Source organism: Hakea prostrata, chromosome 2 (genome assembly GCF_041222555.1).
Source record: "Hakea prostrata isolate BN-2017 chromosome 2, UWA_Hpros_2, whole genome shotgun sequence".
Classification (NCBI taxonomy): Eukaryota; Viridiplantae; Streptophyta; class Magnoliopsida; order Proteales; family Proteaceae; genus Hakea; species Hakea prostrata.
In genome coordinates this window covers 29,259,450-29,403,628 of record NC_142601.1, presented here as the reverse complement: position 1 = coordinate 29,403,628, position 144,179 = coordinate 29,259,450, and the positions used below count along the sequence as shown (strand labels likewise).

At 39.0% G+C, this 144,179-nt stretch overlaps 1 protein-coding gene across 1 annotated transcript; it reads left to right on the top strand.

The window, feature by feature from the left end:
• The first annotated feature begins 54,065 nt into the window (after window positions 1-54,065).
• Window positions 54,066-137,376, top strand: LOC149024192 (sec23/sec24 transport family protein). Its single transcript, XM_089144507.1, has 14 exons — window positions 54,066-54,517; window positions 54,608-54,673; window positions 74,574-74,627; window positions 74,718-74,890; window positions 86,823-87,006; window positions 87,172-87,317; window positions 87,396-87,550; window positions 87,812-87,893; window positions 88,027-88,142; window positions 102,028-102,126; window positions 121,870-121,993; window positions 134,322-134,599; window positions 135,909-136,123; window positions 136,232-137,376. The coding sequence occupies exons 1-14, from the start codon at window positions 54,190-54,192 to the stop codon at window positions 136,444-136,446; spliced, it is 2,235 nt and encodes a 744-aa protein (XP_089000633.1). The 5' UTR covers window positions 54,066-54,189; the 3' UTR covers window positions 136,447-137,376.
• The last annotated feature ends 6,803 nt before the right edge of the window (window positions 137,377-144,179 follow it).

Genomic DNA, 144,179 nt, shown 5'->3' with positions numbered 1-144,179 from the left:
TTCCTTGGCAACCAATCAACCAATAGGGGCAGTTTGGTGAAATCCTAGTAATTTAGGGACTTCTTCTTCTAAAAGGTTAGTAATCGATTAGTTTTTTTTTTTTTTTTTTTTTTATGGAAATGAGGTTCATCCGGGCCAGCTTGTGCGCACCACAACTACATCCTCAAGGCGCTTTTTATATTATTAATATAGGCGGGGCTTCGCTCCTGGCCCCGAGGGGATTTGAACTCTGACCTCCTATGTGGAAGCATTGGGCTTTGCCAACTGAGCCACCCCTCGAGGTTTCTTTTTTGATTTGTTCTTTCTTCTATACTTCTGATCTCTTGTCTATGAGAAAGGTGTTACGCTACTGTAATGGCCTTTTCTCTAATTCTATTAGCCCTAGAGTGAATTTGACTTTACCCATGATCTTGATCACTCCCTCATTATTATTCTACTGATTTTGGTGATTGTGGGAAAGGTCTTACATCAGCGGTACAACCTTTTCTTCTATCCCCATGATTGTTAGGTTGATTCCCTATTTCCCCATCCTTGGCAAGCAAAAGTAAGGGTTATTCTATGAGAGCTGATTTTGGGTAACTCTCATGAGAGGTAACCAAATTAGGAAACCCTAATCATTTATTAATTGGTAGATCCTTTTCAAAGCCATTCTTGATTCTGAAATACTAATGAGATGTTTCCCTTATCTATCTTGGGTGATTTGTGAGAGTCCAAATTAGGTACTCTCATGAGCAGTAACCAAATAGGGAAAACCTAATCCTCCTCTAAATTATTGGATCCTCCCCAAGACTTTCTTTATTATGATTTCTTTATCTTTATTCCCTAGGGTGAATCTTTATTCTCCCTAGTCTTCCCATGGGATATTAGAATTTCTTTCCTTTGACTTTATTTACATTGTTTCCTCTCATTGTTAGACCTTTCCAATACCTTCTTGATTTTAAAATACTATTCTTCCTTTCTTAGAGTGAATCCCCCATTCACTCTATATTCTTGAAACCATATGATCATATTCCTGTTTCTTGATCTTGACTATTATTTCTTTCTTAGAGTGAATTCCTCAATTCACTCTATGTTCTTGAAGTTCTTGAAACCATATGGTGATGATCTTATTTCTTGATGTTTTATGTCTATGATCTTACCTGAGATCTTGATGACTCTTTCCATGATTTTCCTACCTATCTTTATGATTGTGGGGAAGGTCTCATACCATTACCATGACCTTCCCTTGTGTCCCCATGATTATTGGATGAATCCCTTTCTTTCCTAAATGAGAAACCTTAATAGTTGAATTTGGGAGGAAACCCTTGGGTAACCCTCATGAGAGAATATCCAAATTGGGTAACCCTCATGAGAGAGTATCCAATTGGGGACCCTATTATTTCTAATCCTCCCCATTTGCATTCCTTGTTTTGAATTACTAATTTTATGTTTCCCCTTTCACTCTATGAACCTACCTTGGGTTATCTTGAGAACCAATCTAGGGGACCTTCATGAGAGGATATTTATTTGAAAACCCTAACTTCCTTTATTAATTATTGAGTCATCCCCAAAGCTCTTCTTGACATGGTTAGTACTCTTTTATTCCCTAGGGTGAATCTTTATTCACCCTAGCCTTTCCATGAGAGTCATGGTATATATGTTGAAACCCTAATCCTTTGGACTCAATCAAGAACCTATCTTTTTACCTTTACTTGATGCTTTGACCTTCTTAGATAGTCCTAATATGTTCTAGGAAGCTCCCTTTCGAATTTCGGACCAATCGGACTTCAAACGAAGAAGTTATGACCAAATTAGTATATTCTGTCCGTATTGAATCTGCTTGGTTGATCCTCTTGGTCGATCCCATCAACCAAGGCATCGACCAAAGGGCTGCCAACGACAAAGTTTGCCCTGTTTTGTCCCCTGTTTGACTCCTAATCTTCTAGGGCTTATTCCTAATGATTGTTATATGCTTGTTTAGGGTTTAATTGCTAGTCTTAGACCTCTTCCTCCTTATTCTTCAAAATTTCTTCGACGTTGGTTTAAGGTAAGGATGGTTGATCCCTAATAACCTAATATGCATGTTTACTTGTATTTGATTTAGAACACATGATCATATTATTGATGTAGTTAGTTTCTTATAACTATATTGCTGTTGTAGTTCTTTAATTGCAATAGTACTTGTTCTTATTGTTCAATTGTTATTTCAGTTCTGAATGATTATATGTTGTATTATCTGCTATGCTTGTGAATGACTGATTGGGAATGTGATTGCCTAGGTTGTGGTTGGGGAATGGGGAATGCCCTTTTGGCGTTTCTGTCATTGGACACCAGTGGAGGTGGTATGGGACGCTTTCCTATGGTGCCCCTTGACGCTTTCCCTAATTACTGGTTGGCATACCTAGGGCATTTCTAGAAGTGTTTGGCTAGGATGTCCCTATTATATCAGACCCGATCGAAAGGGAATTGAGTCCGAGCAACCAGTGGTTACAATGTGGGTTTGTGGATACTTAATAGCGGTGCGTAATATCCGTGAGGAGGACATGAATCCCATTGTGGACAATCAATATCGGTGCATAATATTCGTGAGAGGCCATTCATTAGTACAGTTGTAGATGTGGAGGCCCCTGAAATCAAGACCAGTGAAATGATCCATGAGAGGAAATGGGAACTTCCTGTTAGCGTGATGTAACTGGCCAATAGGGTTGATAAGTCCATAGTCCGAGATGGTGGTTTTTACCACGAAGAAAGATACAATGACTCTAGGGTGAAGGATACCGGAAAGGATCCCAGGATGGGAGGAATGGAAGTATCTAGATCTAAGTTTATATAACTAAGTAGAAGACTTGCATTTGGCTAGGCTTAACCCTGACATGTGCCAGTACTCAGACCAAACGGTGATGTGAGAGAGTGTTGACCTAAACCCCAACCATGGAATGTCCGTGAGGGATGCCCTTACCCATTGCCAACAGGATAACCCAAGATACCAAGATGGTTGAGGGAGAGTGATTTTGGACCCTACCCATGGGAGTATAGTGCTATGACTTAAAGTATGTCTGCCAATAGAGACCAGCATACATAGAATTAGAAGCATATCTGCATTGTCTGTTTCATATCATGTTGCATTTTGTATGGTTTGTTTTTCATGTATTATTACGTTATTATGGATTAAACGCCTCCGCTGAGTTCTTTTGAACTCACTCCTTTTTGCAATATCTCCTATTAGACTTCTCTGCAAGTAATACTACTACCGTTGACTATGATGGTCAATATTATGAAGACCAAGTTGACGACTCTTATGGTACTAGTTACTGTGACTATGTTGGTGAAGACTATCAGTACGAGACTAATACTTATCAGGAGTAGTTTGGCTTTAGTGCTTGAGGGCTAGCGATGGGATATCGTTCCGTCCTTCTTTTGACGTTTATTAGCTTCGCTGAGACTTTAGTTGTCCATTCCCCTTTTTCTTTCGGGAACCGTTTGTAACCTTTTGATCTACTTTCCGCTGCTGTTGTGGAATGAGTTTCTGCCTCATTCTACATGTGGATTCATTCTATTGGTATCGTTTTTCGCACTCTGATTGTATTCTTGAACCGTATCTTGATATTTTGATTAATAAAGTTAAACATTCGATTTATTCTTGCTTTTGATTATATTATTGTGCTAAGTGGATATGATCGTTCCTAAACTTGATCTTCGGGACTGTGGATCACTCCTCCGGGTATTTCAGATAGGGTACCAGCTGACTGGATGTGACAACATTCCTCTGGAGTCAGAAGATCAGGGATTGTTTAAGGATGATCGTTTAAGCCACATTCAGAGTAAAAAGAGCAAAACTCTTGGAGATCGGAGAGATAGGAGAGAAACAAGGAGATCGGAAGGTAGCATATCTGAAATTCATGGATCTGAAATCAGTAAGAGATTTCGTATCCTGAACGATCAGATTCAGCAATTGACGAATAAAGACAGTGGAGAAAAGGTGGAAGAAGCAATGAATCAAAATCCATTTTCTAAAGACATTATGTCAGCACCATTGCTGCATAACTTCAAACTTCTAGTGTTTACAATGTATGATGGAAGCTCAAATCCGTTGGAACACCTAGCTCAGTTCAATTCTGTTATGATGTTGGCAGGTAACTCTGTTGTTTTAAAGTGTCGATCCTTTCCATCATCATTGAAAGGTCCTGCAACAACCTGGTTTTTCAGTCTATTACCGGATTCAATTGGAGATTTCAGAGACTTGACAAAAATATTCTTATCAAGATTCCAAAGCAGCATGAAAAGTAGCAAAACGGTGGATAATTTGGCTGCAATTCGCCAGAAGTCAGGGGAATTAGTTCGAAGTTATATGAAGAGATTCAATCAAGAATCAATTCAAATAAAGAACTTGAATGAAGCAGTGGCTTATGATGCTATGTTCAGAGGTTTGACAGACGATCATTTGTTGGAATTTCTGATTATGAACAAGCCGGCGAACATTGCAGAATTGACAACACGATATAATCAGTATGCAAACATGAAAGATATTCTTCAGGCTAGGAAGGAAACTGATGGTGATGGGAGCAGAAAGAAGGAAGATGGAGTCATGAGGTCTGATCAGAGAGATCGAAGAAATAACAGAAATTATCCGAGGAATGGTCCTGGTCATCAAATTAGAAGAGATATTCCAAGACCATTCCTGGAAAATTATACTCCTCTTAATACCAGAAGATCAGAAATTCTGATGCGAATCCAACATCAGGGATTTGTAAAATGGCCAGCACCGATGATAGCAAAGGCAAAAGAGCGGAATCCAAATAGATTTTGCAGGTATCATAGAGATCATGGTCATGATACTGATAATTGCAGAATTCTAAATAATGAAATTGAGCGATTGATCAATCAGGGGCGGCTAGATCGATATGTCCAAAGGAGAAATGGAGGACACCAGAGAAATGCTGCTGATCAGCCAAGAAGGTGGAATAACCAAACACTAGCGAAGGAGGACCAGGCGAAAAGAGATTTTCAATCTAGTTCTCCAGATGAAAATGTCAAGCATCAAGAAAATCAAAGGGTTCAACAAAAACAATCTCCTATCATGATCATTTTGGGGAGTCTGGATTTAAACTCAATTTCAAAGTCTAAAGCTCATGCCAGGTATGTTAATACTGTCGAATCTCATGTTATTCCCAAAAAAATTAAGAAGATGAAGGAAATAGTCTTCACGGAAGAGGAGATGGATGGAATTCAAGAGCCACATGATGATGCCATCGTTGTTGTCATTGAGGTGGCAAACAGAGACATTCACAGGGTTTTAATTGATACGGGGTCTTTTGTAGACATTATGTCTTATGAAGCCTTTCAATGGTTGAAGATGGATACTGTCAAGATAAAACCTTGTGGAACAAGGCTATTTGGGTTTTCTGGAGAATCTACTTTAGTGGAAGGAACTGTGGAGTTGACAATAACATTGGGGACACATCCACAAACAGTAACAACTGTTACTAAAATTTTGTTGATAAAGAATTTGTCAGCTTATAATATAATTTTGGGAAGGCCAACTCTGAATTCTATTGGAGTTGTGGTTTCAACAAGGCATTTGAAAGTAAAATTTCCAACTGAAGGAGGCATTGGAGAATGCAAATCTGATCAGAGAACCTCAAGGCAGAGCTATACAACTTTCTTGAAAGATTCTAAGTCACAAGGTAAGGCTCTTGCCCTTACATTGAGGTTATGGATAATAGGGACGAAGAAAAAATTCAGAGAGGAGAACCAATGGAGAAGTTTGAAAAAATTTCTTTTGATCTCGAAAATCCAGACAGGGGAACCATGATTGGGGCTGATCAGACCAATCAAGATAAGATCCTGTTGAAAGAATTTCTTCAAATAAATGCAGATGTCTTTGCTTGGCCAGCACAGGACATGCCAGGTTTGAGCAAGGAAGTTGCGGAGCACTGTCTCTGGATAGACAACACTGCTAAACCGGTAAAGCAGAGAAGGAGAAATTTCTCATTAGAAAAGCATGATGCAATCAAAGTCGAAGTGGAAAAGCTCAGGAAGTCAAAGTTTATTGAGCAGATTGAATGTCCCAAATGGTTGGCAAATGTTGTAATGGTGAAGAAGCATAATGGCAAGTGGAGAATGTGCGTGGATTATACTAATCTGAACAAGGCCTGTCCCAAGGATTGTTATCCTTTGTCGTGAATTGATCAGTTGATTGATGCCACATCAGGTCAGCAAATGTTGAGTTTTATGGATGCCTATTCTGGCTATAATCAGATTCTTATGAAGAAGGAGGACCAACCTCACACAGCATTTATGATGAATCGAGAAAGCTATTACTACAAGGTTATGCCTTTTGGATTAAAAAATGCTAGGGCAACATATCAAAGGGCAATGAATAAGTTGTTTGCTGATCAGATCGGGAGGAACATGTAAGTTTATGTTGATGATCTTCTTGTAAAAAGTCAATTCAGATATGATCATCTCACTGATCTAAAAGAATGCTTCGATGTACTCAGAAGGAATGGAATGAGACTTAATCCTGAGAAGTGTGCATTTGGAGTTTCATCTGAAAAATTCCTGGGTTATATGGTCACACAGAGGGGTATTGAGGCGAATCCAGAAAAAATTAAGGCCATCCTGGATATGCCAGCACCCAGCAATATGAAGGAAATCCAAAGTTTGATAGGGAAAGTTGCAGCATTGAGCAAATTTATCTCCAGATCTGGAGATAAGTGTGCACCTTTTTTCAAGGCGTTGAAAAATTTAAATGCACTTAATGAATTCAGATGGTCAGAGGACTATCAAAGTTCATTTGAAGAATTAAAAAGAAGGCTGACCAGTCCACCAGTTCTATCTCGGCCGATATCAGGAGAAGCCTTGCAGATATACTTATCTTCTTCAAAGGCGGCAGTGAGTGCAGTATTAATTCGGGAAGAAGGTACGGTCCAAAATCCTATCTACTTTGTAAGTCATACATTGTTAGATACAGAATCTAGATATCCAGAATTTGAAAAACAGGCCTTAGCTTTGATAATAGCGGCCAGAAAGCTCAGGCTCTATTTTCAAACTCATCCAATTATTGTTCATACTAACTAGCCTTTAAAGAAAATATTGCATAAACCTGACCTTGCTGGGAGAATGGTGTCCTGGGCAGTAGAATTGACAGAACATGATATAGATTATAAACCTAGAACTGCGATAAAGGCACATGTTCTAGCTGACTTCATTGCTGAAAGCATTTCACCACCAAAAGATCAGGAAAATTCTAGTGAAGTATCTGTTGGGTAGATTCTTCATGTGGACAGATCAAGTCATTCTTAGGGATCAGGAGCAGGGGCAATTTTACAAAGTCCATTTGGATTTTTATTTCAAAGTGCTCTTCGATTCAATTTTTGAGCTTCAAATAATGAGGCAGAATATGAGGCTCTCATGGCGGGATTACGGTTAGCCAAATCCTTATGTGTGCAAAGCATCAAAGTAAAAAGTGATTTTGAGCTGGTGGTCAATCAAGTTACAGGAGTATATGAAGCAAAGGATGATAGGATGATCAGTTATCTTAAGAAGGTGCTGGATTGTAAAGGGTGGTTCCAACAATTCTCAATTATGAGGATACCCAGAAATCAGAACACGATGGCAGATTCTTTAGTGAAGTTAGCATCCGCAAAATTTACTTCTCTACCATAGGCTGTATATATTGAAGAGATGGATATTCCGGCATATTTGGAGCCAGAAATAATGGAAGTTGATACAGAAGTATCTTGGATGGATCATAGTATACAGTACCTTAAAGAAGATGTTCTTCTTGAGGATAAAGAAAAAGCTAGAACGTTGAAAAGAAGAGCTGCAAAGTTTATTCTAAAGAATGAACTGTTGTATAAAAGAACAATTTCTGAGCCACTTTTGAAGTGTTTAGGACCATCCGATGCACAGTATGCTTTAGTAGAGAATCATGAAGGGATCTGTGGGAGTCATCTAGGTGGAAAAGCTTTAGCCTATAAAATTTTGAGGCAAGGATTCTATTGACCACGGATGCAAGCTGAAGCAATTGAATATGTAAGAAAATGCCATCAGTGCCAAATTCATGCTCCAATCCAGAAGCAACCAGCAGAACAGTTGACTTCAATTCTCAATCCCATTCCATTTGCAATGTGGGGGACGGATTTACTTGGTCCATTTCCTGTTGCATCTGGAGGAAGAAAATTTTTGATAGCTGCAATTGATTATTTTACAAAATGGGTGGAGGCAGAGGCTTTGGCCACAACTACAACAAATCAAATTGAGAAGTTTTTCAGAAATAAGATCATTTTTAGATATGGTCTGCCAAAGGTCTTATTAACAGATCACGGAACTCAGTTTGACAATGAAAGGTTCAAAGAATTCTGCGCAGACTACCACATCGAATACAAAAATTCTTTTGTGGCTTATCCTCAATGCAATGGGCAGATTGAGATAAACAACAGAACTCTCTTACAGGGAATCAAAAGGAGACTAGATGAAGCAAACAACCTATGGGTTGACGAATTGCCTCATGTGTTATGGGCATACAGAACTACAGTTAGAACACCAACAGAAGAAACACCTTTTAAGTTGGCTTATGGATTAGAGGCCTTAGCTCCAGTAGAGGTGATGGTTGGGTCAGATAGATCAGAGAGGTTTGATCCACTAACCAACGAAGAAGGACTGAGGGTGAATCTAGAGTTTTTGGACGAAGTTAGGGAGAAGGCTCTATATCGAAATATAGAGTACCAGAGGAGAACAACGGCATACTATAATGCTCGTGTCAGGCCTAAATCTCTTAAGGTCGGAGATTTGGTCTCGAGGAAAAAATCAGCATCAGACCTGGGAAATTGTGGAAAGCTCTCCGCAAACTGGGAAGGACCATATGTGATAACAAAGACTGTAAGTAAAAACACATATTGGCTCAAAGATATTCATGGAAGCTATTTGAGGCGACCATGGAATGTAGTTCACCTCAAGAAGTATTATCAATAGAAAGGCAGCAGACTTTTCTGATATTTTTGAAGATTTATTTCTATCAACTATTGTCACCTAAAGATTCTTTTCAAATTGTGCAAAAGGGTCTTTTCATCGAACCAGTCTTCTGATCATGCTTTCCAAAGCTGATCCAGGATCATTCCTTCCGAGGGTGATCCCGGCTTTCTGAAGTCAGGCTCAAGTAGCCAACCTTCCGAGGCCTGGTCATGCTTTCTGAAGTTGATCACGGATCATTCCTTCCGAGGGTGGTCCTGACTTTCCGAAGTCAGGCTCAAGTAGCCAGCCTTCCAAGGCCTGGTCATGCTTTTCGAAGCTGAGCACTGATCATTCCTTCCGAGGGTGGTCCTGATTTTTCGAAGTCAGGCTCAAGTAGCCAGCCTTCCGAGGCAGCCTTTCGAGGCACACGGTCATGCTAGCTTAATCAAGGATCATTCCTTCCGAGGGTGGTCCCGACTTTCCGTAAGTCAGGCTCAAGTAGCCAGCCTTCCAAGGCAGCCTACTGGTCATAGTCAAAGGAGCTGGTCAAGAGGATTTCTTGCCTCAAAACCTGTTATATTGAAGATTCTGATCAAAGTTGCTAAGATTCCCTTCAAAACATTGTCTAATCAAAGTCACAAGGAGCAAAAAGAAAAGAATGGGAAACTCTATTGATCAAAAAGAAGAAAAAAAAGAAGATCAGGAAGATCAACATAGTCAGAACCATTACATCAAAAGGTTTATAAAAAGGTATATTAAAAGCAAAGAAGAATATATTCCTAAACATCTGGGTCAACTGGAGGAGACCCATCATCATCATCATCATTGGAGGAGTAACTATAACCAGAATTGGCAGCTTCTTCTTTCTCAGAATCCACATCATCTTCATCATTGGCATCTCCTGAAGAACTCTCAGAATCCGGATGCTTTAAATTTCTGAGATCAAAAAATTTTCTGGACGGAAGAAACTCTGGGGGAAGTAGCTTGAAATCAACATTAGGACAAATTTTTAGAACTTCAAAAAAGATCTAATCAGAACAGACCTTCACCACATTCTTGCAGAATCCAAGAAAATCTGGATTATCTCCAGCCTCCTCCATAGCAGAGGTAACTGTACTGAGAAGTGAGAACGACTTGATGCTCATCGTGAATTCTTTTTCTTTCTAACTCAAAATTTTTCCTTTCTTACTGCGTGTCTTCAAGCATAGAAGCTTTATCATTAAGAGTTTCATCCAGAATAACATTCAGATTTTCTTTCTCTTTAGAAACCAAATCTAAAGAGATCTTGAGATTGTCTTTTTCTGCAGAAGCCTCACGTAGGCTTAATTCCAAATTGTTGTTTTTACATTCCAAGTCAGATTTTTCCTTTAGGATAGAGTTAAAAGTTTTCTGAAGATACTCATGTCCTAGTTCCAAATCAGCTTTCAATTTTTCAATCTTTTCAAGTTTCTCCAAAAACTCACATTTTTCTTTCTCAAAGCCTTTAGACCAAGCAAAGGCTTTAGCTAATTTTTCTCTGAGTTCATCCCTCTTAGATGTTGCAAGTCTGACCCTTTCCAGAGCATCATTCTTTAACATTTTAATTTGCAGAAGCTCATCCTTGTGATTTAAAACAGAAGCCCTTAACAGTGATACCTCTTCTTGCAAATCAGTGCATAAGTCAGAACAGATTTGAAAGTCATTTTGTAAATCATCTATCTCAGTACACAATTCCACTTCTCTTAATTGAGCAGCTTCTAGTTTTCTTTATGAGGATTTCAAACTTTTTCTGAGTTCCTGTACCTCATCAATCAATTAAAAGTTCCATTTGATCAAACTGTCATTTACCTAGGAAATAATTTTTTCTCTTTCCAACACTTCAGAGAAGGCATTAAAAGCGGCACCAAAACATCAGCAGGAAAAATAATAAAAACCAAACAAAATAAATAAATAAATAAAATCACTAATAAATTAGTCTCTGTTGGGAAATACCATGTCAGCATTTGCCACATCAGCCTCTATTGGTTTTGATGATAATAAGCATGAATTACTAATGGCTATATTGAGTTATGATGTTTTAGTTCAAGATGAGAACAAGTGGACCAATTCCAAGTCAAAGTCATATGCTCAAGTCAAAGCTAAGATCATGCCAAGATAGACATGAAGATGGACATGAAGTCTAAGTCAAGATGACCATGCCAAGGACATGAAAATCGTTGCACAAAATCAAGTCGAAGATCAAGACTTAGGCTGAATTAGGGTTTAGGACACTCTCGCATACACATTCATGTAAATGCATCAATTTATGTAATTCATATTACTAAAGTGACCTAGGACATGTTAGTGAGGTGTACAATGCTTAGGGTTGACCAAAAAGTCCAAAAACCCAAGCCATGTCCCAGCCCCAACTAAATTCAGCAAAACAGGGCTCAGATGGTCAACCGTCTGGTTTGCTGTGACTGATTCCAAGTCACAGAAGCTCAGACGGAATTCCTTCTGAGACGGATGACCGTCTGGCAGACGGAATTCCGTCTGGGTTTAACTAAGCCCTAATGGCTAGTTTGCAACGGCTCTTTTCTGAGACAGATGACCGTCTGCCCAGACGGAATTCCGTCTAGTGTAAAAACAGCCTATAACGGCTAGTTTAACGACTCTTTTCAGACGGATGACCAGACGGACGTCCGTCTGGGCTAAAAAGTGGATTTAAAATGTGTCCATTTTCTATCCGTTGGGGACTGGGTTTTGGCACTCAAAGGTGCTCTATATAAACCCAATTCACCTCATTTGAGAGGAAGAACACTCACACTTGATCACCCACTCCCCAAGTGATCCTAAAGCTCTCAAATTGCAAGAAAGCCTTGTGCTTTGCCTTTCACCTTCTCCCCAACCTTGAAGAACATACCAAGGTGTTAAAGTAAGCTTGTGGAAGTCAAGTTTGAGGTGATTGAAGGCTTTGGTGGTGCATGCATTTCATATCTTGAGCATACAACTCTTATTGCATCACACACACACAAGAGGTAAAGTATCACACCTCTTGTTAAGGTAACATCCTTCTCTTGTAACTGTTTTCAATTCTAGTCTAGGTAGATTAGAATTGGTTTTGGGTACTCTTGCCCGTGAACAAAGATTGAAGAAGGTGCTCTTGCCCTAAGATAAACAAAGATTGTAAAGGGTGCTCTTGCCCCATAACAAAGATTGTAAAGGGTTTGATCTCTACCCATTGTATTGAAAGAGAATCACTAATGGAATACTCTCTTGAGGCCAAGAAAGGAGTGGACATAGACTTACATAGTCGAACCACTATAAAATACTTGTCTTGTGGTTGATTGTATTGTTTAATTTCATTTGAATTTTCAATTTACCTTGTATTTCCGCACAAACCAAAAAATTGGGACAATCCACTAGTTGCAACCTAATCACCCCCCCCCTCTAGGTTGCACCAACAGTCTCAATAAGAGAAATAGAAATTGATTCCTTACCCCCATGCATGTGAGTAAAGATCAGGGTCAGACATATGGGCTGTCTCCCTTTTGTCACGAGGGATTCTTCCTTTTGTTCCCAATTCGCAAGCAACTTCCCAGTTTCGGCTGGTTGTGTGGTTCTCTTTCAAATTCCAAGCAGGGTTAAACTGATTCCCAAAATCCGCAACACTCTAGACGTCATCTAACTGATCAGGGCCAATTGGTTGTGGGTTGGCGGCCTCAACTATTTCATTGTGGTCAGCATCTACGGCAGCATCATTAAAGTCAACTTGCATGTCAGCAAATTCAACTGTAATGTTCTCTTGGCCTTTAAGACCAATTGGTGGATCAACTGGCATATCAAACTCAGGGGGAGCAACATTAAAAAAAATTTCATTTGGTGGGACAATCTGGATATTTTCTTCATCAATGATAGGAGCAATATTAATGTCTGGGATGACATTATTCAAAACAGGATCTTGTATGACGGAAGCAAAAACATTCTCATTTTGAGGAATTTATGGGCGAACAGAAGCATCATGGGATAACATAGGTGATACAGGGGGAGTGCAAACTTCATTTCTAGGAGAGCCAACAGGTTCAACAATTTCTTCAGCTACATTGACAGTGGCAGTAGGAATTTCTTCCTCAAGATTGTTTCTTTCAGCGGGGATTTCAGCAGGAGTAGGAGGGGATTCTTTTTTCTCTTTTCTTTTCTTGGTGCCAGACAATTTCTGACCAGAAGAAGGACCTGTGGACCGGAGTCTACATCTCAAAGTTCTGGAGGTCCTTGAAGTTCTTGTTTTTACAGTAGGATTACTGCTGGTAATTGTTTTGACAAACTAGACATCAGGGATTTCTTCAACAATTTCTTCTTCAACTAAATCTTTTTGTGCTTGGTCTTTCCTTTGCTGACCAGGTGGAGATTTCTTCTCAACAATCTTTTCCTTAGAGGATTTTTTGTGACTTCGGTCACTGGAAGGACGGACGGACGACAGAGTGCTTTCTTTTCTTACCTGATTTTTCAGGTTTGGAATCGGGTTTCTTTTCTTCGGGGGGGGGGTGGGGGGGGGGGGGGGGGGGGGGGAAAAGAAGAAGGGGGTTTTTTGTTTGGGGGGGGGTGTTTTTGTTTTTATATCATACTATCATACTATCATACTACTATTATAAAAGCACGAACTGAGGGAGGATGGCTACATTTCACTTCCCAAAACACCCTTATTTTCTAAAACTACTAAACATTTAAGTCATTAAAAAAAATTCCAAAAATGTAATTTCTCAAATAACTAAATGAGATTTAATAACTCAAAACTCATGGCTACATTTTTATTTCCCAAAATAGCCTTCTTCCCTAACTACATTGATATAATTAATTACGTCTAAAATTGTAAATTCATATTTTATACTTTCAATAATATTATATTAATTATAGTTTTACCTGAATCATTAACAACAACAAGCCTAAGGAATAGGAAGAGTTTCTCTTAAAAACTAGGAAATATTAATTGAAGAAGAAGAAACTAATCAAAATCAACCAAGCATCATTTGAATACCGCTTAATAAATGTAATAATGATAAAACATTAACAATTTATTCTTTATTAAATATTCAAAAATCAAATTTGCCAATTAACTAATCGTGTGCTGACAATTTTCAAACAGTTAATTAAATCGTGTGCTAAATATTCAAAAATCAAATTTGCCAAATAACTAATCGTGTAGACAATTTTCAAACCGTTAATTAAATCGTGTGCTAAATATTCAAAAATCAAATTTGCCAAATAACTAATCGTGCGGACAATTTTCAAACCGTTAATTAAATCGTGTGCTAAATATTCAAAAATCATATTTGCCAAATAACTAATCGTAATGCGGACAATTTTCAAACAGTTAATTAAATCATGAGCTAAATATTAAAAAATCTAATTTGCCAAATAACTAATCGTGTATTCATATTTCATACTTTCAATAATATTATATTAATTATAGTTTTACCTGAATCATTAACAACAAGAAGCCTAAGAAATATGAAGAGTTTCTCCTAAAAACTAGAAAATATTAATTATTATATTAATTATAGTTTTTCCTGAATCATTAACAACAAGAAGCCTAAGAAATATGAAGAGTTTCTCCTAAACACTAGGAAATATTAATTGAAGAAGAAAATATTAATCAAAATCAAGCATCTAAACGTTAGAATACCGCTCATTTAAAAAAATAATAATAATTAGCAACAACTAGCGTAAGGAATAGGAAGAGTTTCTCCTAAAAACTAGGAAATATTAATTGAAGAAGAAGAAACTAATTAAAATCAACCAAGCATCATTTGAATACCGCTTAATAAATGTAATAATGATAAAACATTAACAATTTATTCTTTATTAAATATTCAAAAATCAAATTTGCCAAATAACTAATCGTGTGCTGACCATTTTCAAACAGTTAATTAAATCGTGTGCTAAATATTCAAAAATCAAAATTGCCAAATAACTAATCGTGTGCCAACAATTTTCAAACAGTAAATCGTGTGCTAAATATTCAAAAATCAAATTTGCCAAATAACTAATCGTGTGCCGACAATTTTCAAACAGTTAATTAAATCGTGTGCTAAATATTCAAAAATCAAATTTGTCAAATGACTAATCGTGTGCTCACAAAACCTTCTCTCCTCTTCACTGGCATCCATCCGACAATTTTCCTCTTCTTCCTCCTGCTGCCCCCATTGTCCGCTTAAATTCTTCCTCCTCTTTTTTGCTTCTTTTTTTTGGCCGATTATTCTCTTATGCTATAATTCGTTTTTTTCAAATGGTTTGGAGCTTTAAATGAGTTTGTTCGTTTATCTTATGGTTGTTTAGCGTGAATTTCCTGAAGATTATGATTCCTATGCACTTGCGGGCCTTTTGAGTGATAAGCTGTTCTTTGTTCGAGTCCGGAATCATTGCCAACTATATTGCGAGAGAAAGTATTCGTTGATGTGTGATTTAGATAAAAGCTTGCAAGGTATTATTGTATAAAATGAGTTTTTTTTTTTATTATTCCCATTTAGTTTGGAAGGGATTCATGTCATTTTTCTAGGATTTTTAAAGCTCTCAGATGCACAAACAATCTAGGGAATCAGAAATTGTCGAAGCATGTTGCCATTAGATGTTAAAGCCAATAAATTCTTTTGAAGTTCGGATACTTCATATATGAAATACCCATCCTGATATCTGTTTTTATAGCTTGCTATTTCCCCCCCCCTCTTTTGGAACAGTATTTCATTCTCCAGTCAAACTGTGTTTTCTGTTAACATGAACAGAAAGCCAGCGGCAAAATGAGTTACGTTGTGAACAAGAAATAGAAGATATAAAAAGAGGAGTTCGATCGGTGATATCACACGAGATACTTCACTTATAAGATTCTAATCAGATGATGCCCTTGATGAGCAAAAACACTACATTAGGATCGCTGATGAAAAGGTTGGCTTGGCGATGCAAGCCTATGACTTGGTATGTTACACTTCTACTTTTATGGCCTCATTAGTAATTCAACTTCAGCCAATCCTATTTGCCTCGAAGCTGCAGCGATCTACATTTCTCTGTAGTTGTGTTGAATGTGATCCCTCTGATTCTTCTCCTCCTCTCTCTTCTTTATCTTTTGGTTTCTTCGATCTTCAACTTCGTTGCTTTATAGAACTTAAAATGAGACTGTGTTTTATAGGATTGCGAGAATGCTGTGCTTAGATTGTCTTTTCATCTGTAATATTCATGCCAGCTATTATCATGGTGTTCATTCTGTCTTTTGAGATTGATTTATTTAGTTTCTTGTAGGGATTGTGGAAAGGTTGACAAGGAGGATTCATGGTTTCTAGAGTCTTACCAGAACCATCCTGGCCAAGCTGCTACTTTTTTTGGCGCATATAAAAGAGGGAGTTGGAACTGCTGCCAAAGATGAAGGAGCTTTACTCTTGTTCAGTGGCGGAGAGACTCAGAGTTATTGGGCTGTTGCCAAATCTGAAAGCTGGTTCCGCGAGTTTAGTCATCTTAGAGTTCACTGGCTTACTTAAATTCTGTTTTGCCTTTTAGAACATAAACAAGTCTTGAACTCAATGATCATCTAAACTTAAGAGTTCTGAATTCTTTTGGAATATTCTTTATAAAGAGAAAACGCCTCTGTGCTGAGAAGGCAAGGAAGGTGACAAATCATTCTCCCCACCATCTTTACTTGACTCTACGCATCCCTTGCCTTGCAAAACACGAGTTGCTTTTTTTTTTTTTCTTTCAATTTTTTTATCAAAGCGTGTAGAAATGATGATCCTAGGCGGAGTGATCATAGTTTTGCAACCGTGTAGTTTCAGAATTCTACCAACAGTTGAGATTACAAGATGCAAAACTAAGAGACTATACTTATTTGTTTTTTTGTTAGTAAGATTAGCATCAATCATTTTTCTTTCATTATTTTATTAGTTCAATTTTGAATTCAATTCTAAGTGGATTGTTGAGGATTATGAGTAACTGAATTAGTACAGAAATACGATCCATTGTCCTTTTAAAAGCTAGATAACTAGCAAGGTAAGGTGGGGAGAAGGGAGCTACGAGTTTCATAGTACGAAATTGCATGATATATCTAATCAACATGTGGAATACAAAGTCTAAAATTTAAAATCTAACAAAGAAGTGTTGCATGATGCTCCTTTTCTCCCTCACATCATTGAAGCTACAATATCTATGTAAGACTTGTTCCGATGGATCCTTAGTGATCATTAGAGCCATCTCAACACATTAATGATGAATTCTGATAGACAAGAAGAACTTTAGTACCCACTTTGTACCTTCCATATTTCTCTATGTGAAAGATGATCCTGGGAAAGATCAAATATTTTTGCATAATTGATAGTAGACTGAGCAAAAACCCATAAATTCACTTCCCAAAGCCACACCATCAATGACTACAAAACCAACACAGAAAGTAAGGCATGTATGGTAGAGATGAAAGAATCCGGCACCTCCCCAAATTCTAGATGTTTGAAGTAATCCAGCCACTTAAAAAGCATAATAAAATACAAAGAAAAACAACTTACCACAAGAAGTAGAGGATTATAATACAGAAAGGCCTCATACAAAAATAAATCCCGCAAATCAGCACTCATTCTCATGACAGGGTCCCAACCAATCTGCAAATATAATAAAGAAACCCAACTAAGATCGGATGAACAAAATGATCGGTTTCACTTTCTGATTAGTTCTACTTCTAGGACAACTACTAGACCTCCTACAGTCCCTCTGCAACATTAAAATGTTACAAAAATTAATCCTCAAATACCAAAATTTTATGACAAACAGATGAACAATACCACTACCAAAAATACAACAAAACTAGATTAAAGAATACCACTACGTTTACTAACGAATGCTTAATCCACGTGAACAAACCACACGTGCATATGCACGTGTGTCCTTACTAGTATATATATCTATATGTATCAGAGCGTGGTTTTATCGATCATTTCATGCATCCATTTGCATCCGAATATTATGAAGGTAATCTTTCTCTTAAAATCAAACTCTGGAAATTATGGTTTTTATTCCATGTAGAATGCAGTCCAAAAGTAAAACTCTGGATTCCAAGCATAAAGATTCAAAGAGGGGTAGCACCTCTAGCTGTTTACAGCAATAAGTGAGAATCTTTGAGAATTACTTGGTGTAAAGCGCTATAATGGAATTTTACTTTAAAACGCCAGTAATGACCACGAGAAAGTCACTCCTTCAATATCTTTGCATTTATATAGTATAGATTTGCATCAGGCCAAGAGACGCTAATCTTAACTATGAAGGTAGTACTGAGTAGGACTACACCAAATTATTATTCTCGTGTTCACTATTTATTTTTACTGTTCATCATTTTCTCCAAAGCTACTATTTCTTTTTTTACATCTTCTTTAACTGCTTTTGTTATTATGAGCACAATGAAAGATATGGTCAATATATATACACATATTGCTGCTTTACATAAATGTGATGGAAAACAGGGAATAGTATTAACTTTTAATAGTTTACTTGAATATTATAAAACTGTTGTAAAGTCACATCAAGATGGCCAGTAAGACCACGAGCACCAACAACGAGGGAAATTGAACGAGACCATCTAAGATAATTTGTCCCATTAAGTTTCACAGTGGTTATCTGAAGCGGAGAAAACTCACGATCTTTATGAATGGAAGACATGGGAGACTCTTTAGATGTACCATATAAAGGAGATATGGGATCAACCATCATCGCAAGGAGAAATTATTCAAAAAGTCCCAGAACTTTTTCAAAATTTACGAAAAAGTCCCTGAAATTGTTGCAAATTGCCAAAAAAATCCTTGAAATATTTTCAAAATTACTCCCACTAATTCACATGAAAAGTATCTCCTCAGTTTACCTCTAATTGGTATATTTTTGAATCAAAGTACACCAGGAAAGTTTACAGGAAAGACTGGAGGGACACAACTAGTCCGCTTAAATACCAAACTCCTTAGACAAAATTTTCCTAGACATGCACTTAATCACCCAATATACATTTTTAGGATACCCGAAAAGAAAACAAACACGTGAAGAGCGGCTTCAATTTTTTTTTTACAGCACCTCTGTAGGATGAAAACAAAACCTTGCTCTAATACCATGTTGTAATGTGAGGAATTGCTCCTCTAAAATTATATTACTAACAAGACCCCAATAGGGTATTTATAGTTACAACCTAGTTAAGTCATATACTAAGTAGGAAAAGGAAATATAAAACAAATAGAAATAAGACTCTAGACTTATTAGAAAACATAATCCTATTCTAATTAGGAAATCTCAGTCCATGTTTTCAACAAATTATAATATGCCCAAGGGCAAAATTGGAAATTCATTTTTGGGCGGTTACAAAATATAGGGTTATATATTTTGGTAACCACTGCATTACTTTAGTAAGTGATTGGAATTACACAGACGTGAGATTTTACAAAAAGGCGGCTCTCTCTCTCTCTCTCCAAGAAAAAGTGGGAAGGAGAAGCTTTCGTGGATCTTCTTCTCCTTAGTCTTGGTCTCTGTTTCTTCCATCCACACTGCATTTGGGTTATGGAATATATTCCCTTTTCCGCGTAATTTTGGGACTAAACCAGTGATGAGTTCGTAAAGGAATGAGAACATGGATCCAAAATACTTCCGCTATAGATAGTTCTATATTGGGATAAGCGAATATAGGTAATGATCTTTCTCCCGTCTATTTCTAGAAAAGATATTGAGTTCTACCAACATTGGCATCAGAGCCTAGTTCCCGCAATTCTTCGTTCCTCCCAATTATTTATTTTTCTTGAATGGATCCAATGGGAGGATCAAGGGTTTATAGAAACCCACTTTGGAGAATCCAAGGTTTACCCATGGGAGATTAAGGGTTTGATAGAAACCCTATTTTTTTTGTTAGGATCCAAGTGGGAGGATCCTTGTTGATTTCCCTTCTGTAAAAATGTGCATGATTGATGATCCATGAGAATCTATTTTTGTTTAATGATTGCTGGATATTTTATGCGTTTTTTTGGGAAATTTTTGGGTGAAAAACATTTTTTTAAAAATTTTCCGGATCTGTAATTCGTACAAGTTACAGACGCCGTTTGGTCCACAAAGGACCAGACGGACACAGTGGATTTCCGCCTGGTCTAGACAAAAATTCCGTTTAGAGAATGCCATTTGGCCAGACGGAATTCTTTTCTGCACAAAACGGTCGTCCATTTGGTCATAGAGGACCAAACGGTCGTCCGTCTGGTCATAAAGGACCAGACGAATTTTCCATCTGGTGAGACGGCAATCCATTTGGCCAAATGGCAATCCGCCTGGGAGATGGATTTTGAGACGGTGGTCTATCCAGTTCAAAATGTGTTTCTAACTTATTGGATACCAGAAGCCTGACACTCTGAGTGATGTTTGGGCATTGAGAGCCTAATGGGGCTAAGTGGGAGCTACTGAGGTAGAAGCATTTCGTATGAACCACCTCATAGCATAAACATGATTGGTGTGTTTTATTTAGTAAAACAATATTGATTATGGGTCATTTAATCATGTTTCTAGCACAGAATGAAACTAATATATAAGTCTATGTCGGTTTGCATGAGAATTCGATTCGATGTTTGTTAGCATTTCTTTTGGTTCAAATGCTTATCCCATAGGTTGACTATGCTTGTGTGAAATGTTGTTGCTTGTGTTGTGTTTTATGCTAGAATAATTGAACTCATCCTTGCATATATATTGTCTCTAGTATAAATGGCTGCTACCAAGAGCATCGTTGTTGACCTCACAAAAGGAGATAAGTTGAATGAGAGGAATTACGACCTTTGGCACCGAAAGGTGCAGTATCTCCTGGAAGAGCAAGACATGCTGGAAACCATAAACCATACCATGTCCCCACCTGAGGAAGGTACCACTGCACAACATTGCAGGGACCTTAAGCTTTACAATGCCTGGAAGAGCAAAGACAAGGTAGCTAAGGTTACTATCCTAAGCTCCATGAAGGATGACATGATGCTTCGATTTGAGAACCATAGGACTGCAAAGTCTTTGTGGGAGACTGTGAAGTTCCAGTATGGAGGGACTTCCACCACAAGAGGCTGCCAACTCGGACTCACTTTTGATGATTACAAGATGCGCTAGGGTCACACCATGAGGCGACACATAACCATCATGTCCAACATGATAAGTGAGTTGAGCGCATGTGGGCGCCAAAAGACTGATGAGGAACAAGTCTCTGCAGTGATCAGGTCACTACCAAAGACTTGGGAGCACATGAAGATCTTCTTGACTCATGTTGATGATGTCAAGACTTTTGATCAGGCTGCCAAGCACTTGAGTTGGAGGAGGATCGAATGTTGGTTGATGCCCCTCCCACTGAAGTACTTGCTGCTGAAGCAAGCACTAGTAAGGGTGCAGGCTTTAAGCGCAAGAGGGAAAAAACTCAACCTCAACATCCCAGCCAAAGTAACAGAGGTGGGGAAAAAAACAAGAGTGGCCCCAAGCGTTCAAGGGGGACTAGTGCTGGCAAGAAGAAAGCATCTCTGATTTGCTTTAATTGTCGAAAGCCTAGTCACTTTGCTCGTGACTGCACTAAGCAGGAGGTATGTATTGTGTGTTATACCTCATCTTGTTATATAACAAGTTCTATTATGCTTACTGAATTAAGTCCATTGTGGACTGTTGATTCAGGTGCGGTTGAACACATAATGAGGGAACGCTCAAGCTTCGTGGAATACCCTCATGTTCCAAAGGGAAGTAGAAGAATAATGATGGGGAAAAGCTCAAGTGTGGAGGTTCATGACATTGGCATGTGCAAATTAGTTTTGCGAGGTGGTCAAAAGCTATTACTCCAAGACATGCTGTATGCTCCAGAGATAGGAGGAATCTTGTTTCTGTTAATTTTCTTATGGAACATGCTTTTAAGGTTGTTTTTTAGAACAATGCTTTGGTTTTGTATCTAGGTGATATAGTTTATGGTTATGGTTTTCTTCAGAATGGTTTTATTGTATTAGATACAATGGATTATTTATCTAATTCGAGTAGTGCTTTTGTTTGCCAAGATATGTGAGTATTGATTCTAATATGTGGCATGCTAGACTAGGACATATTGGCTTAAGATAAGATGAATAGGTTGGCAAGAGAAGGTCTCTTGGGCTAAGGTTCACTTAACTGAAATGCCAACCTATGAATCATGTCTAGCAGGAAAAGCAACTAGAAAACCATTTAAAAAGGCTTTGAGAACCTCTCTTCCTCTAGAACTTATCCATTCAGATGTGTGTGGACCCATGAATGTGCATACTAGAAAAGGATAGGCTTATTTCATCACATTCATAGATAACTACACGTGGTATGGTCACATTTATCTAATTTCTCATAAGTCAGAAGCTCTAGAATGTTTTAAGAAGTTCATGAGCTTAGTTGAGAATCAATTAGATAAAAGGATTAAAACTCTTAGAACGGATAGAGGTCGAGAGTATCTCTCCGATATGTTCAAAGGGTTGTGTGATGAAAAGGGGATATCTAGGCAACTTACTATTCCAAGGACGCCACAGCAAAATGGGGTTGCTGATAGGACGAATAGAACCTTGCTAGACATGGTGAGATCCATAATGGCGCAGGCAAATCTACCCATCTCTTATTGGGGAGATGCTTTGCTGACTACCACCTATATCCTCAACAGGGTTCCAACTAAATTGGTTCTTTCCACACCATATGAGTTGTGGACTGGAAGGAAGCCAAATTTGAGTTACTTGTGCGCATGGGGATGTGCAACATATGTTCACTCTACCTCTTACCAATATGGTAAGCTTGGACCCAAAGGAAGAAAGTATATCTTTGTAAGATATTCTGAACTCTCAAAGGGCCATGTCTTTATTGGGCTAGATAAGGGTGAGAGGAGAACGGAACTTGATTCCAAGGATGCAACATTCTTGGAAAATGATTTTCCATCTCTTACAGGAGTTACCAAAGAATCATCGGAATTCTTTGAGATACAAGATAGTGATCTTGTCACTCCAGGGATTCAGATTTTGGATAATGAACCTAGGGTTCATCCAGAAGATCCTAGTGGGAGTGGGAGTGCAGATGTGATAGCTACCTCAGAGGGTGAGCAATCTAACATGCACTTGCATCGTAGTGAGCATGGGTTAGTTCCTCACCAACGTTTCGACATAGAGGATGAAGCCTACATGGTAGCTCCTGAAGAGATAGACTGTGAGATGACTCCAGTGGTTCAGCATGAACCGAAGAGCGTGCAGGAAGCTCTTGCGGGAACAAGCTCAAGGGAATGGTTGAAAACGATAGGGGAAGAATTGGAGTTGATGAAAGTTAATCATGTCTGGGACTTGGTTGACTTACCGCCGAGTCGAAAGGCAATTGGGAACAAGTGGGTTCTTAAGATCAAGAGAAATGTGGATGGATCTATTGAGAGATTCAAGGCTCGTTTAGTGGCCAAGGGCTACACCCAATGAGAGGGCGTTGATTATGAGGAAACTTTTTCCCCTGTGGTTAGGTTTGCCTCCATCCGCCTCATATTAGCCATTGTTGCTCAGTTGGACTTGGAGCTTTATTAAATGGATGTAAAGACTGCTTTTCTTAATGGAGAACTTGAGGAAGAGATCTATATGGATCAACCTCAAGGCTTTGAAGCTAATGGACTAGAGCGCAAAGTGTGCAAGCTCAAGAAGTCCATATATGGCTTAAAGCAAGTATCTAGACAGTGGAATGTGCGCTTCCACAAGCCTATGATGGAAAATAGTTTTCCATGCTTGAGGAAGACCACTATGTTTACACCAAGAGATCTGATGATAATTATGTCATTCTGACACTGTACGTAGATGACATACTCATGGCTAGCAATAGCAAGGAGCTATTGGAAACCATTAAGAAATGGTTATCCTCTGTATTTGATATGAAGGACATGGGTGAAGCAAGCTATGTGCTTGGTGTCATGATTGTAAGAAATAGGCAAAAGAGATTACTAAGTTTATCTCAGGGGACCTATATTGACAATGTCTTGACGAGATACCAGATGCACAATTGCAAACCAATAGATACTCTAGTGGAGAAGTGTAACAGCCCCCGTATTTCTAACCCAGAATCCTTATTTGCAGGTTCGATAACCCGAAGGTCAAGTAGGATTAAGTTGTGGAGTATCCAAATTGAAGTCCATGATCCATACCCTGAATCCATAGATTTGGATTCTCTTGATGAAGAACCTACCTTGCTGGGAAATTGGATCCCTACTAGAAGTCAAGAGGTGTTTGAAGATGTCTAGAATGAAGGTAAGACCTCCCCCATGTGTTGTTAAGGGTTAGGTTGGAGTTGGGAATCAACCCCTTGAGCAAAGCACCCATGTACTGAAAAGTACTAGGGGGCGGTTGCTTAAGGCGATTGATTGGACCAATCAACCACCCCAAGCAATCGCCATGATCTATTTGCGGGATTTTGCCCTAATTTGCCCCCTGTCCTCTATAAATAGCAAACCCCGCCCTAATTACTCATTATTATATTCGGGATTGCTGATGTGGATGGTTAGGAGGCAAAAGACACGTGCTGGAAGGTGAGAGAAGCGTGGATTGCGATCTGGATCTTTTCCCCCGTCTGTTTTGCAAATCTAGTTGAGGTAAGTGAATCCCCTTCACTCCATTCTCTTCCCTCAGCTTTGGAGTGGTGTAGATCCATCTCCTTTATGTTGGGGTAACCTAATTGTGATTAGTTCTATTCCCTAATCAATGATTTTGATCTTGTCCAAAAACGAATCCCTGCATTTGAATAAAGGATGGATCTAATCAAGGGAGATGAATTGGGTTATGGATCTGTGTTAGTTTTAGGTTACTGATTTGCTCCTTTGTTACAGACTTGTTAAGAATGAAATTCAAACTTGAATCATCCCAAAATCGGATTGGAATTGGATGATCAAAAGTCTGAATTTCAGATCTGGAAGACTGTCTGTAACAGGGGCGGTCGCTTGACCCAACCGATTGTGTGAAATCCGGCCCTAACCTTAACCCGGATACTCTTTTGTCTGTAGGTCTGAAGACCCGAAGTAGAAGTGAAAGTCAACTGTGGGCCATATCAGTAGAAGACATAGTGTTCGACTCCGAACCTATGGAGATTGAAGATGATGCCCCATATTTGAAGACAATGTTGGATATAGAAAAGAGACTACGCCTTGATGAAGAGAAGATTGGATGATGACCTTAGAGCTTGGTGGGATATGATTTAAAGCCATTTTCCCATGCTAGGTAAGTTATAGAATATGTGTTTAAAGTTTTGTTTGATTCCGAGTAGTGGAAGGCCCTCAATTCCCTGATCTTGTCTTTGCTATCTGCCTGGGTCGACTTGGCCAGGCTACCCAACCAATCAACCCAGAGATGCTGAACTCGAGCAGAATCTTTTGTTTAGGTTATATTGCTATATATACCCCATGACTTCGTGATTTTAGTATCCCTAGCCTCCAAAACACTTAGAGAACGAAGGGAACTCATTTCCAAGCCTCCAAAAGTGTTGAAGAAGACCTAATCTTGCAAACTTGCAAGTTCTCTCTCTTGTTCTTCAATCAAAGGTTAGTATTCAATCTTTTGTGTTCTTGATTCATTCTTTCCATGATCACTGTGAAACCCAGCCCTAACCTTGACCCGGAAACCTTGTTATTTGTAGGTCCGATGACCCGGAGTAAAGTAAGAAGTCAGCTTTGGGCCATCCCAGTGGAGGACTTGGTGTCTGGCTTTGAATCCATGAAAGTTGATGATGAAGTTCTATTTATGGAAACTGAATCTTGATGAAGATCGGATTAGTTGTTGGACTTGGAGTGCTCTCTATCTTGGTTTGAAGGCATTTCTACCTATTAGGTAAGTCACTTGACTTGTGTGCAAAACCCCTTTAGGATTGGATTTGATCTGGGCCTTCAATTCCCTGTTTTGGACTTCTTTGTCGGCATTGGTCGAGTGATTGGTCGACTGGGCCAGTCGACCAATCCACTCGACCAATGAGTGCTGTCTTTGGCAATTAGGTTTTTCTTGCTCTATTTAAGTCCAATCTCGAGTCCACTTCGTATTTGCTGCCTCCAAACTCTCTGGAACGAACCAAAGACCTCTGCAAGTCATCTCCCTTGCATCCTTGGTGTTTTCTTGACGGATCTTCGTCGAAACTCTTCCTTTTGCATCAAAAGGTATGTCTACTCTCTCTTCTTCTCCTCCATCTTTGTTTTTCTTTCCTTTTTGAGTTGAGACAGTAGAAGAGATGCTGCATTCTCTGTTGCAAACATCTCGAACATGTTCTCATGATCATCCTAAGGATTTGAGGCTAGAACAATGATCTTAACCATGATCATTGCAAGCTTTTGAAGGAATCATGATCAAACCATGATCTAATCTTGTTAAACTTCTGATTTGAATTCTTATCTCTTTGGATCTTCTATATTGACCATGTTAGTAGTTAATTACTGTGTTTTCTTTCCATGATCCATGATCTATCAATTTCTAATTGTTCTCTTCTACCATACTATGTGTTCTTCATGAAGCATGGTAGTTACATATATGGTAGGTTTTATTTCCTTATTTAGATTTATGCTTCTAAGCCTTTTTCCTTGAAGATCTAAGTATGTTTTCATGATACCTTTACCTGAAGCAATGATCCATCCTCCTATTGTTCTTGTCTTTGATTTCTATTTCGAATTCATCAAGATCCATGGTTGATCTAATTATGGTAACTTTTTGTTTCCTAATTTGGATCTTGATGTCTTGATTTGATTGGTGTTTTGAGGTCCCCTATATGTTAGAATACTACTGATGTAGTTTACCCCTTGATTAGTACCCTTTTGAACCACCAAATTCGGATTTCATATCTTAAAACTCTGTTTTTTTTAGGCTCTCGTTATGCATTGGTCGATTGATTGGTCGTTGGACCGATCGACCAATCCACTCGACCAATGGGTACAGCAACTCCAGAATTGGTCTGTGTTGGATGTTTTGGTATCTTTTCTGTTAGGAATCTTTCCTAATATGTTGTATATACTTGTTTAGGACCTTCTTCTCAAGTTTGCCAAGATCTTACTTGATTTCTTAGGATTCCTTTGCGAGTTATAAAAGGTAAGGATGGTTATTTCCTTAATTACATAGATAGCATGAATCTAGTTTCTATATTTGAATATCATTGACATGTTTCCTAAATTAGATTCCTACAATAATATACTACTGTTGTATAACTTTGATTACAGTAGCATTACTTGTTTATGATTAATTGATTCATGAATGATTTATTTACCAATTATATACAAGTTGATTGTATTTATTGATTTCTTTCCATATATGAAGTTACCATATATGTGATGATATGAATTGATGCATGTGTATGCTTAAGTATGGTTTGGAAAGGAGAGGTGTCCTTTTGACACTTCTGTCCTTGGACTACTACGGGAATATTATGGGATGTTTCCGGAGATGCCCTCTGGACACCTTCCTAAACTGTTGGATGACATATCTAGGATTGTCTAGTAGTGTTTGGCTAGGATGTCCTGTTATGTCAGACCCTAATCGGAGGGGTATTGAGACCGAACGACCCGTGGTAGTCAACCCGCAATGACAGAATTGGATTTCTTCGTCCGTTTCGATTCGATTGATGCTTATTCTTTTAGGACTACTTCCTAATGACTGTATGATGTTATTCTAGCGTTTATTTGCTAACTTTGGATTCATTCTCTTGTCCGTCCAGAATATATTCGAATCTATTTAAGGTAAGGAAAATTGTTACCATATTAACATAAATTGCATAGATTTAGTTTCTAATTTGGGAACTACTTAGATTTTCTATTGTTATGTTAGTTTCTATTATGATATAAATGTTGTAAGTACAGTAGGATTTTATTTCCTTATTTACTTTATGTACTTGGATCATGTATGAATACTTATTCATGTATGTTGCTTATTCATTTAATCTTGTCTTATTATACTCTTTCATATGATGAGATATCTGTCATGGATGATATGACTGAATTATGATTGTGATTGTTTAGGTATGATTTGGGATTGGGGAATGTCCTTTTGACATTTCTGTCCTTGGACCTCATTGGGAGTAGTATGGGATATTTCCAATGTTGCCCTTTGACACTTTCCCGGATTATTGGTTTTCATACCTAGGACTTGTCTAGCAGTGTTTGGCTAGGATATTCCCTGTTATATCAGACCCAATTCGGAAGGGTATTGAGACTGAACGACCCGTGGTAGCAATGGGGATTCATGGGTGCTCAAGACCAGTGAGTTATATCCGTGAGGGGACATGATTCACATTGTGGGGGCCATTTATGGGTAGAGTTGCATATGGATAGACTTGGGCTCATTGGCGTTCAAGACCGGTAACCAACCCGTGAGAGGACATGAGAGCTTCCCATTTACTATATGTGGATGACCTATAGGGTTGATGAGTCTGTATTTGAGAGAGTTGGATACGCTGACTCTAGTGTGAAGGATACTGGAAAGATCCCGAGAGGGGAGGAATGGACGTATCTGGATCTGAGTTGATGTAACTAAGTAGATGACTTGCATTGGGCTAGGCTTTACCCTGACATGCGCTAGTACTTAGACCAAATGGTGATGTGAGAGAGAGGTGACTTAACCCCCAGCCATGGATTGTCCGGGAGGGATGAAGGACCCTTTGCCAACCGAGGATGAGTGAATTGAGACCTACCCAAAGAAGTATGGTGCTATGACTTAAAGCATGTCTGTCTATAGAGACCAGCATACATAGAGTTAGACTCATACATGCATTGTCTATCTCATATCATATCACATTATGCTTTGCTTATGTTATCATGTTATTTATGCTATTATGGAATTACTTGCCTTACTGGGTTTCTTTTGAAACTCACTCCTTTTGTACAACATCTTTTGTTAGACTATTCTATAGGCATTGATGACTATGAAGCGCAATATGAAGAAGCACAAGATGAAGAAGCGTATAATACGCAAGGTGTTGGCAACTACGAAGATTACATTGAGGATTCCTCGAGTGGTCTCACTTGTTACCAAGATTAGCCATACTATGGAGTGGGAGTGTCTGAGCGTGATTGATGAAGTCTATGTTTATGAAGACGTTCTTTACAAATTAGAATAGACTTTAGCTTAGTTAGATTATATCTTTTTTTCTTGTCTTTAGAACTAGTTGTAATCTCCTTTGACTTTCGATCTACATTCCACTGTACTCGTGGAGTGAGATTCCGCCTCACTCTACATTTTTGATTATATATATATATATATCTATTGGTATCATTTCCGCACTCTGATGATTATCTCGTTACTTTACTTTGATTCATTTGAATAATATTGTTAACCTTGATTTAGTCTTGTTCTTGATTATATTGTTGTGAATGTGGGAGGTTGATTTACTAGATACTGGATCTTGTGGACTGTGGATCACACACTCGGGTATGCCAGATAGGGTACCGGCTAGGTGGATGTGACAGATTGAGTCACAGTGACTGTATGTGATTTATGTTTGCTTTGATTTGACTCATGTCCTTAATGTATTCTTGTAATCCTATGTTTAGGTGTTCTTTGATCTTATTGGAAGTCTTATAATTGTGGTTTGATTGCTTTCTAATGAGCTTTTACTTAATTATAGGTAAGGACACACTATCTTGCTTATATGCAATAACATGCTATATGATGAATCAATTTATTCTTACATTATGTATTGATCATGTACCTTGCTGTAGTTGTATAACTCATTAATATTGTTGTATACTTGTTTGTAATGTTTTATATATTGTATCACTTGATGATATTGAATGAATGGTTATGATATGATCTTGAATGATGTAACGTAGTTGTGATGGAAATGTATCCAATTGGGTATTTTTGCTTGAGATATCAGAGGGCTATGGTATGGGATACATTCTCACTGATGCCTCCAGCATTATCATGACTGCTAGATGATATACCTAGGGAGTCTAGAATTACATGGCTAGGTACCCTACATGTGAAATCCAGCCCAAACCCTAACCTAGACACCCTATTTATTTTGGTGAAGAAGAGTTTGTTTGAAGTTGGACCTCAAGTACAATGTTGATATCTTTGGAAGGTCCTAGGAAGTCAAGTCAGACCTCTCCCTTAGTGTAGATCTGAAGACCCGAAGTAAAGGAAGAAGTTTTTGTGGGCCATCTCAGTGGAAGACATGGTGTTTGAATCAAAACCCATGGAGATTGATGATGGAGTTTCTTTTTGGAAACCTTTTCTGATTTGGGGAAGAAACTGCATCTTAGTGTTGAAGAGTTTGGTTGATGGACTTGAGGCCTAGTTGGACATGGTTTGAAGGCATTCCTCTATGCTAGGTAAGTTGATTGTTGAGTTGGGAGAAGCCCCATCGAAAATTTTGAAGTTTAGAGCTTGAAATCCCTATTTCTAAGCTTGTTGTCAGCCTGGGTCGACAGGGCCAGTAGACCCAACAATTGACTCATAGGTAGGGGCAATTTGATAAACCTCTGATTTTAGGGTTTTTTATGTTCTATTTAATGGGATTTCATGGTAATCAACCCCATTATGTTTTTAAGCCTCTGCAGAACATGGGAAGGACCTTAGAACCTCCTCTTCGAAGCCAAGGAATATCCTCAAGCATTCGTTAGAGTTCCTCCATCGATCTTCTTCTTTAAGGTTAGTAATTGATCTGTTTCTCTCCAGATCTACTCTCTCTTCTATTTATTATAATTGTTTTGTTTGTGAGGAAGGTATTACACTACTATAATGGCCTATTCTATGATCCTCATAGTCTTAGAGTGAATCCCCATTCACTCTATGTTCTCCCTTGAAGCCATATGGTGATGTTCCATGTATTTGATCTGGCATAAGATCATGAGTTACCCTCTCCTTAATTTTCTACCTATCTTTATGATTGTGGGACAGGTCTCATACCATTGTTACAACATTTCCTTCAATCCCCATAATTTTTGGGTGAATCCCTTTTCCCTTTATACCCTGTGTATCTACCCTGGGTTTATTGTTAAGGAAATTTTTGGTTAACCTTCAAGAAAGGGTATCCCATTTGAGAACCTTGATTTTCTATTATTTGTTGGATCCTTTCCAATACCTTTCTTGATTTTGAAATACTATTCTTTTTTTCCTTAGAGTGAATCCTCATTCTCTTTAGTCTCTCTGTGAGATACACGGACTGTTTGCGGTAAAACCCTAATTTTATGGTTCAATTAGAACTCTATTCTTTTGACCATGTTTGATGCTTAAACCTTCCTAGATAGTTAGTATGTTTTTGGGAGATCCCCTTCGAATTTCGGAGTAATCGGACTTCAAACAAAGAAGTTATGACCGATTTAGGGTTTACTATCGCGTACTGTTCACTAGGTCGACTGGGCCAAGCTACCCAGCAATCGACCCACTGAGTCAGCAACTCCAATTTTGCTCTATTTCGACTCGTATCTCTTGGATTTACTTCTTATGGCCAATACATGTTTTCTCAAGCTTGTTTAGGTGATTTTGGAAGTGATCTCTAATCTCTTGAATATTATAATTTCAGATTTCGAGGTGAGTATTCCAACTCACAATATGCCTATTTACGTGTCTTTTTTTGATATGACATGAATGCATGATCTAGCTACTGTTGTTTTGTTTTCTTTACATCATGATACTTCTATAATTACAGTAGCATGTTCATAATGTTATTTACATATTGGAATTGATATAATGTTGTGAATGTGATATGGACTACGATGTGAATATGAATGTGACTATGATATGTGTGGAATCATGATATGATGTGAATGCCTAGGTTGTAGTTGTGGAATGGGGAATGCCTTTTTGGCGTTTCTGTCTTTGGACACCAGTGGAGGTGGTATGGGATGCTTTCCTATGGTGCCCCTTGACTCTTTCCCTGACTACTAGTTGACATACCTAGGATTGGTCTAGAAGTGTTTGGCTAGGAAACCCTTGTCATATCTAACCCATCGGAAGGGGAATTGAGACTGAGTGACCCGTGGCAGCAATGGGGATTTATGGACGCTCAAGACTGGTAACCAACCCGTGAGAGGACATGAATCACATTGTGGGGGGCCATTCATTAGTAGGGTTGCATATGGTAGACTTGGGGCTCGTGGGTGTTCGAAATTGTGGGAAGCATGAGAGGACACGAGAGCTTCCCATTTTCTATGTGTGGATGACCAATAGGGTTAAGAGTCTATGTAGCCGAGAAGGAGATAGTGACTCTAGTGGGAAAGGTACCGGAAAGGATCGCGGGAAGCAAAGAATGGATGTATCTATATGTGACTTAGTAGATGACTTGCATTAGGCTAAGATTAACCCTATACACGCGCCAATACTCAAACCAAACGATGATGTGAGAGAGTGTTAACCTAAACCCCAACCATGGTATGTCCGGGAAGGTTTTAGGTCCCATTTACCAAACTGAAAACCCAAGATGCCGGGAAGGCTGAAGGAGAGTGATTTGAGACCCACCGAAAGGAGTATGGTGCTGTGACTTAAAGTGTGTCTGCCAATACAGACCAGCATACATATATAGAGTTAGAAGCATACTTGCATTTATTGTTTCATATCATTGCATTGATGTTTGCCTCAGAATGTGTATGAAGATGTTTATTATGATTGGATACTTGCTAAGTTCTTTTTGAACTTACCCTTTGGGGGACTTGTTTTTAGATGACCTTGCAGGTTCGGAAGAGAACCCATGCCATGGTATGGAGGACCCTTCCTTATATGGTGTAGCTCCGGAAGTCTCTGGAGAAGGTTATGACCAGTGGGGCAGCCATCTCACAGGTTTGGACTGCTCTGATTGTTCCTATTGATGGCAACCAGCATCGTCTTGTTCGCCGATGGGATCGTGAGTTAAATGTTGATCCAAAGCTATAAGACCACAATCCTACGGTGAAGAAGATGAATATTGAAGAAGAAGAAGAGCTGACAGAAGGTTTCGATTAGATTTCTCTTGTTTCTTCTGGACCTTTACTTTTATTTGTATTAGCTTAGATCTACCTTCCGCATATGTTTGTGGGGTATATTTCCATTATACTCTATAGTTTCTTTTGATTGGTATCATGTTATTTCCGCACTCTGATATTCTTTTGTGATCCTTCTGAGATCCTTCTGAGATCCTTTCTTGACTTTTATTATTAAATTACTTGAATACAATGATTTGTTCTTACTTTTGATTATATTATTGTGCTAAGTGGATATGATCATTCCTAAACTTGATCTTCGAGGCTGTGGATCACACACTTAGGTACCAGATAGGGTACCGGCTGGGTGGATGTGACACTACATGCTATTACCCTTTCGGTAGGGGAATTGAAGCTGAATGACTCATGACAATGGTGATGTGACTCTGTTTCATTCTACAGCAGTAACCAATCCGTACAGAGACTCAGTGGTCCACTGTTGATCATGCAATGGTAGGGTTGCATATGTTAGGGTTGGGCTCATGGATGTCCAAGGAGCGGCCCGGGTGTCGTGAGGAGTCATGAGAGCATTCTGCCACAATAATATGTGGATGACCATAGGGTTAGGGAGTGGAGTCCAACTACGGTAGCCAGTCCATGAGGGTTCTCATTCCTAGGTTGCGAAGGATACAGAACCGAGTTGGGTGGTGCTATAGGGGAAGTATCTGGACTTCATATAGTATGTTACTAGTATGACCTTGCATTGGATTAGAAACACCGACATGCACCAATACTTATGCCAATGGTCGTGGTAAGAGAGTGTTGACTTAAACTCCAGCCATGGATGCCTGATGAGGACTTAACCCCTTTGCCCGGGATCCCAATAGAGGTAACCAGTCCGTGAGGGATCAGAGTGACTAGACCTACCCAGAGGAGGGCTGGTGTTATATCTTCAAGCATGTCAACTGTCTAGAGACTTGCATAGTTAGATCTTAGTAGCATTCATATTACTGCATATCATTCATTTCATATATGCATTGCTGGATATGTTGATATGTATGAGAAATGTGTTATCCTTACTGAGTTCATAGAACTCATTCCTTTCTTTGTATGTTATATTAAATTGTACAGATGGTTGCATGTCGTCGGAAATTGGAGAGAATTCGTATGATCGAACCATCTCGTGTGAAGAAGATGTGGCACTGTCAGTGGGAGATGGAGATAGCTTGCATGAAGCCTCCTGCGGATGCTTGGAGTGCGCTTATAGCACCCATTGATGGCCGAAGGAGGCAGATTGCCAGATATTTTGAGGAACATTTGGAGAAGAACTAGAGAACCCCCTTTCTTGCTAATTTTGAAAGGCAGATTTTAGCTTTAGAGAATGATTCATGATTTCTTTCATTTGATTCTTTCTTTGACTTTTATTGGAGTATTTGGACTCCTTTGATGTATTTATTTGAACTTGCTCTTGCTTATGATTTTCTATTTCTTGCATTATTATTATTGATGGTTAAGACCGTGGATCATGTGATGGATCTCACCCACAGGTTGTCAGGCGGGTAACCGAGACCGACAGGTGGGGTGTGACAAGAAGGGTTTGCATTTAAGCCTTGATATGGGTCCTAAGACTCCAGAGGAGAAAACCAAAATGGAAAGAATTCCATATTCCAGTGCAGTGGGTAGCCTTATGTACGCTATGATGTGTACTAGGCCGGATATTTGTTATGTAGTGGATTTGGTTAGTCGGTACCAATCAAACCCAGGCATAGAGCACTAAAAGTAGTCAAGAGGATATTGAGATATCTCAGAGGAACTAGTAACTACATGTTGTGTTACCAAGGATTGGATTTGCGATTGCTTGGCTATAGCGATGTTGAATGGGCTGGAGACATTGATGAGTGCAAATCAACCTCTAAATATGCTTTCTTGTTAAATAACGGGGTCATTTCGTGGTGTAGCAAGAAGCAGACTTGTATATCACTCTCGACCATGGAAGCAGAGTATGTGGCATGCTCAGCTGCGGTTCAAGAAGCTGTTTGGTTAAGGAGATTCCTACGACATACTGGTTTGTGTTGACGTCCAAAGAACTTGCTCTTGTCTTCTATGCTAGTACAACAACTCTTAGTTATGTCAAGGACCCCAAGTATCATGGGAAGACCAAACATATACAAGTAAGATATCATTTTATTAGAGACATTGTAGCAAGGAAGAAAGTTGTACTTAAGCACATATCTACTAGTCAGATGGTAGCTAACCCTCTTACCAAACCTATAGCCAGGGATGTTTTTATTTCTCATTTAAAGTCCTTGGGCTTGTGTAGATTGTGACTTACTTTTGTACTAAAATTTTCTTATTATTGAGTAATATGAGTTCATTCTAGCATTTATTTTTCACTTTATGTGTAATTGTGTTTCTTCTAGCATAAAACGTGATATGTCAATAGGCATGAGAATGGCTCACTCACATGAGCATTTGCCTCTGGCGCTTTGGAGGTGAGCAGAGCTGAGACGGATTTTGAATGACCTTGTGTAGGTCAATTTATAATCATGTTGTCGCCTTGATTTGGAATCAAGATGAGTTTCTTTATTGTGAAGAGAATCGACATGAATGTTCCACTATTCATGTTGCCTATAGAAGCCAAGTGCGAGTACTTTATGTGGTGCTAGGGTAGCGACAATAAAGAAACTCGAGTTAGGCACAAGAGGTTGCGACTAGATTAAGACATGTATGGTGTTGGGAGAGACATACATTCTATTGTGTATAGAATGCTCCACCATTGCACATATATCATACTATGTGTGCTTAGCGATCATTGGAAATGAGACAATGGATCCTTGCTCCTTTCATTGTGTGAGTCCCGAACCTTATGGTCCATTAGTGTTCTTAGTGACTTTCGATGACATCATGAAACGAAGGATTGATGTGGCTACTTTGGGGAGTTACCTATGGCCATGATTGATTCGACCTAAAGGGGCATTACTAGGAAAGGAGTCAATCCCAAGTGTAGTGATGGTTCGGGGCAAATGAAAAGGTTTGATTCAATTGCACCCTAAAAGTGTTTGTTGGCGCCAACTGTATGTGTTACAGTAGTGAACTTTAAAGACAAGTAGGTGATCTCTCAGAGGGATCGAGATACTTTTAGTATGGTGAGTTTGAATAAACCTAAGACACTGTGGTATACTAATGCTTATTTGATGTGTTTCTTTGAGTGATGTGCCATTCTGGCCTTTTGGGAAGGTTTCTAGTTTGGGGCTCACGTGTGCAAGTATATCACCGGTCGCACAACCCATTTGCCAGTATGACTTGTGGATGTTGGTGTCTGGGACACAAGTGGTCTATGTATCTAGGATACATGGCAGAGATATCAAAATATGTATATATGGGATATACATGTGTGTGGGACACACTGTTATAGAGAGATTGAATGTGTATATCTAAGATATACATGTGTGTCTGGGACACACTGTGACAGAGATATTAACACTTGCCCTTGTGCAAGTGGGAGATGTTGGGTTTTATTAAGTATAATATGCCCAAGGGCAAAATTGAAAATTCATTTTTGGGCGGTTACAAAATATAGGGTTATATATTTTGGTAACTACCACATTACTTTAGTAAGTGATTGGAATTACGCATAAGTGAGATTTACAAAAAGGCGACTCTCTCTCTCTCTCTCTCTCTCTCTCTCTCTCTCTCTCTCTCTCTCTCTCTCCAAGAAAATGCAGGAAGGAGAAACTTTCGTGGATCTTCTTCTCCTTACTCTTGGTCTGTACTTTCTTCTATCCACACGGCATTTGGTTGTGGAATATATTCCCTTTCCGTGTGATTGTGGAATTAAACCGGTGATGAGTTCGTGGAGAAACAAGGATGTGGATCCAAAATACTTCCGCTGCAGATAGTTCTATATTGGGATAAGCAAATCCAGGTAAGGATCTTTCTTCCTTCTATTTCTAGAAAAGATATAGAGTTTTACCAACAAATTAAAGAGACAAGTCTTCATGAGGTTGATGGAGTCTATAGGCTGAAGCCTCTGTGAAGATACCATTACTAGTTGCTTTCCAAATAATCTCTTCACTCTTCGAAATAAAGGAAGTTGGATAGAACAAATTTTTTATACCAAGTCGGGAGGCCACCATTCATGGAGCCTTGAAAGATTCCAAGATCAATTTTCTAGATTGATAAAGTAAGCCACTTTGTTAGGAGCATTAGGATTTAAAGGAAATATAGCAAAGTAGAAGTGTGTCTAGGTATCCACTGGCCTGTCCAACAATTGACAGAATGACCATCTCCAATTATCCAAAATGGACCATGCTTCATGAAATCCCTAGTAGCTAGAAGGGATTTCCATCCCCAAGAAGAGTTACGTTTTAGTGTGGCATGAAGAAAACTCACCTCTTTGAAATATTTTTGCTTCATCAAGCTACCCAAAATGTTTCAGTGGGATTGAGGAGCTCCCACGCCCCAAGACAGAAAGAGCAAGATTCATGTGTTCTAAATTCTTGATATTAAGACAACCAGACCTCTTTGATTTGCAAATCAAATGCCAACCAATGTGAATTAATTCCTTTTCGCCACTTGTCCAAAAGAAGTTTCTATTTGCTTTGTCTAGAGACTTGATAACTTCTATAGGAAGTTTGAAGCAAGACATATAATGGGAGGGCATCACAGAAGCTGTCACACCCCACCCAGTCAGATCTAGTCATACCCGAATACCCGTGGGGGTGATACACTGCAAGACCTAGGTTCAGTGACAATTCCATACAACACATGATATAGCATAATTAAAAGGACAAGAATAAATCAAGTTCAAATATAATTTATAAAATCTAATTTATCAAAAGGTTACAATCATCCATTATCTAAAGTTAATCAAAATGGACATCAGAGTTTAAAGGAAGAATAGATTGTTACAGCGGAATTTAAACTAAACTGATCTCCTAATGGAATCCAACCCCATAAGAATAGTACTTGCATGGGCATGAAGCTCCATGGTGAATCAACATCTTCTTCAGTCACTCCTTCAAGAAATTCTGTCGGCGACGAATCCTCCACTTGGAAGGAGTCCTCATAACCTGCAGTATATTCTAATAGAAACAGACATATAAAAATGAATGAATTCAATAGAACTCAGTGAGTTCAACTCAATACCATATCATGCATTCGTTCACAAGATTCCACATCATATCATGCATTCGTACACAAGATCCCACACCACACATATAGCTTGAGTATCGATAATGTAATTAGTGATAATGATATGATGAATGATTATGATATTATGCTCCTAACTCTATTATGAGGTCTATATGGTAGACACGCATTAAGTTTGTACACCAATCTCCTTTGGGTGGTCTCTATCACTCTCCCTTAACAAGAGACGTCTATTGGGTTCTCCATGGTTGTTGGGTAAAGTCCTGTCAAGCCATGGTTGAGGTATAGGTCACCACTCTCTCACATCACCGTTTGGTATGAGATTTGGCACTTGTCAAGGATAATCCTAGCACAGTGCAAAGTCATACGGTCTCGTACTACAAATGGTCCGAATATCTCCCCTCATGCCTAGTGCCCTTTTGGTTCAATACCTTCCCACCTATGAATGGAATCCTCAAAGGGAGGCATCTGTTGGATCCCATTCCTTAACCTAGTGGCCATCCACATATAATGGACATGATGCTCTCCATGTCCTCTCACGGGTTGGTTACCGGTCTTGAGTGCCCAGGAGCCCTTATCTATTATATGCAACCCTACCTCTCTATGATGATAGTGGGCCTGCTTGACACTCAATGTGAAATCCAGCCCTATCCTAACCCTGACCTTGACCTTGACCCGGAACCTTTGATGTTTGTAGGTTTGAAGACCCGAAGTGGAGGAAGAAGAGACTTGTGGGCCCTCGTAGTTGAAGACTTGGTGTATGATTTCGAGCCTATGGATATTGACAGTGAAGCCCCTTACTTGGATACACTATCAGTGTTCGATGAGAAACTACACCTAGAAGAGAGGTGAATTATTTGAAGTATCTAATGCACTTCCGAACTTGATTCGAAGGTAATTCTTTGATCTAGACTTGTTGATTTACTTGAAGGAGAAAGCCCAATCGAATTTGACCCCATCTGGCCTTCCAATTCCCTATTTGAAGTTGTTGTCACTGCTTGGTCAACTGACCCAGTCGACCAACTGGTTATTAAATACGAAAATTACAAATTTCTTGATTATTTTGAGCCTACTGATTTGGGACCTCGTGAATAGAACCCTACCCTAATCATTTGGACGCCAGAGAACGAGGAGGGAGCTTCCCAAAGCACTTTCTTAGCTTTGGTGAAGATCCTCTTCAAGAATCCTTGCCTCTTCTCTCAAATTCCTCTTTAAGGTATGATTTCTCTCTCTCTCTCTCTCATCCTCTATTCTACTCTATCCTCTTCTTCTTCTTGCTGTTGTAACCTTGGAGTTGGTGCTAACCTTGCAACCACCACTCCAAGTGTTCATATTTTACAAATGTATGATCTCTTTCCATTCTTGCCTATGTTATGCTCTCATTTTGATTCTTACATATGCATTTCTTTAATTATCTTCTTAACTTCTTGTATTCTTGTCCTAAACTGAAGTATGAAGTATGCTAAGTCTATTTACTATGTTAGCATATGATCCTAATCCATTGCTTATCAATTCCCCTAGCTAATTCCTTCATTTCCATTGCAAATTCATTGGATTTCAATTGATGCTATGATTCTTGTCTTTAGAACATAGGGTTTCAATTTGGGGATTCCTAATTAGACGATTAGATTATGCTAATTACTTGTTAGATAGTGTTCTTATACTGTTATTAACAATCCCCCTAAATTTCGGAGTGATCCCGAGCTCCAGAAGATGGGTTTCGGACAAAAAATCACTATTCAGCCCCGTTACTATTCACTTGGTCGATTGAGTCAGTCTACCAGTCAGTTGACCAGATGTGTACTTCAAACTTGTATTTGCTCGATTTGATCCGTTTGACCTCCGATTTGATTGTTTCTTACTTTAATGTTGCACATATGTTGTCTAGGGTACAAGCACTGATTTGGGGACTATTCTAAGTGATCCTTGGTATTAGTTTCGATTCGATTAAGGTAAGGACGGTTATTGTCATAATTACATGATTTGTATGAATCTTGCCACGGAAATGTGGTAGATTTACATTCCTTGAAGTATTTTAAACATCATGTGACTACTGTATACACTGCATGACAGTAGTACCATATTATATATCATTTTGGATTACCATGCTTACTTATTTTGATAACGACATATGTGATTGATCGTGTTACATTATATCTCTTTTTATATGATGAAATATCAATCATGTATGATATGATGGAATTGAGCATGTGATTGATTAAGTATGATTTGGGATTGGGGAATGTCCTTCTGACATTTATGTCCTTGGACATCGGAGGGAATAGTATGGGATGTTCTCCGAAGATACCCATTGACACTTTCCCGGATTATTGGATGTCATATATAGGACTTGTCTAGATGTGTTGTCTAGGACATCCTTGTTGTATTAGACCTGAATCAGAAGGGTATTGAGACCGAACGACCTGTGGTAGTAATGTGGGTTTATGGGCGCTCAAGACTGGTAACCAACCCGTGAGAGGACATAGATCACACTACGGATACTTGTTGAGGCCATTTATTGGTAGGGTTACAAATAGCTAGACTTGGGCTCATGGGCGCACAAGACCGGTAACAAACCCTTGAGTGGACGTGAGAGCTTCTCGTTTACTATTTGTGGATGACCAATAGGGTTGATGAGTCCGTAGTCCAAGTTGGTTGTAGCCATAGGGGAAGTATCCGGATATGACTTGATACGACTGAGTAGATGACTTGCATTGGGCTAGGGGCTTTACCGTGACATGCACCGATACTTATACCAATGGTGATGTGAGAGAGCGGTGACTTGAACCCCAGCCATGGATTGTCCCGAGGGATGCAAGACCCAACTACCATTGGAGAACTCAAGATACCGAGATGGTTGAGGGAAGAGTGATTTGAGACCCACCCAAAGAAGTATGGTGCTATGACTTAAAGCATGTCTACCATAGAGACTGGCATATGTAGAGTTAGAATCATATTTGCATCATGTTATGTTTTGTATCATTTGACTTATGTATTATGGAATAACTGCCTTGCTGAGTTCTCTCGAACTCATTCCTTTCTGTGCAATTGCTTTGTTATATTACTTTGCAGGTATTGAAGAACCTGATGGCTCCTTCATCGAGACGGACCCGAATACCTCATACTACTCTGAAGGTCTTGGCTACTATGAAGGTCACGGTGAAGATCCCGAGGGTGGTTACACTCCGTACCCGGATTAGCTCGACTTTAGTATGGGAAAGGCCGTGTTTGGTCTCCTATGTTTATGATTATGAAAATATCTTGTATAAGATAGAGGAGACCTTGGTTTAGACTTTTATACTATTATACTCTTTTAAATTTTGGATCTGTAAACCTTAACTTTGATTATCTACATTTCCGTTGTTACTGAGAGTGATTTCCGCTCACTCTCTCTCTCTCTCTCTCTCTCTCTCTCTCTCTCTCTCTCTCTCTCTCTCTCTCTCTCTCTCTCTCTCTCTCTCTCTCTCTCTCTCTCTCTCTCTCTCTTTTTGGATTATATACATTGGTATCTTTTATTCTGCACTCTGATTATCTTGTTCTTATCTTTTTCATGATTTCATTTTATTATATGCTTTAACCTTGATTATTATTGTTCATGATTGTGTTATCGTGTATGTGGGAGGCATGGTTGCTCGATGCTTGATCCTTGGGACTATGGATCACATACCCGTGTATGCCAGGTAAGGTACCGGCTGGGTGGATGTGACACTCAAGACCCAGCCACTAACATCACGGGTTAAACGGTTCAATACCTTTGCCGGAAGGGTAGTAGTACTCATGAGGTCACCTAGCCAAACACTTCTAGACACTTAGTATTCATGTACTTAGCTCTAGATGCATATTCATGTAAGTTCACTAGGGTAACCCACAACCCTAGTTTGAAACATAAAATAAAAAGAGTAATTTAATTCAACATCATCCGTATATCTTCATCTCAATAATATAGGATTTGAAAATAAAAGAAAAACTCAATCCATTCAATCTCATCTATCTCATACATTCTCATATTGTTTTCAAAGAATATTGAAAATGGAAGCAAACATACTTCTTACCTTTCATTCGTGCAGAGTCCCACACATAAACACAAGATAATAAATACTAGAGCAAGGCAAGATATCAATAATGAAATTTAATTAACATGATTAAACATGCAAGATAAGGTTAAGTATATTCCTCACCTTTCTAGTTAGCATAAGCTCTCCAAAGTTCCACAAAGTCACACTCATGACTTGGGGATTATAATCAAAATAAACCTAATAATGTAAGAAGATCAATAGACAAAAATTATAAGTCAATTGGGTTTTAATAGAGTTTCCAAAATCACCCAACAAAAGCCTAATCCGCCAACTAGGTTTGAACCCGCCGTTCTCAACCTAGTTTCGGCAAAAATCAATATTTCGCCATCGATTCGAAGTCGAATCGAATAAAACTTTGGGGATGTATAATTGTCAGCAATAGGGTCCTAAGGGTACCTTCAATTTGATCCAATTAGTTTTGGATCAAAAAGCCCCAAATTTGGCTCTCGCAAGTGCCCGCGAGCATCTTAGAGAGTCAAAACACAAAATCGTTTGCAATGATTCGCACAAACCACTCACAAACTAAAGAGAAACATAATTAAAACTATTTGCAAGCATTAATTACACATATCATACTTCAACTACCGAAATCCATCATTTATTGTGAAGAACACCTCATAAAACCAAGCTCTAAGAAGAGGGTTTGAGGATTCTTACATTTTCTAACGATTCCGCAATGCTTCGGGTGCCGGCACGCTTCCGAATGGTTAGAAACCTTCCTCTCCCTTGTTTTCTCCTCCTCCTTTAGCCTCAACCTCGTACTAGCCTTCTAAAATGTGAGTATGAGAGAATTGGACCTCAAAATAGGGTTTTAAAGAGGAAAAATCCGATTCTACCCCGAACTGGGTAGGGGGCAGTCGACCAGCCGTTCAATCGGCCCAATCGACCGGCCTTGGCTGAGGAGCCAACCAAGGTCCGATTCTGGTAATTTTTGTCTTTTTGGAAAGGTCTTTCGACGATCTTCGATTTGATACCTTATTTGCATCAATTGGATTCTCTATCGTCGATCTATGGACGTTCCAAAATCACCCTTTTTACACCATCGTGATTAATCTTCCCTCTTCTCTTAAACTCTAGGAGAGTTGTTGAGTCATCACAAGGGTCACCCATAATCATTGGGTCCATTTCCGAACCTTCAGGCTTGACTTGAATGGCCCACAGTTATCGTCAACTCGAGTTTCAGGTTCGCAGTCTTTTAACCATGGGTTAAAGGGTTAGAAATTCGAGGGATTTCACAGAAGCAGTTGCTTGGATAAGAGTAGTTCTCCCTACCATGCTATGATATTTGGACTTCCACCCTTGAAGCTGAGAGTTAACTCTTTGTAATAGAGTTTCACAATGCTTCTTTCTTCTTCTTTTTTTCCCCACTAATTAAAGGGATACCTCGATATATATTCAACTTTGATGGTGGAGTGATATGAAAGTGACTACTCATGATTCTTTTAATAGAGGTATAAGTGCAAGGACTATAATGAGCTCTTGTTTTAGCAATATTGAGTTGTTGTCCTAATCTGCTGGAATAATCAGGGATGATTTGATAGAAGGTGGAAGCTTTATGGGTAGAAGCTTGGCCGAATAAAATTAGATCGTCAACAAAAGCAAGATGAGATAAAGCTTCACCTCCTTTACAAATTCTTATGCCTTTCAACTGTCTTTTTTGATTTGCTTCTCAATATGAGAGGAGAGAATTTTAGCTCATAATAAGAAAAGATAAGAAGAGAGGGGGTCACCCTACCGAAGCCCTCTTGATGGTTTGAAGCTTATCAAATGAGTACCATTGAGCAGGATTGAGTATGTAGCTGTGGTTACACAAAGCATAACCCACTTGATCCATTGAGCAGGGAAACCATAACTAGTAAGAGTTGATTCATTAAAGGAAATGACACTGTGTGGGTGATTGTTGATAGGTTGACTAAATCAGCCCATTTCATTCCTATGAAAATCACTTACACTTTGGACAAGCTAGCTAGACTTTATGTGGACAATGTGGTTCGTCTGCACGGAGTGCCTGTGAGTATTGTTTCTGATCGTGATCCTAGGTTCACCTCAAGGTTTTGGAATGGATTGCAGAAAGCCTTGCGAACCCAATTGAATCTGAGTACAGCTCATCATCCACAGTCTGATGGACAATCTGAGCGGACAATTCAAATTTTGGAAGATATGCTTAGATCTTGTGTAGTGGATATGGGTGGAAATTGGGATGAACACTTAGCTTTAGTTGAGTTTGCCTATAACAACAGTTATCAATCAACAATAGGCATGGCTCCATTTAAAGCTTTGTATGGTAATTCTTGTAGGACACCTTTGTATTGGACTGAGACGGGTGAAAAAAAAGTCTTAGGCTTGGAAATGATTGAAGCTACAAGTGCAATGGTCGACATGATTAGAGAAAGGATTAAGTCTGCTCAGTCAAGACAGAAATCTTATGCCGACAAGAGAAGGACCGATCTGGAGTTTCCAATTGGAGAGAAAGTTTTCCTTAAAGTATCACCTATGAAAGGGGTGATGAGATTCAATGTGAGAGGAAAGCTTAGCCCTCGCTTCATTGGACCTTTTGAGATCTTGGAAAGGGTTGGATCTGTTGCTTATCGCTTGGCCTTGCCCCCATCTCTTGCTGGAGTTCACAATGTGTTCCATGTTTCGATGCTTCGGAAGTACATAGAGAACCCGGAACACATACTACAGCAAGCACCCGAAGGACTTAGTGCCGATCTTTCTTACGATGAAGGACCAGCTGAAATCCTAGATAAAAAGGACAAGCAGCTACGGAATCGCACCATCCCTTTGGTGAAGATTCGGTGGAAGAACCATACCCCGGAAGAAGCTTAATGGGAGAAGGAAGGCTAAATTAAGGAGAAGTTTCCTCATCTTTTTGGAAGCATAGGTACGCTTTCAATTTCAAGGACGAAATTTCTTTTAAGGGGTCGAGAGTGTAAAATCCAGCTTTTACCTAACCTTGACCCGACCCGGTCATTGTTGTGTTTGTAGGTCCGAAGACCCGAAGTGGTGGTAGAAGGGACTTATGGGCCCTGCTAGTTGATGACGTGGTGTCGGAACTCCAGTATATGGACATTGATGATGCTGCTGCTTCCTTGAGCACATTATCAGTGTTAAGTTAGAATCTGCGCACTGATGAAGAGTGAGACAGTTGAGAAATCAAACGGACTCCTGTGCATAATCCGAAGGTACTCCCTAAAACTAGACCTCTAAAGTGAACTGTAGGAGAAAACCCCATGCAATTTGACCTTGTATAGCCCTCCAAGTCCACACCTAAAGTTGCTGAACTATTCTGTAAAATTCTGCAGAAACATGTTTTGGTCGATACATTTGGTCGATTCTATCGACCAAATGTATCGACCAAATGTATCGACCAACAGGTTTGCTGAACCCAGGTTTAAAGATTCTATGGAATATTCTTTTCTATTTATTTATTCCTCGAGACTGGAGCCCTATTCTAGCGTTTTCAACATCTGAGAACGTGGGAGAGCCTCTCAAGAACTTCTCCTTGGTAATAGTGAAGCATCTACTCCATTAATCATTGCCAACCACTCATTCCCACTTTCTTGTTCCACTCTCAAGGTATGACTCTCTCTCCTAATCACTTTCTCACTCATCTTTTTTTTACTATTTTACTGCTGGGACCATGGCCAAGGTGCTGCAACCTTGCAAACATCTTGCCATGATCTATACCTCATACATTGATGTTTTCACCGATATGACTATGATTTATTCACCTCATGATCATTAACTACACATTTCCATGATTTATTGCTCACCAACTTGCTTAATTTACCAAAACTGAGATGAAGCCTATGATTAACCTAATCTACACCTTGCATATGAGTTCAATGTTGCTTCTAAGTGATTCCCTACCTAATCCCCTATGTTTTCCCCTGATTTGCATTAAGATATAGCCAATGCCATGTTTAACAACTCTTGACCTTGATAAATCAATTTGGGGATTTCTAAATGGACCATTGGATTATGTTAAATTCGTGATAATTAGTGTCCCTATGTTGTGCTTAGACTATTCCCGAAGTTTCGTATTGATCCGAAATCCAGCTTGCTGTCCGAAATCCTTTTGGTCGATGCTTGTTGGTCGATGATATCGACCAAATGTATCGACCAACAGAGTTGCTGTCAGCAACTTTTGCCTAGTTTTGATTCGTTCGATCTCCGATTGTTCTGATTTCTTCTCTAACCTTTCATATATGCTTGTTTAGGGTTTTAAGACTATTTGGGCCACTTGCTTGTGATCTTGGACCATTCTCTTCTCCAATTCAAGGTAAGGATAGTTATCGATATAATTACATAGGACATGAAATTTTGACTTGGTATTCCTAACTTAGTGAACATGGTTTCTATTTCATATTCTTATCATGTTAGACTTGCTACATATGTCTTTCAACAGTAGCTTTGTGTTTACATTATTTTATTTCAATATCTTATCATGCTTATCAATTTCAATATATGATGAATTATGTCAATGTCATGAATCGAATGTTTATTATGATGTTGTATCTTTTGAATTGATATGATGAACTTGGGCATGTGATTGCTTAAGTATAACTTGGGATTGAGGAGTACCCTACTAGTGCTTCTGTCCTTCGACATCAGAGGGAATAGTATGGGATGTTCTCCGTAGGTGTCCATCGACACTTTCCCGGGTTATTGGATGACATACATAGGACTTGTCTAGATGTATGGCTAGGATGTCCCTATCATATCAAACCCGAATCGGAAGGACATTGAGACCGAACAACCCGTGGTAGTAGTGTGGATTTGTGGATGCTCAAGACTGGTAACCACTCCGTGAGAGGACATAAATTGCATTGCGGTTACCCGAAAGGGGCCATTTATTGGTAGGGTTGCAAATGGCCAGACTTTGGCTCACGGGCACTCAAGACCAGTGAAATGATCCGTGAGGGGGACGTGAGAGCTTCCCGTCTACCATTTGTGGATGACCAATAGGGTTGATGGGTCCAGTGAGTAATATCCGTGACTCTAGTGTGAAAGATACCGGAAAGGATCCCGAGAGGGGAGGAATGGACGTATCTAGAGCTGACATGATACGATTAAGTAGATGACTTGCATTGGGCTAGGCTTTACCTTGACATGCGCCAATACTTGTACCAAATGGTGATGTGAGAGAGTGGTGACCGAAACCCCCAACCATGGATTTGTTCGAGAGGGATGCAGGACCCAATTCCCCCCAGTGATGAGTGACTGAGACTACCTAAAGAAGTATGGTGCTATGACTTAAAGCATGTCTACCATAGATGATCAGCATACTTAGAGTAGAATCATATTGCATTATACGTCTCATATCATCTGCATCATTTTATGATTATCTTGTGGCTTATGTGTTGTGGAATAACTTCCTTGCTGAGTTCTTTTGAACTCATTCCTTTTCTGTTGCAATATTTTGCTAGGCGACTCTGCAGGTGATTACTCTGATGGTACGTTCCCTGAGGCGGACCCAGATGCCTCATACTACTATCCGGAGGCTAGCTACAATGAAGACTTCGGTGACGGTACCAAAGCAGATCCTCCGGCGTATTAGGGTTAGCCCTGGAGTAGTATGGGAACAGCCATGTTGGATCTCCATGGTCTTCGCTTTTGAAGAAGATTTATTTATTGTGGAGGAGACTTATATGTAGCTGCCCCCCTTTTTGTGACAATTAAACTTGGAAGAATTGTAATAACTTTGACTTATTTTCATAACTTGAGACTTGTACTTATTTAATTTTGACCTCACTTCTGCCTGACTGAAGGAGTGGATTCCGCCCACTGCCTTCTTAATTTATCTAATATGATATTTACTTTCGTACTCTGATTATCTTTAGTATCTCATTTCTGAATTCTATTATTATCAATTGTTAGTTTAATATTAATTGTTCATAATTGTGTTATCGTCGATGTGGATGATGTGGTCCCTGAACTATGGATCTTCGGGGCTGTGGATCACATCTCGGGTATGCCAGATAGGGTACCAGCTGGGTGGATGTGACACCATCAACCTTGTTTATGCTCTTCTTCTGAACCGAATTACAATCATCATTCAATGAGCGATAAGGATTTTATTTTGAATGTGACGCCCTTGAATAAATCCTTTCTAATTAAATGAGATCAACCTCTATAGAATGGGCTTTATTCTATGGGTAATGATTTTGGTGATAACTTTGTAGCACACATTGCAAAGACCAATAGGTCGAAAGTCTCCAACCAAAGAGGGGGAGTCTTTCTTGGGAATTAGAGCTAGGAAGGTATGATTCAAAGAGGAAGAGAAACAACCTTGATCGAAAAAATTCTTAACAAAATTAAAGAGCTCAGATATGCAAATGTCCCAAGTGGATTGAAAGAAGATACTTGAACAGCCATCAAGACCAAGGGATTTATAAGCACCAATATCAAAGAGAGCTTGATGTATTTCAAGATCAGTAATAGGTACAAGAAGACCGAGCATGTCTGCTTTAAAAAGTCTATCCTTGACGTGTCAAAAATAGTGAGCTTCTTGAGAAGGATTGGAGCTCTTGTAAATTGATTTAAAATGGGAGTTGATAGCTTTGCCAATTTGAGAAGAAGCTATAAGGTAGAGACCATTACGAGAGATACCCCTGACTTTCTTAAAGGCTCTTCGTTTGAGAGTGGATAGATGAAAGAATTTAGTGTTCTTGTCACCACATTTAATCCATTGCCTACAAGCTTTTTGATGCCATAAACTTTCCTGTTGATTGATGACTAACCTTAAGCTAGCATATAGAGCATTTTTCATAAACAAACCATTCGTCAGATCTTAGATTGATAGGGACTATCAAATGAGATTCTAAATGTGACATGATTTGAAGTTCTTTCTTTTTGAGATAGCCCACGGTGTTCTTGTTCCAATCTAGGAGAGCTAAGCTCAAGATATTGAGTTTCTTTGTCAGAATAAATGATGGGGAACCTGTGTATATCTCTCTCCAGTTTTGCTTCACAGTATCTTGAAAAAAAGGTTCTAAAGTCCAGAAGGCTTCAAATCTTAATGGTTTATAGTTCTTCCCAATAGAGTTTTGAGAATGAAGAAAAATACCTTTGTGGTCTGACTTTGTGAAATCCATGACATTAGTATGTGTATTAGGAAAAAGGTTCTACCATTCTGCATTTACCAAGAAACAATCCAACTTGCCTTCCACTCTGTTAGAGAGCTTTCTCTTATTAGACTAGGTCATTGGAGCCTGTAGAGGGAGTGTCAATGAGATTTCCTTGATTGGCAAAGTCCTGAAATTTTTGAATATGAGACCATCTTAAAGGAGTGCCTCCTCTTTTATCATTGAGATTAAGGTAATGATTCCAATCGCTTCCAATTGCCCAGGCTAAGTCTATGAAGTGTGCAAGATAATTTAATGTTTGCCATTGTGCTGATCTTACATGTGAGTATGGACTCATGTAGAGCAAAGTGAGATTGCATTGATAGTTCTAAAATGTTACAAGAAGATGAAAACACCAGTAGGATTGGCACAACACATCAACTATGACATCATTGTTCCAAAAGAGAAGAATACCTCCAGCCCTATCACGTGGAGGAGACACTACGAAAGTAGAGAAAGCCAGCTGAAAACAGACTGAACGATAACATAGATTCTCAACTTTTATCTCAGACAGAAAGAATAAGCAAAGCCGAGTCTTTTGAATGAGGAATATCATCTCCTTTCTAGACGAATATTGGCTAAGTCCTTGACTGTGAAACCCAACCCTAACCTTGACTCGGAAACCCTGTTGTTTGAAGGTCCGACAACCCGAAGTAAGGCAAGAAGTCAACTTTGGGCCATTTCAGTAGAAGACTTGGTGGCTGGATTGGAATCCATGAGTGTTGAGGTCAGTGTTCCATTTATGGAAACTGCATCCTGATGAAGATCGGATTAGTTGATGGACTTGGAGTGCTCTCTGTACTGGTTCGAAGGCATTTCTACCTACTAGGTAAGTCACTTTAGGTGTGTGCAAAACCCATTTATGTTTGGATTTGATCTGAGCCTTCAAATCCACATTTTGAACTTGTTGTCTTGATTAGTCGACTCATTGGTCGACTGGACCAGTCGACCAATCCAATCAACCAATGGGTTCTGTTTTTGTCTAATTAGGTCGTGGCTACTCTATTTAAATCCAAATTTCGGGATTACTTCGTCTCCACTGCCTCCTAAGCCTCTGGAACGAGTCAGAGCTCCATTCCAATCAATTTCCTTGCATCCTTGGTTGATCTCTCGCAAGAACTCAAGTAATCTTCTTCCTCTTGCATCAAAGGTATGTCTACACTCTCTTCTTCTTCTTCTCCATCTTTGATTTTTCTTTCCTTTTTGGGTTGAGACAGTAGAGAAGATGCTGCATTCTCTGTTGCAAACATCTCTCTACTTATTTCTCATGATTTCCTAAGGATTAATGGCTAATGTAATGATCTTCATCAGGATCATTGCAAGCTTTTGAAGGAACCATGATCTAAATCATGATCTTGTCTTCGTTTACCTTTTGATTCAAATTCTGATCTTCTTAGATCTATTTTATTGATCATATTAGTAGTCAATCGCTGTGTTTTCTTTACAAGATTTGTAACCTATCATTCTCTAGTTCTTTATCCTTGATCATACCATGCTTTCTTCAAGAACCATGATTGACCTAATTAGGGTAACTTCTTTGGTTCCTAGTTTGTAACTTGAAACCTTGATTCGATTAGTGTTTTGAAGTCCTCTATATACTAGTATGCTGCCATTGTAGTTTATCACTTGTTTAGTACCCTTTTGAACCACCAAATTCGGTTCTATATTCTCAAAATTCTGATTCTTGAAGGCCATTGTCTCGGTTGGTCGACTCATTGGTTGACTGAGGCAGTGGACCAATCCAATCGACCAATAAGTACAGCAGCCTCATATTTAGTCTGTTTTGGATGTTTTGATATCTTTTCTTCTAAGTATCTTTCCTAATATGTTGTATACACTTGTTTAGGACTTTCTTCTCAAGTTTAGTCAAGGTCTTACTTGATTCCCTAAGATTCCTTTGTGAGTTATATAAGGTTAAGGATGGTTATTTCATTAACTACATAGATTGCATATCTTAGTTTCTGTATTTGAATCTTGTTAGTTTATTTCTTTAATTAGATTCTTACAATGTTATACTACTGTTGTACTATCTTGATTTTAGTAGCATTACTTGTTTATATTAAATTGATTCATGTATGATTTACTTACCAAATATATGCAAGTTATGTATTATTATTAATTTCTTTCCATATATGAGGTTACCATATATGTGATGTTATGGATTGATGCTTGTGTATGCTTAAGTATGGTTTGGAAAGGAGAGGTGTCCTTTTGACACTTCTGTCCTTGGACAGCTACGAGAATAGTATGGGATGTTTCCGAAGATGCCCTTTGGACACCTTCCTAAATTGTTGGATGACATATTTAGGACTGTCTAGTAGTGTTTGGCTAGGATGTCCCGTTATGTCAGACCCTAATCGGAGGGGTATTGAGACCAAACGACCCATGATAGCAATGGGGATTCATGGGCGCTCAAGACCGGCAACCAACCCGTGAGAGGACAGGATCACATTGTGGGGACCATTTATCGATAGGGTTGCATATAGTTAAACTTGGGCTCACGGGCGCTCAAGACCGGTAACCAACCCGTGAGAGGACGTGAGAGCTTCCCGTTTACCATATGTGGATGACCTATAGGGTTGATGAGTCCGTAGTCAGGGACTATGAGGACTCTAGTGTGAAGGATACCGGAAAGGATCGCCGGGGGCGAGGAATGGACGTGTCTGGATCTAACTTGATGTAACTGAGTAGGAGACTTGCATTTGGCTAGGCTTTGACCCTGACATGCGCCATTACTTAGACCAATGGTGATGTGAGAGAGTGGTGACCTAACCCCCAGCCATGGAATGTCCCGAGGGATGCCGGACCCACTACCAAAAGGCGTTGTGTGATGAGACCTTCCTAAATAAGTACGGTGCTATGACTTAAAGCATGTTTGCCAATAGAGACCAACATACATAGAGTTAGAATCATATTGCATCATGTGTTTCATATCATATAGCATTTTACCTTGCTTTGAAATCCTGCCATTAATGTTGTTATGGATTAACTGCCTTACTGAGTTTCTTCGAAACTCATTCCTTTTTGTACAATCTTTTGTTAGACTATTCTACAGGTACTGACTACTATGACGGACAATACGATGAAGTGCAAGCCGATGAAGCGTACTACACGCAAGGTGTTGGCGACAATCAAGATTACTCTGATGATCCCTCAGGCGATCAAGTTGCGTACTACGATTAGAGGCAACGTGGTGTTGGAGCATCTCCATTGGATTGACGAAGTCCACTATTTTGAAGATGTCATCTATAGGATAGAAGACTCTTAAGTTTAGTTATTTTCTTATTTCTATTGTTTCAGTTGTAATTCCTTTTAGACTTACATATTGAGTTCCGCTATATCTGTGGAGTGAGTTTCCGCCTCACTCTACTTCTTTTGATATCTACTGATATCTGGTATCATTTTCCGCACTCTGATTATATTATTTATTCATTTCTTGATTTAAATCTTTGTTTATAATATTTAAACCTTGATTATTTCCTGTTTATGATTATGTTATTGTATATGTGGGAGGATGATTTCCTCGATACTTGATCTTCGGGGCTGTGGATCTCACACTCGGGTATGCCAGGTAGGGTACCGGCTGGGTGGATGTGACATTGACAGTTTAGACACAGGGTAGTTGTCACATCCCCCAGCCGATACCCAATTACCCAAATACCCGGAGGTGTGATCCACAACCCTAAAAATCAAGTCTCAGACAATCATTCAACCATTCCACACAATAGTCCAATCATGAGAAAGAATAAATCAATGTTTTAATATTAATAAAGAATAACGTCAAAAGTTAAGGATCTCATTAGGATCTCAAACCATAATCAGAGTGTGGAAGTGATGTCAAATAATCAGAGTGCCGAAGTAATATCAAACCTAATGTATACAACTGAAAAGGAATAAAGAAATATCAAAATTACCTTAAGTGTTACATTAGGTATGAATTCTTAAGTAAAATATAGTTCTTAAATTCAAAAGTTTTCGTATCGCGAATGGAGTAGATCAGCTCGTGAGTTGAGCTAATTCTAGTACGTGTAGTTGAGACATGAACATTCTTTACCATGAACGTCATAGTCACCAAAACCTTGTACACTGCACGATTGATCACTGATGTATTGTATTCTTGGATTTCGGTAACATCTGTATGTGCAACAAATCTAAAACAATATTGTCCCCGAAATGTGAGCTTAAAAGAACTTAGTGAGTAGTTCACAAACAAATAACCAATTACAATCTAAATCATTATATTACATGATGCAATATGATATAAGACAAAATGCAAGAATACAACTATACTCTAACAAATGCTAATCTCTAATGGCAGACACGCATTAAGATGGAACACCAGCCTCCTCTAAAAGGTATTGTCACTCTGATCTCTCACGGGTTGGTTACTAGTCTTGAGATCTCAGGTAAGGAGTCAAGACATCCCTCTTGGACTATCACCATGGCTCTTTGCCTTGTACCACATTATCACAAAACACATAGCTGACGGATCCACCGAGGCATAGTACTTAGTATTGAGTATTGACAAGTACGTAGTTGTATACTTGTATTTGTATACTAGTATAATAGTATTTTTTAATGATGTTTATCACTCTATTATCATTGTGCATATTTATATTAGTTTAATTTAATTGTTTAAAATAATATTATAGAATTATAGTTTTACCCGTATACTCGAGTATATGCTTATCAAGAACACTAATTTGGGTGAGTTTTTAGGCAAAATAAATCATTCCATTGTGTTTATTGGCATCAAATTAGGGAGACATAAATTTTATCCCAAATTAACAAAAATACTCTCCAAAATTTGGGGGGGTGAGATTTCCCCATATTGCCTGGTTTGCTGGGTAGCGAGTCTAGCGATCCGGGCGAAATTTCGCACCTTGGTACGTATTCAGATTTATCCTATCCAAAAAAAAAAAAAAAAAAGGGACAAGGACGAGCATGGGAACCAGCCTGTCCACCGTGATTTCATCGCCATTGTTCTTTCCTAAGAAAGCCTGAAAACTTCAAATTTAGCTTTTGGGTTTTCATATCTCGGACACAGTAACCATCGACAATGGCGGTAAGAGCAACTGTTTCGCGATTCCCGATTGACGCCGATGCTCAAGAGACTGGAGGATTACCCTGGGGCGTTACAGTGACACCGTTCGCAACGACTGACGAGCATGGGAACCAGCCGGCATATGGTTCTGATGGTCATCTTCTTCCTCGCTGTGAAAATTGTTGGGCGTACTTCAATACATACTGCGAATTAGAGCAGTGGGCGTGGAGTTGCTCCCTGTGTGGAACCCTTAACGGTCTCAGTACGCAGGCTATCGCTCGCTATTCTCATCCACAGTCCTGCGCGGAGATGATGTCGTCTTTTATTGATCTCGAAATGCCAGGTAAATTCAAAATTTCCAATGTTTTACTGGTGCTCTTGTTGTTCGAACTTTGGTTATTTTTCTGTCATCTGAGATCTGTTTTCCATTTAGTGGATGGACCCGGGGGCGATTCAATGCATGCATGTCCAGTCTATGTAGCAGCGGTGGATCTGTCGTGTAAGATTTGATTGGTTTCCTGGTGAATCTTTTGTTTAATTCTTTATCTAGCTTTTTCTGGATGAGTTATGGGTGTGTTTTTAATTTAATATCTGCCCTCTGGATCTCTGGTTTTATGCATTTTCTGTGCGTTTGCAATGATTAATCCCTTCCAAGGAAGGACATCTGGTGCTTAACAATTAACGCTATTTCTATTAGTTGGCTGAAATGAAGTCCTTTAACCACTTGATAAACCTGAAATTTGCGAAATGATTGGGTTGGAGTTACTACTAACTTGTTCGGAGCTGGATTGACCAGTTCAGTTGTATCCATCCATTCTTTCCCCAGATGATACATCTGCTCTTGCAGGTCAATAATTGGGACTAATTTTGATTTGGCAAAAATTTTGTTGGTGCAGTCTGTTTGCATCAGTCAATTTCTTCTTGATTTAACTACTTTTTTTGTTCGTTGGCTTCTTATTAGATGAAGAATAAAAACTATTATAAGCAAAGATTTAAAAAATATGTATTAATGCTGAGTCCTCCAAAATTGTTTTGCCTGAAATCCACTTTCACTTTACCAGTGGGAATTTACTTTTTTTAATCTTTAGCATCCATCATGAAGGAAATTTGTCATGATTTTCCAACCTTTTAGGAATTCCTGTTTGAGCCTGAAGATGAGCAATAAAATAAACTTTTTTTAGGCAATAAAAATAAACTGGGATGCTAGTAAAAGTGTTATGTGCGAAAACCAGCCATTAGTTGTGAACCCAGTAGTCTATTGCTTTCAGTACAATCAAAATAAAGGAAATTTCATAGTTGTGTTTCTCAATTTCTTATTTGGGAAGGGGGGGGGGGGAGACTGTGATGTAGCTAGATTGAATAGGATAAACAAAGGGCCCTATCTTATAGGATCTCAATTTAAAATTTTAGGATATTAGGATTTCAGGGTAGTTTATTGGGGTACAGAAGAACATGCACCATAGTGCTTTGATGGGGATAAAATTTAGAGAGAATCTAGGTAATTATGTGGGGATTAAGGTTGTGGACAGTTTTAACATTCAGATTCGTGAAGATCTAATTTGAATTCAGGATCTTTTGGAAATATGAAAATTCAAGATAGGGAGTCAAAACTTTGGATCATGGATGATAATTTGATGTGTATTCTTGATTTAAAGAAAGCGATTATATGTATTGGCTTTAGGATAGAATCCTAATGGATTCTAGTGGTTGGTCTTGACTGGACTAGGTTTTTATGGCTGTCTGATGTAGCCTCTAGTCAATGAGGGCAAGTTCTTCCAGGATCTTATCAAAACCAACCTCAACCTATGGTTCAAATTAGGATTTCACAGTTTTAAGGATAGGGTTTGGGAATTTAGGGCAGCAAAGGAACTAGGATTTAGAATAGGGTTTGGGGACCTTGGGCAGTAAAGGAATTAGGACTTAGACTAGGGTTTGGTTGGTCTGATAGGGCTGAAATTGGGATGGAAGGTCGTTAGGGGTGGGAGCATGCGGTTCCTAAAGCATGGGACGGATCTGACAGTTAGATTGGCATAGATCTAACATTGAATTTTGGGTCTCTAGAAAAGTCCAAAAATCCAAGAAAATTCAAGAGAAAATAAAAAATAATAGTGTAAGATGGTAGAAGATGAATGGGATGAACTAAATGATTACTTACCAAATAGGGAGGGGCTAGGATGGAGAAGGATGAATGGAGTGAAGGTAGACTAGCAGTCTGCCTGATGTGAACCTTGATCTAGGGTTTGGTTGATTGAGATAATGCCCTAGATCTAGATCCTCCACTCTTGAATCTTCTTCCTGAGAATTAGCAGTCTTCTAGGGTCTATAGTAGTATAGTACACTATGGTTGAAGGTATTTGGTTAATGGGTTGGACAAGGGTAGGGGTTAGGTTTGGCCAGGCTTTATAGTCTAGGGTTTGGTGAATTAAGTTTGAAAAACTTGCTGTTTTGTTGAATACAGACCTGGATTTTCATTTTAGGGTTTGGGGATTAGGGTTTAATGAGAATTAGGGCTTTTAAGGGTTTGGATTAAACTTTGGTTGATTAGGATGTTAAACCTAAAATGATTCAAGGATTGGATGACAGATTAGGGAGATCTAGGGTTTTGAAAATTCTAGGGGTAGGGTTTCCTATTAAGAAAACAAGTTTCATAAATTATTTAAGATGCAGGAAAGGGATGGGGGTTGGGATCGAGTGTGTGTAAGGGGATGGAGAAGATGACCTAAATAGTGGGGGGGATTGGGGATGGGGTTTAAAAGATATAGGTATCTTGGGTTTAAGGGGATGGGAATAATTCTGATTTTATGTTTTTCTGGGTTTCCTATGCTGCCGCAGGTTAGAAGGTTGAAGAAGAAGAAGAGAGGGAAAGAAGAGAGGGGCTGGGAGGCTGTAATAGGGTTGGGAAAGGGAGAGGTTAGTGAGTTAGGGATGAAGGAATCCTAGGGTTGCTGCTGCAGGGTATGGAAAAGGGGGAGGGAATGTTTCTCAATGGGGCAAGGGCAGTAATGGTAGAAACTAAGGTTAGGAGGGGGTGGGGAGGCCTGCAGATGGAAGGGACTAGAGAGAGAAGGGGCTGGAATAGGGTTGGGTTGCCTTGCTTGTAGAAGGCTTAGGATTCAATGGAGTCTTCAAATTCTGCAGAATTCTTCACAAGTAACAGCAGCAAGTGATGCAACCTAGATTTTAGGGTTTTCAGATGTGCAGTTATCTCCATAAAATTAGGGTTACTCCAGGATCCTCTCCTTTGTGAACTGGCAAATAAAGAATCAATGTTGGGTAACTTTGGGTCTTACCCATACCAAGATGACATAATATTTGGGAATTTAAGGTTTTAACAAATCAAGATGGGGTGGGTCTGATGGTGAAGTCTTGGAAGGTTAGGGTTTTGGGAAAGATTTGGGTTAACAAAACCTAGATGGGTTGAAAGAAAGTAAAATTAGTGTTTAACAAATCAATATAGGATGGGTCTGAGATACCCAGACTTAACCCTAGGATGGAAAGGGAAGCCTGTGGTTAAGCCTAGGGAGGGTTAAGGCTGAATTGGGAAAAGATTTGGGCTGTTATAGGGTTTTCAGTTGGGCTTGGTTAGGTTTCTTTTCTTCTTTCTTTCTTTCTTTCTTTCTTTTCTGTTCTGAAATTTCATAACTGCCACAACATCAATAAAGGGGCGGAAAATGGGGGTGGAAGTGAGAGAAGGTGTGGGAGGGTTGCCACAGGGTTTGGGAGCAGCGGGGGAGGGTTCTTGGTGATGCCGCAGGGTAGGGTAGGGTAGGGGGCTGGTGGTCTGGGATGGAAGGGGGAAGGGTGGGGGAGGTTGTCATGGGCTGGGGAAGAGAGAGGAGAGGCTGGAATGGGGAAGGGTGATGTAACCCAACTCTAGGGTTAAGGATTTTTTGAAATAATCCCCTAAGGGTTAGCCCAATTCTTCTAATTGAATCAGCAAATAATCACCAAAATTCTAATGGGTGGAATTAGGGTAACACCCGGGAAGAGCTTTGTGACATATTAGGGTTTTATGATTTTATCAATATCTCATGGGATGACTTTGGGAGACTAAAACTATCCTAGGGTGATGTGGAAGAAGAATGAGATAATTTGGATTGGTAGGGGTAGGTTTAGAAATTCCTAAAATTAGAATGGGATGCAAAAGGCTTATCAAAAGTAGCTTGGGGTGGTTAGGGTAGATAGAAGGGATGTTTAAAGGGATGAGACAAGGGGATGGGAGATTTCTAGGAAACTCTCGGTTGGGTATGGGAGGGTTTAGGGATGATCTTGGGTAGGTTTTGAAGATCATGGAAGAGGATTCTTGGATGTTGGGCAATCTTTCTCCACTCTTTCTTTCTTTTTTTTTCTTCTTTAGGTGGTGTTATTGTTGTTTCAGACTTGCGGCAAGTCAGAGAAGGGGAAAGAGATGGGGGCAAAAGAGAAATAAGAAGGAGAGATGGTGCAGCAAGGGTTGGGGGGGGGTGCTGGAGTGGGGATTTAGGTGTGGCAGGGTGTGGGGATCTAAGGGGCTGCTATGGTGGGGGAGTGGTTTTAGGGGGCTGTGAAGGGAGGGTAGGGGGTTTTCTAGGCTGCACAAGAAGAAGGGGAGGGGGAGGGCTGTGATGGAGGTAGGAGGAAGGGGAAGGGGCTTGGGGTTTTGCACTTACTTGAGAGGCTTCTATTGATGGAAGAAACTGCTTGATCTAGAAGAAGGCTGCTGAAAATTGAAGAAAGAATGCTTGAATCCCATTGTAGCCCTCCCAAAAAAGCCATGACTTATTTTCCCACTAGGACTTTGTTCTACTTATTTTAAAGCCTTTTGATTCCAAAGTTGCTGTCCATATAGTATCAAGGGTTGGAATCTTAGTTTCGAGGCTGGTTTCAACCAGGCAAGAAACAAACCAGCCTCAAAACTGATTTCGGTCAAAATTTGAAACATCTCTACTTCGACCCTTATATGATATGCTTTCATCTACTTTCTTGCTTCCTACTTATTTAAAGCATAATGAACACAATGGAACTGGTATTTTGTTTTTAAAAAACACTTAAAAGTTATCATTCAAGTATACTAAAACATGATAGGTTCCAGAAATACAAACTTTGTGAAATTGAATAAATTGTATTGCATACATGAATTATTTGATGGAAAATTACATAAACAACAAAATATAATAACCAGTGAATTATTTGATAAAAAATTACATAAACAACAAAATACATTAACCTAAAACAAAGTCCTAGGCTTTAGTTCCAAGTTGAATGCTTGGTTGGAATTGGTGGATCCATCCCTTGGCTATAGTAGTACTCTAAATGTTGGATGAAAGCTTCCCATGACATATTATGCCTAAAGTTGTCTAGTAACTGACTCACTGTGGTTTCTATAGGTGGGATCATCAACATAATGTTGATATCCCATTCGGGGAAATTTGTCATAAGGGAAAATATGCCGTGCGACACCCGCTTAAGCCATCAACAAAGTAAAAATAAAGTTCATTCAAGCCATAAACAAAGCAAAAAAAGGGGTAGTTCAGAATAAACCTTCCAAAATCCCTATAGGAGGAGCAAATGGTGTGATTGAAGGAAAATGAGTTATTGAATTAGGGTGAAAAAGAGGTTCAAATCGCAAAAAAGAAGTGAAAAAATGGTTTGGGCGTCGAAACTCGAAGGGCGAAATCTGGTGGAAGCTGTCAAAACCAGCGAAATCTTGCAAGTTTGGAGGTTTTGACCCATCTCGATTGAACTTTTGACTGTTTTGGTCGAAACCTGGTACTTTCAGTTCAAACTAGGTTTTGTCTTGTTTCTCCCTTTTTTTTTCTTGTCTTCTTTCAAAAACCGAAATTTCGGTGATTTCAATCGAAATTTATACCATGCTTGATATTATACAAATATTGGGTGATGTAAAAGCCCAGGCTTTGCTTAAAGCGCCTTGAAGGGTTTCAGACAATAATCAACTACAATTTCTTCATGGAAGTCATATGGATTCCTTGTCAGCATATATTAGGAAACTACCAGGTGATTAGTTAGTGTTGTCTAAGTTTCTCCTAAGCCATGAAAGCTGTTGTGTGTTTAGACATAACCATTCTTTAGTGTGACATGTTGAGGTTGGCATACTTGTAAATGATTTCAAATAAAATTTGGGAAAAGTGGGATCCATTTATTGAAGTCTGATTCTTTTTTTTGTTGTTGTTATATTAACCAATCATATCGTTTGTAATCTTACAATGTGGGAATTTGAGGGGGACACCAATACAAGGTGGAAAGAGATGGCTACATGTATTAGCAAGGTGGCTAAGGTTGTCATAGGTAAATAAAAAAGAAAGCACTTAAGACATGGCAAAGGACTATGGATGTAGAGGATTTACATAGGTATAAGTTGGCTAGAAATGAAAGCTAAGAAAATTGTGGAAAAAGCTAGGGTGAAGAAGTATGAAGATTTATATGATAAGCTAGGCAGTAGGCAAAAGGGGGGGGGGACTATTCATAAGACAACTAAAATAAGGAAAGGAAAATAGAGATTCTAGAGCATTTTAGATGTATTACTAAAGTACTAGTATGTGACGAGGACATTAAGAAAAGATGGAAAGTTTATTTCTCTAGCTTACTAAATGGATATTCTTTAGGTATTTGTGACTTGAATGATTACACTATTCTCCATGGCACCAATTTTCAAACATATAGATGGAGAATTACGATGTCTGAAATAAAAGAAGCTCTAAAGAGGATGAAAGTAGGCTAGACATAAGGTCCCGATGAACATAGTGGGAGATCTCGCTTGAGAGCAAGATCTTGCCACTCCAAAATACTGAGATCTCGGTCGAGATATACCAAAATTCTGGCGTAAACTCGGTGACCCAGCTTGGTGGGTTTTAGGGCCTCGGTTGGGCTGAAACTTGGTAATTAGCCTATTTAAGGCCTTTTGAATTCACTGGTGGCCTTATATTTGTGAAAAAATAACCCTAAGTATGTCTTCTAAGTCGACCTTATGTGTAAAATCGAAATGCTGTGAAATGCAAGGTTAGACAACATGTAATGTAGAGATATCAAGTAATTCAAGTTATCAACTATCAAGTATCAATACATTAACATTCCACATCAAACTATCAAAGAACTTAAATGTCCTCAAAATTTTACAATCATAAGAAGTTTTAGACTTTTAGTAAGTCATAAATCATAATCCATAAGTTTACAATCACAAAAGTACAAGAGTAACAAGATTACAATTTACAACTTACAGAGTTAAAACTTACAAGATTACAAGACAACAAGAGTATCACTCAGCATTTTGTATGAACTGATTCTGAACAGTGGCCACATATGACTCCCAAATCAACTCATCACTGTAGTATGTCATATATCGGTTTATATGGAACCGATATGTCTTTATGTCAGAATACTGGAGGAATAGCACTATGGAGTAACCGTCAATCGTGGGTGGGTGAAAGAGCCATTGCTGCTTTTGCTGTTCATGTTGCTGTTGAATTTATGGGTAGGGGTTTCTAAACCATTCAGTTAACAACGCACCTTCACTCCCATATGTGTACTCTCTAGGTGCAGGGTCTTGAGGAATAGCAGGATCTCCATAAGAAGAATACCAAGTGTAATCGGACCCGGTGCTGTGATCCCCGTATAGGTACTTCGATGATTGGCAACTGGCCAAACTTTATTGTTGTGAACCACTGTGACCATGATCTAGGCTCATGCTTTCCATGTTCAATTCAAGATCCCGCATGCTCGCATCATCATTCGTTTGCCCCTGTTTGATTTGCTCTTACTCTTAGTATAAGTCTGGGAGATAAGGGAACTGTGGCTTGTATGTGTCAGATGACTTGGACCTGGTGGAGGTGACTCCCTTTGTTGACCCTGACTTCCACTAGCAACACCACAAGCCTGACTGCCTCATGACTCGATGGTTGGCTTGGGCCACTTAGCCCTCTGGTATCATCGGCATCATTTGAACTCCCACTCTTAGACGTCACCGCAGTTGTTTCAAGTCGACCAGGTGGCTCCATAAATGGTACACTTGGTCCTGCTGATGTTGCTACAGCAGCCTGACCCTCATCAGAAGACATGTGGTCAGCCACAAACATCTGGGCCCATGGTAGCAGCAATGGTAGGATCCGGCTGCTCTTCTGGCCCATCCAGCATTGAGCCACCTCGATCCCTAACCCACTAATATATGACATCATCTTCCTCATCCTCTGCAGGGGGCTCGTGGAATATATTAGTAAACTCAATCGGTTCCTGATTTTCGTCATCTATATCATCTTGTATGTGCTCTACTCTCAATCTCATGTTGTAATGCACATACACTAAGTCCTCAAGCCTCTTACTCCCCAATTTGTTCCATACCTTACTATGGATGAGCGAGAAGGTGCTCCAGTTCCTCTCGCAACCAGAGGATGAGCAAGTCTGTGAGAGTACTTTAATTGCTATGTCCCTGAGATTTGGTGAACTAGTTCCATGTAGTACCCACCAGTCAATTGCATAACCAAATATAAGAATGCATTAGGCAAATAAATCTTAATACTTATATAACTTATCAGTTATCACTTATAGAGTTACAGTAATAGACTATTTACCAGGATCATTGTTTTGCCTAGTTGCAACTGCAGAAGGGCTTTCCAAAACTCCCAGATGCATCTTTGAACTCCCTATCTGTACACCAATTCTTCAATTATTGTACTTTTACTACTGTATATGCACTAATGTAAGAAGTTGAAGAAACAATTGAATAAGTTATCACCTCTCCATTAATTGTCCCCTGCATGACGGGATTTGATACAAGCTTCTCCACCACATCTTGAACCGCATTCATCAACCTTACATTAAGCCCCAGATCATTCTTGTAATGGTACTTTGGGTTGATGTTGTCACACCCTATCCAGCCGGATCTGGTCATACCCGAATACCCCTGGGGGTGATACACTGGAAAACCTAGATTCAGTGACAATTCCATACAACATATGATATAGCATAATTAAAAGGACAAGAATAAATCGAAGTTCAAGTATAAAGTTATCAAATCTGAAATAATGATTACAATTGTCCAAAACTTCCAATCAAAAGTTAAAACATTAGAGTTCCAAAAAAGAAAGAGTGCTGCAGCCGGAAATATTCAAGAGTCTTGGTAAAAGAAAAGATACCCTCGCCCCCTCCTAAAAGAAATCAATGTGTAAATATAGAAAAGTGACATGAAAGATACTAGAAATTTCTTAAAAATGGCAAGGTCTCTATCACTAAAAGCCGGCTTCGTAGGAGCAGTCGAGACACGAGCACGAAGCTTTGTGCCCTTCCACTTCTTCCTCAATTGTTCCTTCCAAAAAGCTTCCTTGCGCGAATCCTCCACTTGGAAGGGAGCCTCATAATCTGTAGAAAAATATAAAGAAACATACACAAATATAGGAATGAGTTCCACAAAACTTAGTGAGGTTAACTAACATTCATGTCATGCATTCAGTCATAACATCCACATCATGTCCATAAGATAATAAAATAAATGGCAAAATATGATAATGTATGGTTATGATGATATGTTCCTAACTTTGCTATGAAGTCTCTAAGGTAGACACGCATTAAGAAATCACCAGTCTCCTTTGGGTGGTCTCAATCACTCTTCTCTCATGGCTCTAATGCACTTCTTTTAGGTTCTATGCGGTCGTTGGGTAAAGTCCGTCAAGCCATGGTTGTGGTTATAAGTCACCACTCTCTCACATCACCGTTTGGTATGAGACTTGGCGCGTGTTAAGGTTATTCTTAGGCCAATGCAAGGTCTTATGGTCTTGTACTACATATGGTCCGGTTATCTCCCCTCATGCTTAGTGCCCTTTTGGTTCGATACCTTTCCACCCTATGAAGGGAATCCTTAACGGGAGGCATCTGTCGGATCCCATTCCTTAATCCAATGGTCATCTACTTATAATGGACATGATGCTCTCCATGTCCTCTCACGGGTTGGTTACAGGTCTCAAGCGCCCATGAGCTCTTATCTATTATATGCAGTTATACCAAATTATGATGACAGTGGGCCTGCTTGAAACATAGGACCCGACCACTGGCATCACGGGTTAACTAACTTCAATACCCCTACTGGAAGGGTAGTAATATTCATAGGGATTCCTAGCCTAACACTTTTAGACACCTATTATTCATGTAGTTTGGTTTAGATGCAATCACATAAGGTTACTAGGCGAACCGACAACCCTAGTTAGGAAAATAGGATAAGAAAGTTATCTCATTCAACATCATTCATCTCATACTCATACATTCTCATATCGTTTTTATATCAATAATACAAGACTAAAAATAAAGAGTAAAACTCAATCATTCCAATCGTAACTTCCGTTTGCACAAAGTCACACATAAGCATGTCATGATAGATATTAATTTAAAGCAATTTATATCACCAATAGAATTTAAAATTGTAACACTTAATAATACAAAACATGGTTAGGCATTCCTCACCTTTCAATTCGATTCCGTTCTCCAAAGTCCCAAATTTCACTCTCATAAGTCGGTGATTATATTCAAAATAAACCTAATCATGTAAGAGAATTAATAAATATAAATTAGAAGTCAATTGGGTTTCAAAAGGTATCCCAAAATCATCCCACAAAAGCCCAATCTAACAACTAGGTTCAAACCTGCCGTTCTCAACCTAGTTTGGCGAGAAGTCATTATTTCACCACCGATTCGAAGTCGAATCAAAACGAAACTTTGGGAAAGTCTAATTGGCAGCAATAGGGTCCTAAGGGTACCTTCAGTTTGACCCAATTCGTTCTAAATAAAAAAGCCCCAAGCTGAAGGATTGAGGGTCCTAAGGGTACCTTCAATGAACCAATGTATTCCTCCACCTCCTGCTTCACCTTTGGTAAATATTTATTCATTACTTCCCAAGCTGTTGGGCCTTTAACCCCTACACCTGCCCTAGCAACTGCATTGATCATCCCTTGATAGTATGGTATTTTGGCTATATTGGCTGCAATGTTGTTGTAGAGCATGAATTTGCTGATTGTCAACCTAGCTTCCTTCTCCCTACTGCCTTCTCGACCTCCAACAAACATACATGGAATGCTTATTTGATAGGTGTCTTGATGCTTGAAGAGGGAGGGGTCTTGGTTAAATGTGGCATCATAATGTGTAGTCTTCCTCATCCTTTCGATCCTCTCACTTCCATGAAAACTATGTCTAGGTGGCGTGGATGCCCCTGATCCTGAACCAACTATTCCTCTTGTCTGTTCATATTGCCTCACATTCTCAAAATGTAAGGACTGTCTATTAGCTTCCATTGCAGCCTTCATCTGCCTCCACTCGGCCTGTGACCCAATTCCCATAACCCTTCTCTTCTCATCGTCGTTTGACTCCTCATCAACGTCAGCAAAAGGTCTAGCTAGCATTGTATCCTCAAATTTCCTTTGCTTTTGTGCCATCTCCTCCTTTTTTTTTGTCTCTCTCCCTTTAAAGTTGCTGCAATTGCATTTTGCACTTTATAAGGAACATTGGGATACTTGGAAACATCTTTGTAGCCACCAGTCATATGTTGCTTTAATCTGGCTGAACCACCAGAATTCAAGGTCTTGAGGCAATACTTGCATCGAGATTTTTTCTTGTCGGCAGTCAGTGGATCCCTATGTTGCCAAGCAATGTCTTGAGTCCCATTGCTAGTGCTGCCACTCCCACTAGTTGCCATTTAAGATACAAGTTTACAACATTGAAATGCATACATGAATGTTCCCAAATAATCATTAGAATAAGTTTTAGATAAATAAAAACATGTAAAAACAATTTATAAAAAACAAAACACCACTTTGTTCTAAGATAACACCTATACAATGCTTAAACATACATGTTTGTATTTTTAAAATAAACTACATAATATGAGCATCATTTAAAAAAAAAACAGATAATTTTTTTTTCATAAAATATTATTTTTCATAATTATTTTATGTAAAAACTACTTATAAAACAACAAAACACACACTTTGTTCTAAGATAACATATGTACAATGCTCAAACAGACATTTTTGTATTTTTAAAATAAACTACCTAATATGAGCATCATTTAAAAAAAAAAAGATAATTTTTTAATAAAATAATATTTTTCATAACTATTTTATTTAATTATTTAAATAAAAAATAAAAATAAATACAGCAAGCATGATAATCAAAATATGAATACATGGGGTTGTAGCCCTCTCAATGTAATTTAACATAAGTGATAATCACATTCATATCATAAGTATTTTTTTATATTTTTTAATTTTAAAATTTTAAATAATATATTTTTTAAATACGAAAATTCAAAAAATAAACCAATAACAGAAAATTAAATTTGTTTCTATGAAAGTGTAGATCAACATATATTTATACTACATTCACACCCCCATTGTAGAACATTCTATTTGAAAAAAAAAAATTCAAATTTGGGGGAAAATCTTACCTTTGTTGAAGATCTACTTGAAATAGGCTTGAATGATGATAATCTGATGTTGTAGATGTGTTAAGGATGTTCAGAAGTTGAACCCTCAACAAATTCTGGCAAAAAATCAAGTTTTTGGCAAAGTTTGAGGGTTGCAGTGAGCTCGCCTCTCTCGAGCGAGATAGTGGTTTTAAAACCCCCTAAACCAAGTGGTTGGACCACCTTTGGCGAGATCTCCCATCTCTCCCATCTCGTCTCTCCTCCGAGATATCTTGCGAGATCTCCCACCATGCCGATGAAATCAGAATAGAAGTATGGAAGAGCTTAGGAACCTATGGGCTATCTTGGTTGGCTAAGGTGTTTACCAAAATTATGTGATGCAAGACATCCAGCATGGAACTAGGACCAAACGAACCAGCAATGAACTTGGCCAGCTCAAGCCAGCCCTTCAGTTTAGAAGGCTATAGGGGCCAAAACATTGTTCACGTGAACAGAGTCGCAATCTATTATTTGGCATATTGGGAATATCCATAGAGGATTTTGTGGGGCCCAAGATCAGTTTTTATAAAGATTTTATTCTTGGCAGATTTAGGACCTTAGTTTAGTTTCTATTTTAGTTATTTATGCATGTGGGTGAAATATAAAGCCGAGTAGTTTTTAATTTTTAATTAGTTTCTATTTCCATAAAATTCTATTGTCACTAGTTACTAGGATACTAGTTTATGTTTTTCAGTCTACGGAATTTCTATTTCTTGTAAAGCTTTAGGCAACCTATAATTAGGCCCTTATATTGTAATTAAAAAGAGAAGACTTTTGGAGGAAAAAAAGATGAATTGACGCTTTATATTTGTGCATTTGCACCCCTCTCTCTCTCTCTCTCTCTCTCTCTCCCCCCTTCTCTTTGTTGTCTTCTTATGAGTGTTCTTCTCTTTCAGTTCTAACTATTCTCAGTTTTTTTCCTTCTTTCCCATATCATCTTTATCCTTCTTTCTTCTCTATTCCATCCCATATTAGTTGGTATCAGAGCCCAAACCTGGGTAACTCTCTTTGTCTATTGGATCCTTCACTCTGTCAAGCTTGCTCTTGACTTTTGTTCCTTGCTAATTTCCTTCTTATGATCTTTCTTCCTTGCTAATTCTTCTCTCTCTGATTTGTCTTCTCTATTTATTCTTCTTTCTATGGTCTTCTTCCTCATTTTGTTCTCCACCATGATTAATATCACTATTGCAAACCTTACCTTTCTTCCTTCTGCACACCTTCAAAATGAAAAAAAGAGAGAAACAACATACTTTTAACAAACACTCTCCATACAATATCAGATTAGTTCTTATTTCACTAAAACTCTAGGACGAGGTTTTTAAGAGAGAGAAATTGATGCAAGACAACCAGCATGGAACTTGAACTAAGTGAACCAGCAATGGACCAAGCCACTCAAGCCGGCCCATTCAGTTCAGATTGTCTTTTAGAAGGCCAAAAAGAGGCCAAAACACTGTTTGCATGAACAGGGTCACAGCCCATTATTTGGCACATTGGGAATATTCATAGAGGATTTTGTGGGGTTCAATATCAGATTTTATGAAGATTTTATTCTTGGGAGATTTAGGACCTTAGTTTATTTTCTATTTTAGTTATTGATGAAACCAGCCCCAGCCAGTCCCCAAAAAGGGCCCAGGCCCAGCCGTGAGCTATGGCCCAACTAAGAGGGCCAAATCCATCCCAGAGGTAGATTGGTCAATTCCTACCCCTAGATCGAGCATTAATGGTGACCCAATTTAGTTTAATTTTATAATTAAGTTATCCTATTTTGGGAGTCGTAGGAGTCAAGTAAGTATTTGTTTCCTTATGGTTTAAATTTCCAGTTTGGTTCGAGTCCTTGAGTTGTTCTGAAATAGGAAAGAATTGTTTCCTTTTAAAAGTCCTATTTTTGGGGTTATCTGAAAATAGGAAACAGTTATTTACTTTTGGACTATTAGTATGAGTTGTTTAGGTGAGTCCTAATTTGTCAAGTTTTGTTTACTTAGGGAACAAGTTACCTATTTGAGTTTATTTGGGTCTACAAGGCTATAAATAGTCTAAGTCTTCTTGTAATAGCAGTCTTGATCATTGAATGAAAATAGAGTTTGAGAATATTGGCTTGTGAAAGTAGTGGGATCCTTAGGGACACCCTGCGGCTGGGTTTGTGCATTGTTTCTTTAACCTCTAGGTCTTCAATCACTATTCAATCATTCTATAGAGAGCTTTCTGCCATTCTTTCAATTCACAAGTAAGTTTAACCCTATTCCCAACCCCAACCTTCTCTCCTTTTTGTCCGCAGCCATCCCAACCCCTCCTCAGTTTCAGACCTTAAAATCACACCCCTCTTAATCACAATTCATCCCTCCCCCTCCCCTTCACTTTCCCCTATATCCTAGGCCTCTCCCCTAGAGTCTGCAAGCCATCCCTTTCTTCCACTGTTTCTGTGCAAAACAGCAGCAACATCCTTGTGTAAACCCCACCTCCCCAGCCCCTTTAGACTCCAAAACACCTCTCCTAGGATCGCACCTAACCTAGGAACCATTCCTCAAGTTATTAGCCCCTTCCAACCTACTTTACCCTAATATGAAATTTCCTGCAATTCATTTTCAAACTTCCCAGTTTTTATCCATACCAAGGAAGAAAATTCGACCGAAACAGGAATTTTGACCTTGCAAAAGGCTGAAATTTCAATGTTTTCGTCGAAACTGGACACTTTTACTGGATATTGAAACTTCAATTTCGAGCCTCATATGGACTCAAAATGACTTGGATTCTTGCATACTTCCTATTTCAAGCATGATAAACACAATAGATCTAGTATTTTGCCAAAAAAATAAAAAAAAATCATCGAAAAAAATTTATCAGTCAAGTATACTAACAGATGATGATTGGTTCCAACAAGTGCAAATTGTATTGCATACAGGCTAGAATCATCAACATACATGAATTGTTTGGTAGAATGGTTACATATACAACAAGTCAACAAAATAAAATGACCGACTAAATCAAGTGATGGTGTCTCACATATATTAAGTTGAAGCCTATATATCATATATCATAAAACAAAAATACAAAATTTTGGAAAATAATTATTAAAATAAGAAAATGAAAAAATGGTAGCAAATAATAAAAAGATAAGTTTAACAAAACACAATCATAGATCATAGTTCTAGGCTAAGAATATATTAATTTCCAGGCAACACAAGATCATTTAAGGCATGAATAAAACAAAAAAAAAAAAAGGGGAAGTTTGGAATTGTTGGGTGTGGCTTATGCTTCACATTCTATTGTTGTCGAAGTTTTCTTTGTAGCTGTTGTGGCTTAGGAGGTGTTTGGAGGCAAAAACTGAGCAAAAGAGGCGTTTGAAGGCAAAGGAGTTGTGGAAATGGGATAGAAATCAACAAAAACTAAGGAAAAATAAGTTGGAATGTTGAAATGGTCGAAATTGCGGTCGAAACCTCTGAAATGGTCAAAATCTCAGAAATTTCGGTCGAAATATGATACTTCTCCAAAATAATTGGAATTTCGTTTTGTTTTTGAAAAATGCAGACATTTCGACCGAAATTTCGACAATTTCGGTTGAATTTTCTTCTATGATCCATACCTTCTCAGATTAGTTTCAAACTTCCCAGTTTCTATCCAGACATTCTAAGATCAGTTCTTAACTTCAGGAAACCCACAACAGCACCCAAAGCCTCAAAACCAGCAACCCTAGGCCTACCTTCAACCGTAGCCGAAACACTTAGAAACCCTAACTAAGTGCTGGACCTACTTCAGAAGATCCTGAAATCTAACCCTAAATTTTGGGTTCGCATTAGTTATTTGTGGATGTGGTTGAAATATAAAGCCTAGGAGTTTCTAATTTTAATTAGTTTATATTTTCATAGGATTTTATTGTTGCTAATTACTAGGATATTAGATTTTATTGTCAATCTACTAAGTTTTTATTTCTTATAAGGCTTTAGCCAGGTTATAAATAGACCCTTATGTTGTAATTAAAAAAAAAAAACTTTTGGAAAGGAGGGGGGAAGATGAATGAAGCTTCAGATTTGTGCTTTTACCCCCTTCTCTCTCTCTCTCTTCTCCTTCTTATTAAGTGTTCTTCTCCTTCAAGTCTCATTCTTCTCAAATTTCACCTTCCTTCCCATATCCTCTTTATCCATCTTTCTTCTGTTCCTCATTGAAAATGCCTGATGGATGGAGGAGAAGCATTATACTCCCACTTTACAAATAGTGAAGGAGAAATTCAAACTTGTAGTAATTATGGAGCCATAAAATTAATGATTCATGCTATGAAATTATAGGAGAGAGTAATTGAAACCCATTTGAGACAAGAAATCACTATTACGGAGAACCAATTTGGTTTTATGCCGAGTAGATCTATATGGAAGCTATTTACCTTATTAGGGGATTTATGGAAAGTTATAGAGAGTTTAAGAAAGATCTTCATATAGTATTTATTGATATAGAAAAAGCTTATGATAGATTCCTCAACAACAACAACAACAACAATAAGCCTTTTCCCAACTAAATGGGGTCGGCTACATGGATTCTTGCCCTCCAATCGTCGGTGTTCAAGGCCATGCTAGATACAAGGCCTAAGCTATACATATCCTTTCTCACCACTTCTCCTAAGGTTATCTTAGGTCTACCCCTAGCTCTTCTAGTTCCTTCAATATGGATTATATCACTTCTCCGAACAGGAGCATTTATAGGTCTCCGTTGAACGTGGCCGTGCCACCTCAAACGACTTTCTCTAAGCTTATCACTTATAGGAGCAACTCCTAGACCAACTCTAATATGATCGTTTCTTATCTTATCCATCCTAGTTTTGCCACTCATCCATCTTAGCATCCTGCTTATTTCTGCTGCTCTATTGAGTTTATCTATATGATTCTTCTTAACAGCCCAACACTCGCCACCGTACATCATAGCTGGTGGTTGGTCGACAACGATCCTATAAATTTTTCCTTTAAGCTTTAATGGAATACGCCGATCACATAAGACCCCGGATGCACCTCTCCACTTCATCCACCCTATTTTAATTCTTTGGGAAACCTCATCTTCTAAATCACCTCTTTTACTTATGATTGAACCTAGGTACCTAAAACAATCACTCGAGGAATCTCTTTATCGTCAAGTATCACCACTTCATCATCTGCCCGATCATGACTAAAGTTACAAACTAGATATTCTGTCTTCGATCTACTAAGTTTAAAGCCTTTTGATTCCAAAGCTACTCTCCATGATTCTAATTTGGTATTAATCCCCACTTGAGTCTCATCAATCAACACAATATCATCCGCAAAAAGCATACACCAGGGGGCCTCATCTTGAATGTCTTTGGTTAATTCATCCATTACCAGTGCAAATAGATATGGGCTTAAAGTTGACCCTTGATGTAGCCCAACTGCTATCGGGAATTCATTACTTTGTCCCCCCACTGTTCTAACACTAGTCACCGAACCATCATACATATCCTTAACTATATCTACATATTTACTTGCAACACTTCTTTTCTCTAGTACTTGCCAAATTAACGCTCTAGGGACTCTATCATAAGCTTTTATGATAGATTCCTATAGTGTTAATTTGGTAGTACTAGAGAAAAGAAATATTGTAAATAAATATGTGGGCATAAATATAGATATATATGATGGTTCAATGACAAGTATAAGAAAGGTGGGGGCAAGGTGGTTAATTCTAAATTCCAGTTGGGCTACATCAAGCATTAGCTTTAAGCTCATAATCATTTGCACTTATATTGGATGATTAAACTAAAGACATTCAGGATGAAATTTGTTGGTATATGTTTTTTGTTGATGATGTTGTTTTTGGAGATGAGACACAAGTTGGGACTAGTACCAATTATGGCATAAATTTTGGTTGAAATCTTTCGGTTTTTGAAAAGAATGAGACGAAACCTGGGTGGAATCGAAAAAATACCATGATTTGACCAAAGATTTCGCAAGTTTCAATAGCTTCTGCCATATTTCGCCGTTTGAGTTTTGACCCCCAGACCATTTTTTCATTGGTTTTTTGTGATTTCAACCGCTTTTTCACCTATAGTAACTCCTTTTCCTTGAATTACACCATTTGCTCCTCTTCGGGTTTTGGAATATTCTTTCAAGGTTTGTTCCGAACATTCCTTTTTTTTGTTGCTTTGTTGATGGCTTGAATGGTTTTGATTTTTGCTTTGTTGATTGCTTGAGCGGGTGTTGTACGGAGTATTTTCCCTTATGACACATTTCCTATGATGGAATATCTACTTTATATTGATGATCCCACCTATAGAAACATAGTGAGTTAGTTCTTAGATATCTTTAAGCATAACATGTCATGGGAAGATTTCATCCAGTTTTCAAAGTATTACTATAGACAGTGGATGTATCCGCTGATTCCAAACAAGCACTGAACTTGGAACTAAATCTTGAGACTTTGTTTTCAGTTATTGTATTTTGTTGTATATGTGGTTTTCTATCAAACTATATGCAATACAGTTTGTTCAATTTTACAAACTTTGTATTTCTCGAAAATCCTCTCCTATGTTAGTATACTTGAATGTTAACTTTTCAGTATTTGTTTTTAAGCAAAATACCAGTTCCATTGTGTTCATTATGCTTTAAATAAGTAGGAGGTAAGAAATCAAATGAAAAACACATCATATAAAGGTTGAAATTTTCCATCGAAACTTGGGTTGAAATGTTCCAAGTTTCAACCAAAATTTCAGTCGAAACTAGCACATCTCGGTTTCTGGCCTAGTCGAAACCAGCCTTATAACTGAGATTGCAATCCTTGATGCCAAGTTAGGATCATAGACAAAACTTTGGAATCAAAAGGCTTTAAACTAAGTAGAATATTGACGGATATCTTGTGTGTAACTTTGGTTGTGATTCGGCATATGATATAGTGGTGAAACTTGATGAGAAAGTGATCCCACAAGGTGATTATTTTAGGTACCTTGGCTTAATCATAAACAAAAAGGTGATATAGAGGATGATATTTCCTTAATAATTTAAATAGCCTGGATGAAGTGGAGAGGTGCTTCCAGGGTCTTGTGTGATCGACATATTCCTTTAAAATTCAAAGGAAAGTAAGTTCTATAGGACCATTGTATGACTAGCTATGATGTGTGATGCAGAGTGTTGGACTATTAAGGAGCATCATATAGATAAATCTGTGTAGCAGCAATGCGGATGCTAAGATGGATGAGTGGTAAAACTAGGAAGAATAAAGTAAGGAATGATCATATTAGAGCTGGTCCAGGGTTAGCTTCGATAAATGATAAGCTATGAAAAAGTCAATTAAGGTGGCACGACCATGTTCAACAGAGACCCTTAATTGCCCTGTATGGAGAGTGATTTAATTCAGATTGAAGGAATTAGAAGAACTAGAGGTAGACATAAGATAACCTTAAGACAATTGGTGAGAAAGTATATGCATAGCTTAGGTCTAGTATCTAGTATGTCCTCAAAAAGAGCTGCTTGGAAGGCAAGAATCCATGTAGCCGCCCCATTTAGTTGGGACAAGGCTTGTAGTTGTTCTTGTTGTTGTATATCTTTGTAACCTCAGATGATAACCTGCTTATGCTTTCTTATATTATTGCATGATTGTACATTGGTCAGTTTCTTTGTATTATTTTATGAATATAAATATTCTCATTTGTTTGTTATATAAGGGTGATGGACTTCTTAAACTTACTGTTTCATTTAGTGATGATGGAGAGATTACCTTCTTTTATGCATGAGCCACTCATGTGGCTGAAAGTATCTCATTCTAAAGAAACCCAAGGGTTTTCCTAGTTTTAAACCCAGGGGAAGTAATCACTCAGAAGATAGATTGGTCTCCTTATCATAATCTTGGTCATCAAATTTATTTACTTCATGTCTAAAGTGTGCACACTTCTTACTAATTAAGAGCTTTAGTGTGTTGAATTTGTTGAGAACTGATAACTGATGTATGGTGGATATCTTTAACTCTCTTGCAGCTTCAGAGGAGTTTTTGGAACTTATCAAGAGTGCTCTTTTAGCAGCTTTGGAAGGTTGGTGTTTGGTTAGATCAGTATCATTTTGCTTCTCTCCTGTTCATGGGTTCTTCCAGAAGCCTGATTATTTTTTTTCCCTCTTGGCAGCTCTTGGGCCAGGATCTCTTTTTGGTCTTGCTACATTCAGCCATAAAATAGGATTATATGATGTTCAAGGGCCAATACCTGTAGTGAAGAATATTTTCATTTCCCCAGATGTGGATGGCACCCTACAAATTGAGCTTGAAGATGCAATGCCTTTGTCATCCTTTTTGGCTCCCGTATGTGATTTTCAAACACAGCCAATATATGATATTTATAGAATCCTTGCTGTCAACTTGTCAGGATGAACTTTTTTTTCCCTGCTGATAAGTGAGCTTTTGTATTAAAGGAGATCTGTACAGAAAAGGCCATCCCGAAGAAGAGTATTCCTCCTAACCTGTGTATGACACTAGAAGAAAGCCAAATTATAAGCTATAGTAGGCATGTCCTCAGCATCTTCCTTTATTAAATCCTCCAACTCACTAGGAACTATGCAGGCTCCCACTTAAATTGATCATTAACCAGCTGTACACTCAGAAAGTCTGCTTCTAGATTCTGTTGCTACACATGAATGAATTCCTGCTGCTGAAGCAACAAAGCTCCTGTTGGATTCCCCTTTTCACCTTTTCAACTCTTCATGGGCCTTGGAGTCTCCCGCTAATAATGTTGATTTAAAGCTTAGAGTCCAATCTTATGGACATCCCCTCTGATAGCCCTTCTGATTGCAATAGAGCAGCCCTCAATGAACAGCTCATGGTAAGGACTGAGAGCTCCTCCCCTTCGCCTGTATAAGCTATTAAAGGGACTACAGCAGAGTCTCTAATTGTTCCTCCATAATAAGCTGCTGAGTTAAAAATGCTGCATCACAATGCAAGCCATCATATCTCGGGGAGTTCTGATACAAGAGCTGGTCCTTGGTATACTACTTGTCTAGTCCGTCTGCACAGTCCATTTTTCCGCTAGGCATTATGACCTAGCATTTCTTCCCCTGAAATGGAAATGGCAGCTCACTTGGACGTGGCATCCTAATAAAAAATTTCTGTAATTCCTTTCAGCCCACAAGTGCTGAATGGTAGAGCAGAGGGTAATTTCCCAATAATTCCCATCTTATCATTCATTCTTAACTGGTATCTAATCCAAAGGGCTGCTTCATTCACCCTTCCTAGCACCCTCCTCCAGGTTGGAGAACTCACTCTTGGCAACCATCTCACTGGGCTAAAATACTGAGATCTCAGTGAGTTAGGGGAATTTTCCTTCCCAACTCAATTATCTAACTTGATGACTTTTAAGGGTCTTTTGGGTTAGGACTTGCCATCCAGCCTATTTTAGGTATTCTAAACACAGCGGTGGCCTCAGATTGATGAGAAAACAATTGTAAGTGTGAGTTTCACTTCCACCTCAAGTTTGAAACTTACTGCACTAAATATGTGAACATGCATACTTATAAAACCTATTGTGCACATCACACGCTTAATATTTATGAAAATATTAATGTCCAAAAAGCAAAAAAAATATAGTTTATTATATGTCACACATTTTCATCATCAGTTCTTAAGTTATAAAGTTTACATGACTTAATTGGCAAAGTTGCAGGCTACAACACAAGTGTATTATGGTAGAAGCACTAAGCAGCTCCACCAGCTCCACCAATTCTTGTTCAAGCACCACTAGTACCAGCACCAGCACCAGCACAATTCCACCTCCACCAGCTGACGTAACCAGAGTCGGGCCATAATAACAGTCAAAATTGGGCCTAGGGTGATAGCCCCAAGTCCCCAACACCCTATGGCCCTCTAGTAAACCAGGTATTTTTGTTACTTTGCATTGTCCTAGTTGAGTCAAGTTAGGGTTTAGTAGGATCCCAATTCTACTTTTGTTTTTTGAAATTGGTTGGGTTAAGGACAAGTTATTGAAGAGTCCCAATTAGAAAGGGGACCCCTTAGTTATGGTCCACTCCTTACAAGGATTCTGTATCTACTCTTGTTTTGCGATTTGGATCAGCCTTGGATGAGTTATGACAAGTCTTTTGAATGTGGATCTCAAGTACAATTAAAGTCCTAAATTCCTAATTAGAATCACCTTCTAAGTTAAGAGTCCTAATGTGAGTTCATTAATGTAGGCTATAAATAAACTTCTCTAGGTTGTAAAAGCCAAATTTGACGTTTCATGAAATTTGCCAAGAGAGGAGTAGTGGGTTTCCCTAGGAGGGTAGACTTGTGGCTGTGTGTGTCTATAATTTTCTGCAATTTGAAGTCCTTCAAAGCATCCATTCCCTCCTTCAAGTAAGTACAGACAACCCCACCCCAGCACCTACCTTCTCTTTCTTCTCTCATTCGAAGCCTCTTTCCCATCCCCAAAACCCTAATCTTTTAGGCTCCCCCCCCCCCCCCAATCACACATCACCTTGCCTCCTTCCCATCCCCTGCAGCAGTACCTCACTGTCCTTCTCCCCCACCTAAACCGTAAATTATGCATTTTCTCTTCTTCACACAAACGCTAACAACCTTAGACCCTCTCACCCCAATACCTCCCAAACCCTACACCTGAATTCAATTCTTTCTTGGAGTCACCATCCCATTTCCCCCCCCCCCCTCCACCTTCAATTTCAACCCTAACCCTGCTCACTCTTTAGGAACCCTAAAATTTAGGAAACCTTAATTTTACACACAGTAGTTTTGAGAATTAAATCTGAAAATTATACTGTCAAAACAGGTTTGTCTCTCTTACTTCCCTATTTCAGTCTGGCTGAACCCTATTCTTCTTCCCAATGAACCCTGAATCACCCCTTGACCTCTAAAAACCATAGCTGCCGGGTTTAAAAGTTCAAAATCCCTTAGCTGCAGGGTGTATCTAGCCTTAATTAGCTGCTTTCCCTCTGTGAATTGCCCTAAAAATCCCTAACAGTAGAGTTTTAAGAACCCTAATTTACTTCTGAATTCAATCTAAGTGATCCTGGAGACTAGCCCTTGATTTGGGGGTTACATCACCAACTCTAACACCAGCTCCACTAGGTCCTGCAGCTCCTCTACCTCCTCGAGCTTTAGCAAATTCTAAATAATTTTGCTGTTTGTTAAGAAGGTATTTCTCCCCCAATGGGGTATTTATAGTGTACAATTTGGTAGAAAAGCAACTATGAGAAGGAAAGGATAGTCAGAAACAACTCAAGGTAGGACTTCCAGGACTGGATTCTATTAGAAGAAGGAAAGAAAATGGAGATGGAAATATCCCTCTCGAGGTCTTGCTTTAGCACACTAGCACAATCCTGAGAGAGGAAAATCCCTTCCTAAATACCCTTGATCATACTCCCCCTCAAGTTGGGATTTAGATCACACATGCCTGACTTGGTCAAATTGGATGAAATATACGTCTAGGAAATCCCATATTGAAGACACTGCTATTTGATCTTCAGACTTTACAAGGGCATACAAATTAAGTCTGTTTTCCAACTTTTCTTTGATGAAATGCCTATCAATCTCCACATGTTCGGTCCTATCATGCTATATTTCATGACATCTAGGTGTACAGACGGAATATGTATGACCACATAGAGCACTTGAGACAAGTCTTGAGGACCCTAAGGAGGGAGGAGCTCTTTCTCAATTTGAAGAAATGTGCATGCATGCTGCTTAAGGTGAACCTTGGTTCATTATTTCTTCTGAAGGAGTAGAAGCTGACTTGGAGAAGGTTAGATGCATAACACACTGGCCTATTCCCAAGACACTCATGGAGGTTCAAAGCTACAATTGACTAGCATCCTTCTATAGGAGATTCATGAAGAACCTCAGTACCATCATGGTCCGATCACAAAGTGTGCAAAGACCGATTAGAGTAATGTTTAGGGATAAATAGAAAGAACCCAGGTCTCGGAATTGGCGACTTGGGCTAGATCCCTAGAGCCTGGTTGTTGGGTATTTGAGTCCTTACCGGACTTGTCTTTCTGGTAATTGAGTTTAAATTGTATTCTTTTTCTTTTTTCTTGTAAATAAATCAGTCAGTTCTAGAGTTCCTCACAATGTGAGTGAGGTCTCCGAACGCTCTCGATTTCTCCTCTTCTCTCTACTGGAGTGTAACTGAAGAGGGAAGCAAACTCTGCCAGTCCCCCCCATACTAGTCATGACAAAACCAGTCCGCCCTTATGGAGATCATTAAATCATGTGCAAAGAGATGTGGGTGGCTCTACATTTAGGCCCCTTTATATAGCATGTCATCGGTGATGGATCCATGGGGACTCCATGTTACCAAGCAATATCATTATCCTTCATGATTGAACAGCTTATAAGTTGAAATAAAAACCATCATATTTAAAGTGAAACAATTAAATTACTTGTAGCTTGTAGATTTTCAAAGCCTGGTGACTGGCTGACTAGTCCAGTATCACTTAGCTTGCTTCCACATCTTATTCTGCATGTAGGAATCCCAAGTCAAGGAGTTACTGTAATACCTCTCATATGTGTTTACATGCTCCACACACGTCTCCATAGTTAAAAATTTGGAGGAACAAAACTCTAGGGTAACCTTCAGTGCTACATGGTTGGAAGCCAAAGTCCTGTGGCTGCTAATACTGTACTTGTGGGTATGGGTTCCTGAATCAGTCACTCAATAACTCACCTTCGCTCCCATATGAAAATTCTCCAGGGTTAGGGTCTTGAGGAATATGATGCCCTCTATATGAAGAGTCGCCACTATAACTAGAACCGGTGGTGTGATTGTCTACCTTGAGGATTGGCGAAGCTAATGTAAGTGCCACTAGCACCTGTGTTGGTGCTCATACTCCCCATGCTCTCTACCATACCGTGTGTGCTCATATCACTCATATCCTTGCTGTGGCCATGCCTCCTATAAGTCTAGGGTGGGGCACCATGGTCAACAACCTGTGACATGGGTGAACTGGGTCTCACCATTGAATCTCATTGGTTTTGACGGTGGTGACACCTCCCTTCGACTTCCACTTGGATCACTAGCACCTACAACATTACCACCTACATCAGCAACACCACTACTACTTGTACCTCTAACACTGCCTCCCTGACACTGAGTTTGACTTTGAGGTTGGGTAGTATCATCATCATCATCTATAGAGGTCCCACTCTCATCTGTTGTAAAAGGTCGGCAAGGTGGCTTCTCAAATGGTATAGCTGGTTGTGTATACACTTCACCCTCATCAGAATACATGTGGGCCTCCATCTCAGCTGGGTCCACAGTAGCAACAATAGTGGGATCTGACGACCCTCTTGGCTGATCCATCACTAGTTCGAATGGACCTGATTAGGAGATGCAGTCAGAGAGGAAGTAGATATTCTAATTGGCTCCAACAGATAAAGTCCATTGTCTAGTTTACCACGTCCAATCTCCTTCCCCGTGACCTGATCCTGTAAGACATCGTAAGATGGGAAAAATGTCACTTTACAATTCAAGTCATGTGTAAGACTACTGATATAGAGCAAGTTAGTACAAAAAGAAGGAACATGTAAAACCTTAGACAAAGTAAGTGATGGAGAATGTTGAATGGTCCTTTTTCTAGCAATGGAAGAATAGGACCCATTAACAATTCGAACTTTTTCCTTTCCAGAAGTTGGAGAATATTGTAAGAAAAAGGAGGATAAACCTGTCATATGATCTGTGGCTCCTGTATCAATAATCCAAGGAGTAGAAATTGAAGAAACTTGGAAGCCTTGAAAAGTTTTACCTGAAGTAGCAAGGTAGGAGTTGGTTTGGTTAGTAGAGGAAACAGTGGTAAAGGCTGTACGGGCAGGAGAAGACTGTAGAATACATCGTAGAGTAGCTAACTCCTCCTGTGAAAGACCAACATCTGCAGAGGGTGTTGTGGAAACTGTCTCAGAAATATGAGCTTTCGGTTTTTCTCTTTTTTGTGCTCTTTTTTGCTCAAAATCAGCATGCTTCCCATGGAGCTTCCAACAATTGGCTTTGGTGTGATATGGCTTGTGACTGTGTTCACACTTGAACATCTCTTTAGTTGAATCAGATTTAGTGCTGAGAGACTGTAAGGCTGATTTCTCCACAATAGGAGCATGAAACATGGTTAATCGACGGCTTTACTCACACTGAACAAGTGCATAAGACTGTTCTAGTGTAGGAAAGGGAGAACGACTTAATACTTGCACTCTGATCTGATCATACTCCACATTCAAACATGCCAAGAAGTCATATACCCGAATATTATCAATGTGTTTCCTATAAGTAGTCACATCATCTGGATTAGTGGGGTGATAATCCCCATAATGATCCAACTCCTGCTAAAGAGAGCGCAACTCAGCATAATATTGGGTCACAATCAGTTCGTTTTGGGTAGCTCATGAAGCTTCTTTCGTAGCTCATAAACCTGTGCATCATTCCCCAACTGTCCATAGGTTTTAGTAGTAGCCTTCCAGATTTGGGCTGCAATATCATGTAATAGGTGACCCCTGGTTGGATGCATGGAATTCAAAAGGAATGACATATTAAGAGAGTCATTTGATATCCATTTATCTTGTAAAACACCTGCGGTAGTAGGTTTGATAGTGGTGCCTGTAATGTATCCAACTAGTCCTCTTCCAGCAATAGTCAGGTAAGCAAATTGAGACCAGATCAAATAATTTGTGCCATCAAATCTTACCGAAAGAGGATGAAGAGTGGGGTAATGTTCGGATCCAGTGAGAGCAGTAGTACCATCGGTGGTTGACTGGTTGCCATGTTGAAAGAATTGTCTGCAATTCCTCGGTCTTCACCCCTTCAAAGTAACTGAAATGTCGCAGAATGCAATAGCCAAACCACAAAAAAAAAACTTATAAATACCCCTCTTTCTCTCTCTTTTTTTCAACTATGAAAAATTACAAACAATCCCCTGAAAAACTGGGAAATTACAATATGGCCCCTAGAAATATGCAGAATTGCACATAAGCCCCTATACTGTGTAAATTTTGCAAATAGGTCCCTTAAAAACTGTAAAATTACGAATAAGTTCCTAAAATTATGCTAATTTACCAATAAGTCCCTGAAGAATGCAAATTTACAAATTAAACCCCTCAAGCATCGGTTTTAAGTTTAGGTATAAACCCACTGTTTGCTTTCTTTCTTTTGCTTGTTTCTTTTCTTCTCTCGATGGTGCAAGAAGCCGCGGCGATAGCAGCGGCTGTAGCAGCAGGGTTCCTCTTCTCTTCTTCTTTCTTTCCTTTTTCTTGTTTTTGCAGCGGCAGATTTCTGTCCAAAAACTGAAGAACGATAGGAGTAGAAAATTTCAGAGAATTGAGGATTTCTGCATCTATCTGTTTCAGATTTCTGTCCAAGAATTGAGATTTCTGCGATAGTTGCAGAAAATTCTGTGATGATTGCAGAAAATTCTGCAATGGTTGCAGAAGAGAGAGAAAACTGCTATGGGTTTTACGGTTGCAGAAGAAAGTTGCAGAAAAGAAAAAACTATGATGGTTTTTTCGGTTGCAAAAGAAGAAAGAGAAAATTTGTAAAAAATCTGCGATGGGTTTTGCAGAAGGGAAAAAATAGAAGAAGGTTTTGCAGAAGGAAAAAAATAGAAGAGGATCCTAATCGAACTTAGGCTCTGATGCCATGTTGAGAAAGTCGATTGTGGTAGAATGGCTTGTCAAACAATGATCTCAAGCCCTCTATTTATAATTAAGTGGAAAGTACACTATTACAATGAATAGAATTTTACATGAATACAAACTCTAATTGAACTCCTAGTAGAATCCAACATCCTAAGATTTGGGGCATTAGTTCCATATAGCACCTACTAGTCAGCTGCATCACAAAATGTAAGAATGCATTAGCCTCAGGGTCTTGGCAAGTAAATCTTATACTTATAGTACTTCACTACTTAGTTGTATACTTAGTTGAGCTAGATATACTTACTAGGGTCTCCCTTGTTCCTACCTACAACTGCAGCAGCCTTGCCAACTCCCACTGGCACCCCTGAAATCCTTGTTTTGTGCGTACATGTTTAAAGTTTTGACAAAAAGTTAGTACAAGTCCAAGTACTATATATGAAAGAAGAGGGTGAAGAAACCATGAAATAAGTTTCTGGCCTCTCCATTGATTAGCCTTTGCTTGGAGGGATTTGGCTAGCTTCTTTACCACCTTTAGCACCGCATTAATTGGAGCTCAAGCCCTAGTTTAAACTTGTACTGGTACTTGGGGTTCAGGTTGTAAGCTGGTGTTGAGGAAATTAAAAACTTGGTTAGTGACTTTGTTGTTTTTTAAAATGCAATTAACAATTCAACATTCTAAAGTACATATTATACAACATAAAATGACTCCCTAGACAAAGTGTAAAGGATGCATCAAGTGCTTCTCCCATTTCTCATCAATGATATGTGGGCCAAGGTGGCTTCTTCTTAGTGTCCACCATCATCAAAAGTCACAATGGTTATGTATCCCAATTTAGGGTAAGGATTTATTGAGATAATTCCTTAAAATTTAGGGTTAGCCTAGAAGCTTCCAACAAATAATCACCAAAGTTCTAATGGGCTGACTTAGGGTAACAAGGAATACTCAGGAAGAGCTAGGGAGGTTTGTGGGTTATTAGGACTTTAACAATATCCCATGGGATGATTATGGGAGACTAAGAATTATCCTAGGGTTGATGGGAAAGAAGAATGAGATTATTTGGATCAGGTTGGAGATATCTCAAATTAATATGGGATGTAAAGGGTTGATAAAAAGTAGCTTGGGATGGTTACGGAAGAGTGTAGGGATGATTAATGGGATGAAATAAGAGATGGGAGATTTCTAAGGTTTCTTGGGATGAATCTTGGTAATCTTCCTTGGATCTTTCCCTTTTTTTTCTTTTTTCTTTTTTTCTCTCTTCTTTCTTTTTTTTTTCTTTCCCCTCCCCCCCCCCGTGTTTTCAGATTGCCATAGGTCCGAAAGAGGGAGCTGAGAGGGAAAGAAAGGGGGGGCGGGTTGCTGTAGAGTTTTGGGGAGGTGGGGGAGGGGCTTAGGCAGGCTGCAGTAGGTGTGGGAGGGGCTTCTTGGGGCCTCGATGGGAGCAGAGGGGTTTTCCTAGGGCTGCAATGGAGGTAGGAGTTTGGGGAAGGGGCTGGGGGTGTTGAACTTACTTGATGGCTGCTGTAGATCGAAGAGTACTTCTGGTTAGGAGGGAATGCCCTCCTTGTCTCGATTCTCCTTACCTTGCTGTCTGAAGGTGTTCTAGGAGAATGCCTTCTTTGTAATTTTCTCTTTTAGTATTAATTTATAATCTTACCTACCAAAAAAATAGAAGTTTTAGAGATGTCATGATGAATGCCTCTTTACTGACAACTATTAGACCATTACAGAGTTGGCAACTGTAAAATATTAAATATAAATTTTTATTTTAACTTGAAATGTGAAAAAATAATACTAAAATAACATTGATGTATAATTGATGTTACTAGGGAGGGTCCGACCACTTTTATCTACAGCCCTATAGGAAGGTTGAATCTGATGAGGGTTATTTTGGACATCTCACCCCCACTTTTGGAGCCCAGTTGGGCTAGTTAGATGCAAAATGCTGTTAAGATTCTACATCTACTTTTATTTTTAAGTTGGGGTTTTGTTTTGGTCAAGTTATTGAAGGAGTCCTAGTTAGAGGGGGTTCTCCTTAGTTGCACTCCACTTTCTACAAGGAGTCTAGATCTACTTTTTGTTTTGAGTTCTTGGTTAGCAAGTTAAGATAGAGTCCTCATCCTATTAGGAGTCCTAGTTGGAATCCAAGTCCAAATTTTAACTTGGCTTCCCTCTTAAGTAGGGTGTCTAAGTTTGCAAGTCTCTTTAGTTACGAGTTCTAGTTTGAATTCCATATATTCCTCTTGGTTATATGGGTGCTGTCTTAGTATGACATAGAATTCCACTTGTAATTAAATTCCTTCTTGAGTCTTGAGGTCTTTCATTTGTTGAGTCCTATTTAAACTTTCTACTAGGAGTTCAATTCTATTAGGCTGTGTTTGTTTGCAAAGGTGGGGTGGAAAAAAAAAATGTGGGTCCCATGTGGGGTGAGGGAGAAGGAAAGGGTTTTGTGGAAAAGTGATAGTGGTGGTCCCACTTTTTACTTTTCCCAACTTTCCCACAAAATCCCACCAAATATGTGGGGTTTTAAAATGGCTTGGGGTGGGAAAGTTGATTTGCCATATCAGCAGACAAGTTTCTTGTCTTTCACTTTCCCACCAAATAATGCCTTCTTACATAAGGAGTTAAAGGAAGAATATTCCCACATGGTTTCTCCGAAGACAATACTGTAGTGAAAGTTTGCCGGTTGAAAAGGTCAATTTATGGGTTAAAACAATCTCTTAGATGCTGGTTTGGACGCCTCCTGAATGCAATGATTTCTATTGGGTACAAGCAAAGCAATGCTGATCATACACTATTTGTCAAGATCAGGTACTAACATCACACTTCTCATTGTTTATGTAGACAATATTGTCATCACAGGGAATGATGGTGAAGAAATTCAAAGGTTGAAGGACTTTCTTGGCAAAGAGTTTGAAATTGAAGATCTAGGTAAGTTACAGTACTTCTTAGGGATTGAGGTGGCTTGATCATAAAATGGTATATTCCTATCCCAAAGAAAGTATGTCCTAGATTTATTATCAGAAGTGGGAATGTTGGGGTGTAAAGCAGCTGATACCCCTATTGAAGCTGAACCTAAACTTAAAAAAAAAGGAGAACCAGTGGACAAAGGAAGATAACAAAGGCTGGTAGGGAAGCTTATTTATTTGTCCCATACTAGGCCAGAAATCGCTTATGCCGTGGGGATAGTGGGCCAATTCATGCATGATCCATATTTAGCTCATATGAAGGTTGTTATCAGAATACTACAGTATTTGAAGGGAACTCCTGGAAAAGGAATACTTTTGTCACCCACTGATAATCTAAGAGTAGAAACATACACTGATGCAGACTGGGATGGATGTCCATACAAGAAGTCAATTTCATGTTACTGTACCTTTGTTGGAGGTAATCTACTTACTTGGAGAACTAAAAAATAGAATGTGGTAGCTTTATCCTATACCGTAGCTGAATATAGAGCTATGGTTCGTGGAGTTTGTGAGCTACTATGGTTGAAAGGTTTGCTACAAGATATTGGAGTTCAAGTTCCAAACCCTATGATGCTATATTGTGACAACAAGGCTGCTATTAGTATTGCTAATAATCCGGTGCAACATGATCGAACTAAGCACATTGAAATTGACAGGTTTTTTGTCAAAGGAAAGCTGGAACAAGGGCTTATCTGCATGCCTTTTGTGAGGTCTGGAGAGTGATTGTTGAGTTCTACTAGGAGTTCAATTCTATTAGAGTTTGTGTTCATGTAAATTTCTATTTACCCAAGTAAGGGTATTAATGTAATAATGTTCTTTCCACTTTATTATAAATAGAGGGCTTGAGATCACACTGATCACAATAAACCATTTTACCACAATCGGCTTTTTCAACATAAACCTTACACCTGCCCCCTACTCTTCTTCTTCCTTCCTCATCTGCAGCCTTCCCTCATCCCCCAAAACCCTAAAACCATAACCCTATTGCCCATATCACTCTCTTTTCTATTTTTTCTGGACTTTTCTGGGATTTTCGTGCTTTCACTAAGACATAAATTTCAGTGTCAGATCTACGACAATCTAACTATTAAATCTGTCCCAACCATTAGTAACCTGATTCGCTAACCGTAGTGACTTCCCTCTTAGTTTCAACCCGATTAGACCAACTACAGGTTACTACGATAATCTAACTATTAAATCAAAAACCTCCCCCTAACCCTAGCTGCAGGAGTTGGAAGCCAAAACCCCCTAATTACAGGTAATAATTGACTATCTACAGCTGCTGTCCGTTAAGAATTGACTGAAATTTGACCCAGAACAGCAAGAATAAACCCTAAGGTACTGCTGGTTGTCTAGAAGAGGATCCTGAAGATTTGCCCCTGACTTGGGGTTACATTAACAATTAGTCACTCGAATGCTTATAGCCTCCTCGAAAATTAAAAAATAAAAAAGAAAAGGGAAAAATTTCCTACTTTCTCTAACTTTTTCACACAGGCTGCCATAACAGTCTTTGTTTTGTCATTGGCACTTTGGCTATGCATGTAACTATCTCAGGTTTTGGCTGTTACAATTCCTTTGTCTATAATTTGTGTTGGCCTATCTAGGGGCCATTTCCTTTTTATAAGGTTTTACGATTCTGGAACAGGTAGAAACTTTTAAGGACCGCATCGCTGCAGCTCTTGAAACACTAAAGCCAACAACTTCCTGGGAAAGAAACACTGCTGGGCAAGGACTAGATGGTGTGTTACTTGGTGGGCGAGGTTTTGGAGTAGCAATGGAATCCATCATCAATTATCTGGGATCAGAATATGGAAATACATTTGAACTAGGTGTGTTTAATGCCCAATGAATTTCGGATTGCACATTTCCTCCGATTTTAATTATGAGAGACTTTTTTGTAGTTGAACGGTTTCTGCTTTGTTTCTTCAAATTGTGTCTGTTAGAAGACTTGATCTGTAAACTAATAAATGTTTGTTCTTCTTAAAATAATGCAGCTAGGATCTTTGCTTTTTTATCTGGTCCTCCTGACTATGGAGCTGGGCAATTAGACACAAGACGTTATGGGGAGCAGTATGCTAGTAAAAGAGAGGATGCTGACCGTGCTTTACTTCCTCCACAGATACCTTTCTACCAAGATCTGGTAATGTTTGCTTGAGGGAAGGCTAATTTTGAGTCAGTTTTTTTATGAAAATCTGAATATTAAAGAAAAATTTCACAGGCTGCTGTCGCTGTTCAAGCAGGTGTTTGTGTGGATATATTTGCTGTTACAAATGAGTACACAGACTTGGCATCACTGAAGTTTCTAAGCATTGAGAGTGGAGGGTCTCTGTTTTTGTATTCCAACACTGATGACTCAACGCTTCCTCAAGACATGTAAGTTCATGGTATATTTCTTTAAGTTGTTGACTGTCCTCATACAAATCCCATAAGCTAAATAGTTCTTTAAGTCGTTGACTGTTCTCATACAAATCCCATAGGCTAAATAGTTTGTAGCAAGGTCTGGAATGTCTCTCTGATGATTTGCATAATTAATTGCTCGCTGATATGATGTTATGGTTAATCACAGTTTAGTTATGAACTAATTCTACCTATATGCGTTGCATTCTGCTGAAATCTATCAAAATTCTATTGCAGGTATCGAATGTTGAGTCGTCCTTATGCATTTGGTTGTGTATTGCGGTTGAGGACATCTACTGAATTCAAACCTGGTCGTTCTGTATGTGCTAACCTATAACTTCAGTTTGCCTGTTTTATGTGGCAACACTTTCTTGAGTTGATAATTTCTTTAGTTTGTACTTTATGTATTCTCTCTAGTAAATATATACTTTTATTTTTATTTTTTTTGGCAGTATGGTCATTTCTTCCCAGATCCTCAGTATGAAAATGTTCAACATATTATTTGTTGCGACTCTTATGCCACTTATGCTTATGACTTTGACTTCACCAGCGCTGTTGGATTTTCAAGGTATAATTATATTTCAAATGAGCATAATTATAACCTTCAAAGAATTTGTCAAGAGGTATTTCATTCTGCATTAACTTATACATGATTTATTTATTGTGACTATCAAAGAATGTTCTACTTGGAAAGAGTTCATTGACTGCTTCGATTGACTGAGACAACTTCCATCTCTCTTAAAAGGACATGTTTTACTGAAGTCACTAGACTCACCACTAATTTGAACAGCAGGCTGTACTATATTTGATTTGACCTCTTTTCTTTAATTTGTGTGGGGTCAATAAAAAGAAAAAGAGAAAATTTGATTGGCACCCCAAAATGGAGGCCTTAAAGCACTGACACCCCACTTTATGTTTAAAATACATAAAGACCCCAAAATTGGATTTTCATTGAATATATTTGTCCAATTTGTCACTGAAAATCATTCAGACATTGTTTATTATAGGAATTGAAAGAAAGTAAACACTGATTTAATTGTTTTCAGTGATAAATTGGACAAATATATCCAATAAAATTCAAATTTTGGGGTCTCTGTGTAATTTAAACATAAAGTGGGGTGTCAGTGCTTTAAGACCTCCATTTTGGGGTTCCAGTGCAATTTGCTCAAAGAAAAAAAGATGTAATGGACTATTTTTCTTGTTTCAAAACATAGGCTTAGGCGATTTAATGGGCCAGTAGGCCTAGTCAGCTATTGATCTAGGTATTGTCTGTTTCACCAAACCAGAATCATGGGGCATAAGTTATTTCTTTGTCCTTCTAACCTTACGACTAGCAGGAATTGTCTAGTTATTTAGTTTTCGTTTGATAGATTACACTCAATCTGTTTTATTGTCCCGTCCAACTACCATAAACCCTACATTTTCTAATTCATCTGTAGGCTTTTTTTATTTTGTAATCTTACAATTACTTTGCATCCAACCGAAAACCGTCCCATATTTGGCCCACAACATTACTAGGTAAGGTCAGATCTGGCAGCAAAGAGGCCTTCTATTCTTAGGAATTGACCTAGGGGTTGTTACATGTATAAAAAAACATTTGATAGGTTTGCCATGTAATGGGCCAATTTCAAGAACATAAAATATGTGTACATGAGTTGAATAAAAAAACTCCGCTTAGTCTTGTTTTAAGTCTTCTATTTTTTTTTTCAATTGAACCAGGCTTCATGTTGGTTTAATTTGTCTTTAATTTTGGTCCAATTCAAATTAGGGTTAAAACAGTCTCTTGCATTTATTTGTCTGTGATTAGGGCTTTCAAAGTCCACACTCTCCATGCATAGGATGGATAAGTAGAGCTCTATTTATCTGATTTAAAAGTTAAACTAGTTAGAGTGTTTTAAGATGGTCGCCCATATCTCCATGCATGTGTGGTTGAATGTTACTTATTTAGGTTGTTTTAGCCTTTTAGAAGTCTTCAAAGTGTAAGGAGTTTTTAAGGAATTAGGTTACTCTCTCCTTTGAGTTCCCTTTTCCTACTTTACTTCAAAGTTTTAACTTCCTATTTTATCCTCCAATGTGGAAGAGTGAAGGTAATGTAGGCATTAGAAACGGTTTGCTGTGGTGGGCTTAAAAGTGGATGAATCGAAAGAAGGAGAAATTTGCAGGGCAAAGGGAATGAAATGTGCAAAGACAAACACACATCCAAATACATTCAAATACCACTCAAACTTTGATGTAAAATCATTATGAAAATTACTAGGTTACAACCAAATATATAGAGGAAATAAGAACTTCTATTATGACTATTCTAATTGGAAATCATGATACAAATCTCGGTCGAAACCCCTAAAAATTTTGGTTTTTAAAAAAACGAGATGAAACCTGGGTGGAGTAAGAAAAAGTGCCAAGTTTCGATCAAAACGGTCAAAATTTCTGCCGAAACAGTCGAAACTTATTGAAATCTATGAAATTCTCCCATGTTTCGACAACTTCCGCCAGGTTTCGCATGTTGAGTTTCGACCCCCAAACCATTTTTAGGCTGAATTTTGTAATTTCATCTGTTTCTTCCCAAATCAATAACTCATTTGTCAAAACTTGTTGAAACTTGAGGGAAAATGCTAGAAAGTTGTCAAAATGGGAAAAAGTTCATGGGATGGGATGTCTACATTATGTGGATGATTCCACCTATAGAAATGCATTCATTTAGTTCATGGATAATTTCATAGGCAAAATGTCATAGCCAGTTTTCATCCAATACTCGGAGTACTACTGCAAACAGGGGGTAGATCCTCCGGTTCCATGCGAGCACTCAGCATGGAACTGAAGATTGGGACATTGTAGAGCTAGTAGATCATTGTATTTTGTTGACTTGTTGTATTTGTAATCATTCTATCAAACAATTCATGTATGCTGATGATTCTATGCCTGTATGCAATACAATTTGTACTTCTCGGAACATGTCATTTGTTAGTATGCTTAAATGATAACTTTTCGAGTTCTTTTGGCAAACTACTAGTTCCATTGTGTTTATTATGATTTAAATAGGTAGGAGGCAAGAAATTAGATGAAATGGAGGCTAGATAAGCCCCGAAACCTAGGTTCAAAACCTTGCTCGAAAAGTACCATGTTTTGACCTGCAATTTTGGTTGATACCTGAAAATTTCAGTTTTTGGCCAGGTCAACACCAGCCTCGAAACCAAAACTGCGATCCTTGCTTGAAATAATGCAGCAACTCAACTTTGGCTTTAACCCTTTTTTAAACAGGAAACTAAAACAAATAAAAGACGAAAAGTAAAATGCCAAAACAGTTTAATTAATCTAGTCCAGGCCTTGTTGGACCAAACCCCTTTAGACCAATTCTTTTTGGGGTCAGGCCTGATAATAGGCCATTAAGGTGGGCTGTGATAGAAAGTGTTCCAGAAGAAGAGGAAGAAGGGGCAAGAAGAGATTGGGGATGGACAAATCACATTTGGATTCTCAAGTAACACTCAACTTACTGTTGATTCATTCTACTCACATCTGGGTTCTACAAGCATGTATTTAAAGGAAATAAAGCACAAATCCTAGTAGGCATATGAACCGCAGAGCAGAATAAAGAACTGCAGATGCAATCATTGACAGAGAGAGAAGCTGAACATCAGAATTCAAAAAGAAATAAAAAGAAGGGCTGACAGAATTTGATAGAGAACCAGAAACAGAAAAGGAAGAAAAAAGGAAGAAAAGAATCAGAGATCAAGAGATGGCAATGTAGAACCAGGAAAGAAAAAAAGAAAGAAAAAGAAGCAGAGGCAGAGATTGATAGATAAGAAGCAGAACCAGAAAAAAATAAAAGAAAAGAAGAGAAGAGTAGAAAAGAAACAGTCCATAAAAAGGGAAAAAGAATCAGAGAACCAGAAGAAAAACAAAGAGACAATCGGAGGACAGAACCAGAGAAAAGAAAGGAAAAAAAATTACTGAGAAAGAAAAGGAAGAGATCAGAGGAGTGACGAGAGCCAGAAGAGACTGAAGAACAGAGCAGCAAAAGAACACATCTGAAGTTTGATCCTTGCTGAAGTCGAACACTCACTGTTTTGTCCTCTTTCATCAAAACAATAGGTTTTCCTTTCCCTAATTGGTTTCACCTATCTCTTTCCCCAAACTGCCTCTCCTTTCTACTTTATTCCCTTTTACTGTGCTGTGATTTATTTTCCAAATCTACCCCTTCTTTCATTCGTTACTTATTCTTTTATTTTCAAACTCTATATTTACAAATCTGCCATTATTATTAGGCCTGTACTTATGCACGATTTTGCCATTGCTAATAGATTTACACTTATTTAATGTTCTGCAATTGCCTAAAACACTTCCATTTATTTACAATTTCTGCCACCGCCTATAGAGTATCCTTCTATTTACCATGTTGCCATTATGCTTGCACCTACACATTTTGTCTTCACCATGGTATCCAACACCGATGTCCTCCAACATTTAACTCTTATAAGACTGATACAGATGCTAGAATTTACCATGTTGCCATTATCCTATAGAGTATCCTTCTATTTACCATGTTGCCATTATCCTTGCATCTACACATTTTATCTTCACCATGGTATCCAACAACCAATGTCCTCCAACATTTAACTCTTTTAAGACTGATACAGATGCTAGAATCTGGTTCGTGTTATCCAACCTAATACCTTATCATGCTCATTTCTGATAAATAATTCATTCTTCTTGAGCTTTCTTCAGATTGCGAAGAATACGAATAACTGCATCCCGATGAGATGTCCTAAGAGAGGAACAGAATTGTTCACCATACTAACTTGAAAAGCAATCTCTAGTCTTGTAACTGTTAACTAATTCAGCTTACCCACCAGTCGTCTATATCTTTGAGGGTCATCAAGTAGATCCCCTCCTTGAGGAACAATTTTCGCATTCTGGTCCATAAGAGAGTCAAGATGTCTCAATGACATATTTTCGTCAAGAAGAATATACTCCCTTTATGATCTGAGCAACTTCCACACCTAGAAAATATTTTAGCTTGCCCAAGTCTTTAGTCTGAAATTTCTAGTGGAGATATATCTTCAGTGCATGAATCCCAAATGATTCATCCTCCATAATAATGATGTTACCAACATAAACTATCAAGTATCAACAATATCTTTCCTGCATGTAACTGACGGTAGAACACTGAATCTGCCGAACTATGCTAGTGGAGACTATTTAAGGCCGTACTGGGAATTTTTTTTTAACTTGTGTACCAGTGCACTAGTTTAATCCCAAGCAATAAACCCTAGAGGTTGCACCATATTACACCTCCTGAACAGTACCATGCAAGAAAGCATTTTTGACAACAAGTTGCCAAAAAGTTCACCAATAAAAGGCTGCCAGAGAGATCAAGAGACAAACATAAAGCTTCGCCACTATGGAAATGGTATCCAAGTAGTCCACTCCATAAACTTGGGCATAACCCTTTGCAACTAGCCATGTCTTTTGTCGAGCAAGGAAACCATTAGGGTTAACCTTCAAGCAAGTACCTGTTGACAACTAATTATAGCCTTCCCTGGGCCACTGGGAGTCTGGGACACAATCCTAGGTTCCAAGATTCCATTAAAGATCTAAGATTCCTCCTTCAAGATCTCCAAAACCCTACCCAAGATCTTCCATACAACCTTCCCATACCCAACTGCAGGTTTCTTAGAAACCCCACCTCTCTAGTTTCATCCCTTTAGTCATCCTTAGTTCCTTACAATCTCCCCCATCCATCCCAAGCTACTTCAATAAATCCTTTCCACCCTATATTAATCTAAGATGTCTCCAACCCTAACATTATCCAAATTATCTCTTCTTCTTTCCCATCAACCATAGGATAACTACTAGTCTCCCAAAATCTTCCCATGGGATATTATTAAAACCCTAATAGCCCATAAATCTTTTCATAGCTTTTCCTGAGTATTCCTTGATACCTTAGATCAACCCATTTGAAATTTTGGTGTTTATTTGCTAGAAGATTCTAGGCCAACCCTAAATTCTAGGGAAAAATCCCAATAAACCCTAACCCTAGAATTGGGTTACATCAATTTGGTATCAAAGCTAAAGGAACCAGCAATGCCAAAGCTAAATGAATCATCAATAACCAGAGATAGATGAAGTAGTAGTAGTCAAAAGCATGGAGGAACCAAATAGAGAGTGAAGCAGTAGTAGCCAAAAGAATGGAGGAACCAAATAGAGACTACTTCCATCGTATGCATAGGATAAGGCAACCACAAAGGCCTTAAGAGATTCAGGAGTGAGGAACATATGATTGCATGGATGACCTTCAGATTTACTATGAGTGGCTATATGGTCTTGATAGCTATTTTGACTGGCATTAATTATCAGAGTATGGCAAGATGTGGTTAAGCATATAAATCGCTGGTAGAATGAATAGTGGACCACAAAAGAAGATGAATGAGGTATGAAGGCACTGAACCCAACACTTGGATGGATATGTCAGAAACTTTTAGTCACCTTCTTTTCCCACAAGAACACCAAGGCAGGCAACATCAACAACCTCATTATCCCCAACAAAAGTACCTCAAGAGTCGGTAAATCTGGAGGAAGAAACTAGGAGGATTGTTACAGAGGAGAAAGACATAGAGATGGTCATACCAAAATTTTAGGTTCAAGATGCCTATGTATGACAGGTTTGACGGTGAAGAAAACTCTGATAAAGAAAGGTCCCATCATCACTCCCCTCCCACCTTGGAAGAACTTGTCCAGTCTTATTACTTTTGTGATTCTAATCAAGGGTTACACAACAATGAGAGTACTATCGATAGGAGGAATCCACCATCCACCAATACTTCCATAATTTTTCCATACCCTCCTAGGATAGACGACAAGGGGACATGCTACACCAATGACAACAACCCTAGCTACTACAAAATCAATCACCTAGCCAGTGAGTGCCTTCAAAGAAAGGGAGATAAAGTGTCCCAAATCCACCAACTAATTCTTGAAGAAGTCTTTTGTCCACCTCTAGATGCAGCCCCAGAAGAAACTTAGATGAAGGAACTGGCGCTACCAAATAATACAAGGATAGGGCCAACACAATAACCTTGGCTGGAGATGTGCTGGAAAAGGTGCCTCCCCTACTAGAAGATGCCCTTGACACAAAAAGAACAGAGTTGCTGCCCACGATGTTTGGAGAAGCACCAGCCTCTATTCCACTCTCAGGGACCCCACCCTTGGTCTCAAAGGGTATCTTGGAGGAACCACATCAGTTAAGTACAATGCAAATAAGGCTATCACAGCTAAGGAGGTAATTAAAAGCACTCCCATAAAGCCCCTTAGAAGTATAAGATATTTTTCTTGAAATGTCATGTAATGGAGCACTACAAGAGTTCATGAAAGTATAGCCAAGACAGTAGTACGTAATAGAAGCATGGTAGAACAAAAAGACTACAGGGACATAACTGATGACTTTGAGCTTGACTTTTGAAAAGAAGGCTCCTAGACTCGAAGATTACTACATCCCTCATCTTATCACTTTAATAGAATTCTGTCTTGAGCTGTACTAGCAGCAACACACCTACTATTTCCTCTTAACTGCAAGATGCGAGGACAAGTTCACACTAGAGATTTTTCAGAGGATTAACCCAAAAGCACATGATTGGCATATTCATCTAGAGATGAATGCTTTCAGGAAGGGGAGAATTGATGTAACTAGGGTTGGGGCCCCATATAATTGGGCCCCAAGAACCAGACCCGAAAGGCCTACTTTAAAGCTGGCCATATACCCTAGGGGTATTTTGGTCATTTTCCAGACCTTTTAGTGCTCAAGAGGGGTCTGGTTGGTTACTGAGTTTTAGGTGGTCAAAATACTTAAGTCAAAATTAGAGTTAAAGATGGAGTTCCCTAGTGAGTCAAGTTAGGTTTCCTTATTAGAGTCCAAGTCTTTCCCCCCACTTTAAGATAGGCCCCCTACTTCACTGTAAGACATGTTGAATTGAATAAAGAATCTGAATTTGAGGGTATGCAGTCGTGGTCTTCTTGGGAGGGCCTCGGCGGGTTTTGAGAGTCATCTTCTTCAAGTTCTTGCATCTTCTTGCAGCATTCAACAATTCCCAGCAGCAGTCACCATCCTCAAGTAAGTACAGCCCCTACCCTATCTTGGATCCAACCAAGAACCCTTCTTCTTCCTCCTCCTTCTACAAGCAGCCCTAAGCCTTCCCCCACCCAGCAGCAATCAAGAAACCCATTCTCTACCCAGCGGCAGCATGAATAACCATCCCCACCCCTCCAAAACCCTGCGACACCCACCTAAACCCCTTCTACACCTTGCGGCAGACCCTCCCCTCTTCTCTTATTTTTCCCTTTTTTGGATCTTATTCTGAAATTTCAGAACAAGAAGAATAGAAGGAAAAAGAAAATAAAATAAAAGAAAATAATGAAAGAAAGGTAAGAATGAATAGAAGAGAAAGAAAAAAAAGAAAGAAAGATTCCAAGATTCCTCCAAGATCTCCAAAACCCAACCCAAGATCATCCCTAAAACCTTCCCATACCCAACCGCAAGTTTCTTAGAAACCCATGACTTTAGTTTCATCGCTTTAATTCCCTACAATGTTCACTAACCATCCTAAGCTACTTCAATAAATCCTTTCCATCTCATATTAATTTGAGATATCTCCAACCCTACCATATTTATCCAAATTATCTCATTCTTTTTTCCCATCAACCTTAGGATCATTTTTGGTCTCCCAGAGTCTTCCCATAGGATATTGTTAGAACCCTAATATCCCATATATCTTTCTGTAGCTTTTTCTAAGTATTCCTTGATACCTTTGATCAATCCATTATAATTTCGGTGTTTATTTGTTGGATGATTTTGGGCTAGCCTTAAATTCTAGGGAAATACCCTATAAACCTTAACCCTAGAATTGGGTTACATTACTTCATCAAATCACCTTTATACCACTAAACAACTGTATTGTAAACCAATGGTTACAAATGAAGGTGTTGACCTACTGTGCTTGATTCACCACATGTTTCACAATCCTGCATTGACCCATGTCCTTTGGCGTCAAGTCGATGCAATGAGCAGCACAATGAGTTTGGAAGAGCTAGTATCACTTAATATTTACAAACTCAAATGTGCTCCAATTCCGTTCACAACCAGAGGAGGAACAACAAAGGCCTAGTATCCTTCGTGCAATCCTTGTAAGCTCAAAAGCATTTCCTCCATGTGTATTTTCACCATGTGATTATAGTATAAAAAAAAATTGATGAACATAAAAGATAGAGTTATAAACCAAATAAGTATAACTAAAAATAAAAAACATACAAGTAAAAACTTATGAGGACTCATAGTTGTACGCTGTATAATAGCCATACTTGTGGAGAAAGGACCTCTAACTTGCTTGTATTCACTTGCTTGATGCAATACCTTTATCTTGTAGATGTACATCAGGCATTAGTCTTCCAACAACTTCATTGAAAGAAGTTTGGAGAAAATTAATCAACTCACAATCATCTACGACATTTAAATTCTAGAACTTCCCAGGATTCAAAAATAAGGTTGCACCATATAGAGGTCTCTCCATCTAACACTCCCATCTCCTATCAATTATTTGTATGATTTTTTTTCAAAGTTGTTCTTTGCCTCCAAAATTGTCCTTTATTCTTCTCTTAGCCTCTTGCATGGCTACAAACATTTTAGGCAATGCGGGTCTTTCATCAGCATCTACAATCAATGCTCTAATGCAATCCTCCACACTATGCCAAAATGTTGTAGAAAATGTTGTTTCAGCTACTCTCTTCCCTTCTTATGTCTTGGACAAATTGGATTTTGTCCACTCCTCATAAATGAATAAGTGCCTTAAGTCATCCTTATGTTTCAATAAGCTTTGTAGTGTCAAGAATGGAGTGGCAAATCTAGTCACTGCAGCCCTCACAAGATCCTTGCCTTTTGTCTTCTGTCTCAAGGCCTCCAGCTATCTTGTGTGCCTATAAATGAAAGTGGTTATTCTCTTCCCCTGAATTATCACCTTCATATATTGTTTCAAATTCCCAATGTCCTCTAGCATCAAATCAAGACAGTGGGCTGCAAAGGGAGTCCAATATAATGTAGTCCTCTTCTCCATTTATAATGCCCCTGCTGCTCTGTAATTTGAGGCATTATCAGTCACCACTTGAACTACATGCTCTTCCCCAATTTCTTCAACTTTGAAAGAGCATTTTTGCATCTTGCACATGGCTAGATGCATCCATAGAACCAAGGAAGAATGTTCCCTTTGGACAATTGATAAGAAAATTGATGAGGTGCCTACCCTTTTTGTCAATCCACCCATCAGACATGAGTGTGCATCCATACATCTTTCAATACTTTTCATAACTTTTCCTCATCTCCATCGTTCTTTCTTTTGCATTCTTCAATAAAGGCACCCTGACTTCATGGTAAGTTGGGGGCTTATACCCAGAACCATATTGCACAACAGACTCGATCATCACTTCAAAGCTTTTAGCTTTAACTGCATTGAATAAAATGCCACACCGATACATCCAATTAGTGATGTGGTTCTCCATTCGCTTCTTTTCTTCCGCGGATCTCATTCTATTCAAGATTGTTGTTTGGGTAGCACCCTTTGCCCTCCTTTCATCAACAACTTCTTCAGGAGTGCGTCTGACATGCATATCCATAGAACCCCTTACTTGTGCCTTGTTGAGGGCACTTTTCAATCTCTTTGATGCAGTCCCAGAGCTTGGTTTCTTGTAGCACACCTTAGACCCAACACTAGGTAATGTCCCTCCTTCAGTAGAGGTAGGAGTAGGATGTTCTTCCCAATTACTTGTTGAATATCATCATACTCCGCCGGATTATCCCAATTAGTAACAATTGCCCTCTTTTTTTTTTCCAAAAAAACCCTTTTTTTCCCTGGGGGGGTGGGGGGGGGGGGTTGGGGGCATTCCCCCCGCCCTAGAGGCTCAACTCCACCCCCAGGGGTTTGGGGACAAAAGGCCAACAGCCCCCAACCCACCCCCCCCACACACCCCCCCCCCCCGGGGGGTGGGGGGGGGGGGGTTTTTTTGGGGGGGGGGGGGGGAAAAAAAACCCCCCCCCCCCCAGGGGGGGGGGGGGGGGGGCCATTATAAATAACTTGGAAATATTAACAAATAAAAAACATGCAACACATACATATAAGTAGCAATATTCTCTATATTATAATTAGAGGAAGGGAATATAATTGCATTCAGAATTAAGATGTACTAATAAAAACTGAAATTTCAGCTTCTAATTAATCAGACAAGAAAACATAATGTATATATCATGTACTGCATGCCATATAAATCATGAATACAAGTAGTAAAGTACCCAACTATTGTGATTTTGCTCAACAAAAAGAGCGGAAAAGAGACAAATTATCAACTTTTCAGACAAAATAAAAGGAGAGAAATACAAGCTTATGGATTAATTTCAAGCAACAGTAATCAGGACTTAGTAGAAGCTAACAAGCTTGTCTCTTTAGTTGGTTATAAGTTATAACACTATTAATGATGTTAAAACAGAAAAAAAAAGAAAAGGAGTTTGCCAGAGACATAGTGTTGCCTGAGAAGACGGTGTTCAAACACCCTAAAATTGCTGGATTTTATTGCAAATGGAGTACTGAATCTACTGATTTTGTTAAGATTGTTAGCCTTAACAAAATAAAATAAAAAAGAAAAGAAAAGAAAGAGAAGCAGTGCCAACCTTCGTCGCTTCTCTTGAGATGAATAGTGCCACTGCAACTTGAATTAGTTCACTCTGATAGTCTGGTGCTGCAAGCCTGCAACTCGAGCTACGGAGGGAGGTCTGTACAAGTTGGGCGACGAAAATTAGCTCCGTCAGCGTCAGAGGAAGAAAAAAGAAGAGGAAAAGAAGCAGAGTCTCAGAGAAGCAGTGCCAACCTTCGCGGTGTCTCCTGAGATGAATAGTGCTGTTGCAACTTGAATTAGTTCATTCTGGTAGTCTGGTGTTGCAACTCGTGCTGCAGAGGGAGGTCTGTACAAGTTGGGCAACGAAAATTAGTTCCGTCAGCGTTAGACGGAGAAAAAAGAAGGAAAATTGCTAGTTACTGCTGGAAACTGGAGAGAGATTTGATTGCCGACGATTGTAGATAGGGATGAGAAAAGCCGAGAAGATGAGGAGCTCCGTCGGTCGCTGCGATTTTGTGTTCTTTCAATTTGGGGTTTTGGGTTTTCGATTGTTTTAACTTTGTGATTTTTGTTTTTTTATTTTTTTCCCCAACCAAATGGCAATGGATATGATTCCATGTATCACAGATTCACAATATCTTTTAACTGATGCGTAATCTAACCAATGAAGACCTTTAGATTAGCATAATATGTCTTTATATTATAGGGCACTGATTTGGCATCTTTTTTTACAAAAAAAACCCATTAAGTAGGACGCTTTGGGGTCCAAGGCGTCTGAGGCGTTTGAGGCGACGCCTTAACAACTATGGTGAGATCTCATTGAGATCTTGTGGGACCTTCCACCATGGTAGGGAAAACTGTAGGGAAGGGATCTTGGGTAGTTGTGATGGGGTAGGGAGGGTTTTCAAGGACAAAACTAGAGTGGAAAGGGCAGGGAGGCTTGCGGTCAGAAGTGGAGAAGGATTAGGACTGGGTGGGGTCTTTGACTTACTTGGGATGCTGGATAGATGCTTGAAGGTTGAAGATGATGGCTAAATCTGTAGTTCTGAACTTTGAAGTTGAATGCTGGATTGCCTTGAAGACTTTTAAATTATTGAAAGCTGAAGAAGAAACAGAATTTTTGACTCAAACCCTCAACCAAGACCCACCGATAAAGGAAGTCCTGATCCTCAACGCAATAAATTTTATTAATCTTCAAAACTGAAAAATAACTTATTATGACAGACCATTTATAGCCGAAGTAACTGACTCTAACTTAAATTAGGACTTCCTTATCAGATAAGGATTCCCTTACAACTGAATTGGACTCTGAAAACACTTATCAAAAGGTATCAAATTACTATGCGACCTCAGCCCTTGGATCTAAGATCTCACTCACACATTTTTAAGTCATCTAATTAAGCACATGCTAATTAAACAACTTCAGACTAGAGCAACCAATTGTAAATCAAACTAGGTCTCTTAAGCAAAACCAAACCTATCTCAAACTGACAAACTTGACTCACCTAAAATTTTAGAATATTCTAATAATAAATTCAGAAAGGAAAAAAAAGAAAGGGCCAAAATGCCCAAAATACCCCTCCAAAGGGGTTTGGCTGGCTCATGGGGGCTTCTTGGATCCATCCTGAGGGCTCCACTTAGGGTTTCGAGCAAGGGGGGGTCCCTGTGTTCTCATCACTATTGTATGTTTTTTTGGCCCACAATACAATATAAAGGCCAATGACAATGAGGAATGCACTGATCAAGCTGCAAGAGACCAGAAGCAATCCATACCCATCTGAGATTTGAGGCTGCAGATCCATATAAGCAAGATGTTTTTCTGAGAGTTGAAGGAACAATTCCCCCCTATTAGGACTCTCTGATTTACAGCCCTAGAATCTCCTTCTAGCCCCTTGGTCCAAGTTTTTCATCCCCATACAACTGTCAAGAACCATAAAATTGTGCCACCTTCACTTTTCGAAACCTCAGCCCTAATTTTGTTGAAACATCAAATCTAACATCTAAATGACGGATGACTAATGACTTCTGTGAAACCCCTATTGACTGTTATTTTTCCTATCACTTAGTCATAACCATAGATTCAAATCCTAACCTTGACCTAACCCTACTATTAGGTGACCCACACTCAGCTTTAACCTAACCGAATTGGCTGGTCCATATAAGATCCTTTCAACCTAGGGTTGTCTTGAAGTCTTTTGAAGACTGGATATCTCATCATGTGTAACAATTTTAAAAATATGAGTTTAAAAAATAGTTTAAATGAAAAACTACACACCCTTGTACTGAAAAGTTTTCCCCTAGTTTTGCAGCTTACTTGAATCTGTCTTTGATTCTGATGTTCATACCTGTACTTTTACAGCCATTGAAGAGGATGAAGTTGCTTGATTAGACACATAAAGTTTTAGAAGTATTGCATCCTGAATCTCTCTTTGGTTATGTCCCATGGAAATCAATAGAAATTCTAGTCACTTCTAAGATTACTAGCATTTGTAGAACATTTGTGGGATAAATCTTGTGCAAATGAGCTTTTGTTTGCATTGGATTTCAGATGATGAGATTCGTTCACGTTCAGTACTTTAAGTCTCACCCTTCTATTTTAACTTTTGAATGGCTGGTCCATTTGGCTACATAGATCCACTGATGGTTGTCTGCTTCACTGATTTGCTTGCCTTGGTTACTTTATACTCTATTTATAATTTTTTTTGTGAAACTCCTTGTTATCAGTATGTTGCAATCTAAATTTGTGCTTATGATGCTTTTGGATGAGTAGGTATGACAAAATCTATTTGTCTTTTTTTCTGCAGAAATGCTTCAGATTCTCCAGTGCTACAGATAGCTTTTCAATATACTGTTGTTGTGCCACCAGAGGAACTTGTGACTGAGGGAACGATTTTTCCTAATAGGTATAATCAACCCAACCAAATAGCAATTGAGAAGTGGGTTTAACTTTTGCTCATGACTTATCTGGACTTGTTTTCTTCTTGTTCTTTTTTTCATATATTAATAGATGACCATATGATGTAGCTACATTGAAGAGGATCAACTAGGGCCAGTCTTCCTGAATCTTAATTAAAAGGTTAGGGTTTTGGGTTGGTTGATTGAGGTACACAAGAACTTTAAGTTATAGTGATTGGATGAGGATGAATGTTGGAGCAAACTTGGGAAATAATACATATGCGGATGATTCCTAAAGTTTTCAGACAGCTCTAATTGTCTGTGTGGATTCATTTATGGGGTAGAAGTACAATCTTCTGGCCTTTGTGGATGAATTTTCATGTCTTCTCCCTACCTGTGATGGTGATGGTGATGGTGATGGTGATGTCATTGTCATACAATCGTGGCCTTCCAAGGTTAATACTAGAAAGCCCCGTAGGGAAAACATCCACCAAATCTTGTCAGAGTATGGAGACTGATGAACAACATACACCTCGGAGAAACCTCCAATCGGTCACTATTGAGAACGGAACTTTATAGGGTTGGGGATGCTTCTCAATTTTGGGGTTGGCCCTTTTAACAAAGCCTTCAGACACCACATTAACACTACTGCCACCATTAACTATCGCTGCAGCTGAGTATTCACATTTTTTTGAGTCTGGTAGAAGATGAAACTCTCCTCCAGTCTTCTTCCATTTCTGCTACCATAATTTTGGGCATGGCATTTATAGGAAAGCTTTGGTTCATGTACTCCTCATTATAGGTGTCTTCTAATTCTGAGTCTTCTCTCTATGTGGATACTCCAGTCGAGTCACCCTAGTCTCCTGTAATTGTGCTTGGACAGCTGTTGATTCAGCTGTAGCTTTGATATCTCAAATTCATCCAAAGCTTTGATACCACTTGACGCAACCCCAAATTGAGAACTAGTTATTGGATCAATCAAATTGAATTCAGCAGTAAATTTAGAGTTCCTTGTGGTTGGGGCTTATATGGTCTGTTTAGGGTTGTTAGGGATGGTAAGGATGGCCTATTAGGTTTGGCTAGGGCTGGGTGGTCTGGTGTTGTAGAAAACTTAATCTAAGTTATGTTATTTTCAATTTCAGGCTCAATTTCCTAATTCTAGGGTTTAAGAAAATTAGGGTTTTCTAATTCTATGGTTCTTGGGGGGAAGACTAGAGTCAGAGGTAGAGGAGGGGAAGGGGATGATGAATCCAAAAGGGAATTGGATTCAGGTGAGGAGATCTAGGTGATAGGAGATTAGGGTTGCTAGGGTTTTGGGGAAGAAGATGAAGTGCAGAAATTTCATGGTTTGGGTGGGCAAATAGAGTGATGAATGAGAGTTAAAGGCTAGTTAGGAGCTGGGGGAGATGATTCTTAAAGAGGATGGGATTAGGGCTGCAACAGGGCTGAGCTGGCTCTATATTTTCTAATCTAAGCCCATTCCCGCCCTTAGGGCCAAGGATTATTGTCCTTGACCCTAAGCCCTACAGGGCCAAGGCAAGCCCATTCGCTCCCTGATTGGGCTGAATGGGATGGGTTGGTCTTGTCCTTGTCCCTAGCTTGATTGGCCCTTTCTCGAGCCCTAATTGGCCCTATTCTTGGCCTTGACAAAGTATGTTTTCATTCACAATTGTTTAGTACATTAATATCCCTATTCAACAAAAAAAAAAAAAAAAAAAAAATCCATATTCAAAACCTTTAACAAGTAATTCAATGGTAATTTAGTCTTCTATTTGTAGTTTAAAAAAAAGGTATTTTGGTTACAAACATAACTATCTGTCCTTGATAAGTTTTTTTAAGATACCGCATTGGAGGCAAATAAAAGATGTCAATATTTTTGGGAACTAAAAATGACTTAGGTCGAACCTCAAAGGGTCCAAATAAAAATTACCCTAAGAAATAATATAAAGAGTGAACTCATTGTCTAATATAATCAAAATGACTCAAGGTCAAAATCAAGGCTTATATCAAGGTTAATATGAAGATCAAGATAAAAATCAAGGACATGATCAGAGTCAAGATTAAGGACAAAATTGACGTCATGATTAGGGCTAGGATTAGGGCTAAAATCAAGGCAAAAATAAGGTACAGGTCGGGACGGGCCTGGCGGGCCAAAGAGTAATCCTAGGCTGGCCCTTGGCCCTTGCCAGGGCTAGGATATTTTGGCCCTGACTTGCACTCAGGGCCAAGATCTTGAGCCCAAGCCCTATTCGGGCTTAGGGTGGGTCAGGGCCACCAGGGCCAAACTTGCACCCCTAGGTGGGATGTGGGGGAGGCAATTGAGAGTTAGGAAGTTTAGGGTTTAGAAGAGGGAGTAGGGCTGCCTCAAGAGAGAAAGGGAAGGGGGGGGGAATTAGGGTTTTGATGGGGAAGAGAGAAGGAGGAGGGTATGGGCAGTGGTGAGGAGGTGTGTACTTGTTGTTGGGAAGAGAGGTTGAAGAAATGCAGAAAAATAGAAGGCACCAAGCTGCCATAGGTTCCTCCCATGGAAGCTTCAAAGCTCCGCTTATAATTCACCTTCAATCAACTTTTATTCAATAATCAAAACTCATTTGCTTACAAGTGTTGGGATATATTTATAGCCTTACGTCGAAGGATTCCTTCTAGGACTTAAATTGGAAGATAAAACAAACTTCTGCTTTACTTATGACTGCTACTCCAATAAAGACTATCACTTTTATCATCCTTAAAGGATTCAAATTACATAAAAATAGAGTTGGACTAGTCTCCTAATAAAATTTGGACAACTAAGGCTCTCTTTTGCATAGTTTATTTTTATGTTTATGTCCTATTTATGAATAATCAATTATGATAATAGGTTATGAGTGATAAACAATTTTCATTTGGTTACTACTAGACATAATATGTTATATAGGAAGAAATAGGTTTGGTACCATTAAGTGAATACTAAATTATGTATCATCAGTTTGGTTTTTGGTTTGCCTTGTAAAATATGTATCAACTTTTATTGGTTTGAGGGTTTTCTTTTTTTTTTTTTTTTTTTTTTTTCTGTCCAAAGGTTTGGGGTAGTTTTAATATTTCCTAAAATACTGTTAAGGTGGAGATGGGAGCAATGTGGAGGTTAGAGAAAGAGAAAAACAAGGTTTTGTTCTTTTTTTTTTTTTTGTAACTTTACCCTTTTACCCCTACTTGAGTAGTAATTCTGCACATTTTCATTGATGGTACCTGCATAAATGAAAATTAACAATTTATGGTGATAAATCATAAACAGCTCTTGATTTATTTATGAATTTATGTTTAAAATGATTTATTTTAATGAGAAACAGGGCAATAAATCATATCAAATGCATCTATTTATGTTTAGAAGCCAAACAATCATAAATTTGAACTATAACAAAGAGTGCCTAAGGGAATCCCATAGTAAATAGAAATCCTAACTAGATTGGGTTTCACAAGTTGATCAAAACTAAGTCAAACACCAAAATAAAAATAGAGTTGGTGATGTGAACCAGAACTCAACCTTGGGCCGAAACCCTAATTTGGGCCCCAAACCCACACATAGGTGGAAGCCTCCCTAGGCTAGCCAAACCGCCGGGGGGGGGATTTTGTCCTTATTCTTCCCCTTAGGCTAATTAATCTGTAATTTCAGCATGTATCTTTAGTTAATTAAGTGTTAGTTTCAGCATGTGAGTCATCATTTTTTTTGTTTTATTTTAATTTCAGCATGTGTCAATTAGAGTCTTTAGTTGAATATGACTCAGCATGTGTCAGTTAGAGTCTTTAGTTAATCAGGATTTTAGTTTCGGCATGTGTCAATTAGAGTCTTTATTTAGATGGTTGTGATTGAATGTAGTGAGCACCTAATCTATAAGGTTGCGTTTGGTTCCGCAATTCCTTGGAATCGGCTTAAGAATCATGTTTCTAGGGAATCTGTGGAATTAGGTTTTGTAGAATCATATTCATTAAAAAAAAAAAAAAAAAAAAAAAAAAATTGTTTGGATACCCTGATTTTGACAAGTGAATCTGTTTGAAAAACTATTTGGTTACCCTGATTCTATGGGTGGATTCAGCCTGAATCACTTGAAAAACTGTTTGGTTACCCTGATTTTGTGGGTTGATTCAGCCTGAATCACTTGAAAAACCCTTTGGTTATCCCGTGAGTGGATTTAACCTGATTAGTAGATTATACTTTCTTGCACCTTAAAAAAAAATTATATATCTCAAATCTCTTTCACAAGGCCAAGATCTTTAAAATCTAGAGTGATGTGCAAGGAGTTCAGCTTGCAACCTTGGGGCAAACCATTACCCATCCACCTAACGAATCTTTCTATAGCATTGTTGTATAGTGTGCAATCCACAATTTATATTTGGTAATACAAGCAAAAAAAAATGCTTAGTATGTACAAATAGTAAGGGTGATCTTGCAACAAAATGGGTGTGATCTTACGCTTGATGAGTAAGAAAAATATTGGCAAAGCTGAAGTCATTTTTTTATATTATAAGTATGCTTGGCAAGAAAGGTCCCGTGGATTATACATTGATCTCATGTACTACTTCACAAATTCCCACTTTTGATAAGACAAACACTAAGAAATTCACATACAAAAATGAAATTATATTACAATAACACAAATATTTTATGTAGTTTATATATCAACATGACGTGTTATTTTATGTGGTTTATAACACAAACATGACGTGTTATACCATTCAAAAATGCTGTACATACATGAGGGTGGAGAAGTGAATGATATGCTGACTATGTTTCACTTGGGATCTCAAAGTCTCCTAAAGTATAATTCCTCTAGGTGGTTCCCCTGTTTCATCAGCAAAAAGTTGTTGCTTATAAAGAAGAAGAATACTAATGATGAGAAGTATACCAAACAACTGTTAATTTGAATGAGTACCTGAGTCGATTGCTTCATGCCAAGAAGAGGACTCTCAAAGCAAACATAGAAGAATTGGCTTATTTGGGATTAAAACAGTGATGCAACAATCTAGAATCCCCTAAACATAGTGAGAACTGAGAACTTGATGGAGAACAATGGGAACCCAAAGATTCCCTCTGGTTGTCAGCAAACTAAATCAATTATAGAGTACTATACACACAAATAATGAAAAAGAAAAAGAAAAAAAACACACAAAACAGTGTAGGCAACAGAACAAATAAGCCAATCACTAGTTTTCGAACAAGTGGAAGAAACTCATTATGGTCAACCCAGTGTGAATAAAAATAAATTGTTTACCCAAATTCTTGATTTGGTGTCTAAGCCCAGATAACAAACTGCTATAACTGGCATATAAGACATGAATTTTCACATGGTACCTGCAGCAGAAGTTGTCTAGTAACAATTATTTAATAACTCAACTCAATTCACTAAGGATGTGCTGCTTTTTTCTCCTGTCATTATAGACTACAAACCTATATGAGGGGTCTGAATCAGCTGGCCATTTAATCAAATGATTGACACAGTAGACTATCTACAAGATAATAGGCAGAAGAGCAAGACATCACAAAGAGAGGGAAAGAACCCTCTGATCTTAAAATCAAAATGCTTAAAATTTATAAACCCTAACAAGTTCAACTAGGAACCATCAACAAACAAACATGAAACAAATTTAAAATTATCAAAGTCAAGCAGTTTAAGTTCAAAACATTCAAGAATGAGGTGAATAACATCTCCAGGAATTGCATAACAACATCAGCCAAAAAAGTGTGTGCAACTGCACTAATCAAGTATACCTATCCAAGTAGAGCTTGATGACAGCTGACCTATCCTCCTCTTTCTCCGTAAGTAGTGCATACCTAAGCTGGTTGTGTCTTCCAAAGACATCTTTGGCAAGCAAGCGAGTCTCCAAGTCAAGCTCTGAGACTGCATTAATTGCCTCACATAGAGGTTCTTCCTTGTCCTAAACCTTATGACCCTACTTTGCTGTCTCTCAAAGCAATAGAGATATTCTTCAAGGGACTCACTACTTTATCAACTCCTTTTTTCTTATTAGACTATCTAGACTCATCATCACCTCTTGGCCTACCTCGCTATGGAGTACTTCCCCGTGGTGTAGATTGGGTACATGATATGTCAGGTGCATTGGTCTTAGGCTGAAAACTCAAGTTGCCAATCTCATTTGCATCCGATTGGATGTTGCACTCATAGGCTTCAGGTGAATTCACTTGTGAGTCATTCAAGAAATCTCCAAGAGTTGCACCTTCAGTGCCAATTGCAATCTCATAACCTAGGGCTGCAACAACCTCTAAGTGAATGGGATGTGCACTAAATGGTCCTTCCAATATTTTTGTTCTTTTTTCTACAATTTCAAATTTTAGATTTCCAACTTATAAGCAACTATAAAGTATTGTAAACTACAAAAATGGTGGTTTGTGAACATTAGTTGTTACCTTTACTTCACTCCAAAAGTGGGGGGCAACATCAAATCTCAAGTCAATTGCATTTCAGCCTAGTCCACTTTGCTTTTGCAAGTCAGAAAGAGCACGTAGCCTACTTTTCCAAATCCTAAAATGGTTGCGGCATTGTTCCTAATCATAATTGAACCCATACCTTTCATAGATCCTTTTAGTAATGTCCAACCAATGCTCTTTCTTGAGACCATTGTCTCCTGCCCTCCCAATGTTATGGATTTGTAAGAACAACTCCAATAGAGAGAGAGATACCTCTATAGGCCATGAGGCAATGTCCTTCCCTTTTGATTGTGATGCATTTTGAGAGTCCATCTGGTAAAATCATAATTGAGTGAAAAAAGTAAATAAACACGATGTAAGTTGAAGTTTTTTTGCTCCCTTTGCAATGTAATTAACAAACAGGTTATCAGACCTATTTACAAACTTAAATATCAAAGTCATAAACTCTACACGAAGTTTTTGAATTTCAAAAAATAAACTAAAAGCCACCAGTCAAGTGAGGCTCAAGTCTACCATATTAGGAATCTTCAGGTTTAAAGTTTAACATGAAAAAGATCAAATAAATCTATGAACAAGAGAGTAGCAACACTGATTCACTCCACAACTTGATGGAAGGTCTATTTTATGTAGGCCTTTGGAAAGACATCTTGTTATCAACTTAGAGCTCCTTATCAAGATGAACTAAAAATTGCTATTTAGAAAGCTGAAAATCAAAGAGAAATCATCAGCGAAAGGGATTAATTAATGGCTAAAAAAATAGATAGAAGGGATTAATCCCCTGTTTCGCTGAGTTGTTATCTGTAATCCTTGTAATTAAAATGCAAGAATACCAATGAATATATGGTTACAAAAAGATTTGCCTCCACCCCAACACTAAAACGAAGATAGAGAAGTAAAAAAAACCCAAGACAAAACTAATCCAGATAGGGAAAACTAGTAAGCAACAAGCCACGGATAGATAAAGCATGATGTATTCATAAATACATAATAAAGACAATTGTAGAGACTCATTGCCTGTTTCGATTGAGTTTCCAAACAACACGAAGATGCAGGAACCAAAAACACCAAGCAATATCTAGACACTAGAGTTGTAGAAGCTAGGGTTCCTTCTTCGTAGGGTTTTTCTTCGCATTTTTTGCCGAAAACACCAAGCTATATCGAGATGCTCGACTTGCAGAGAAGCTAGGGTCCCTTCTTCGTAGGGTTTTTCTTCGAGTTCTGCCGAAAACACTAAGCGATATCCACACGCTCGAGTTGCAGAGAAGCTGGGGTTCCTTCTTCGAACGGACGGTGGAGTTCTTTGCGTTTTACAGGAAGAATACTCGAGTTGCAGGTCTTTCTTCTCAGCAGTGATTCGTGTTCTCGGCAGTCGATGGACTCTACAGTTCGATCGAATGTGATTCTATGGAGTTACGCCTTTTTATATCGAGCCTATATTTGGGTGATTCTATCCACAATCACAATTTTACACTGAAAAGTAGAATCACTCGATTTTATGGAATTATGTGGATTCCGAATCACCGTGAAACCAAACAGTTTTTTTGTTTGTAAAACCATGATTCCCTGGAAGCCGATTCTAGGGAATTGCAGAACCAAACACAACCTAAAGGGGTCCCACTTAGGTTTAGAGTCTTTTAGTAGGCTATAAATAGGCCTTATCTTTCTTTGTACTCTTTAAGTCTGATTATTTGACTTAGAGTATTGAGTTTGAGGACCATGGTTCCTGTTTAAGTGGGCCATGCTGGATTTTCAGTAAAGTTTTCCTCTTCAAAGATCAGCAACTCTGTCTAGCACTCTTCTTCAGAAAATTCCAGCAATTCTCCAAGAAAGCAAAGCATCCCCACCCTTTCCCCTTTAATCGCAGCCAACCCCAACCCCTTCCCAATCCCCGGCCAACCATAATTCCCGCTCCCCTTTGCTGCCATACTCTGGAAGCATCATTCTCCAAGCCCCACGACAACCTAGCCCCTTCCCCCACCCCCTACAATCTTCCCCAGGCCCTCCAACTCCCCCCCCCCCCCCACTACCCTATGACTGGCCACCCCAGCTCCCAACCCTTTCAGCCTTCTCTCTGTTTCTTCCCAACAGCAGCAGCAGAACCCCATCCCGATAGGTCCCTAATCTCCACCTGCTTACCTTCCCTTTCCCTTCTAGTTGAATTGCATATCACCCCTCATACCATCCCTACCATTGGTCCATGTAAACCCTAAAATCCTAACACAAATTCCTGCACTTCATCTTCTTTATTAAAACTCTTCTTTGTTAAAACTCTGCGGTTCATCTTTAGCCTCCAGACCTAAACCCTAGTTCCACATAAATCGTCAACCACACTCCAAAGCCACTTAGGACTAGCATCTTCTACGCCAAGTCTACTTCCTCTTCCACATCCTAACCCTAGTTGACTTCCCTAAAAGTCCGACTCCAAGTAGAAAACCTCCAACTAAACCTAAACCCATGAGGATCAGATCTGAAATTACTAAGTATCAACAGCTCCATTCCAAACCTAACCGAAACCCTAAGCCCCTAGTTTCTAAACCCTAACTGTTAAATCCAGATCTAAAATTTTCATTACAGCAAGGTTTCAAGTTTAAAGCCCTCAGCCCTTAACCCTAAGCCTTACTGAATTCTTCTAGGCCTTTAGCCCTTTTGAACCCTAAAACCATTCCAAACATCCCATATTATTACACTTATTTGCTAGAAGACTCTGGGCAACCCTTAATTTTAGGGAAATCTTTTTTTTTTTGGGGGGGGGGGGACTCTAACCCTATTATTGGGTTTCACATCAGTTGGATGCATACTGAATCCAACTAAACCTAATTGGGTTTGTTTAGGAGTACCCAATTTACCAAAATACCCTTTACTTAATGGCTAGAACATTTTTCCTTCAGGGCCATAGGGTGCTCGGAAGCAACCCTAGGCCCTGTTTCAGCCCTTGATCCCCTATTGGGATAGCCCTAGGTCCAGTTCACTTAGCTTGAATAACTCAAGAAGGTGTTTGATATGAAATTATGAAAGGTTTGGCCCTCTGTACTAGATATACCAGAGTTTGTGTACGATAGTTTGGCAGTCAGTCTCCATTTGAGGGTCTCCTTGGCATAGAACCCAAGAAGCCCATTGGTTTAATGCAGCTTCCAAAACAAGCCAGGATCAGTACATAGGCAGATGTATTTCTTAGGCACATCATTGAGGTACATGGAATTGTTCAAAAAGGTAGCCCTCAATAATGACATCTACAAGGTAAATGTAGACCGGGCATTAAAGACATGTAGAGTTCAAGCCTGCAAACATGGTTTCTGTGAGATTTAACCCAGGTGTGCATTGCAACCTCAACTCAAATAAAACAGAAGACAGGTCCTTACAAAGCCCTAAAATGGAATTGTCCCAATGCCTATGTATTTGTGCTGCCCTATGATATCTTCAATGAAGCTGATCTTCACATTTACATTGGGAATCACTTAGATGAAAGAAACATAGAACAGATGTTAAAGCTGCCCCAACTGAAGCCACTCTAAGAAGATACCATTGAGAAGATCCTAGATGACATGCTTAAGAGCCCCTGAAAATGCCTCGCCTACCATTTCCTTGTTAGATGGAAAGAGAAACCCAGGGAAGACAGAAACCCAGGGAAGACAGCACTTGCATTCATGCAGAGGACTTTCTGTTGGATCCTGTGGCCACCCTAGAAAGACCCATAAGGAGCGGGGGTTGCTGCCGAGCACCCTGGAGCCCTGCTCAGCAGTACAGGAAGTTTCAGCCCAACATAGGTGCATTCTTGTAATTTTTGGCAGTCCTATTCATGCCCAGATAGGTCCAGTTAAATTCAGAATTGTGTTAGGAGCCTAGTCCTATTTTTTTATTTGAGTCAGCCTAGGAGTTGCTAAGTTGAAGTATTTTAAATAGAAGTTCTATTTAAGGTAGAAGTCCCTTTTTGTTTTTATTTCCAAGTTTAATACATGTAGAAGTTGTCTAATCAAGGCTATATATAGCCTACACTTGTAACCAAATCAGTTTTCTGAATGAATAAAATTATTGAAGGAGAGTTACTATAGAGATCAAGGGATCAAGTGGGTTACTGGGGTTCCAGTGTAGGAAAGGCCTGCGACAGCTTGGTTGATCAATTCTTCATCCCAAGCCCCCTAAAATTTGGTAAGCATGTTTGCACCCAGAAAAAAAAAATGGTAAGTATTCATTCATAACCTTCCCCCATCTCCTACCCCATTGCACCCCTCCAAATCTTCTCTTGCTATCTCTCTCTTGCAATACCTCTTTTTTTCCCCCCAAACCCTAAACTACCTATCTCCCAATTCCTTCCACCAATTGATGTAACCAGAAGGGCCAACCCCATAAAAGCCCCCACTAGCTGAAACAGTGCATAGGGATGCTGCCTAGCACCCTAGGGTCCAAGGAGGAAGCCAAACTTGGGCAGGGGTATTTTGGTCATTTTGGATCCCCTAGTCAAACCTGATCTGACCTAGTTTGATTCAGAGTCCTTTGAGGAGTATAGTTCTACTTTTATTATTGAATTTGAGTCCTTTGTTGTCAAGTTACAACAAAGTCCTAGTCTCTTTGGGAGTGTCAAGTTGGAATCCTATTTTGAATCAGGTTCCTCCTTAAATTAGGATTTTAAGTTCTTATTTGAGTAGGAGTTCCTTGAAACAGCATTCCTTAATTAGTTTTTGTTTCTAATTTGCATCCCAATGTGACTCCTTCACTGTAAAGGATCTGAATAAAGCCTTCCAGATGTAATCAAAACAGTTGATTAATAAAAAATTGTATTAAGGAGAATTTTGAGTGTTGAAGGCTTCCAAAGAGGAAGCCTGCGACACCTTGGAGCACTCATATTTTCTGCAATTTGTTTAAACAGTCCTCTTCATCAAACAGGTAAATGCACCCATATCCGTTATCCCTACCCTCTCTCACACCCTTCGCTCCTTCCCTCTTTCCTCACTGCAACAACCCCTTCCTTCAAACCTTAGCTCTTCTATATTTTGTAAGATTCGCCCCCAAATCCTTTACCCTCTCAAGACCACCTTCCCCTGCCCCTCATTCACACTCAACTCCCATCTCGCAACCCCATCCTCTCACACAACCCTAAAATCCTATACTTCATCTTCTCCAAGAAAACCCTAGAGCCCTAAACTTCAAATGCCTACTCCTCACCCTTTCTACCAAATCCCATTCCATCTAGGATAACTTATCCTCGTCCCTACCTTAAAACTTGACCCTAACTCCAACCATAGAAGAAAATTCAACCAAAATTGTTGACATTTCGGTTGAAATGTCTGCATTTTTCAAAAACTAAACGAAATTCCAATTATTTCGGAAAAATGTCATATTTCGACCGAAATTTCGGAGATTTTGACCATTTCGGAGGTTTTGACTGAAATTTCGACCATTTCAACATTCCAACTTGTTTTTCCTTAGTTTTTGTTGATTTCTATCCCATTTTCACATAATTTCCACAGCTTCTTTGCCTTCACACACCTTTTTTGCTCATTTTTTGCCTCCAAACACCTCCTAAGTCACAAACAACTACAAAGGAAACTCAAGCAACAATAGAATTTGAAGCATGAGCGATACCTAACAATTCCAGACTTCCCCTTTTTTTATTTTTGTTTTGTTCATGCCTTAAATGATCTTATATTGCCTTGAAATTAATATACTATGATCTATGATTGTGTTTTGTTAAACTTGTCTTTTTATTATTTGCTACCATTTTTTCATTTTCTGATTTAATAATTATTTTCTAAAATTATGTATTTTTATTTTATGTATATATGATATACAAGCTTTAACTTAATATATGTGAGACACCATCACTTGATCAAGATGGTCATTTTATTTTGTTGACTTGTTGTATGTGTAACCATTCTACCAAACAATTCATGTATGTTGATGATTCTATGCCTGTATGCAATATAGTTTGCACTTGTCGGAACCAATCACTTGTTAGTATACTTGAATGATAAATTTTCAGTGGTTTTTTTTTTTTTTGGCAAAGTATTAGTTCCATTGTGTTTATTATGCTTGAAATAGATAGTATGCAATAATCAAAATCATTTTGAGTCCATATGAGGCTTGAAATTGAAGTTCCAATTTCTAGAAAAAAGTGTCTAGTTTCAACCGAAATTTCAACCGAAACATCAAAATTTCGGCCTTTTGCATGGTTGAAATTCCTGTTTTGGTCGAATTTTCTTCCTTTACTCTACCCTAGACCATCCTTTAAAATCCCTGAATAATTTCCTAAACCTTATTTGTGGGAATTTAATCTGAAATATAAATTCTGTAAAACTGACTTAATTCCATTAGTTTCCAACCGTATTACAATCTTTCCAAACCCTCTTCCCTTTCACCAACAACCCTAAATTACCCCTAGATCTCTAGAATCCCTTGCCACAGGGTTTCAAAGCCAGAATCCCTTAGCCACAGGGTGTGTGTAGCCTAAACAGCTGTTGTCCACCTTTGAATTGCCCTAAAAGACCTAATTGCTGAGTGCATAAAGCCCTAATTTACTGCTGGTTCATTGAAGTGATGCTGTAATTTGGTCCTCTATTTGCAGGTTCATTACAAATCCCCTACCCCCTTCTAGACTCCCAGCCCCAACCCGAACCCTAATTACCCACTAGAACTCCTAGAAATCGAGACCCTAGTTCTCCCAGACCTAACCCCTAGGAATTTTGAATCTGATACTGAAAACAATGTCAGATTTAAGCTCAACCACCCTTACCCTATACTGTTTTAGCTGAACCCTATATACCTAAAATAAATCATCCTAAAAACCCCTAAAACCCTGAGGAAACCCCAGCCGTAGGGTTTAGAAACCCGATTTTTCTGCTGGTTCCTTACTAGATCCTGGATACCGGGCCTCAATTCTATTGGGGTCTACATCACTTTTGAAGACTTGATCCAGCCCTTTATCAAAGATTGATGTCATTTGCCCATTCAACGGAGATGAATGTTTTTCAGAAGGGGAGAGTTGATGTAATCTCAGGCCCTTCAAGATCAAGTGGAAGGCCAAGAGGACCCCCTATCAGCATAGGTAGAGTTCTCTTTCAGTTGGTACCTTAGCTTGATTACCAGTGGCCGCATTATAATCCTGTCCAACCGAGGGTGCATTAGACATGTGGAACTCTTACTTTTAAGCATGTGGTTTAATTTTATTTTGAGTTAGTCCTTGAACAGGTGCTATTGTAAAGACATCATGGTATTTTAATTCCTAAGACTAAAGATAAGATGAAGTTAGAATAAAACTGGGAATGCAAATTAGATTAGGACCCCAGTCAGCCATATATAAATACACTGCTCCACTTGATGGGAAGGCATGATTTGATTATTGATAATAAAGCTTCTCAGCTTTGAGTATTCTCTGGTTTGTTGCCTGCTACTCTGTTTTTGATCCATTCGGCAATTGAAAACTCAAGATGAAAGTTGAAAGGTGATATCAAGTCTAAACACTTGCTGTGTGAAAGGGCAGATTTTGACCTTTATCCCTGTTAGAAAACAAGCTTTAAACAATTAAAACAGTAGCTGAACTTTGAGAGGAAAATAGAGAAGAAGAGAAGAGAAGAGAAGTGAAGAACCAGTAGAGAAGACCTGCGATTCTAGCTAAAGAGCATAGAATCGCAGGAAGCTTATATTTATAGTTTTTCAAGAGATCTAATATAACTTGAGAGACAAGCAACTGTCTTCTAGAAAAGGAAATAAAAAATACAGCTTAAAGACAAAACTTACTAATTTTCTAACTACTAAAATCTGTCCAAAATAGGAAGTTCTGAAAATGAAACTAGCACCAAAATAGAAAGTGAAGTGAAAGGCAGCTGCTGCCAACGCTTGTGCACCAAGGCAGCAGCCTTGGGTTCTACACAATTCTCAATACTCCCCCTCAAACTGGAGCGTATAAGTCTCATGCTCAGCTTGCATCAGATAGACTGAAAACTAGGTATGAGTAGAGATTTAGTGAGCAAATCAAGTAGCTGGTCAAGAGAGTTCTCAAACGGAGTCTCTATAATCTCTTTCTTTATTGCATTTTGCACAAAGTGACATTCTACCTCCATATGTTTCGTCCTCTTATTGAACACTAGGTTCCTAGCAATGTAAGTAGCAGCCGAATTATCACAAAACATTTTCATAGGAGCGGAGACTAGAAATCCCATTTCCTTTAACAAGGAACGAAGCCACATCAATTCGGCAGCTATGTGGACCATGGTCCTATACTCAGCTTCAACACTAGATCGGGCAATGATGGATTGCTTCTTACTCCAAGTCACAAGATTTCCACCAAGAAAAAGTACAATAACCTGTATAAGACCGGCCATCCTAATCTACATTAAAAAAAGGGGCAACCATGTCCATACTTTGATTTGGTATCGACGAGCCTTTTTTCGGGCGCACTCTTGAGGTACCGAAGTACTCTCATTGCTGCATCGCAATGGGCCTTCCTAGGAGACTGCATAAACTGACTCAACAAGCCAATAAAATAAGAAATATTAGGACGATTAACAGTGAGATAAATAAGTTTTCCAATAAGACTCCTCTAATGTTGAACTTCATCCAACAAGTCACCATCATCCCGTCCTAACTTCAACTGAGGTTCCATGGGAATGTCGCTAGGTTTAGAAGCAAGCATACCAGTCTCAATCAAAAGATCTAACATATACTTCCTTTGTGACAAACTAACTCCCTATTTATTGCGGATTACATCAATCCCTAAGAAAAACAGTAGATCACCCAAATCTTTGGTTTGGAAATATTTCTGTAAGTGTACGTTGATTGGATCGATTGTTCCAACATCACTATTTGAAAGAATAATATCATCAACATAAACTGCCATAATGACAACACAACCACCTTGCCGTCTAACCTAGATAGAGTGATAAGAATAACACTGTACAAATCCAAAAGACTCCATAGTCTTGCTAAATTTCTCAAACTAAGCCTATGGAGATTGTTTGAGTCCATAAATTGCTTTATGAAGCCTGCAAACATGAGCATTGTCCTCCCCCAAGCAACATAACCTGGAGGTTGCTCCTTTTTTTATGAAGATCACCATATAAGAAAGCATGGACTGAACTAAGTCTAGCCACAAGAGAAAAAGTCTTAAAATAGTCCACATCATATGTTTGTGTATAGCCCTTAGCCCACGAAGCAGGCCTTGAGCCTTTCAACTGTACCATCAAAATGATACTTAATAGTATACACCTACCGACAACGGACCACATCTTTCCCAGGAGGTAAGTCTACCAAAAACCATGTGTGAAAAGACTGTAAAGCATCCATTCCACATCCATGGCAACTTTCCAACCAAGGAATTTAAGGGCCTTGATATGATGGGTTGGAATATGAATGGCCCATAGAGAAAGAGCAAGGCAATGCAAGTTAGGAGGTAGATGAGAAACATATACAAAATTGGAAACGGGATAAACAATGTTAGAGCATAAAGTATAAGTACGAGTACCTTTTCTTAAAGCAATTGGTAAGTCATCTAAAGGCGGAGTAGGATCTCCACTAGAAAAATCTACCAGTGGAGAGGATGAAGAGGGAACATCTGTAGGACCAGCTTCATTCTCCACTAAAGGAGAGCCGTCAGTATCATGAGAGGAACTTTACTATCCACAATACGCTCTACTAACTTACGTCTCCACTAATAAACATGTGGAGGGACACTATCGGTTGAAGGAACTAAAGAGGGAATAGGAGGAGCATCATCTAAAATATAGTTTCAACCATAGAAGAAAATTCGACCGAAATTGTCAAAATTTTGGTCGAAATGTCTGCATTTTTCAAAGACGAAACGAAATTCCAATTATTTCGGAAAAGTGTCAAATTTAGACCAAAATCTCCGAAATCGAAATTTTGGAGATTTCGACCGAAATTTCGGAGGTTTCGACCGAAATTTTGACTATTTCGACCGAAATTTCGAACATTTCAACATTCCAACTTGTTTTTCCTTAGTTTTTGTTGATTTTTATCCCATTTTCATCTAATTTCCACTACTCCTTTGCCTTCAAACACCTCTTTTGCTCATTTTTTTGGCCTCCAAACACCTCCTAAGCCACAACAGCTACAAAAGAAACTCCGGTAAAAATAGAATGTGAAGCATAAGCCATACCCAATAGTTCCAAACTTCCCTTTTTTTATTTTTGTTTTGTTCATGCCTTAAATGATCTTGTATTGCCTTGAAATTAATATATGTTTAGCCTAGGACTTTGATCTATGATAGTGTTTTGTTACTTATCTTTTTATTATTTGCTACCATTTTTTCATTTTTTGATTTTAATAAATATTTTCTAAAATTATGTATTTTATTTTATGTATGATATATAGGCTTCAACTTAATATATGTGAAACACCATCACTTAATCTAGTTGGTCATTTTATTTTATTGACTTGTTGTATATTTAACCATTCTACCAAAGAATTTATGTATGTTGATGATTCTATGCTTGTATGCAATACAGTTTGCACTTGTCGGAACCAGTCATTTGTTAGTATACTTAAATGATAAATTTTCAATGGTTTTTTTTGGGCAAAATACTAGTTCCATTGTGTTTATTATGCATGAAATAGTAGTATGCAAGAATCCAAATCATTTTGAGTCCATATGAGGCCCAAAATTGAAGTTTCAATTTCTTGAAAAAGTGTCCAGTTTCGACCGAAATATCGAAATTTTGGCCTTTTGCAAGGTCAAAATTTATGTTTTGGTCGAATTTTCTTCCTTGGTTTCAACAGACACAGATGGACTAGGGTAATAAGGAGTATCTTAAAAAAAGGTCACATTCACACTTACAAATTGTTTCCAATGAACAATATAATGACAACGAAAACCTTTGTGAGTACAAGAGTACCCAAGAAAAATACATTTAACAGACCGGGGGGAAAGTTTGTCCAAAGTATGTGGTATGTGAACAAAAAAAACACAACTAAAAATTTTGGGTGGAACTAAAAATGGTTCTCCATTTGGAAAAACCACTCAAAAATTAGAAAGTTGAGTTATAGGCATTGGGTTAGTAAATGACCAGCAGTCAAAACAACATCACGCCAGTAACTCTTTGGAACATTCATCTGAATCAAAAGAGTTTGTGCAACCTTTAAGAGGTGGCAATTTTTGCGTTCAGTGTGTTGGGGTGTGAATGAACAACTAGTTTGATGAATCATTCCAAGAGAATCACAAAAGTTAAATATATCAAGTTGCATGTATTCTAAAGCATTATCAGATTGAAGATTTTTAACCAGAAAGAGAAAATTGAGTCCTTGTTTCATGAATAAAATTTTTAAATATAGTTAAAACTCTGTCCGATCCTTTAAAAGATACAACCATGTGAGACGGAAGAAATTGTCCACAAAAGTGACAAAATACTGAAAACCATGTCTATTACTAATTTTGCAACAATCCCAAATATCAGAATGAACAAGAAAAAACAAAGACTCACTACGAGGGATAGAGCGTGGAGGATAGGTGGCACGATGATGCTTCCCTAACTCACACGCTTCACAATTTAATCTAGACACTGACTTAAAAGAAGGAATAAAATCTTTAATCTAGCTAAAGACAGATGGCCTAAACGACAATGCCACTGGAGAGCATCTACACCATCATTAGAGACAGCCGCAATAGGGGCAGCATAGTTAGATAGTAGAGTCCGTTCCTTCCACGCCCTCCACCAATCGTCTTCCTCTTGTGAAGGTCTTGGAAAACACAAATGGTATCTGACTGTCCCTGAATATCTGACTTTCATTGTACTCCATTTGAAACCAAACGACATAAAAGGGAAAATATATTCCGTTGACTTCACTTCACTTCCCTTCATTTCTCTTCCCATCCCTTCCCCTTCCCCTTCCCCTTCCCATTCTCCGTACAACCAAACATACTTGGAAGTATGCCAACAAAGCTTTCACAATGTTCACGTTAGTGGCAAGATCCTCAATACTATCTAGCATAGTTAAATTGCTATCTTAGGATATGCGCATCGACTGTCTCCCAATACTCATCATCCTTAGGGGCAAGCTTGTCAAGTGAGCTTGCTGTCCATTACCAGTGTGAACAACCTTTACAATGCTTTTCCACTGATTAAAATTAGAAGCACCTTCTAATTTCTTCTCTTTCAATTGATAAGAGGGAGAGGCAGCAACCTCAATGATGGAGGATTCTCCCACTGAAGCAAAACTTAATCAATCAAAAGCAACTGAAGTCCAAAGATGACACAAGTAATCACAAAATAGAAGCAAGAGAAACTGAAACAATATGGGCAGTAGCCAGAGAATTGAAATGGTTAGGGTAGCAGCAAAGTGGATCTTCCAAATTGAAAACTAAAATAATCAGCAAAGAGAAATGATAAAGAAGCAGCAGCAGCACTCACACACACACACACACATATATATATATATATATATATATATATATAGAAACTAAGAACCAAAAAAAAATCAATTCTTTACTGAATCAGAATTGTATCTGTTAGAAATGCATTTGAAATACGATAAAGGAGGGATGGCAACTGCCTCAAAACTCACTGTAAAAAGATGACCTAGCTCTCATTGTTCATTCCTTGAGTTAGTCTTTAAGCCATTCTCCCAAAATAGCAGCAAAAACGGAGGTCCACCCTTCAACAGAATAGATGGACAGTTCTCAAAATTCCTCTAGCAATAATTCACCACATAAGAATCGAAGTGGATGATTGAGGAGTACGGAGGAAGGTCGTAAGATAGTTTGAATAGCCTCTGGTCTCAATACCATGTCAATAAGAAAAAGTAGAAAAGCAGAGAAAAATGGAACAAGAGTATTGGAGAAGGAATACCCAAGATGGCTTTCATAATGATCAGATGAACTAAATATGTATGGAAGCAGGCAAGCAGCATTAAAAGAGAATCAGAGACAAAATAGGAAACAATATGCAATCTGGGAACCAAACCCCCCTCGATGGGGCTTTTCTGGTTCCTCTTTAACTGATTTTAACAGTACTTTGCATCAGTCTGTCTGTACTTTGTTCATGTCTCCACCTCAGTAGATCACAGTATTGTCTTTTCACATATATATACACTGCCTCGCATCATAAATGGTATCTGACTGTCACTGAATATGTGAGTCTGCCACTGTCTGAATGACTGTAATGTCAAACACACCCAACAGTGTTTTCACTTGAAGTTTTTTGTTGCTTGCTGTTGTCTTTCATGGATGGCAGAGTCATTGGTGCAGATGTCATGCTGTAACAGGCAGCAGCTTAACATTCCGAAGAGGATTGACCTCATTTCTCATTCTACTTACCAACCATGAACATGTGGTGTTGCTTCTTGAATTTTTAATTTTTACACTGATGTGGTTGTTTTTATGCAGATCCAAGCATTCCCTCAAACGTCGAATCAGGATACGGACAATACAGTATGGAACTGCTGGGAGTATTAATGAACTTTATGACACTGTAGATTCTGAAGTCATTTTATCAATCCTTGTTCACAAGGTATGTTTCAGTTAATTTGCTTGATATAGCTGTTGAAGTTTTTTGTCGATATTGTCGTAGTACAGAGCGCTAGAGGAAACAGACTGTTGCAGCTAGTAATGTCCAGATGGTAATGTTGGGCCTTAGGATACTATATTTTGACAGTTCTATAGACCTTGGGCTTCTAGGCCCATGACGTGGGGTTAACTTTAATATAGTTAATAGTTAGAATTATGTTTTGAATTTATTTTTTTCATTAATTCTTTTAGAGTAACCAGGATTATTTATTTTGACAGTTCTATAGACCTTGGGCTTCTAGGCCCATGACGTGGGGTTAACTTTAATATAGTTAATAGTTAGAATTATGTTTTGAATTTATTTTTTTCATTAATTCTTTTAGAGTAACCAGGATTATTTATTTTGACAGTTCTATAGACCTTGGGCTTCTAGGCCCATGACGTGGGGTTAACTTCAATATAGTTAATAGTTAGAATTATGTTTTGAATTTAATTCTTTCATTAATTCTTTTAGAGTAACCACGAGTCCTTTTGTGAGTCAGATTAGGAATTTTAGGTTGCCCATTTTGTTTAATGCAACCCAAGCAATTAGAGATGATTTAAATATGACTTATTATAAGAGTTGTGCTGTTAGCAACACATATGAGATCGATGTCCCCAAGCCTATTTGTTGTAATGTGAAGAACTGCTCTTCAAAGTATATTATTCACAAGACCCTAATAGGGTATTTATAGTTACAACCTAGTTAAGCCCTATACTAAGTAGGGAAAAGGAAATAGAAAACAAATAGAAATAAAACTCTAGACTTATTTAGGAAACATAATCCTATTTTAATTAGAAAACCTCAATCCATGTTTTCAACACTCCCCCTCAAGTTTGAGCATAGATATTTATCATGCCTAACTTGCTCATAATGTAATTGAATACCTTCGTGCTTAAGCTCTTTGTGAGCACATCAGCCCGTTGCTCATTTGAAGTAACAAAGGTGATATGGATCAACCCAACCTCAACCTTCTCTTTGATGAGATATCTGTCAATCTCCACATGCTTAATCCTATCATGCTGTACTGGGTTATGAGCTATGCTGATTGCTGACTTACTATTTGAGTATAATTGTATAGGAACCTCCAAATCTGTCCCAACCTCTTGAAGCAGCCTTTAAGCCATAATACCTCACAAATGCCTTGAGCAATCGCCCTAAATTCGGCATCGGCACTGGACCACGCAACCACAATTTGTTTCTTGCTTCTCCAAGTCACAAGGCTATCTCCCACATACACACAATATCCAGAGGTAGACCTCCTATCATTTGGACATCTTGCCTAGTCTGCATTTGTATATGCTCAATATTCAAATGTCCATGAGCTGAAATTAAAATTCATTTTCCTAGAGTTGTCTTCAAATATCTCAAGATCCGATATACTGCATCCAAGTGTGAGGAGTAGGGATCATGCATATATTGGCTAACAAGACTAACTGCAAATGTGATGTCAGGTCTAGTGTGAGATAGATAGATCAACTTTCCCTCTAATTTTTGATACCTTATCTTGTCAACTGGTTCTCCTTCCTTTGCCTTCAAGTGTAGGTTAGGTTCAATAGAAGTCTCAACAGGCTTACATCCTAGCATGCCAGTTTCCTCAAGAAGATCCAATGTATACTTCCTCTAGGATAGAGATACAAAGCTAGTAGAATATGCCAACTCTAAACCTATGAAATATCTGAGTTTTCCCATGTCTTTGATCTCAAATTCAATTCCCAAAAAAGTCATCAATGCTGAAATCTCATCCTCACTATTGCCTGTGATCACAATATCATCCACATATACTAAAAGTGTAGTAGTGTGGGAACCGTCTCTTTTAATAAACAAAGTGTGGTCTGCATTGTTCTGCTTATAGCCATTAGATATCATTGCCTTATGGAACCTTCCAAACCACGCTCTTGGAGATTGCTTCAACCCATATAAAGCCCTCTTTAACTTGCACACTTTCCTATAAGTCTCTGTAGTAGAATACCCAGGTGGTATATCCATATATATCTCTTTTTGGAGTTCTCCATGCAAAAAAACATTCTTTACATCTAATTGTTGTAAACTCCACCCTTTATTAATTGCACATGAAATAATAGTACGAATTGTGTTCATCTTCGCAACAGGGGCAAATGTCTCCTGATAGTCAACGCCATAAATCTAAGTGAAGCCTTTGGCCACCAATCTTGCCTTGTACCTTTCAACAATCCCATCTATCTTGTGCTTGATCACAAACACTCATTTGCACCCAACAGTCTGCTTTCCTATGGCCAAAGTCACCAAGTCCCACGTTTTTTTTCTTCTTCTTTTTCTAGAGCTTGCATTTCCTCATCCATAGCTTTCCAATTTGAGTGAGATAATGCCTCCTGCCAAGTGTTAGGAATAGAAGTAGAGAACAAAGAGGAAATAAAACTTTGAAATTCTGGAGATAGTGACTGATATGAAACATAATTTGAAATAGGATGTTTGGTGCAAGTTCGAGGTTGCTTTCTTAATGCAATTGGTAAGTCCAACGTAGAATTAGAAGAAGGGTCAAAGACAGACTCACCTGGAGGAACGGATTGTTCAGGGTTAGGAATCAAAGCTTTTAACTGGCTTGGTTCAGAAGGGGTCACTCGTTACCTTTTTTGATAGGTCTTCAGAGGTCTAGTCTTCCCCTGTAGTGTAGGGGGAAAAAATGAAGAAGTTCCTAGAACACAACATCCATAGAGATGAAAAAACGACGAGAACTAGGATGATAACACTTATACCCCTTCTGTGTAAGAGGATAACTAAAGAAAATGCACTTTATCCCACGAGGATCTAACTTTCCATGAACATAGTGGTTCCGGACAAAGGCAATACATCCAAAAACCTTAGGTGACACTGTAGAGGTTGTTGTCCCTAAAGGAACCTCAAGGGGACAGCGTTGGTCTAAGACTCGGGAAAGCATTCAGTTAATTAGATATGTCGCAGTAAGAATGGCGTCACCCCAAAACCGAAGACGCATATGCATAGTAAACATGAGGACGTGCTACCTCAAGTGAATGTCTATTCTTGCGTTCGGCAACCCCATTTTGAGCTGGAGTGTTGATGCAACTAGTTTGGTGTATGATGCGATGGTTTACTAAGTAGGAAGGGAATGCGCCACCCAAGTACTCAGTTCCATTATCCGTACGAAGGATTTTGACTGTCGCCCCAAACTGAGTCCTAATCATATTATAAAAATTTGGAAAGCACGAGAAAACGTCACTTTTTTGGTGAAGTAAACCTAGGTGGTCCCAGATGCAGACACGGTCCGAGAAGGACCCCACACATTAGAGTGAATGACTGAAAAATGGATTTTACTACGATTATCAGAAATAGGGTAAACATGCCTGGTTTGTTTGGCCAAAATACATGTCTCACAATAAAAATCATTCAAATTACATCTTTTAATCAGATCAAGAAATACTTGGACAAAATAGGTAAAGGAACGTGGCCAAGACGACTATGCCACTGCAATAAGGTAAAAAGTGCAGGAGAGGTGGAACTAAAGACCGTAGAAAGAGCTAATGGGGACCCGGACCCATCCATTAAGTAGAGCCCCCCTTTCTGTCTACCATTGTCAATCGTAAGCCCCATTTCTAGGTCCTGAAACACACAATGAGAAGTAAAGGATATCACGAGTAAGGCTACTACTAGGTAAAAGATTAGTCGAAAACTTAAGAACATGCAAGACATTAGATAAGGTAAGAGAAGGTGAACTGATAATAGATCCTTTCACAGAAATAGGGAGAGTAACCCATCAGCCATTTGAACATCCTGAGCAAAAGGGACAGATGAATAAATATGAAACAAAGTAGAAGAGCCTATCATATGTTCGGTTACCCTAGAGTCAATTACCCATGAGGGATAAGTCAAATTGACATTGTGACAACCAAAAATACTTGTGGGGAGTTGTGGATCAACAGAGGGAACAATGACAAAGGCTATACTCGCACTGGAAGTAGGTACTAGAGAAGATGAGTCAAGTTTGGACATCAACTGGCGAAGGTGTTGGAGCTCAGGTTGTCGAACTGGCTTGATTTGTAGATGCTTGATTGTTGCCCTTGATTCCACACCTACCTCCACGGGAATTTGTTGGACGTCCATGCAACTTCCAACGCTTGTCCTTTGTATGACACTCTTCTCCACAATACTCGCACTTTACTGGAGGGCAAAAATCACTATAACTAGATTTATTATTGCCATAACTAGCCACTAATGCAAATCTCTCAGATGTCTAAGTGTGTACCATACCTGTCCTTCAGCTGTCCTCTGTATCTACCATAGCATAGGCTTGATCCGAGAAAGGGAAAGGCTCTTTAGAAAGGATTTGTGCGCGAATTTGATCAAATTTTATATTCAATCCTTCCAAAAAATCATAAACTCTCTGTTTATCTTCCCATTGTTGATAGGCAATAGCATTTTCAGCATTCTTCGGTTTAAACTTCCCATAAAAATCTAAAATCTGGTAATATCCCCCAAGAGTGTAAACAGCCCTGGTATTACAAAAAATTGCCCCTGTGAATCGAAGGAAATTTAATCTAGAATCTTTGCTGCGTGTATAAAGGTTTAGAAACTGTTTCATACTCTTTTCAGCCCCTTAAACTGGAGGAGAACAATAGCAAGTAACACAGCAGCAGCAGGGAACGTGAATTGAAGGAAATTAACAGCAGTGACAGTGAATCGAAGGAAATTAATCCAAGAGGCTGACCTTAAACTGGAGGAGAACAATAGCAGGTAACACAGCAGCAGCAGTGACAGTGAATCGAAGGAAATCAATCCAAGAGGCTGACCTTAAACTGGAGGAGAACAATAGCAGGTAACACAGCAGCAGCAGTGACAGTGAATCGAAGGAAATCAATCCAAGAGGCTGACCTTAAACTGGAGGAGAACAAGCAGCAGGTAGCGACACAGCAGTGGCAGCGAAAAAAAAGAGCAGTGACCCGGCAGTTAGCGGCGGCGACAACGGCAGCGATAGCGGGAAATCAAGAGAAAGTCTAGTTCTCTCTTTCTTCCCTAATCGAATTTAGGCTCTTGATACCATTTTTTTTTTTATTATTTTTTATTTTTTTAATGAAAATAAAAAGTTATATTACTTAAAAACACTTACATATATAGGATTGTAGGTCAATAGTTTCAAAGCCTACAGAAGTAGCTGTTAGAGCTAGATTACTAAACCATTGCTAAAGCTCTGGGGATGGGAATACATCAAACCTGATAGCTTGTGTTATGTTAGCTAGTTGCATTAACTTATCTATATTACAGATAAAGGCCAAAAGAGGTAATGGGTTTGGGTAGGAGATGTAGTGTCAACTGGTTACTCCAAACTTCTCCTACTTCAATTCCAAGATCCTGCGCAGCATTGATTCCTAGTTGCAGTCCCACAAGTGTTGCTTCTAGTGCATCTTCAGTGTTTATCTTGCCAAAATTGATGGACCTAATATGTCCATCGATTGCAATCCCCATGCTCCATCTAGCCGCATTCATCCATTTGTTAAGAACCCTTGCACACATTAACACAACAATAGTATTAATTGGTATAAAGGGACATATGCTTTCTACTACCCATGTAGGTATTAACATATAATTATTAGGGTTATCATGAAAACGGTCCGAGTTCTCATTGGCTGGTGTTTGCCTTAGTAAGGTTCCAACGCAACTATTAATGCGAGAAAGAATTGCAGGTGGGTCGGGAATTTCTTGTGAAAAAACCTTACAGTTCCTTTCTTGCCATATAAAATAACAAGTGATTATGAAAACAGAGAAAATCCATCTAGCCGCTGGCTTATCCAATTGACGTTGAGTATTCTAACACATACTCAACATCGAGGTATCGGTCCAAAATTCAGTTCTCAGGCCTAATGGCCCAGCCGCATGGATTCTCTTTGTCCAATCACAAGAAATTAAAATCTAGCCAAAGGAGGAGGGTTGGTGCGTCCGGTCGGCAGCCGGCACCGGAAAAAAATCTAGCCAAACCTTTTTTTCATGGATCGACCTTATATGATAAAAGCTATGCTAGGCGTTCCCCGACAAAAGAGCGACGCGCACACTATGGCCGGGGTAGTGATAAGTGGGCAAGGGAGCAGGGCGCCCCGAGCGACGCGCGCACGGCGCCCGGATGCGGGATAAGTAGGCAAGGGTCCCGCGCCGGGACGAGTGCGGGTAAAGAAGCTAGTCCATAAGCATAAGCGTAGGATTAGATTGGCATCTTGGAACATAGGATCTCTAACTGGTAAGAGCTTAGAATTGATAGATGTTATGAGGAGAAGAAGGATTAATGTAGCTTGCATTCAAGAGACTAGATGGAGGGGTAAAAAAGCCAAAGAGTTGGATGACTTTAAACTTTGGTATCTGGGGATAAAACAAATAAAAATGGAGTGGGTATAATAGTGGATAAAGATTTAAAAAATGATGTGGTGGATGTTAAAAGAGTGGGTGATAGGATTATTGCTATCAAGCTTGTAATGGAAAAAGAGTTCGTAAATATAATTTGTGCATATGCACCTCAAGTAGGACTAGATGAAAGTCTAAAGCTAGAATTTTGGGAAAATATGGGTGGACTAATGCAAGGAATTCGTCAGGAGAAAAGATTATCATAGGAGGTGATTTAAATGGACATATTGGAAAAGATCAAAGAGGATATGAGAGTGTTCATGGAGGTTATGGTTTTGGAGAAAGGAATGACGAGGGGATTTCAATTTTGGATTTTGCTACTGCTTTTGATCTATCTATTATAAATACTTACTTCAAAAAGAGAGATGAGCATTTAATTACTTTCAAAAGTGGACAGCATAGAAGCCAAATAGATTTCTTCCTAACTAGAAGGACTGATAGATTGTTGTGCAAGGATTGCAAGGTGATACCGGGGGAAAGCTTAAGCGCACAACATAGACTTGTGGTCTTGGATATGTGCTTAGTCCCAAGAACACATAAAAGGTCCAAGGTAAACTATCCCAGAATAAGATGGTGGAATTTGAAAGGAGAGTACCTAAATCCTTCGTTAATGAAGTAGTCAAACAAGGAAAATGGGATTTTAAAGGGGATACCAATGCAATGTGGAATGAGATGGCTATGTGTATTAAGAAAGTGGCTAAAGATGTTCTAGGTGAATCAAAAGGAAAGATCCATTCTTATAGAGAGAGACGTGGTGGTGGGATAGTGAGGTTCAAGCTGCCATTAGGAATAAAAAGCTAGTTTTAAGACATGGCAAAGAACTAAGGATGTTGAGGATCTTCAAAGGTATAGGTTAGATAGAAATGAAGCTAAGAAAATTGCGGGAAAAGCAAGGGAAAGGAAGTATGAAGAGTTATACAATAAGTTGGGCACAAAGGAAGGGGGAAAATCTATTTATAAGATAGCTAAGATGAGGGATAGGAAGAGTAGAGATCTTGACCATGTTAGATGTATTAAAAATGGAGATGGTAAAGTATTAGTTTGTGAGGAGGATATTAAGAAAAGATGGGAAACCTATTTCTCTAGTTTACTAAATGAGCATTCTTCAAGCACTTTAATATGTCGGGAAGATCTACAACGGAGGCACTGGTGTCCGAACTTATATTCGTAGAATTTCGATGTCCGAAGTAAAAGAAGCTTTAAGGAGGATGAAACTCGGCAAGACACAAGGTCCTGATGAAATCCCAATTGAAGTTTGGAAGAGCTTAGGAACCCATGGACTAGTTTGGTTGACTAAGTTGTTTAATAAGATTATGAGCACAGGGAAAATGCCAGATGATTGGAGGAGAAGTGTTGTGGTTCCAATTTACAAAAATAAAGGAGATATTCAAAGTTGTAATAACTATAGAGGCATTAAATTGATGAGCCATACGATGAAATTATGGGAGAGAATAATTGAAACCCGGTTGAGACACTTAACTATAGTTACGGAGAACCAATTTGGGTTTATGCCAGGAAGATCTACAACGGAGGCTATTTACTTAATTAGGAGACTTATGGAAAGGTATAGAGAATGTAGGAAAGACCTTCATATGGTATTTATTGACCTAGAAAAAGCTATGATAGAGTCCCTAGAGCGTTAATTTGGCAAGTACTAGAGAAAAGAAGTGTTCAAGTAAATATGTAGATATAGTTAAGGATATGTATGATGGTTCGGTGACTAGTGTTAGAACAGTGGGGGGACAAAGTAATGAATTCCCGATAACAGTTGGGCTACATCAAGGGTCAACTTTAAGCCCATATCTATTTGCACTGATAATGGATGAATTAACCAAAGACATTCAAGATGAGGCCCCCTGGTGTATGCTTTTTGCGGATGATATTGTGTTGATTGATGAGACCCAAGTGGGGATTAATACCAAATTAGAATCATGGAGAGTAGCTTTGGAATCAAAAGGCTTTAAACTTAGTAGATCGAAGACGAATATCTAGTTTGTAACTTTAGTCATGATCGGGCGAGATGATGAAGTGGTGATACTTGACGATAAAGAGATTCCTCGAGTGATTGTTTTAGGTACCTAGGTTCAATCATAAGTAAAAGAGGTGATTTAGAAGATGAGGTTTCCCAAAGAATTAAAATAGGGTGGATGAAGTGGAGAGGTGCATCCGGGGTCTTATGTGATCGGCGTATTCCATTAAAGCTTAAAGGAAAATTTTATAGGACCGTTGTCCGACCAGCTATGATGTACGGTGCGAGTGTTGGGCTGTTAAGAAGAATCATATAGATAAACTCGGTGTAGCAGAAATGAGGATGCTAAGATGGATGAGTGGCAAAACTAGGATGGATAAGATAAGAAACGATCATATTAGAGTTGGTGCAGGAGTTGCTCCATAAGTGATAAGCTAGAGAAAGTCGGAGGTGGCACGGCCACGTCAAGGAGACCTATAAATGCTCGTCGGAGAAGTGATATAATCCATATTGAAGGAACTAGAAGAGCTAGGGGTAGACCTAAGATAACCTTAGGAGAAGTGGTGAGAAATGATATGTATAGCTTAGGCCTTGGATCTAGCATGGCCTTGAACAGAACCGATTGGAGGGCAAGAATCCATGTAGCCGACCCCATTTAGTTGGGAAAAGGCTTATTGTTGTTGTTGTTGTTGAGTTCCTTTTTCTTCCAAAAAAAGGGGGGGGGGGGGGGGGGGAAATGAGGGGGGGGGGGCTCGAACCGGCAAGCCACCTTTTAGTGCCTGCTAGAAGAATACTAAAAATTTTGGGTGGATTTGTAGTTTCCACATAAACTTCCACCACCTAGCTCCCTGGTTATTCTGTGCTAATGATTTGGAATCTACTATTGCTCGGAGTGCTAATTTGACCGTAAATTCCCCATTTGGGGATAACCGAGATACCAAGACATCATCCAGCTCAGACAGATCAGTTGGTAGATGTATATTGGGGATGGGGTTAATAGAGTTAGAGGACACTTCCCTCTCAGGGAGTTGTGGATCATTGAATGCTTCCGCTACCGTAATTTGCCTTTGCCATATTGCAAAGTCTTGAACATTTGTCAACATCACATGTTGTTGCAGTAACCAAGGATCGAACCAGAATGAAGCCTGTGCTCCATTTCCTACCTGCCGTTGCACCCATTTTTTTAGTTGTGGGAGTATACTTGAGATACTATTCCACGTCCAAGATCCCTCCTTCTTACCCACCTTTGGGTCAAAAATCGATGAATTCCTGAAATACCTGGCCTTCAATATTCTAACCCACAACGCCTGTGGTTGTGTGAGCAACCGCCACCCTTGTTTTAAGTAATAAAGCTGAGTTATAATCCTCCATTCTCTTAAATCCCAACTGACCCTTCTCTTGATACCATGTTGTAATGTGAAGAACTGCTCTTCAAAGTATATTATTCACAAGACCCTAATTGGGTATTTATAGTTACAACCTAGTTAAGTCCTATACTAAGTAGGGAAATGAAATAGAAAACAAATAGAAATAAAACTCTAGACTTATTTAGGAAACATAATCCTATTCTAATTAGAAAACCTCATCCATGTTTTCAACACTATTCGATTCTCTTTTATTCCTCTGAAAAATATCTTGAACCATTTAAGCTGTTATTCAAGAAGATCTTCAACAGCAGCAAGTGGAATTATCCTCATTCCCAATTCTCATCCATCTATTTCTCTAGATTTGCCTAACTTCCGTTTTTTTGCTTTTGTTATTGGAAACCTTAATTCCCAAGAACATATAGCCTATATATATCATTGAAATCCTCCAAAATCACTAATGTAGCCAATGCACATCTTCCCCTTTATACTATCAAGACTAGACATCAAACTAGCATCTGAGGTCCAAGATTTGGACCTCATACACCCTATGCTGTAGCCTGGTATTTACAGGCCAAACAAAGGCCAATTATTCCAAGATCTAATCTCAACGAGGAACCAAAATAGTGCTAATCTCGACCAGATCTGGTTGTAATTGTTTGTAATGCTGGAGGGTCTAATAGGTGTATGTCTACTAAGAAAAAAGGTGGGAACTGATATGAAAGAATATAGGTCTGACTAAAGTTTGGGTTTATTTCATCAACTCCTAGAATTTAGGAGGTGGTTGAAGGAATCTAGGAAGGGAAGGACAGGGCGAACAGGGTGAAGAGCGGGCAGGACTCTCTAAGATTTCCCATGGAGGGTCTAAAGGGAGTCACGAAAAAGGTGGGAACGTGAAGAATAGGTCTGACTAAGTTTGGGTTTATTTCATCAACTCCTAGAATTTAGGAGGTGGTTGAAGGAATCTAGGATTTTAGGGTTAAAGGGACTAGGGCTGAATCTAGGGTTGTAATTGAGCTTTGGGTCAGGGATCTCTTCTAAGATTTCCCTATGTTTTTTGCCAGAAACTCCTTAATCAATTTCTAGGGATGCCTTCTTTGACCCTGTTGAGCTGGTTTATCTAGAGATCTTGGCAGTTGGCCCTCACCACCTGTGAGGCTACATCACTTATGTTATGGTCACTTGATGTCTCTTATTATTGTTCACGAGGGGGATAGGAGAAACTAAACTTTTAAAAGTGAATTCATAGTTATGCAACTTAAGTGGCTCTAAAATGCTGCTTTTGGGTCACTTGTGGACCTACTAAAATTAGGGAATTCAAAAGTAATGTGGTTAATGGCTATCTTGTAAATTATTTGAATTTGTGGACACACCATTGCTTATAAAGGAGGACTAGATCAATCTGATGTTAACCAGTCACAATTGATAATCAGTTCACAAGAGGATTGCAAACTTCAGGCCCACCAAGGTAAATATTTCAATTGGTTCTTAGAGTTGCAGGAAATTTTAGAAGATCGAAATAGAAGGGGGAAAAAAGAAAGAAATCAAAAGAAGGAAAGAAGATAGGTAATCTGTCTGACTCAGCCCCTCTCACATGTCCGTTACCAGTGGCAACTCCTCAACTCACCATATCCTTTTGACCTTTTTTTCAATCTCGTTAATCAAATTCATATCCAAAGCTGTGGTCCTGTACTAACATATATAATATAACATAAGGTGATTGAGAAACTAATGAAGTAAATCTTGCTTTCCTTTCTTCTGCACATAAATTTAGGCTTATAGAAGAGGTTTATGACTAATAAAACACTTGGATAAGAGGCCAAACACATACAAAACCCAAGGTTTATTCTCAATAAAATTAGCCCTTCAGGTGAATAATCTGCCTCACAAACCAAGAGTTAAAAATTAAATGAAGAAATGATTCTGGGCTTTGAAACAGGAGTAGGATATGCAATAATTAACCTATGGAAAAAAGAGGCTGTATTTAAATAATGGGTCTTCCTTTCTTCGGAGTAAACAAAGTTGATGTTTTTTTCCTTCCAGATAAAATAGAAGCACAATGAGTTAGGAACAGAAGATCAATCGGACTCTTATCCTTTTGAGTTCAATGCACAGAAATTTATGCCAGGATTCATAATCCCTTCCCTTTTTCAATTCCAATCACTGTTAGACCTTAGACCCATGCATTGAGGATCAAGGAATGGGTAATTTCCAAACCAAACCTGCAATAAGACAAGTTGGGGGTGCAGTGTCTTGTGTTCCATCTCTTAGTTTGTGTGTTTATTCTGAGTTGTCATTAAGAAGCTGAAGCTTTTGAGGCTCAAATAGAAGAGAACTGAATTCAACTCAAAGTTGGGAATCTTATGTCATGCATCTTCCAAAATATAGCAGAAGTAAATAGGAGGTTACAAATATTTAACCGCCTACATTGGACTTTGTTTTTGCTTGGTTTGCCCCTATGTTTGTTTCCTGGTTGAGTCATGCTGGTCCAGCCATGCAATTGCACCGCTATGTTTGTGGACCGTGTTTGGCTAAGTATTCAACTTGTATGTCTAATAGCATTCAACTTGTTCAGGTTATTTCAGCATCTTTGGAGCAAGGAGTCCGGGAAGGGAGGATGTTGCTCCATGACTGGCTAGTAATTCTCACAGCTCAATACAATGATGCTTTCAAAAATACTCAGTATGGGAATGAAAGCTTGGCAAGTTCACAGATTGATGTTGCATTCACACAATGTCCACAACTATTACCTCTCCCTCGCCTTGTATTTGCTTTGCTCAGAAATCCCCTTCTTCGGTTTCATGAAGAAGGGGTTCATCCAGATTACCGCATATACCTGCAATGCCTTTTCAGGTATTTGATACTTCAGTAGGTAGTGCTGTCTTTTGTATGGGGATCATGTCATATAACATTAAGCAGTATAGGTGCAATCCTTCTACACTTACCAAGGAAGAACTGTTGCCAGTGCTCTTTTTTTTGGAGGGGTGGGGGGTTTGTGTTTTTCAACTGCTTTATTTTGAACCGCTTAATTGACGTGCTGTTTTTTTACCCTTTTTTCGCCTAATTGCTACCGCTTTGTCGCCTTGTGCGCTTTATCGCCACCTAGACGCTAAAGCAAATGCTTTTTTTACATTTTGTACATAATATTTTTTTCTTAACTTTTTTTTTTAAATCAAAATATATTTTTCAAAGCCATGTATAAATTTAATAACTTAGTCATTTCGGAATTGAGGCCTAAATTACAAAGGACCTCCGAGGCCCAAAGTGACATAGGTCCTCTACAAGCTCCAGACCTCTGTGCCCATCAGCAACAGATAATGAAGCATGAGCCATACTCAACATCGAGAATCAATGAATCATTAAATGGACAATGACTTGGAAATCGGAATAATGAGATCTATTAGTTTATCATGTTGGCCATGTTAGTACATAGTCATTGTTATGATGCTTGATGAGATGAACTTATGTTTGTATTATTTTTTTGGATAATTTTTCACAATTATGATTTTTTAATGCTTTTTTTTGGGATGAATGTGACTGCTGAATGTTTGTTTAGCTTATTATAGAAAGTAGTTGTATTAAAAAGTAGTTTAAAATTAATTGTATTGAAATTTTTGACCCAACCGCTTTGGTTGCCTAGGCGCTGCTTTGTCACCTAATCACGCCCCAAATGCCTTGCCACCTTGCCAACCTTGGAGGTAGGGATGGCAACTGGTGGCCAGTTCCGGAAACAGTTCTCGCTTTTCACTGTCTTAACTTTGTGGTCTGGAATCCAACCTGATGGAACCCAATACTGAACCAAACTTGATATGGCATGCAAACTGGATGAGTGCAGGGAGTGGTGTGTTAGGGTAAGACCATAAAAGTGATCTAAGGCAGGTTGCTTACTTGACTTACCACTGCTACAATGGCTTAATATGTACCCTTGTTATACCTTGTTTGCCCTCATTTTCAACCTCTACACAGTTGTCTATTCACTTTGCCTCATCATTTCTTTCTACGTGCTACCTGTGCATCAGAAAACAAAAGAAAATTGTTTTCAATTTCTATATTGTTTGAAGAGTCTTGGTGGTTAGAAATATGACTGATTGATGGTTCCATTGCAGTCTTGGATGATAAGAGTATCATGAGAGCAATGTGACTAACTGATGTTTCCTTGCAGTGCATTGGAACCCAGTTCTCTTCACCGTGCTGTATATCCTGTACTTACATCATATGCTACCCCAGATAAGCAAGCATATCCCCGCCACTCACTGAGTCGTGCCGCGCTTATGACTAGTGAAAGTCCCATATTTTTCCTGGATGCCTTCACCACTCTCATTGTATATTATTCTTCAACTGCAGACCCAAACATTCCTTTTCCTCCTCCACATGATTGTAAGTCCTTCTGTTTGTTTGATTTTAACCTTCAAGTGTATGTTTTGTGTTCACAAGCAACAGAGAAAATTTATACTAATTATGCTGACATGATTGTCATCTGTTCAGGCCTACTGCGGACCACAATTAACAAACTGAAGCAGGAGAGAAGTATAACACCAAAGCTTATATTTATCAAGGGAGGACATGATGATGCGTCTCCATTTGAAAACTACCTAATTGAAGAGCAAGATGTTGATGGAAGTGGTCTCACTAGTGCCATGGGTTTCGTTTCTTTCCTTGAAGAGATCTTGCAGAATGTTTTGGAGTACATGAAGACATGACAGTCCCATAATCAAAACCTCAAGTAACTTAGGAAAATACAATTTAGTCATCTATTAAAGTGCAGTGCCAAGCCATGGAAAAGATGGGAGGGCCTTTGATAGGAACAATCATATTTAGCTAGCAGGACTTCTTACTTGTAACCCAAATTTAAAGAGTAGAATAGAGGACAAGAGCATATCCTGATGCCCATATTGCATTTGTGGTGCAAGTTTTCTGGATAGTGTCATTGTGATGAGACATGTGAGCAAATTTAGTGTCATTCCAATTATGTAATGGTAGGATATATGTTGACTCCATTATTTGCTACAGAGCTACATGTGTTTGTTGCTGCAATTGTCTCATAGGAGTTCCAGACCCTACTCAATCATTTATGATTTCAAATAGTTATTCATGATATGTATTTTGTAGTCTAGGAAGTCACAATTCAGTAGGTCGATTCACTAGGGTTTTTTGTCTTTCTGGTTAAGATCGATTAGATTCAATTCAAGTACTGTGATTTCAGATTCTTAGAAATAAGATTACATGTATGGACATTCCAGGAATCGTATAGGATTTCCTCCACTATATCCTATTCTTGGACTTTGTTGGGCTGTGGTTGTGTCGCTACAGGAAAATGTCAATCAATGGTTAACAGCTGATCAGAAGCACAGAAGTTGAGGTTCAACCATTGGATCTGCATGATTGCTGATGTGATACAACTGTAACCCCAGGATGTACATAGGAAGTAGAGGGTTTGGATAAGTTTGGTGTTTCCTTGGCAATGAAAAAGCAAGTTGTGGTCCTACTCCACCTCTAGTTGGATTTAATGCACAGTAGTTTGCAGTAAGCAATTATCAAATTCCAGTTGGTTGAGCCAGTTTGCATAAGTTTGGCCTCATAGAGAAACGAAATCGAAGTCCAACTGCTTATTCATATGGTCCAGCAGTTGGGCTTCTACAACCTGGCAATATATATATATATATATATATTTATTGTTGAAAGATGAATTATTCATTAAAACGTATATGGTTACGTTGCAGAATTTTGCCAAGCAAACTGGACCTTCCTGCCTAAAAGATCTGCAACTGAGTTGGACTCTTTATGGACATGAGAGAAGCTACAAGAGAAATAACAAGGGGTAAGATATAGAAGTGGCCGACATTTGGACGGCTGTCAATGCCTTAATGGATGGGATCATGTTCGTTGAATTTTTTTTATTTTTTTTTATTTTTTCCGAGATTTTATAGAAGGGTTGGGGAATTACTAATCCGCCGTCTAATGGACCTTGGGATCATGTTCGTTGAATTCTTTGCTGTCAAACTACTCGATAGTATGGTTATAACCTTCAACAACACCAATTTTCATGGATAGCCAGTTGTTGGTGGGAACATTTTTGCTAGCATTGCGATACCATTGTTGTTTCTGAAGATGATACCAAAACCATTTATCCCATCTCTTAATTTTGATGCGTCACTGTGAGACCAAGCTTGTGGACCATCAGTTGTGGTTGTGAGCCGATGAACAGAGGGAGGTCTATGGGCTTCTGCAAATTCCTTAAAGGCCTTCTTTCCATTAGAATGACTTTTGCAGGTGATGCTGCCAAGAACTGATTTGATGATCTTGCCTGTACACAGTAGGAGAATGGTGTGCTGTAGGTCAGAGTCTCCAAGGCTCTTACATGATACTAGAACTAAACCGAAGTTATTAGAGTTTTCTATTGGTACCCACTTAAGTGGGAGTGAAACTATGTTCTCCTCCTTTGAGTGGGAAATATTATTGGTAACCCACTTTCACCAAAATAAATTATTACTCAATACCATGTTAGTTTTCCTCACCTTCTATGTTAAATTTAAAATTTGAAATGACAATTTTTCCCTAAACCCCCCCCCCAAAAAAAAAAGGTAATAGATCATAATGCCCCTCAATTATAGTCATCCACTTCCATAGGTTCAATTTTTGAACATTCAGACTCAACTCAAACAGTCCAAAGTTGTCATCTACTGGAGCTTCGGGTTCGTGGACCTGAAACCATGGGTTAATGGGTTAGGATTTTAAGGGATTTCACAGGTTGGGGTTGGGGCTCGGTGGGACTAGGGTTGGGTGTGGCTGGGGGTTGGCGTTGGGGTTAGGGGTGGGGGTGGGGGTGGGGGTGAGGGCGATGGGGCACATGGGTGCATTGGGTGTGGGGGCGATGGGCCAGTGTTTGGGTGTGGGGGCAATAGGCATTGGGTGAGGGGGCCGGCATGGAGGTGGTTGTGGGGCTGACATGGGTGCGCAATGTGGTCCGTTGGGCATGCTTGGTCACACAATGGTGCTCACAAAAGCAAATGGTCGAACACCTTGTGTGCACCATGTGTGGCGCCCTAGGTTGCCTACTAATGGGCCAATGTGGGCAACCGTAGTGTCACCCAAGGCTTGCGAAAATATGTGTGTGTGATTTGGTGTGAATCAGAAACCCTAATCATACCTTATACTTCGATCCAATGGTGGTAACTATTGAAGTGTTGACAAGTTGCGGAAATGTTTCTCACGAGTTACAGAGGGATGCAAGTTGTCAGACTTGCAGTGGTGAGTTCCAGGGGGGATGCAAGCGGTTGGAGTTGCAGAGGGATGCAAGTAACGACGAAGTTGCAGTGGCCGTAGTCAGAGTAGATGAGAAGGTGAGGAGCTAAACCCTAGCTTGCAGTGGTCGTCACCGGACTTGGTAGTTGCAGTGGGTGGAGATAATGAGAGAGCGAGCATCTACATGAACAAAGAAGAGGGTCGAGTGAAGAGGATTTTTGAATAAACAATGGGGGCATATACGTAATTTCCCATCCAAAGGGTATTAGAGTAATTGAACCTAAAAATTCAAAATGAGGTGTATGGGGTAATTTAGTATTAGTAGGGTATATGAGTAATTGGACATTCAGATCTGAATTGAAGGTAATATGGTTATTAACCATAATGAGGGTAAAATGGTAATTTCACTCTAAACTTAACAAAATCTTGGATGGAAAGTTACGAGTGTGCAATCTATAATTTAGAGCACTAAATCATGCAACCTAGAGATTAAGCCCAACTAAAGCTTGCAATCTGTAATTTTCTCTAGAAAATATTTAGGTTGGTGGCATACCTACAAATCACAAATCACTTGTATATATGATATGGTATCATTGGACACCTCAAGGTAACTATTAGTTTTAGATATTTTTTTAGGAGTGTCAATAGAGTGGGTGACTCCTTGTCTCAGTTTGCCCTTTTGGTTGAGCTTTCAAAGTTTGGTCGTCATCCAACTCTTGGCTTCTCAATTTTTATAATTCAAATGTAAATGTTTATAATGGCTTAATTTCTCAATGAATTACTTACAAAAAAATCTTAGTAAATTTACCTTTAAAATTGATGCGTCCAAAATCTGCTCAGCCCTTAGATCTCCTAAGAAAGACTTAAAAAACAAAGTGTTAGATGTGGCCCGACCGCTGGGGTCGGGAGTCTACCTCCGAAGGCTAAGTCAGTTGATGAACTTAATCACAAAGGGCTTTGCTAGAGCACAGAGCTAAGGAATGAATAACAAGAATACGATTCATATAGTAAGCATCTGAGTGTTTTCGTCCGTCCCTACCTTGTGGGTAGGTTGGTGTCTTATATAGAGTGTACCTTCGAATCTTCTTCGTTGGATGTATTTGAGCCTTCTTCGGATAGTCGTTGGATCTTAACAGATAGATCCGTTGAGTGATAGACTTCTACTAGTTTGGACTAGTAGATGACTCCTAGGATAACCCGATTGTTATCTGGTGGTTATCCGTATGATAGCGATGAATGACAGCCGCCGAATTTTGCTAGTCATCATCAGGTTGATTAACCTATTCCCAAAGTATCGGATTAGGGCGTGCTTGTGGTTGATTTAGTTTTCTTCCTCAACAAGCTACCTCATGGACCCGGCTCGCTCGGAAGCAAGTCGATTCCCTTCGTCCCGACCGGAGTCGAGGGTCAAACCAAGAATGAACCAAGTTCGATCATATTTTCTCCATATCATGAGCCCCCCAGACCAAGCGTTCGGTCGATCCCGAGGGCTTGGTTTTTAACTAGGTTCTTCGTCGAACAATAGCCTTGCGTAATCCTCAACCCATTTAAATGTCATTTCGCATTTAATGCGGTTGTGTCGCTTTTTCCTCGAGCATTGTGAGGGTGACGCCACGCGTCCTTTTGTAGCCGAAACTATCGTTGCTCACGCCATCCAAAACAACGGTTTCTGAACGCCTGCTTTGGATTCGTGAGTTCAAACTTTCGAACCGTCTTCAAATCTCGATCGTTGATGCCGAATTCATCTCGATCGTACACGTCCTCGAACACTCGTGCGGGTGCTTAAAAGTGGTTCGTTGTCTCCGTAGGTTTCATTCTCCTTGTCTGGAATTTTGAAACCTCGTCGTCTTCTTCGCGCCTTCACGCTTTTCTCGCTCTCGAGCTTTCTGCCTCACTGACTTAGTAAGTTTACTGGCTCCTTTGCAAAGTTTACTTTTGTCTCTAGGTTTCTTTTTCTCTAGAAACCATAGTCATATTTCTAAGTAATGGAGGACGTTAGGGTTTCTTCTGAAGTTTCCCCTATGGCCCAGCGCTGGTAAGGGCGATAGTGGTGATGAGGTCTTTGTTTCTATCTCCTCTGAGCAGTCGGATAGTGATAAGAAAACTCTAACTGCTCTCTGGCGTGACTTTGCAGAAGTTAGCCAAAAAAGAATAGAAGACAAAACTGAGACTTCTTCTGTCCTTCCTGAGTCTGGACCATCCATGACTCCTAAGATGACTGCCGAGTCCTTTGGGCAGTCAAAACAAACTACCAAATCCACTGGTGGACCTGATTCCGTTGCTTCCTCCTATAACGAGGAAAATCTTCCTTTAGCTGTCCAGGGTTTTGATTTTCCTTCTTCGTACCATCTTAGGGCTCCCAATTCTGATGAGAGAGTCGATTTGACCCTTCCGGGCGAATTTTCCATGTATATTGATACATTAGAAAGCAGTGTTCGCTTTCCCTTTTTCAATCCTTTGTTTGCAGCCATTCTGAATCATTGGGACATTTGTCCCAGAATGTTTCTTCCCAATAGCTGGCGTCTCATCGTCGGCTTCTTGGGTTTGTGCTTTGAACTTGACATCACGCCTTCTCTTCCTCTTTTTGTACATTTTCATGTTCTTTCTATTTCCCATCCTCCCGGTTGGGTTGTGCTTTCTAAGCGGAATAAAGTGGAGCTTGACTGGATAGGTAGCATTCTTGCCAAAGGAACTTGCCCTTCCAATCATAAAGGATGGCGCAAGCGGTATTTTTTCTGCCGAGCACCCCGATCAGATCTTAACTTCTCGACCGTCTGGAAATAGTATACTTCATACTCTGAGGGTAACCAAGTCCTTCCCTTATCCAAAGAAGACAAAACAGCCGTCGGGAAGATCAAGTCAATTCCATGGTATCAAGAGATACATGGATATGAGATGGAATACAACTCCATCCTTCAATACTGGGGGATGGCTCAACGTGAGCTTCCTAACCACCAAGTTTCACTTTCTTGATGATACTGTGAATTTTTGCAATTCTAACTCTCGTCCTTCTTTGCAATGCCTCCAAGAATGAATCCCGAAAGTCTTTGGGTAAAGGCTGCCAGGGCTGTTGTGACTGCTAAACAACGGTCTCCCCGGGCCTTGACTGCAGAACAAGTAGGTTTTTCTCCCCTTCCAGACCCTTCTTATAAGGGTATTAGGAACCTGAAGCCAGTGGTTGAGGCTTCGAGGAGAGGGAAAAAACCAATGGAAGAGGTAGATATCCCCTCTCCCACTCGAACTAAAAGGAAGCACGACTCCACTGATGCTTCCGCTCCGAAGAAATCCAAGAAGAATAAAGATTCTGAGGAGATCTTCACGCCTCAATGGACGTTGACGCGGACCGATAGGGCAACACAGGACCCCGAGAAGGCTGCCGAATGGAGCTCTCTCGGTCTTTTGCCTGCCAATCGTCAGGCCTTTGAAGCCTTGGAGGATGACATTCTCGTTCGTCATTCCACAAGGTACTATTTTTCTTGATCTTCCGCCAATTGCTTTGTAATCTCTCATGAGCTTTTCTGATAATCTCCTCATCTTTCTAGGAATGCCGTGTTGAGCTTTTATCAACACATGGAGGCATTGAACCGAGTTGGTCGCAATGGCTCCTTGCTGCAAACCTGCGAAGAGAATTTGGCAAAGGCCAATTTTGAAGTAGACCGGCTGAAGAAAGTAGCCAATGAGTTGAAGGAGAAGCACGATGAGGAGATGAATTCCTTGAAGAAGGAACTTGACTCGTCAATTACTCGCGTTGTTGCTGCCGAACGTGAGGCCAAGAAGTACAAGAATGAGGCTATTGCCTTTGGTGAGAGCCTCGAGTTTACATCCTTGGATAATGAACGCCTGTCGAAGATGGTAGTTCCTAGCAAGCCCGAACATATTAGACCGGGTCTTCGGAAGGACTGCATTCGGAAATATCTGAATAGCATCCCCTTTACCAAATTGATGGGCTCCTTCAACCTTCAAGCTTACCGAGCGGGCCAAAATGACGTCTGGGAAAAGATCCTTGAATCTAACCCTTCCTTTGATACAACTCCCTTTCGAGAGGTGTGTCACAAGGAAATCTTCGGGAAGCTTAAGTTGTCTTTCCCTGACTGTGTTTTGGAAGAGGAGGATCCTATTCTAGCAGACCCGAATATTGAGGAGTATCTTGCTGACTCGCCGGCTCTTCCCGAAGAACCTCAACAGCCTGCTTCGGAGAAAGAGCCTTCGGTCGATGATGAGGAAGAATCATAGAAAACCATCTCCTTATTTTCCTTCTTCTTTTGTAAGGGTTGGCCCTCCACAATTTTAATAGAAATGGAAATCAGTCTTTGTTTTCTAGAACTCTTCCAATGATTGCCTTAATACTTCCTCATCTCATATCCAAAAAATTGTCTTAAGAACAAAATGTGAATAATGTAAGTTATCACGCAGATTAACTTGTACCCTAACGTTCGGGATATCATGGAAACGCGTTCGGGACAGATGTGCTCGGTCTATTTCTAGACCTTTTATGCCATCTGAACTCTTATCTCCCAATTGCTCCTTTTATGACGAAACCCAAACCTTTCTTGTATTCGTATACCAATCACTCCTCCCAAGGAGTTGGAAATACCCTATTATTTAGTGCTGGTGCGACGGTTGGTACTTGGCAGTATCCTAGTATTAGGTGCACACTGTTCCATGTGGAAACTTTGTTTAACCTTCGAATTTCAAATTTGAAGCGTCGTTATCCCCTGACCATTGATTCTGCGTTTTTAGGAATTCGAAGCGTTCCTTCCATCCTGTCCCTTGATTATCTTGGGCTTTCAACCATCGCATCTCTCTTTGAGGCTATTTAAACTCCTTTAAGGATACATCTTGCTATCTACAAGTTATTTCTGTCTGATAGATTTGCAAAATGACATTCCGTCTTCCTTTGCTGTATCCGTACTCTTGTCCTCCAACAATATCTTCGATTAGAATCTAAACCAGTAAGTCTTCTGCTCTATCCATGTCACGAATCTCTTCTTCTCCCTGAGTAAGCTCCACAATATTCATACTTGGGGTTTACTTATGACGGAAGTTCAAAGTAGTTCACGTTTAACAGGGATCTAGGGTTTTCCCTTTTCAGTATGTTGTTGGATTCTCATACGACCACTGCTTTTTTGTATTTGCGGTGCCTCCTAGAATTAACTTGGACTTTATTAGGGAAAATCCCTACAAGAAAATT

What these genes read in the sequence shown, in the direction of transcription:
- LOC149024192 (XM_089144507.1), top strand. Translation starts at nt 54,190, where the DNA reads ATGGCGGTAAGAGCAACTGTTTCGCGATTCCCGATTGACGCCGATGCT. An exon ending in AGCAGCGGTGGATCTGTCGT is followed by an intron (nt 54,674 to 74,573) that starts GTAAGATTTGAT and finishes ACTCTCTTGCAG; the next exon opens with CTTCAGAGGAGTTTTTGGAA. An exon ending in TTTTCCTCCTCCACATGATT is followed by an intron (nt 136,124 to 136,231) that starts GTAAGTCCTTCT and finishes TCATCTGTTCAG; the next exon opens with GCCTACTGCGGACCACAATT.